The 138,049-nt window shown below is 52.5% G+C and overlaps 8 protein-coding genes and 1 long non-coding RNA gene across 10 annotated transcripts in view; 5 read left to right on the forward strand and 4 right to left on the reverse strand.

Annotated features, from left to right (window-relative positions):
• Positions 1-4,522: 4,522 nt before the first annotated feature.
• LMAN2 (lectin, mannose binding 2) lies at positions 4,523-23,047 on the reverse strand. Of its 2 annotated transcripts, none has more exons than XM_052642951.1 (8): positions 22,687-23,047; positions 22,400-22,521; positions 10,578-10,695; positions 9,867-9,946; positions 9,562-9,723; positions 9,360-9,474; positions 6,657-6,776; positions 4,523-5,217 (listed from the first exon to the last, which is right to left on the reverse strand). In XM_052642951.1, the coding sequence occupies exons 1-8, from the start codon at positions 22,889-22,891 to the stop codon at positions 5,057-5,059; spliced, it is 1,083 nt and encodes a 360-aa protein (XP_052498911.1). In that variant the 5' UTR covers positions 22,892-23,047; the 3' UTR covers positions 4,523-5,056. The 2 variants fall into 2 exon arrangements, with proteins under 2 accessions (XP_052498911.1, XP_052498912.1); XM_052642952.1 differs by having other exon boundaries at positions 22,400-22,518; positions 22,687-23,044.
• A 7,139-nt stretch (positions 23,048-30,186) lies between these two features.
• RGS14 (regulator of G protein signaling 14) lies at positions 30,187-44,557 on the forward strand. The gene is made up of 15 exons (XM_052643078.1): positions 30,187-30,231; positions 37,832-37,853; positions 38,043-38,221; positions 38,563-38,655; positions 38,744-38,887; positions 39,270-39,413; positions 39,530-39,632; positions 39,968-40,080; positions 40,534-40,737; positions 42,466-42,542; positions 42,797-42,923; positions 43,001-43,082; positions 43,189-43,235; positions 43,310-43,424; positions 43,693-44,557. The coding sequence occupies exons 1-15, from the start codon at positions 30,187-30,189 to the stop codon at positions 43,893-43,895; spliced, it is 1,698 nt and encodes a 565-aa protein (XP_052499038.1). The 3' UTR covers positions 43,896-44,557.
• A 174-nt stretch (positions 44,558-44,731) lies between these two features.
• LOC128050732 (uncharacterized) lies at positions 44,732-47,409 on the forward strand. The gene is made up of 3 exons (XR_008199690.1): positions 44,732-45,185; positions 46,219-46,659; positions 47,251-47,409. It is a non-coding gene; the product is annotated as an uncharacterized LOC128050732 (long non-coding RNA).
• Positions 47,410-57,026: 9,617 nt separating this feature from the next.
• SLC34A1 (solute carrier family 34 member 1) lies at positions 57,027-68,898 on the forward strand. Its single transcript, XM_052643967.1, has 12 exons — positions 57,027-57,135; positions 57,284-57,433; positions 57,518-57,646; positions 57,718-57,861; positions 58,756-58,867; positions 58,989-59,184; positions 59,267-59,362; positions 65,634-65,703; positions 65,944-66,111; positions 67,337-67,453; positions 67,554-67,678; positions 68,395-68,898. The coding sequence occupies exons 1-12, from the start codon at positions 57,027-57,029 to the stop codon at positions 68,896-68,898; spliced, it is 1,920 nt and encodes a 639-aa protein (XP_052499927.1).
• Positions 68,899-70,648: 1,750 nt separating this feature from the next.
• On the reverse strand, positions 70,649-71,062 carry PFN3 (profilin 3). The gene has a single exon (XM_052644356.1). It carries the CDS (start codon positions 71,060-71,062, stop codon positions 70,649-70,651), a length of 414 nt encoding a protein of 137 aa, XP_052500316.1.
• Positions 71,063-73,123: 2,061 nt separating this feature from the next.
• On the reverse strand, positions 73,124-81,214 carry F12 (coagulation factor XII). The gene is made up of 14 exons (XM_052644153.1): positions 81,158-81,214; positions 80,734-80,791; positions 77,515-77,614; positions 76,591-76,661; positions 76,197-76,307; positions 75,943-76,074; positions 75,689-75,793; positions 75,358-75,529; positions 75,072-75,256; positions 74,742-74,973; positions 74,355-74,491; positions 74,110-74,259; positions 73,383-73,528; positions 73,124-73,291 (listed from the first exon to the last, which is right to left on the reverse strand). The coding sequence occupies exons 1-14, from the start codon at positions 81,212-81,214 to the stop codon at positions 73,124-73,126; spliced, it is 1,824 nt and encodes a 607-aa protein (XP_052500113.1).
• A 17,562-nt stretch (positions 81,215-98,776) lies between these two features.
• Positions 98,777-113,721, forward strand: GRK6 (G protein-coupled receptor kinase 6). Its single transcript, XM_052642655.1, has 16 exons — positions 98,777-98,874; positions 102,770-102,865; positions 103,827-103,939; positions 104,067-104,144; positions 104,457-104,557; positions 104,891-104,983; positions 105,089-105,152; positions 105,292-105,432; positions 105,718-105,908; positions 106,588-106,625; positions 106,716-106,805; positions 107,811-108,019; positions 108,111-108,248; positions 111,613-111,750; positions 111,825-111,959; positions 112,616-113,721. Exons 1-16 carry the CDS (start codon positions 98,823-98,825, stop codon positions 112,685-112,687), a joined length of 1,749 nt encoding a protein of 582 aa, XP_052498615.1. The 5' UTR covers positions 98,777-98,822; the 3' UTR covers positions 112,688-113,721.
• Positions 113,722-125,902: 12,181 nt separating this feature from the next.
• On the forward strand, positions 125,903-126,981 carry PRR7 (proline rich 7, synaptic). Its single transcript, XM_052644207.1, has 2 exons — positions 125,903-126,372; positions 126,584-126,981. The coding sequence occupies exons 1-2, from the start codon at positions 125,961-125,963 to the stop codon at positions 126,979-126,981; spliced, it is 810 nt and encodes a 269-aa protein (XP_052500167.1). The 5' UTR covers positions 125,903-125,960.
• Positions 126,982-127,485: 504 nt separating this feature from the next.
• Positions 127,486-138,049, reverse strand: part of DBN1 (drebrin 1) — a 14,074-nt gene continuing 3,510 nt past the window's right edge. The window contains exons 2-14 of the mRNA XM_052642962.1: positions 136,821-136,876; positions 136,120-136,232; positions 135,891-135,965; positions 135,663-135,809; positions 135,429-135,506; positions 135,047-135,198; positions 134,904-134,967; positions 131,521-131,580; positions 131,308-131,431; positions 129,923-130,093; positions 128,889-129,571; positions 128,484-128,586; positions 127,486-128,314 (exon numbers count right to left, since the gene is read on the reverse strand). Of these exons, the coding sequence (XP_052498922.1) occupies positions 128,244-128,314; positions 128,484-128,586; positions 128,889-129,571; positions 129,923-130,093; positions 131,308-131,431; positions 131,521-131,580; positions 134,904-134,967; positions 135,047-135,198; positions 135,429-135,506; positions 135,663-135,809; positions 135,891-135,965; positions 136,120-136,232; positions 136,821-136,876 (1,897 nt within the window). The 3' untranslated portion in view covers positions 127,486-128,243. The remainder of the gene's footprint in view (positions 128,315-128,483; positions 128,587-128,888; positions 129,572-129,922; positions 130,094-131,307; positions 131,432-131,520; positions 131,581-134,903; positions 134,968-135,046; positions 135,199-135,428; positions 135,507-135,662; positions 135,810-135,890; positions 135,966-136,119; positions 136,233-136,820; positions 136,877-138,049) is intronic.

The raw sequence follows: 138,049 nt of genomic DNA on the forward strand, positions 1-138,049 counted from the left end.
CAGGAGGGTGGCTTAATGCTGACTGCTTAAGATTAGTACCACAGGATACCGAGGGGACCCCAGTTCAGACACTGAGATTTCTGGAGTGCTCAGCCAAGCAGTTGTGTCTGAGTGCATCAGCTGAGACTGGGAGCATCTGCCTCAAGCCACCCAGTTTATTGTGAATCCCTGTCTCCTCCACAAGGCTTCAAGCAAGGCAGAGCAGGGTTTGCCCACTCCCCTCCTAACATTCCCTCTCCACGAGATCCACTCCCTCCCACATTCTCAATGACAAGTGAAGTTCCTACTAAATTTACCAACTTAGCCATTTAACGTCGTTCCTCCTTCTACATATTCGATTCTCCTTCTGATCACCCTTGCATGAGTTGGAATTAATTTCAACCATGAGTAAAAGGAAACTACACATGCATGCAAGTTTGATTTCTCTCCTTGTGAATGCCCTCTGCAGCAGTGGCGGGTCCAGGGACCCTGGTGTGCCACCCTCCAGGCAGCCGCGTGCCCAGCAGCCTGCTGTCTGCAGGTTAGTCATCATCTCTAAGCCACAAGCCCACATCTTTATACTGTTGTGTGGTGCTGTGTCTGGAACTCTGTAAACTATGCTTGCCTTGCTCCTTAGCCAGCCAGCCTCCTGCTGGGTTCTGCTCTTGGGAAGTCCTGGATGGAGACGAGAAGAGCAGACAGATGGGACTGCTCTCCTTTTCCAAGGGAAGCAGCAGTAGCCAGAGGCTCCAGCCCATTCAGCACTCACAGCAGCACACACCTTGCCCCATTCGTCAGCAGAAGCAACTGTCACACTGCACTCCCTCCCTGCTGGGAGTCCAAGTATCTGCCAGGTCCCACTGTCTCCAAAGTCTGGGCCCCAACCAAAGGGCACCCCAATTTCTTAACGCCTCTTTGAGGATACAAAGATCCTCCACTGACGAGAAGAGAAACACAAATGAAGACTTTTGTACACTGATCAGACTACCAAAAATTGAGCACTCTTAACAACATCAAGTGCTGAGAAGCGGCAGTGGGCTGGCAGCCAAGATGGGGTGTGGAATGGATGCGACCCCTTTTGGAGAGCACCCTGACCTGTAATAGAACTGAAACTCACGTGCGTTACAACAGTAGCTCCTGTATACTCGTGCATGAAGACTGCTCACGAATTGTGCAGAGCAGAGCTCTAAGGGCAAAACCTGGAAACCGCCTAAATGTCCAGCAGTGCAGAACAGAACTGGAGTCTGCTCAGGCCACACCTTGAGCTACATGTAGTCCAAAGGCTCACAAACAACGGTGGATTTTAAACACTGAGGAAGGGAATTCCCTGGTGGTCTGGGGGTCAGGACTCCACGCTTTCACTGCCACAGGCCAGGGTTCAACCCCTGGTCAGGGAATGAGGATCCTGCAAACCAAGTGGTGAGGCCAAAAATAAACAAATAGACATTGAGGAATACATCTGTGTACCATTTATAATTTTTAAAATGCAAAATAATACTATGTACTGAGGGACACACACTTCCATGGTAAAATTTTTTAGAAACACAGAAAAAGTCAGAACCAGCAGTGGTCACATCTGAGGGGAGGGCACAGGTTTAGGGCAGAGGGCAAAGAGGTATGCAAACATTTTGAAATGTTTTTTATCACACCGCACAGCAGGTCCAGGGCTATGCATTTATATATAACTTTCAGATGATCAAATAACTCCATTTTTAAACACACTTAGCAGAAACGTAGATTACAGCATCATGATCCCATGGGTATGAAAAGACAAATTAAGAACACACATCTAACCATCTAATTTTCTGAGGAAGCACCCCTGGCTGTGAATTTTGAGAGGAATATAAAGAAGACCCTGACAGTCAAGCAAAGACCAACACCATCACTTTATGCTTTGCCTTCAAATCAGTGACCTGACACCTGCTGGTTCTCAAGCCTGGATTCTCATCAGAACCACCCCGGCAGGGGAGGGAGTGCTTTTATTTTTTATTTTTTTTTAGGGAGTGCTTTTAAAACTACCCTTGGGTTTCCCTGCTGGCTCGGTGGCAAGGAATCCACCTGCCAATGCAGGAGGCACGGGTTCAGTCCCTGGTCCAGGAGGATCCCACATGCCCAAGTGGCTGAGCCCAGGCACCACGACCACTCACCTGTGCTCTGGAGGCCAGGAGCTGCAACTGCTGACGCCCGCACTCCATAACAAGAGCAGCCACCGCAGTGAGAAGCCTGAGCACTGCGACTAGGGAGCAGCCCCCCCTCTCTGTGACTCGAGAAAAGCCTGCAGCAGTGAAGACCCAGCACCACCAAAAATCAAATACATAAAATTATTAAAGTAAATATATATTTATATTAAAAAAACAAAACCAAAAAAGCCTGCCCTTGCCCAGGCCCCACCTTCTTACACCAGAGCTGGAGAAGAAGGCAGGCTCACTTTCCTTTTCTAGGTGACTTTAACATACAGTCAAGGGTGAGAGTTATAGAGTACCAGATGCCAACTTGCCTACTTCAGGAATTCAGGGAACACCGAGTATGGTGAGTGGGCTGCAGATGACATGGCCGCTGCAGTCACAGAGGGGGGACCAGAGGCCTCGGCTGCAGACGACATGGCTGCTGGGGTCACGGAGGGGGGACCAGAGGCCTTGGCTGCAGACGACATGGCTGCTGGGGTCACGGAGTGGGGACCAGAGGCCTCGGCTGCAGACAACATGGCTGCTGCGGTCATGGCGGGGCGGGGGGGTCCGGACTCCAGGCCTCGGCTGTGCATGTCAGTGTGGACATGGAGCTCCTCTCCAAGAGGGAAGTGCTCAATGAGGCGGAACCTCAATGAGCTCTCCCTACAGATCTCCTGCATCCACAAGGGCATGGAGTGAAGTGAGTTAACTCATGTCAACCGCTTAGAACCAACTCTTGGGCACACAGTGCCCATTCCATGTTAGCTACTTTTCGAGTAAAGAAACCATTTTGAGGTTAAGTGCTTAATAAAATGTTTCAATGAGGAAGAGCATATTTACTCTCATGAACAAGCTCCCAAACCCATATGACGGAAACACAGCTCAGACCTCTCGAAGTCAAGTGTGTGAACAATCTCTCGACACCTAAGCCATACACGCAGGAAACATCGAGAGGGACAGGAGATGGTTAAGAGTAGACCAACAAAGAGCTCTGGGAGTGAGCCTGAACGACTAAGAAAATACGTGCCCACTCTTCACCTCATCTACTTTTACATCACCTATTCTATAATCAAAGTCAGATAATGTCAATTACGAAAAGCCTGCCCACAACTGGAAGCGAGGGTTTGCACTTGCTTTAAGATGGAGGTTCTATTGCTTCTGTGTCCTGGTGCTGCACTGATGCTAAAAAAAAAACCCACGTGGTTCTTTAGCCAAGATGTTTGAGGAAACCCAGACCTCAGACCAGCTGACAGAGGAGGAGGTTGAGATGTCTGCCTTTCAGGAAGCAATTACCCAGTTGACGTTACTAAGCAGCAATAATTACCACTCAAATAGTGATCTCTGAGGGAGCTTTTTTCTAAATCAGATGCTCTGGACAAAATTATGATATGAAAGATTGACAGACACCAGTAAACTAAAATGTGGGAAAGAGCTGCACATTAATCTCATTCCAGACGAGTAAAATTGAACCCTCACGGCTGTGGACACCAAAACAGGGCGACCAAGGACGTGCTGATCGATAACCCTGGTGCTATCGCAAGTCTGGGGCCAAGGCACACACGGAGGCTTTGCAGGCTGCTACAGAGCTCTTTGTGACAAAACAGTTTGGTGCTGGGTTTTATTCTACCTATTTGGGTACTGAAAGTGGCCGTTATCACTACTAGAGCCTTCTGCAGGAGGATCATCCAGTTAGGACCATCAGAGGCAAACCTACAGGCCGAAGAACAAAGGCTATTCTGTGTCTGAAAGACCTAACCAAGTCCTTAGAGGAAAGAAGAATAAAGGAGATTGTGAAGAAACACTCTCAATTTATCAGGCGTCCCATGACTCTGTGTGGAGAAGGAACATGATAAGGAAGTCAGTGGTGGCTGAAATGTTGAACTGTGAGTGGGAAGGTGCTGGGCTGGATGGGGGCCCATCCCATGGCGGGCGGGGGTCAGAGGAGACTGGAAGTAGCAGCCAGCTGCACTGGGAGTGAGCCCCAGAGGCTGCCACACGCGGAACTTACTGTGCGCTTCCTTCACGTCCTGAACCGCCGTAGACCAGCCATGACACCAGTGGGAACACTGCCACTGACCCACGATCCCTTGGGTGGGAAGTCACACCCTCCGTGTGGGAACCACATCCTCCCCTCAGTGGGTCCTTTCACAGAGGCCCCGGGTGCGTGGAGACACCGCAGGCCTCACCCCATGTTGCCAGTGGTTGTGTCACCGGGCAAGTTTTGCTTGACCTCTAAGAACTGTGATTCCCCAAATGGGAAATGGAGACCCCAGCACCTGCCTCCTGGGGCCATGCCACGCCTGAGGGGATGAGGCTCGAAGCTGGAAAGCACCTGGAAGTCATTCAAAGAAAAGAAAAGCAGACCTCTTAGGGCAGCCACACAACTGAGGTTGGTTATTTCACTTTATTTAGCAAACCATCATACTCTGGGCCCCACCAAATTGCTCCTCCAGCCTCACCCGAGGTTCGGCCTTGGGAAGAAGCTCGGAGCATGAACAGAAGACCCAGGCTCCCCAGTTGGCCTCCTCTTCTGCCACACATACCACACAGCACAGAACAAGATCACTGCTTGTATCCTCAGGCGCCCACCCCAGTGTGGCCTGGGGGGCCTCCAGCGTTCACAGCCACCTGCCAGGCTCTCGGCCCAGCACCAGGCACAGACCCCCTGCTCCTGAGAGGCCGGCACAGGGCCAGGGCCTCTGCCCCCAGCTGTGGGCATGGAAAACCCTTATTCCCCAGCCCTGCAGCCTTATTCCCCATTGGGCAAAAAGCAAAATATATGAAAATACTTTAATTATTTCTTTGAAATGGTTAAGAAATAAGGTCATCTTATTTTCCTTTTACAATCCTAGTTAAAAAAAAAGTTCACATTAGCGCCAGGGCCCTTCCCCAAGCCACGGGCTGGCTGCTCAGTAGAAACGCTTGTTCCGTTCCTGCCGTTTCTGAAACACCACGGCCCCCACCACGGCGCACACGATGATGCCCAGGAGCGCACACAGCAGCAGCAGAAACACCCGCCACCCCGTCAGGGGTCCGCTGCGAAAGTTCCCCGTTGGGTCGTCCACATTGTCTAAGGGAGGAGAGAGGGGGAAATGAGAGGCCGAACAGGCTCCCAGGAGACAGCGTGGTAAGGCCCCCACCCCATCCTCGAGGCAGCAGTTGTGGCCTGCTCGCACAGCTCCAGCACAGGGCAGGGGCATACACAGAGCGACAATCCCACTGGGAACAAGGGTCCCCGGGATCCAGGCTGAGGTGCCTTCTGCTGCAAGAAGCTGGTGAACACTGCACGCCTGGGATCTCCCTGACAGCCTGAGTCTGCCCAGGCAGGCCCAGGACCTGTTTTCCCAAGACCACCCCCAGCCCGGTGCAGTGGTCTGAGGTTCCCAGCTGGAGAGACACGGCCCCGGCCACAGTCTGCCCTCCTGCACATGTGGGTGCATTCCGTGCCTCCTGGGGGCTCCCAGGGCCCTGACCCTCAACCTTCATCCTTTCGCTTTGACCATCTAGCCCAGTGGGCCCACTTGTCTGACAAGGAATTAACCCCTGCCGGGCCAGCCGCATGGGCTGCTGGGTGGGCTGGAGCAGACGTGTCCAAAAGCCTTGGCAGCAGGAAGCCTTCAACGGAAGGTTGCAAATCAGTGGTCTACGGCAGGGTCTGTTTGGCCCCCAAAACATTTAAAAGCAACTTGAATCTTTAAAAAGTGAAATGTCACATAAACTGTTGGGTTCCAGTGGTACTCCATTCTCCCGCTGGGCCCACACGGATGACTTTGGGGCTCCTGAAGTAGAATTCGCAACACACACACACACACACACACACACACACACACACACACACACACACACACACACACACACACACACACACACACACACACACACACACACACACACACACACACACACACACACACACACACACACACACACACACACACACACACACACACACACACACACACACACACACACACACACACACACACACACACACACACACACACACACACACACACACACACACACACACACACACACACACACACACACACACACACACACACACACACACACACAGGCCTCACTCCCCATCCATCCTGAAAACCCTCTCTCTGTGAGGATGGAGTGGTGGCTGACTACTATCCTGCAAAGGGCTCAGACTTGGAGGTTTGCCAAAACTCAAGTTTGTATCCCGCCTTTTTGCCTCTTTTTAGCTGAGGAAGCCTAAGGATCAGCTCCCCTAGCAGTTGCAGGACCTACTGCAGGCTGTTTGCTGAGGCCACACACTGAGGTACCAGCACGCCTGCACCAGCAAATGGCCCCTCTGGCTTCACTGGCTGTGACCCCAGCACTGAGTGCAAGACGATACAGAGGCCAGGGGCTCACACACCTGTTCATGAGCACCAGCTGCTGATTCAAGGGCTGAGTTGGTCCAGGGAAGGGCAGGTGGACCTTGAGCAGCTGCCTAAGCCAGCCCAGGCCCCACCGGGAGGGGCTGTACATGCATACCTTTGGGCGACTTGAGGAAGCTGACGCTGGGCTCGATCTTGGTCCAGTCGATGCTCTCCTCGTCAGGTGTGTGCTCCACCATCAGCTGGAACAGCTTCATGGAGATGATGTCATGGTTGTCTGCAGGCCAAGAGTTAGCTTCTAAGGGGCATGGAGCCGCTTTGGCACACGTGGCTCAACCCTCTCCCGCCCCACACCACACAGAGAAGCCAGGTCCCGAGGAGAGCCCAGCAGCCTCTAGCACGCAGTATTCCAGGGGCTGGAATACTCCAGAACTCAGCAATAAGAAACCTGGGAGGAAGCAGAGCAGAGAGGGAAAGCACAGGTTTTACAGTCAGCATCGCTGGGTCTAATCCTGGCTCTGCTACCCTCTTTGAGGCTCAGTCTCATTTGCAAATGGGGGTGGTAATCTCCATCTTGCGGTTACTGAGGCATGTAAATGAGAAAGTACAGGCAGGGCCAAAGGTTCACTGCCTGGAGGTAGCACATCCTTGAAAACAGAACCGGACAAAGACCCACACACTGCTGCATGGCTGGTTGAGAAGCCTGACCCTCCCGGGGGCAGGCAGCCACAAGACGCTCTGTCACAGCGACCCAAGTGCAGGATGCAGAGAAACAACCTGGCAGCCGGCTGACAGCTCAGCTGTGACAGTCATCGACTGTACCTGGGGAGACTTGAGGAAGGCCCTGGTCCACTAGTATGGGCAGGAGAGAACCTCTGCCTGACGCTGACAGTAACTGACAACCCCATTTGGAGATGGAGAGGCTGAGGCTCAGAACTGAGACGAGGGTCCCAGTCAGCCTGCCACCAGCTCTCAGCTTAGCTAACTGACTGGAAGCTGAAAGCGTAAAGAGCAAGGACCCTGCGGCCAGGCCAGGCAGAGGCCAGCATACCGGACAGCTGGTATGAGTGGCCCTGTAAGCCCAGGGCCAAGCAGGGGCCCTGGAGCCAGACAGCAGGGGCCATCTGAGTTCTGTCACTTCCTGGGTGCCCGAACTTGACATCCACCTCCCTCAACTCGAGTCCTAATGGTCTCAGATGTACTAAAGGGGAAAGAGACAGTTACCTAACTAAGAACACAGCAACGAGACACCTGCGGGAGGCTGGCATGCACACCCTTCTGCCTAAGGGCCACACACTACCGCAGGCATGACCCCTCCATCGCCCTTCCCAGGGCCACTCCAAACAGACTTAGAGAACACCCTGTCACAGGCCTGGCTCTGTTTCCAGAGCCTTCTCATGATGCCTGCTGAAACAGTCAGATGGAATTCCAGGTGACCCAGGGCAGAGTTATACCAGGTCCACAAATGAAACAAGGCAGGCCATGAGCTGTAATCACTGAGGCTGGGTAACAGCAATAAGGGGCTTATCACACCATCTTCCCTCTTGTGGGTATACAATTGGAATTTCCATATTAGAAACCTCAAAGCAATAGACACTCCGGGAACCAAATGGACCCAGACGCTTCCACGGTGACGGGGATGCTCCTGGACAGTGGCTGGCTCACAGGCCCTGGAAACATCTATCCTGACAGCAAACAAGCCTCTGTCTGGTCTGCCACACTGCTTCTCAGCTCTGGTCAACAAGAGCTCGCCCCAGGTATGGTGCCTCCCGAGGGCCCCGAGAAGGGACTAAGGACCAGCGCCAGGGGCCACCAACAAGTGGCACCCAGGCCTGGTGGTCCCAAGAGGCCTGCATGGGCAGGGAGCACCCCAAAGCGTACAGCACTCACCACGGGCCCAACAAGACAGAGCCCTGACTCCATGGAACTCACAATTCAGGGAGGGAGACAGGACAATGAAATAAATGACACAGTGGATACCAGGATGGTTCAATGCTGTGAAGACAAATAAAGCTAGAGAAGGCGACAGGAAGTGTGCAGGGGACTGGGGTGTGTGTGTGTGTGTGTGTGACTTTAAATGAGGGAATCAAGGATGGCCTCACTGGGAAGAGATAACTGAGCAAGACCTGGAGAGACGCAGGCACAAAGGCCCAAGGCAGGAGGGCAGGGGTGGGTCTGAGGAGTGGCTGGGGCAGTGTCACCAGAGAGCAGAAGAGGATGAGGCAGAGGGACTGCGGCAGCAGGCAACAGGACCGCTGGTGGGAGGACAGCGGCCTCAGCCCTGAGTGAGGTGGAAGGAGCAGCTCGGCTGTGGTGCTGGGAGGAGGGCACCCTAGGGAGGCTCCTGCAATTGTCCAAGCAAGAGAGCACGGTGGCCCAGACCTGCCTGCAGTAAAGGAAGGGAGAAGAGTGGTCTGCTGCAGGGTGAAAAGAAGACACAGCCAGCAGGACATGCCAACAAAGGGGAGGTGGCCTGTGAGAGAAAAAGCAGAGGCCGGAACACCACCAAGGCGTTCTGACCCACGTAACCACCAGGACAGAGGTTCGTTTGTCTCTGGCTGTGGGCGCGTGAAGGCTGAGAGGCCTGCTGGGCACGTTGCTGGTGACTCAGGTCTGGAGAGGGAAACGTGGGGGTCCATTGCTGGGTTCACCAGATTCAAACCCCCACAGCTCACAGATGACAGAGAGGGAAGATGCTGAAGGACTGCGCACACACATGGGAAGAGGGGGAAGAAAACTAGGCACGTGTGGAACCAAATGGAGGCAGGTCGAGGAGGAAGGGGCTCTGCCGTGTCACAAGCTCCCGACAGCAGGGAAGGCCACACTGAGACTGGATGCCTCGCGCTGCCCGCACACTCACCGGACAGGTCGCCGGTACCGGCAGAGGCTCCAAAATAGTAGCCGGTGGGCAGGCGCACTCCCGTGATGTCAATGCAGTTCTTCCACTCATTCTTGTCCTCCAGGTCAGTCATCACCTGCGGCAGCCAGCAGGTCAAGGGCGGCCCAGGGCTGGCCTGCCCGCCTCCCCAAGCCCCGCAGAGCTGCCCCTCCTGCCTGCTCACCGTCAGGCGACCCCGGGAGTAGCGCACTGCCAGGAAGGTGTCGTGATCGCGGTTGCGGAAGTCAGCCGTGCAGCCCGCCAGCTCAGTCCAGCGGCCATCCTTGCTGTGGTCGTAGGACAGGGAGCCATTGTTCACCATCACGGAGATGTACGGGAACACGCGCTGAGACAAGACACCGGTCACTCCAAGGGCAGCCCAGCCAGTGCGAGGCCGCAGGGCACCCACCACCCTGACCCCTGGAGGCTGCTCTCACGCAGAGCCCAGGGAGAAGTCCTGTCCTGCTCTGCAGGAGAGCAAGGGCCTACCTCTGTGGTCTCATCGTTGGGGTACGTGTCCAGAAAGATGGCTAAGCCATGGAAGTTGTCTTTGCTTCCAAACACAGGCCCTAGAATTAGAAGGAGATGCTCCTGTGATGGGAGAAATTGGGAGTTGCCCAAGGGGTACCTGAAGGACAGAGTAATGCCAGCATGGATGAGGTCAAAAGACGTTAGCCCACGGTCATGCTTCCAGGAAAGAGAAGGGATCTCTAAGTGGGGTGGGGGTTTGGAAGGGTAGTCTCAGGCACATGGCAGAGAGGACTCAAGTTTGAAGCCTAAACTGTGAAAGAAAAGCACCTGTCTATGTGCTCTGAGGTGTCGGGGGCAAGGGGATACCTAATCTGTAAAAACCAGATGGTCATGCGTTAAGGACCATCCCTGAACACAGGGGTCACCAACTTTCTGTCCAAGGCCAGAGAGCAAAGATTTTAGGCTTTGTGGGCCGCAGATGGTCTCTGTCACAGTCTTCCTTGTTTTTTCCTTCTTAAGATGATAGGATGGTGAAAACCACTTAGCTGGTGAAGACCAGGCCACACTGGGCACAGAGTTGACCATGGGGTCATCTCCTATAGGGATGCTCCCTCCAGCTACTCCCCAGACCCCCTGTTTCCTCAAAGAGGAGTAGCAGTGCCCTAAGAGGGAGTGCAGAGTGGAGGATTCCTGGCCACAGACAGCCCACCTGTGCCAGCACCATCCTACCTGGCACCAGGCGGTCCCGGGTGTACCACAAGGCAATGCCATCTCCATGGAGATTTTTCTTTCCTGCGCCATGAACTTTGAAGTGTACATGCATCTCCCAGTCCTTGAGGAAGCAAGGCTAGAGGGAGAGCAGAGAGGGCTGTCAGAGCTCCCCAGGCTTGCCTGCTCCCTGGAAGTGACCTAGAGCGAGTCGGGGCTCTCAGAACAGGGCCAGGCAGCAGGGGCCCAAGTGTCAGATGAACAGATCCCCGAGCGTCTCAGTAGGGAGGGAGGGGGGGCCACAGACTGTCCCAAGGCTGCTGAGGCCCAGACTCCACCCACCTGGGCCCCAGTCTTCTCCTGGGCTGGTTCTCACACCTTGACTCACTTTCCTTGATACCAGCCAAACCTGTTAGCCCTGTTTCTTCTCCATCCCCGCTGTTCCTGTCCCCTGGGATCTTGTGGAAGGACTACTATCCCTATTTGAGTCATATATTTTATAAAAAGAAAACACATTCAGAGATGAAATAACTTGTGCACAGTAGGTAAGTGGATGTCCTGACTCACGCCCAGGACTGTCTGACTCGGAAATTTCTCTTGCCTACAGCTGCCATGACCTTCAGGCCTGTAACACAAGCGGCACCAGCTCCTTTCTGGCTTTCCATCCCCACTGTGTTCCCTTCAAACCAACCCCTCAAACTGATGGACCCACACCCAGGTCTGGCAGACTCGAAGCCCTAGGCTCCCAGCCAGCACACCACCTGCCTCTTGCAGTCTCAGCCCAGCCTGAGGGTGGTGATGGTGATATCAGGCCTGGGGGCTGGAAGGGCAGCTCTGGGGCCTCTGGGCTACTGTGACGTGAGGGAAGAAGTCCCAGCAGTCAGGAAGGCACAAGGCTGGGCCCACAGCAAGGACACCAGCCTGGCCTTGCCTACCAGGAAGCTGCTCATGAAAACTATGGTATTGACACTCTAACAAGAATCTGCGCAGGGAAAGTCTGTAGATGGGTGTGTGAGCAAGTAATCAAACAAAGGCCTAGCTGAAAGGCAAACTAAAACAAGGTATTGCTGACTTATTAGATTGGCAAGGCTTAAAGAGATCATGAGTAGCAATGCAGACAAGAATGAAGAGAAACGTGGCCTACATCCAGAGGACAGTGGATGCTCCCATCTTCTTGGGGGCAATTTGGCTGTTGCAGCTTTTTAAGAAAAGGAGGGAGATCCACAAGCTCTCACGGGTCACGATCGAGATGTCAAAGATACTAACAGGAAAGATAAGCTGAAAACAGTATCAATGCTATGTGCTCATTTTAAAAATATATATATATATTAGTCTATGTGCAGAGAAAGGAAATGAAGGAAATATGACCAACATTAATGAAAGCTAACTCTGGGAGGGGAATGTTTACTTTCCACATTTTCAAGCTTCTACGCTGAACATATTACTTCTGTAATCATAAAAAACTCAACTAAAAAATAAAAAACCCAATGTCCCACCGTGGCTTGTGCATCACTGATTCACCAGGCACTGTTCTGGGCCTGGGCACCAGAAGCTCAGGTGAGAAGACTCGGCCCTTGAGAATACAGGGTTAGCAGGCACCTGCACGATGGTCTGACATAGTGTGAAGTCAGCCCTCCCAGTTTCTCACAGTTCACTGGCTCTGGGAGACCCTGCAGATTCTGGATGGGGGCAACTGTGAGGTGATAAAAAGCAGGTCTCCATGACAGATGTGCAAGGAATCTGAGTCCAAGACCTGCTGAGGGGTGGAAGGACTGGTGAATCAGACTTGCTTTGCATTGAGGTGACAAAAATCACAACTGAAAAGAACAAATGAGAAAGGGCTCCCAGGGACTGCAGCTCAGCTATGAGTTCCCACAATCCCTGAAATTAGACTAAACAGACTCACTCAGGCCTCATACTTTAAACAAAATATTGTACAAACACAATATCTGGGACACAACCAAAAATACCAGGCACATGAAGAGACAAGACAGGAACAAAACACAGAGAAAGGCAAGGAGGGCGAGAGAACCACCACCACCATCACCATCCCAGGGACCCTTAAAAGTAACCAGAGGAAAAAAAGGGTAACTTCAAAGGAGCTATAATCAGCCTGATACTAGAATTTTCAACAGAAACACTAGGAGTAAGAAGACAACAGACTGATATATTTGGAGTTGAAGGAAAATAACAATCAACACAGGATTCTATACTTAGCACATGAATCCTTCAAGAAAGAAGGTGCTCTTTGGCCTCGGACCTAATTTTCGGCAACAGAGCTAAACACACTAAGAAGATCCAGTAAATATGGGATCTGCTATTCCCCTCAGGAAAATGGTGAAGAGAATGGAAATCGGCCAGCACAACAAGCACGCTTGCTCCTGTGACAAAACCAAGAGGCAAGCTGTGGGGATCTGCCGCTGTGGTTCTTCCATGAGAACAGTAGCTGGTGGTGCCTGAACCAACGCCACCACTTCTGCCATCACAGGAAGGTCAGGCCGCAGAAGACTGAAGGGCCGGCAGAAGCACCACCACTGCCAGCCTACAATGAACAGATTAACTTACGTAATCTGCTTAAAAAAAAAAAAAAAAAAGAAGGTGAAATTAAGACATTTTCGGACAGAAACCTTTCACTCTTCAGGGAGAAATGTGATCCAGACCCGGACATGAAGTCAGAGATTCAAGAAGGAATGAAGACCGAAGACTAAACCAAGGATGAGACTAGAAACACTAATAGACACTTGGCTGCATAAAACAACAATGTTCTGTGTGTCCCAAAAGCCTATCACCTTCCTGGAAGGAGTCAAAAGTACATCTTATCAGCACTCTTTGGTAAAACGTGATCTGTGTTTTAAACTTCAGAGTAATCACCAAAATCTTGGGAAATAAGCACAGAACTTTCAAGCTAACAGAAGAATAAAAGTGGAATAAAAATTAACCAACTCAAAAGAAGCCAAGACCAGAGAGAAAAGTGAACAGAGGACAGCCAGTACAAACAGAAAGTAAATAGTAAGATGGTAGATTAAATCCAAATGTGTCCATGACTTTAGATAGACTAAATGCTGGTAAGAGTACCCAGGATCTCCCTGTATTCCTTTCTTTCTTTTTTTAAAATGAAATATAGTTGACATACAATATCAGTTTCAGGTGTACCACATAGGGATTTGACAGTTATACACATTACAAATTGATCACCACAAGTCTAGTAATATCTGTCACCATAGAAAGTTACTGTAATACTATTATTATAGACTATTATTGACCATATTTCCTATGCTATACATTACATCCCCATGACTTATTTAATTTTACAACTGGAAGTCTGTACTTCTTAATCTCTTTTTTCTTACAACTACATGTGAATCTACAATTATCTAAAAAAAAAAAGTTTAATTTTAAAAATAAGTAATAGATCAAAGACTTAAACTAAAGAGCTAAGAGTATAAAACTCTTAGACGAAAACAGGGGAAACACTAGATTTAGCAATAATTTCCTGAGTATGCCACCACAGCACAGACAACAAAACAACTAGATAAACTGGACTTCATCGAAATTAAAACCTTTTACACGTCAAAGAACATGAAGAGAATGAAAAGACAACGCACAGAATGAGAGAAAATATTTCCAAATCTTATACTGATAATGTCCAGGATACATAAGGAACTCCTAAAACTCAACAACAAAAAACAACCCAACACTGGACAAAGGATTTAGATAGACATGTTTTTCATAGAAGAAGATAATTTGTATATAAAAAGCATATGAAAAGATGCTCAACATCATTAATCACTAGAGAAATGGAAATCAAAACCACATACCACTTCACACTCATTTGGATAACTATTATTAAAAAATGGAAAATAGTATAAAAATGTGGAGAAACTGGAACCCTGGTGCATTGCTGGTGGGACTGTAAAATGGTGTGGCTGCTGTGGAAATCAGTTTGGTGGTCCTCAAAAAGTTTAACAAAGAGTTACCATATAACCTAGCAAATCCACTTCCTAGATGTTTACCAAAACAAGTGAAGCCAGGGACTTCAGTAGCCACCTATGTCCACCCATGTACACAGCAGCACAACAGCCAACAGGTGGAAACTACCCAGTGTACACCACCAGATGAACGGATAAACAAAATGTGGTGCACACACAGACACACGGGAACATTATTTAGCCATTAACGAAATACTAATACACGCTACAGCATGGATGAGCTTTGCCTGTTATGCTAAGTGAAATAAGTCAGATACAGACAAATATTCTATGATTCCATTTATGTGAGGTACCTAGAAGAGTCAAATTCAAAAACAGAAAGTAGAATAGTGGCTACCAGGGGCTGTACAGAGGCAGAAAACAGGGAGTTAGTGTTCAAGGAGTACAGTTTCAGCTTCCGATGATTAGAAAGTTCTGGAGATGGTTGGTGATGGTTGCACAACAAAATGAATGTACTTAATGCCACTAAACTGTACACTTAAAAATGGTTAAAATGGTCAATTTTATGTCATGTATATTTTACCACAATAAAAAAATTTTGAAAAAAAATTTTTTTCATGCAGATACATATTTATAGTAATTGAAACTAATTTTTTGTTGGTAGACATTACACTTCTAAAAATTTTACTGCAGACTGATTTACAATATTGTGTTAATTTCTGCTACACAGGAAAGCGACTCAGTTATACATACAGTCTTTTGCATATTTCCGTATTTTCCATTACAGATTATCACCGGATACTGAATATAGCTCCCTGTGCTATGCAGTAGGATTTTGTTGTTTATTCATCCTATATTAATAGTTTGTGTCTGCTACTCCCAAACTTCCAATCCTTCCCTCCCCAACCCCCTGACAACTTGGCAACCACAAGTCTGTTCTCCACATCTGTGAGTCTGTTTTGTATATATGTTCATATATTTTAGATTCCACATAAGTGATCATAAGATACTTGTCTTTCTCTAACTTCACTTAGCATGGTAACCTCTAGGTCCATCCGTGCATGCATGCTAAGTCACTTCAGTCGTGTCTGACTCTGCAACCCTATGGAGTCTCCGTCCATGGGATTCTGCAGACAAGAGTACCGGAGTAGGTTGCCATGAGCTCCTCCAGGGGATCTTCCCGACCCAGGGATCAAACCCGCATCTCTTGTTTACCTGCACCAGCAGGGAGGTTCTTTACCACTAGTGCCCCCAAGGTCCATCCATGTTGCTGCAAGTGGCATTATTCTTTTTTGTGGTTGAGCACTATTCCGTTTGTGTGCATATGTGTTTACACACACACACACACATCTTGATCCATTCATCTGTTGACAGACATTTAGGTTGTTTCCATGTCTTGGCTATTGTAAATAGTGCTTTAACGAACATAGGGATGCACGTATCTTTTCAAATTAAGAGTTCTGTCTAAGTATATGTCCAAGAGTGGGATTGCTGGATCATATGACAACTCTATTTTTAGTTTTCTGAGGGCTCTCCATACTGGCTATACCAATTAACATTCCCATCAACAGTGTAAAAGGGCTCCCTTTTTTCCACACCCTTTCCAGCACTTATAGTTGGTAGATTTTTTAATGATGGCCATTCTGACAAGTGTGAGGTAGAACCTCACTCAAGTTTTGATTTGCATTTCTCTAATAACTGGCTTCCCAGGTGGCTCAGTGGTAAAGAATTTACCTGCCAACGCAAGAGATGTGGATCTGGACTGGAAAGATCCCCTGGAGAAAGAAATGGCAACCCACTCCAGTATTTTTGCCTGGAAAATCCCACAGACAGAGGAGCCTGGGGGCTACAGTTCATGGGATCACAAAGAATCTGACTTGACTTAGCAACTGAGTATACACACAGGCATTGGCAATCTGTACATCTTCTTTGGAGAAATGTCTGTTTAGGTCTTCTGCCCATTTTTAAATTTTTTTAAAAATTATTATTGAATTGTATGAGCTGTTTGTATATTTTTGAAATTAAACCCTTGTTGGTCTCATCATTTGCAAATATTTTCTCTCAATCCGGGCCTCCCTGGTAGCTCAGTTGGTAAAGAATCCGCCTGCAATGCAGGAGACTCCAGTTCGATTCCTGGGTCAGGAAGATCTGCTGGAGAAGGAACAGGCTATCCATTTCAGTATTCCCGGGCTTCCCTGGTGGCTCAGATGGTAAAGAATCCGCCCACAATGCGGGAGACCTGGGTTCAATCCCTGGGTTGGGAAGATCCCCTAGAGAAGGGGAAGGCTACCCACTCCAGTATTCTGGCCTGGAGAATTCCATGGATTACAGACCCAGGGGTTGCAAAGAGTTGGACATGAGTGAGCCACTTCGACTGAGTGACTTCACTTCACTTTTCACTTTCATGCATTGGAGAAGGAAATGGCAACCCACTCCAGTGTTCTTGCCTGGAGAATCCCAGGGACGGGGGAGCCTGGTGGGCTGCTGTCTATGGGGTCGCACAGAGTTGGACATGACTGAAGCGACTTAGCAGCAGCAGCAGAGCCACTTTCACTTTCTTCCAATCCATAGGTGTCTTTTCATTTTGTTTATGGCTTCCTTTGCAAAAGTTTCTAAGTTGGATTAGGACCCATTTGTTTATTTTTGCTTTTTATTTCTACTGCCTTAGGAGACTGACGTAAGGAAACACTGGTACGATTTATGTTAGAGAATGTTTTATCGATGTTCTCTTCTAGGAGTTTTATGGTGTCATGTCTTATATTTAAGTCTTTAAACCATCTCGAATTTATTTTTGTGTGTGGTGTGAGCATGTGTTCTAACTTCACTGATGACATGAGGCTGTCCAACTTTTCCAACACCACTTGCTAAAGACACTGTCTTTTTCCCAGTGTACACTCTTGCCTCCTGTGTGGTGACCATTTACACTTTTAAAACCTGTCTCAATGCCATTAAGTATTGTGCAGAAGAGAATGGTTGGAAAAATTAAACTGTTTAAAAGACAACAGAAGGTTAAATGGGGGACTCCCCTGGTAGTCCAGTGGCTAAGGCCCCAGGCTCCCAATGCAGGGGCCTGGGTTCAATCCCTGGTCAGGCCAACTAGACAGCACCTGCCTCAGCTAAGATTCACATGCCACAATTAAAGATCCACACGCTGCAACTGAAGACCGAAGATCCCTCATGCTGCAGCTGAGTCTAGGCGAAGACCAATAAACAAAACTTCTTTTTAAGAAAGGTTAAGTGGCAAATTATTATGTTACTGTATTTTATCACAATTAAAATAAATGGATAACCACCCAAAAGCCTGGCTATATGCCGTTTACAAGAGACAACTCTAAAAGAGGTTGGGAAAAGAAAAGGACAAAAAAAGACAGTACACGCAAATGCTAAGCAAAAGCAAGCTTGTGCAGCTGTGCCAATGGCGAAGTTTAGAAGAGGACTCTTCTCCATGACAAAGGACTCCATCTACCAGGAAAATGCTGGTCTCAAAATATATGAAGTAGAAACGGACAGACAATAAAGATGAAGGCAAATACACACACAGACATTTTAATACACCTCTTCTAATACCTGATAAAACAAGCAAAATGTCAGGAGATATAGAAATTTGAGCCCAATCAGCAAACAGACCTAAAGATCTGAATGGCACACTTCCCTCAACCAGCAGAGGATCCACATCTTTCGCAAGCACACATGAATGTGTCCCCCAAATCCTGGTCACTTGAAGGACCATCTGCAAGTCTCAACAGATGTCCAAGGATTGAAATCACAGAATCCGTTTCTTGACCATGAAGAGATTAAACCAGATATCAATAATAACAACTTAAAAAAAATAAAGATAACTAGAAAAGCACTTATATATTTGAAAAAAAATTTTTAATGTAACTTACATACACAAAATTCAGCCCAGAAGCCAATATTTCAAATGGTCTCTTTGGTGCCCAGGAGTTTCCAGTGCCTGGGAACAAAGCACCCCAAGCTAGTAGGAGGTGTGCCTCCGAGAAGGGCAACTGTGCACCAGAGGATGGGAGAGGAAAACCTTCCCACCTGTCCCCAGCATGCCTGCAGGAAGATCAGTTTTAGGAAAGAGTACACACACACACAGAATTTGAGGACCTAGAAACTGACACCTCCAAGGCTATTCAAGCCTTGGAAAGTCTCCCCACACTACAGGTAAGACTGCAGATCATCAGAGAGAATACTATGATAAAGACAGTACAAAGGATTTTAAGCAGATGAGGTATGGGCTGGAACTAATGTAAAGCTTCTTTGGGGGGCAGAACATGACATGGTCACAGCCCTCCATCCCAGCTGAGCCATGTGGGGAGCTGAGAAATCTTAATGCCCTGGCCCTCCCCGGGCCAACTAAATCAGAATCAATCACTTGGGTGGGCCCCATTGGGACACCATGCTTCCACCACAGGGAGTCCAGGTTGGGCAACTAAGATTCCACATGCCTCGCAGTGCAGCCAAAAAAAAAAAAGTTATCCAAAAACAAATGAGACCTAATGGAACTTAAATGCTTTTGCACAGCAAAGGAAACCATGAACAAAAAGACAGTCCACAGAATGGGAGAAAACATTTGCAAATGAAGCAACCCACAAAGGATTAATCTCCAAAATATACAAACAGCTCATTCAGTTCAGTATCAAAAAAACCACCCAATCAAAAAAAAAAGTGCAGAAGATCTAAATAAACATTTCTCCAAAGACAACAGACAGATGGCCAAAAAGCACGTGAAAAGATGCTCAGCATCGCTCATTATCAGAGACATACAAATCAGAACTACAATGAGGGCCCTGTGGGCAGCATAGCCTCTGGGCAGTAGAGAGGGCTTGGGGCTGAGTCCTTGCTAATGCCAGTGTGGAGATGGCACCATGGGCAAGGGGTAGAGGGGCAAGTTGGCCATCGCCACTGCTATCACCACCAAGGGTAGTGAAAGAGCCACTTCGGGGCAGGGGTCAGGTTGGGGAGGGAGGGGTAGGTATCATTTTTCTAGCTTTTCTGGGTGCAGTGGCGGTGATATTCCAGGTCCCCAGAGCGATGCTGGCTGCTGCCCACCTGGGGAGAGGAACGCCAGCTCCTGAGCAGGCTCCCTTGGGGGAGGAGGGACGACAACAGACCTGCCAGAAAACTGCCTCCACTGGCCCAGGTGTGGAACCTGAGAGCATAGCCACACTAGTCTAGCTTCTGGGAAGGAGCAGATAACTCTGCATGCTGAAGAAAACTGGAAACCTATCATGATTTTTGCCCTGTAATTCCTTGATGGCCTCAGATGACTTCAAACTTTTATCTTTTGGCAAAGAACAGTACTCTTAATGGATGTAGGTATGGGAGAAAGCAAAAGGGGTTCTGGTTTCTCAGGAAAGAAGGAACCTCCTTCTGTTTAAGTGCTACCTCTTTCGTGAAGCCACATCCACCCCAGCCTGAAGACAGTAAATCAACTCCTGATCTTCTTCAGCACGTTATACCACTGCGCTGACTCTTATCATATGCTCTTTTGGAGGATATAATAAAAAGCTACCTAAGGATTAAAAAAACAACTACAATGAGGCATCATCACCTCACAGCAGTTAGAATGGACATCACCAAAAAATCTAAAAATAATGAATGCTGCAGAGGGTGCGGAGAAAGGGGAACCCTCCCATGCTGCTGGTGGGAATGTAAATTGGTATAGCCACTATGGAGAACAGCATGGAGGTTCCTTAAAAAACTAAAAATAGAACTACAATATGATCCAGTAATCCCACTCCTGGAAATATCTGGAGAAAATCATAGTTCAAAAAGACACATACACCCCAGTGTTCATCACAGTGGTATTTACAATAGCCAAGACATGGAAGCATCCTAAATGTCCATCAACAGGGAAACGGATAAAGAAAATGTTGCACGTATATACAGTGAAATATTACTCAACCGTAAAAAGAATGAAAGAATGCCATTTGCAGCAACATAAATGAACCCAGAGATCATACTAAGTGAAGCAAGCCAGACATCAAAAGTCAAATATCATATGATACCACTTCTATGTGAAATCTAAGGGGAAAAAAAAGATACAAATGAACTTATTTACAAGACAAACAGACTCACGGACCTGGAAAACAAACTTTTGGTTACCAAAGGGGAAACGTAGTGGGGGGAGGGATAAATTGGGAGTTTGGGCTTAATACACACTACTATATATAAAATAGACAATCAACAAGGACCTATAATACGGTACAGGGAACTTTACTTAATATTCTGTAATAACCTATATGGGAAAAGAATCTGAAAACAAAATGGATATATGCAAAAATGAATCACTTTGCTGTATACTTGAAACTAACACAATATTATAAATCAATCATAATATAAAATGAAATTAGGGGCTTCCCTGGGGGTCCAGTGGCTAAGACTACGCTCCCAATGCAGGGGGCTCAGATCAATCGATCCCTGGTCAGGGAAGAAGATCTTGCATACCGCAACTAAAAAAGATCCTCAATGTTGCAAGATCAAAGACCTCTGTACCGAAACGAAGACCTGGCACAGCCAAATAAACATAAAATGAAAATTTTTAAAGTTACATGACAGAATAAAGTGAGAGAATGTGACTCCAGGGGAAACAAGGTAGTTATTGAAGTACTCTCTGAGTGGGTGGCACTCGAATTAAAACTTAACAAATGAGGAGAAACCAAGCAAGCATGAAGAGCCAGGAGACGGTGTCCCAGACAGAAGCTACAAGTGCAAAGGTCCTGAGGCAAAATGGCAGTCAGAGAAGCCGGAAGAATATTAACAGAGAGGACGACTGGAGATGCGAGGCACTAGGGGCCAGACCATGCAGACACAGCACATGTTTATCCCTTCACAGGAGACCCCAGGCTCTAAGGATCAGAGTGAAAGCTAAGCAAAGTATTTCCAGATCCCCCAAGCAGGAAAGAGAGGAGGAGGAGAAGTAACATGCAGACGAGGCAACACAAGGACGGGGTGGGCTCTCAGAATTACATGGGGAAGTCATTCAGAGAGACCAAAGAGCGGGGTGATGGAGAAAACTAGGACACTGGCCAACTGCTTAGGCCATAGAAAGGGTTGGGATCAGGCAGGTTGAGGGGAGGAGTAGGTTCTGCCCCCAATTATTCCCCTTTCACCCCTTCCTGACCATCCTTGGTGTGGCATCTGTGCAGCAGCAGACCTCGGCCACTGCGTATGTATGACACGCCTGCGACACCTGAAGGTTCATAACCTCTGCAGCAAAGGTCGCAGAAACTAAAACTGCCCATGAGTCCACTGATGACCAGACCAATCCAGCACTGAGGAAGGGGACTGGCGTCTGCAAGGATTTTTAAGGGGTTCTTCCACCGTCCAGGCTGGGGTCAAATGTAGCAAGTGAACTGCTGGACTTGGAGATGAGACAGAATTTAAATGTTGTTTATAGCCATTCACTGTCTGTGTTTGCTCTGCTTATGAAGAGTCACGAAAGCCATCTATATCAGTCTGAGAACTAAGTGCAATAAGGCACGTTAAAGTCAGTGCCTAACACACACAAAACACCCAATAACGACCCCACTCCTTCCATTTATCCCACTAATGAGAGGGTTCAGCTGAAGCAGACAACAGCTCCACTACTTGCTGGCTATGTGACTTTGAGAAAGGCACTTTCAACTCTGAGTCTTAGCTTCTTCAGCCAGGGAAACGGAGAAAACATCGGTTACTTCACATGGCTTTTGAAGGAATGAAGAGACAGGCTAACAAAGTGTCGAGAACAGCTCCTGACATACGGTAACTTCAACAGCCATCACCTGTTACTACTGGTAAGTAGTAAGGCAAGTGACCAAAGGGGCCGGGGAACAGGGGGGAGCCTTCAAATCAAGTTCAGGCCTGCTGAAGACCAACTGTAGTGGCTTACTTCATGGTCTGCCTCCCCTCTTAGGAACCACTCACCAAGTGGTTCCAGATAGAGCCCTCTTTGCTGCGCTCGTCAGGGGTCAGACGCACATACTGGCTCGTGAGCATTGTGCTTCCTTGGAAGTCCCAGAGGAGCGTGGAGCTGGAACCGATCCCTGCTGACAGAGACAAGGACAGACAGGTGCTTAAGAGGCCGGGCCAGGACTAGCTTTGCCGGAGGCAGGGAACCCAAAGGGCTGCCCTGACCAGAAGAAAGAGCATCCCTTCCCCAACTCCATCCAGCCTCAACCTTACCCTAAACTCATTCCCGCCACAGGCCTCACCGTGGTAGGGCTTGATAAGCGAATGCTCCCGCTTGAGATGTTCACTGTTGCCGTCAGTTATATCCGCAGCCACCGGCCCCAGCAACAAGAGGAAAAGCAGAAGTATAGTGGGGCCTGGGCCGGGGCCGCGAAGCCCAGACCTCCCTGGGCACCGCCGGCCCCAGCCCCAACGCCAAATCCACCCTGCTGCCGCCGCCGCCGCCATTCTCTGTCCCTCTCGGCCACTTCCGTCCTAGGACTTCCGCCTTCCGGGTGTTGCATCTAATAGCCTCCGGCCCGAAACCCGCCAACCCCAGTGTCACCTGGGAACTGCCAGCAAAAGCAAAGCCTCGCTGCCGAGTGGACGACTGCTTTGTTTGCTAAGCAGCCCCCTATCCTGGTCGAGTGCCTTGGCGGCTGCGAGACACCTGTCAACCAGCCTCAGCAGTGGGTTCTTAGGGGCGACAAGGGCAGCAGCCAATCATGGAACAGCACGTTCGGCTTGCGGGCCAACGGGGAGCAGAAGGATGATTTGTGTCGGCCGGCTGCGAGGGGATCGTCTGTGAAGCGGGGCATGCTGGAACTTGTAGTTTTTATGGGCCCCTAGAACACTTGGCCTCTGGCCACTGGTCACCTCTGTGGGGTAATCTTTCCCAGTCAGAGGAGGAAGCTGTTCTAAATTGAAGGTGGAGGCCTGAATTCCAACTTCTGCGCCGTCTAGATCTCAGGCGGGGCTTTTTCGTCTGTGGCTCCAAGCCTTTGGAAACAGAATTCTGTTATTTGGTGGCATCCACTATTTCCAGCTCTTCAGGGCCAGTTGGATTTCAGCAGAAGGAGGCGGCCCGAATCCCCGTCCCTGTGATGGCTGGGGCCCATTCATATCCAAATGATTGTGTCGGGTCCCCTCCGTGAAAGGTCCAAGGAAGCCGACTGGATCAAATGTGGGAAACAGGTGGCCCACAGCTAAACAGACCTCTTACTGATGCTATTTCAATAAATGGCTTAACTATAGCTCAGTCGATAAAGAATCTGCCTGCAATGCAGGAGACCCGGGTTCAATCCCTGGGTTGGGAAGATGCCCTGGAGAAGGAAATGGCAACCCACTTCAGTATCCTTGCCTGGAAAATCTCATGGACAGAGGAGCCTGGTGGGCTGCAGTCCATGGGGTCACAAAGAGTCGGGCACGACTGAGCGACTAACACTAAACCAATATTTTAAATCATGAGACAAATGCATATTAAAAATCCAAATTTCCAGCTTCTCAGGAAAAATCGGAAGACCCAACCACACTTGGGTCATGGGGCTGCCCTGCTAAAAATGCCTTAGTTTTCAAAGCTCATCTCCACTCTGGCCACTAGTCTACAGCACCTGCCTGGCCCCCTTGACACTTGAATTAATAACCCTGTTATAGATCACAAGATGGAATAGTTGGTTTCTTGCTCCTTTAAGAAGTTGGCTCCGCTCTCTTTCAAATTGCTGTTCTTTGCTTCAACAACACATCTTCAAAAAACAACAACAACAACAACAACAACAACAACAAAAACTGTTTGCTTGCTCCAGGTCTTAGTTGCAGCACACAGGATCTTCGATCTTTAGTGGTAGCATGTGGGAATTTTTTTTAGTTGCAGCATGTGGCATCCGGTCCCATCACTTCATGGCAAATAGATGGGGAAACAGTAGCTGACTTTATTTTTCTGGGCTCCAAAATCACTGCAGGTGGTGACTGCAGCCATGAAATTAAAAGACGCTTACTCCTTGGAAGGAAAGTTATGACCAACCTAGACAGCATATTGAAAAGCAGAGACTTTACTTTGTCAACAAAGGTCCGTCTAGTCAAGGCTATGGTTTTTCCAGTGGTCATGTATGGATGTGAGAGTTGGACTACAAGAAAAGCTGAGCTCCAAAGAATTGATGCTTTTGAACTGTGGTGTTGGAGAAGACTCTTGAGAGTCCCTTGGACTGCAAGGAGATCCAACCAGTCCATCCAAATGAAAATCAGTCCTGAATATTCACTGGAAGGACTGATGCTGAAGCTGAAGCTCCAATATTTTGGCCACCTGATGTGAAGAGCTGACTCATTTGAAAAGACCCTGATGCTGGGAAAGATTGAGGGGAGGAGAACAAGGGGATGACAGAGGATGAGATGGTTGGATGGCATCACTGACTCAATGGATATGGGTTTGGGTGGACTCTGGGAGCTGGTGATGGACAGGGAGGCCTGGTGTGCTGGGGTTCATGGGGTCGCAAAGAGTCGGACACGACTGAGTGACTGAACTAAACTGTGAACTCTTAGTTGGCTGGACCTAGTTCCCTGACCAGGGATGGAACCCTGGCCCCCTACATTAGGAGGACAGAGTCTTAGCCATTGGACCAATGTAGGAGATAGATGGGCTCCAGGTTAGACATTTACAACTGATTTCCTGTTTGCATTTCATAGGGCATGAAGAAGTGGGCTTCAGGCTGGATATTAACAATTGTTAGCACTTCTTGAGACCAGAGATAGGTAGACTCAAGTTAAGGCATTTACAACCAGCCTCCTGTTTGCCCTCCAAAGTGGAAGTAACAGCAGAAACAGGGTAAATGACCAGTGTTTTCCTCTTGTAAACACCTAAGGTAACAGTCATGGCAAGGACAAAGAGGAACAAAACCCTGTTTGAGTAAAGGATTAAGGGATCTCCATTCCCCCATCTTTTGGGATAAGGGAGATGTTACACCTGTGCAGAAAGGCTTCTTGTGGGTCAAAAATCAGGGGATAATGCCAGGCCATAGTGAGTCTTGCTCCTCTCAGAAGTCTTCACTTAGAGATCCATCTTGGCTGAAGGGTGCAAGTGCACCCAGGGGAGTATCCCAGGGTAGGCCAGGTGTGAAAAAAGAAACCAGATAATTGGCCTGAAGGAAGACAAAGACCTGGAAGAACTGCCCTATATAAATGACTTATCCGCCTGTTTGTTGTGTTCCTCTTCACTAATGGGGACGCCCACACCCTTTCTCTCCAGTGTGTATCTCTGCCTTGCTCCTATCTTAACAAAGCATTTCCCTGTTTGCTCTCGCACTTGTTGTTGTGCTATGTCTCCAGTAATAAACTCTGTACCTGCATTTATAGTTTCTGCCTCTGTGCTAAGTGCATTTTTCACTGAGGGCAAAGATCCAGGGAAAAACAGCTTCTAGCCTCTAGCCCTTGCTGGTCTGGCAGTTAAGATTTCTGGTTCTCATCCAGGCTACCCAGGTTCAATTACTGGGTAGGGAATTTAGATCTCACTTCATGCCACCACTCACTGCTGCCTCACTGAGATCAGGACCACCAGGGAAGTCCCAAAAAGTTGCCTTTCTGAATGAATGAACTTCTTCAGGATTCAGTAGTAAGACATCTTTTTAAAGTTATATGGGGCTTCTCTGGTGGCTCAGTGGTAAAGAATCCGCCTGCCAATGCAGGAGAGGCAGGTTCAATCCCTAGGTCAGAAAGATCCCTTGGAGAAGGAAATGCCAACCAACTCCAGTATTCTCGACCGGGACATCCCATGGACAGAGGAGCCTGGTGGGCAACAGTCCATGTGGTGGCACAAAAGTCAGACACGACTTAGCGACTAAACAACAATGACATCAGACGTATATACAAACAACAAAAGTCCTCTTCCAAGAGGTATATGCTCCCAAAGAAACATCCATATCTATTTAAACAGTCAGACATGACTGAGCGACCAAGCACAGCACACACATGCAAACAAGCACACATGCACACTCTTAGACTTCCGTGAGGGTTGGGGTTTCCATCAGCTGTTGTCACTACTGAATCCCCAGCACCTAGAAACGTGTTTGGCACACAGAAAGTGATTAATAAGTAATTGGTAAAAGAATGGATATTTGGTCTAGAATCTGGAAAGAGACCCTGACGAATGAGTCAGAGTTTACCAGAAAGGCATCTTTAGCAAAGAGAACAGGAAATGCAAAGACCAGGAAAGATCCCCCAAAGCAAAAGGGATTACAAACAGTTTGGAGTGACTGAGGAGTGGTAGGGGAAGAGTATGGCTGAGGCCAGAACTCAAAGAGCCTTTAATTCCAGCTATGGAGTAGAAGGCAATGGGATGGTTTTAAGCATGGGGGTGACCAATCATGGCGTTTCCTTGGCTACAGTGAGAGAGACTGGAGGGAGGTTACAGGTGAGGTAAGGTGTTATGACCAGATAAGAGAGGGGGAGCCTGAGCCAGCGAGGTTTCCACAGGGAAAGGGGAGCAGAAGTCTGCAGGGAAATTAGATATCAGTAACAAATCCCCTGTGGGAAGACAGGGAAAGAAAAGTTGAGAACTGTGTTTTGTGACGTCGAAGTATCACCACAATTATGGAGGGGAGAAAACTAAACAAGTGCTGAGAGATGGGAAGTCCCAGGGTTGGCTGGAGGTCCCTGGGGCGAAATTGGCATCCATGTGGAGTGGTAGGAAGACACATCTCTGCAGCAGCAAGGCGGGGTGTGCTTGCGGGGAGGTGGGGGTTCCAGGCAGAACCTGGGTGCTTACGTCTTTGCGGGGAAGAAGATGAGCTCTTGGAATCTGGACCAGTGGAGGCCCAGGGCCAGCTCCTAGTGCCTCAAGCACACATATCCACAGCTCAGCAGAGCTCTAACTTGATGTGTAACCTTGCTGCATGCGGGCTTTCTCTAGTTGTGTTGAGCAGGGGCTACTCTTTGTTGCAAACCATTGGCTTCTCATTTCAGTGGCTTCCCTTGTTACTCAGGCTCTAGGGCACTCGGCCTTCAGCAGTTGCTGTATGTGGGCTCAGTAACTGTGATGCATGGGCTTAGTTGCTTAGCATGTGGGATCTTCCTGGACCAGGGATCAAACCCACACCCCCTGTATTGGCAGGTGGATTCTTAATCACTAGACCACCAGGGAAGCCCAGCAACTCACTTCTGAATCTCAGTTTCCTGACTGCAAAATTATTCAATGAGCATCATTCACAGGAGGTTGTGAGGATTGAGGGAGGTCATGTTGGGGGAAGACTTTGTAAATTTTAAAGCCTTATGAAGCTAGGCCCAGATCCATGGCACAGCGGACAGGCAGGTGGCCGCCACTCACATCACACACCCTACCACACCCTGTCACAGATATATTGACACTGTCACAGACCTTAAGACCACCACTGACAATGCTCCAAATGCAACTTTCAATACACACACCAAGTATGACTTACTGAAGGCAGAGAGGGGGCAACAGAAGATGAGATGGTTGGGTAGCATTATCGACTCAATAGACATGAGATTGAGCATTGAACAAACTCCAGGAGTTAGTGAAGGACAGGGACGCCTGGCACGCTGCAGTCCAATGGGGTTGCAAAGAGTTGGACACAATTTAGTGACTGAGCCACAACAACCTGGTGGCCTTTCTAGAGCAAGCTGTCTAGAAAGAAGTGAGTTAGAACTGGGCAAAGAGGTGTATTCACTAGGATAATGCTAGCTACTATAGCAAATACACTTCATGTGTATAACAGCTCAAGGAAGTTGGTCTCTGTCTCTCTCTCTGAACCGTCCAAAGCTGGTGTTCCTGGTTGACTGGTGGCTTGCTTTCTTACATCAATGTGGAGACCTAGGTCCCTTCCTTCTTGTGGTTCCACAAGCCCCTAGGGCTTCATCATCTTCTGTATACAGTCAGTTAAAGAGAAAAGAAAGAATGTGGAAGACACCTAGGACTTAAAAGCCTTGTCACACTTCACTCCATTCACATTCAGTTGATGGGAACTAGTGAGCGCGTGGCCACACCTGCCTGTGAGGGAGCCTGGGAAACTGAAGTACAGCTGTGTGCCAAAGAAGAGAACATACATTTGTCGTGAAGAGTCATGGCCCTAGCAGGGGGCAATGGAGCAGAGGGTATAATATGAATGATGGGGTGTCACCTTATCGCTGTAGAAAGAGGGGCCCAAACTGGAGTGGCAAGTGACTTGAGAGCTCTAAATAAGCCCATGTGTGTGTACATACTCAGCTGCTTCAGTCGTGTCCGACTCGGCAACCCCACGGTCTGCAGCCCGCCAGGCTCCTCTGTCAATGGGATTCTCCAGGCAAAAATACTGGAGTGAGTTGCCATGCCCTCCTCCAGGGGATCTTCCCAAGCCAAGGATAGAACCCGCATGTCCTGCATTGCAGGCAGATTCTTTCCCGATGAGCCACCATGGAAGCCCCAAGTAAACCCATGATGGTGGCCTTGTCACTAAGTTGTGTCCAACTCTTGCAACCCCATGGACTGCAACCTGCCAGACTCCTGTGTCCATGGGATTTCCTGGGCTAGCAAACTGGAGTGGGTTGCCATTTCCTTCCCCAGGGGAGCTTTCTGACCCCGGGATTAAAACCATCTCTGGTGTTGCAGGCGGTCTCCTGCATTGCAGGCAGATTCTTTACTGATGAGCCACCAGGATCCCAAGTAAGCCCACACTGAGGTAAAATACAAGTCCCATTCTGGATACATGCACATATGAAAAAGAGGCCAACTGAAGACTCTGAAGGGCCTGAGTTCATCTGGGACTGGGCCAGGCCATGGAGGCAGGGTGCCCTTTTCAGTCGACAATACTACATGAAGGTGGGACTCTCATGTGACTTGAATGCACAGGTGTCTTTGGGGATCTGACCTGTTCCCTGCCCAGGTGGGTGAGTGTGTGCATACCTGGTTGTATGTGTCTGTCACTGGGGTGCCTGAATTCACAGGTGCCTGTGCACATGTGTGACTGTCACACACACACGTCCGAGGGACTGTGCATTCACATGACTGAATGCCCAGATATTCCTGATGAGTCTCTGCCCCACACACCTGAGGTCTGTGTGTGCATGACTATGCCTGTGATGCAGCTGTTTCTCTGCACACACAGGAACAGGCCCAGGAAGGACAGCCTGGAGATGTCTCAGGACAGAGGTGGTAACTACATATACAGCTGCAGGGGGAAAGGCGCTGCGTGTGCACACGTCCGGCACACGGCAGGTGGGATAGGTGTGTGCCAAGTGAAGAACGCACATGGACACTCAGATCACAGTACATATGTCCTGGTGTACACGGGAGCCCCTGCAGCTTGTATGAAGGTGCCCAGGTGTGTGAACATGTACTTCTGCATTCCCAGACGTGCCCTTGGAACTCCCCAGATGGGCCAGACTGGGCTGAGCTCCTCTCTGGGCACACAGAGGCCTCTGCTGTGTGTTGGTGCCTGCGTGGGGCACTGCCAAGGGTGCGTTGGCGGCATGTGTGTGTGCGCGTGAATGTGTGCGCGCGCCTGCGTGTGTGTGTGTGTGTGTGTGTGTGTGTGTGTGTGTGTAGGAAGAAACATTCGCTCTCTTAGACCTTGCTTCTTTCTGTGGTTCGGTTTCTATAGAGACACTTCCTGTGGCAGAGAAAAGAGGTAGTGAGCTGGTGTTTCAGGATGTGAGGGCCCGCAGGAGCAGACCTGGGTTCTCTCTGTCATCTGCCCGTCATCGTGCAAGCTCTGACCGGAGCTGCCCGCAGTCCCCATGGTGGGCGTCCCCCGCGGCGGGGACCCGTGAAGAGCAGCGGCATGCCAGGGAAGCCCAAGCACCTGGGTGTCCCCAACGGACGCATGGTGAGTGCGGGCTCCGGGGCAGGCCCACAGGGAGGGGGTAGGCACACCCAGGGTGGAGCCCAACAGGCACACCCGGCAGGACTGGGCTAGAGAAGTTGTGGACAGACAGCAGCAGGTGGTGGAACCTAGTGCCCTCCTGCTAGGACCTTCCAGATGGCTCTGATGGGGACCTGGGGCCACCTTGGGGATGAGACCACAGGAGAGTAGCCAGAGGCTTCTGGCCCAGGCCCCACTGCTCTCTCACCTGCTACTTAGGCACCATCTGGGGCTGCCGGCTTCCTAGGGGCGCAGGCAGACTTGGCATGCCCTTTGGCCCCTGTATACCCCCACGAGGTCCTGAACCCCCATACCTCACTTAGCCTCAGCCCCCTCCCTCACCTGGTATCCTGATGCCCATGATCAGGTGAGGGGCAGCTCCTATGGGGTCACCACCCTCCACCGAGACCTGCTCCAGAGGCTTCCTGCCACAGCTAGCAGCCCTTCGGCAGCCTGGAGTGGGTCAGCAGGATCAGGCTAGGTCCCTGCAGCTCCTGTCTGTTCTATTCCTGGGTTGCCAGGAAGGGTGGGGGTAGCTGAGCCCTGGGATGGCCCTGGCTGTTGCTGCTGCCCCACCCCTTAAATCCTCTGGTGGCTTGGCATCCAGGTTAGAGATGCCCTTGGAGAGGTGGCTTCTTTATTCATTCAGCAGATGGGACAGGCTGCGCTGGGCTTTTCGTCTCTTCCCCTGGACACCAGCCCACTTGGCAGAGACCCAGCTCCTCCTAAAAACTCCAAAAAGTCCAGACAGTGTCCTTGTCTCTGACCCAGACCCAGCCTAGTACTGTCCACAGAGACCTGGGTTCTCATCTCATCTCAGCTCTGTGGTCCTTGACTATGGACTGACCCTCAGTTTCCTCCACTTGAGATGATTAAGTGGAATAATGAATCTGAGGTTCTTGACCCACTGGGGAGTTTCCATTAAGTGTCAGCCCAATGCCTCCCCTCATTCTCAGCTCCTCTTCAAGGATCTCCTGCCTCACCAAGAAGCTGAGCTACTCCCCACTCCTACTCCTTCTACTAATTCTCAAGACCTGTCTCCGCACCTCTTCCTCCAGCATAACTTTGTTGGGCAGGAGAGAGGCAAACCCCTCCAGGCTGGTCCAGTCCCCCACCTCACTATCTACCATCAACCTAACTTGGAAAGTTTGAGCACACAGGGGCGTCACACTCCCTGGAGGCAAGGGGCTTGGCTCACGCCTCCCAGGGCATCCACCCCAAGGAGGAACATGCCCACTCCCATACTCACCCCAGAGGTAGCTGACTTGATGCGTCTGAGCAGTGCCCAGAATTGTAGGGCAGCCGAGGGGCTGAGACACCCAGCTTCTGCCCATCACATGTCAACCCATAGCCTCTTTAAGTCCATGGACACCCCGGCTCCTCTCAGAAACTTTCATACTCTGGTTTATCTCTGCCCTTCCCCAACTCCATCCAGACTCTCTGTGCTACCTCTTGGCATCCCGAGGGTCAGAGATCAGTGAGTGGCTACTCTCTGGCCCTCAGGCAGGCTTCTGCAGCCATGCTTAGCTGAGATGGAGAGGGATAGGCAGGCATCAGATTCAGATATCCACAGATGTAGTCCAGCTGTCAGCCTCCTTCCATGAGTTACTTCCTGAGGGAGGTTCAGAGGAGGACATGACGTGCTAAGAGCAGCTGGGAGGTAGAGGGACCTGCCTGTGAATCTGGCCTATCTGACTCGATGCCAGGACTCCTCCGCCTCCCAGAATTGCCTGGCTTGGTCCGCCCCTATCTCCCCCTGCCGCCACCCCCACCTGTCATTCCCTCCTGAGGCAGCTTCAATTGTCAGCCTCGTCTTTCTGCCACTCAGCTTGTCAGGCGGTTGCAATGCAACCTGTCACTTAGAGATGGCTCCCAGCCCCCTCCCAGAGAGGCCTTCACACAGTCCCAGCTGCTGCTTCACTTGTTCACTCACACATTCGTTCACAGCCCCTCCTTCGGGCCTGCTCAGTGTTGGCCCTGCCCCAGGCATCAGGACCCAGGCCCATTGCCCTAGCCCCTGCCTTCAAACAGCTCCTGATCTGGCAAAGTACAGAAGGCGTGAGCACAAATGCTGGGGTAAAATGCAAGCTTGGGTAAGAGCGTGGGTCAGGAAGAGAGAAAGCTTGAGGAGGACCTGGGAGGAAGAACCAACTTTTCCAGTCGTTTCATGCATCGTTGGTGCGGAATGTGTCCAGAAAGGACGTGCCAGCCAGAGCGGGGAGTAGCTTGGGGAAATGCCTAGACTCGGGGAAACAGGGACAAGGCCTGAGGGCTGGCGAGCCTAAAGCCTGGAGTTACTGAGTCTCATCACTCTCAGGGCACCCAGTCTCCCTGCTGGGGAAGACCTGCAAGGCAGAGCCCACTGCACCTTGGAATCCAGCTCAGGGCTAGGGATCAGCTCCACAGGGCTGACTCAGGCTGCAGAGCCGGGCAGCCGTAGGTCTTCCCAGAGAAGATCTTGGGGCCTAGTCACCCCAAGCCAGGACGAAATGAGATGACGGTATAGAGGGCCTAGTCCAGAATTTGCTCAGTAAATCAGCCTTCCTTTTGAAGTCTGACCCCCTCCATAGGGCAGAGTTCATCCAGGAGCCCCTGAGCTCTTTACCCCAATCAACTTTGCCCAACTACACCCCAGGGGCTGAGAGGCCCTGGGCCTCTCATCTCCCTGGTATGTCTCCTGTGCACGCAGGGAGGAAACTCTGTGGAGGAGAGACCTCGGGCTCCTGAGGCAGGCACACTGGGGCCCTAATTTCAACTCGGGCGCTCCCTAGCTGTGTAGTTTCTTTGGGTTTCATCTGTAAAACGGAAGCCACAGTACTTACCACCCCGGGTGAGGATGGAGGGAGAACGTGGCTCTGTGCCATTGCTGTCGGAGAGAGCACAGGAAACATTGGGCCACTCTCATCTGGGTATTCTCAGGCACCAGTGACTCCCCCAGCGCCCATTTCCAAGGAAAAACCTATGGCAAACTGAGCCCACATCATGGGTCAGGGGTGCCACTGGCCACCACACCCTTCCTCCTCCCTTCTTCCCCTTTTCTCCCATTCACTCACCACTTCTCCTCAGGCAGGCCAGGGTGGGGCAAGGCCAGCCTGGCTCAGCACAACTTCCCCAGGCCCAGGAGCCTGGACAGGTCAGAGCCCTGAGTAGCAGCAGCAGCCACTCTCCTTGCTGCACCACATCCCTTCCTGGCAACCCTGGAGGATGCGAGTGCTGAGTGCCAGACTACCCAGGGGGAAACTGAGGCCCAGAGAAGGGAAGTGACTTGCCCTGGAATGGTGGATCTGGAATTGGACTCCGTCCCCACTCCCTGCCACCTCCTGTCTCAGCCCCAGCTCTATGGGTTAACATCTAGTGGGGCAAGAGAGGGCCAGGAAGAACTGTAGGGCACAGAGATGGGGGGTCCAGAGCCACAGCATCCCTGATGGAGGGGTGCCAGTGCCTCCTGCAAGGGCAGAGGAGGGCTATGTGGGCCCCCATGGCTGCTTGGGAGCACTTCGGCTAGTGCTCCTTATGGGGGGAGTTCAGGCCAATTCTCTCCTGTAGTACAGGCCTGCCTTCCAGGAGCTACAGGATGGAAGGGGAGAGGTCCGGACATAAACGGGCAGCGTGCACTGGACAGGGGATCAGGGCAGCTGGTGTTTAGGGATAACCAATCTCAGCAGGCAGAGACTGCAGGCGGGAGCAGGGGCAGATACCAGGCAGAGGAAACAGCAAAGCAGGAAGCAGGAGTGTGAAGGGGTGTGGGGAAAATAAAAGTCTGAAAAAGCAGAGGGTGGAGGTGAGGGGGAGGCCATGGGGGAGGCTGAAGAGGTTCATTAGTCAGGCCCCGGCAGAGCTTCAGCTGTAACCCAGCAACTGCTCTGCCTCCCAGATGGAGTGGGACCAGAAGAGGACCTGGGAGCCAGCCCCACCTAAAGACACAATCCATCCAACAAGATGTAAAGAACAAAACAAACAGAAGTGTAAGCCAGCCCAGGTCCCTCTGCCTTCTCTGGGGTCCTGGCTCGCCCATGAGCATCCTGCTACTCTGCCACCCCACCCCTCCAACCAGGGGAGAGTGCAGTGGAGAGCACTGAACAAGGGAGAGGCTGAGTCCAGGTTGAAGGGTGGGCCAGAGAGAGGCCGGTGGGTGTTTGGTGTGGGAGGAGGGAGGGCCAGATGGCCACTGTGGATGAGGAGGGGAAAGTCAGGCTGGTTCCTGGAGACCTGACCTGGTGACCAAGGCTGGAAACAGCCACAGAGCAGCCTGGGGAGGAAGAACTCGGGGCAGGCAGGTGTCCACGAGGGCACGAGTTTGTGCTCGTTTCAGTTGGGTCTGACTCTTTGCTATCCTATGGATTGTAGCCTGCCAGGCTCCTCTGTCTATGGGATTCTCCAGGCAAGAATACTGGAGTGGGTTGCCATGCCCTCCTCCAGAGGATCTTCCCCACCCAGGGATCGAACTCATGCCTCTTAGGTCTCCTGCACTGGTAGGCGATTTCTTTACCACTAGTGCCTAGAAAGGCTGGCTGGCAGAGTCGTCCGAGGTGCAGACCCTGAAGGAGCAGGACTGGGAGCGCGCACAGCAAGCCAGCCTGCTGGCCGACACGTGGCCCAGGCGTTCGAGAGTGACGAGGGCGTGTCTGACAGCGAGGGCGACAGGGTCACCCTCTTCAGCTCGGCCACTCAGCTGTCGCCCAGCGGGCAGGCTGATGCCGAGAGTCTGACTGTGATGCTGCAGGAGCAGCTGGACACCGTCAACGAAGAGATCTGGTTGATCGAAAAAGAGAAGGAAAACACGGAGCAGCCAGCTGAGGAGACTGAGAGCAGGGAGGGCAGGGGGAGCTTAGGCAGCCTCCATTGTTTTAAATTAGTGAGCTCCCTCAACCTGCATCCTGCCTCCTCACGTGCTGGCTCCTGCCCACCCCGCAGTGGGCACTCCAAGCCCCGAAGGAGGCAGCACAGCCCAGCCCAGGAGGGAGACCGGCTGGGCATCATGACTCTGTTACAGGAGGAGGCAATGGCAACCCACTCCAGTACTCTGGCCTGGAAAATCCCATGGACGGAGGAGCGTGGACTGAAGCAACTTAGCAGCAGTGCCACCTGGGAAGCCCCGCCCATGAGGGCAGCTGCCAGGAAAGGGAAAGAACAGCTGGAAGGAATCTTGAGCTTCAGCTTGTCCCCTTCACACCCCCCCAGGAGTTTGTCCTGCAGCCCCAGGGGAGAATTCTGATGAAGTTGTCAGATGGGAGAGCGCAGAGGCAGCTGGGCGAGGGCTGGGGCGGCCAGGTGAGGGCGCACGGCTTGGTTCCATGCCCCTCTCCCTCTGCACAAGCTTTCCTTCCTCCTCATCAACGTCTTATCCCCACACTCCAGCTTGGAGACAGGCTCAGGGAGGGACCAAGGTGGTAAAACTAGAAGACAGGGCTAGGATTTGAATCTGGGTCCAACAGACCCAGCACCTGTGCTTTTCCCTCTCCAGCAGGGCTTGGCAAAGCTGAAAGCTGAAGCAGGGTCAGATACCAATATAGTGCAACAACAATAATAGTTTTGTTCCTTGTATATTTACCACATGCCAGGTGGTGCTCTGAGTTCTCTCTATGTATATTTAATTTCTTTAATTACAGCAAGTCTTTGAAGTCAGGATCATTATTTGACCCGTCTGGTGGCACTAGTGGTAAAGAACCTACCTGCCCCACAGGAGATTTAAGACACAAGGGTTCAATCCCTGGGTCTGGAAGATACCCTAGAGGAGGGCATGACAACCCACTCCAGCATTCTTGCCTGAAGAGTCCCATGGACAGAGGAGCCTGGCGGGCTACAGTCCATGGGGTCGCACTGAGTTGGACATGACTGAGCGACTTAGCACGTACAGAGAATACAAGGGACAGAGGGGTGAAGTATCTGCCCAAGGTCACAAAGCACAAATTGGAACTCAGGTTGTCTGGGACCTGCTTCCGTAAATAACAGAAATGCATCAAACTGGCCCCAGAGTCCTCTGAGGAGAGTGTGAACTCCTTCTAGAGGAACCAGTTGTTGCTCAGGAATAGCCAGGGTTGCCATGCTGGGAAGAAGCTCAGGGTAGCCAGGGCAGAAACCAGGTGTCATGTAAAATGCCTAACTCTTCAATGTGGGAAACCCCTTTTAAGTAAAAAAAAAAAAAAAGCCATTCTGATATTAATACCATCCTACCTGTTTGCAGGCCAGCTCTGGCCCACAGATGTGTGACCCGGGTGCTCCCAGGTAGAAGTGGGGGACAGAGAGAGATTTTCCAGCCAGGAGGGCAGGGGGAGTCTTCCTGGGAAGAACACATCTGCAGACTTGTTTCCAGTAGGGATAGAGTGAAGGGACGGGTGGTGAAAGCTCCTGTAACAGGACCTGGTGAAACTGCTGCAGGGCCGAGGCAGGAAGGAACTGGGGATCAGTCAAACCCCAGTGATGGGAGGAAAACCAGACGCAGAGAAGCTGGCTCCCGGCCCTGCGCTGGTGGCAGCAGGAAGTGGCTTCCATTTGGGACTGGCTGAGCTGGAAGGGCTTACGGGGCATCTGGGTGGAGATGTCAGCAGGAAGTTGGCTATATGTGTGTTTGAAGCTGGGGAGATGTGAGAGGGAGAAAGGGCCCAGAACAGAGTCAGAGAAGGGTAAAGGCCGCCTTACATGTATAGATAATGAGGAAGCTGGAGGAGCTGCTAGGAAGGTAGGAAGACCAAGGGAAACCACTGCAAGAGTCATTTTGAAAGGAGGGTTTTTCTGTTTCACTAATGGTTGGGATTCCCAGAGAAGTCAGAATTGTGCACTCAGGGTGGGGAGTGAGGGAGGGGACACAGAGGATGGGATTGAACTCTGTAGCTACTCCGGGTGAGGCTCATAACCATCCACACCAACACCTCCTGGGAGAACCTGAAGCTCCAGAGGTGCCCCTCCATCATTCTAATGCACACGAAAATTTGAGAACCACTGCTCTGTACTATAAAATAGAACCCCATGCCCTGTCCAAGGTAGGGTGTTTCCAAGAAGAAACAGTTAACAATAAGGAGATCATCAGTTACACAGGTAATCTCTCCTTTCTCAAAGAAAACAGCCAACATCGATATATCATTTGCCACATACTGGTCCCTGTTGTAGACGCTGGAAATATATTAAGCTGATTTGACCCACACGGCAGGCACAGGAAGTAAGTCACTATTATTATCATTCCCCCCTCACTTACAGATGGAGACAAACAAGTAACTTGCCCAAAGTCACACAGCTAGTAAGTAACAGAAACAAGATTCAAACTTTATGCTCCTACCCACCATGCTCAACATCCAGGCTCACCCAGTGGGAGCTAGGGGTCTACTGGGAGTGACTGGAGGGTATCTGGCATAAGTCCTAGCACACAAGGTGGTTGGCACATGGTGGAAGAGGAGCCCAGGGCAGCCTGAGCAAAACCATGAGCAGGCAGTGACCCGGCTGAGGATGCCCAGCGTGGCCCTCCAGGCAGATGAGAACACAGCTCTAGTCCCAGGGGCTGGGCCTCAAACTGTCCCTTGAGAATCCCCCCAGGGCTCTACTCTGACTTTCTGCCTTGGGTTTCTTGTAGGTTCTGGCTGTCTCCGATGGAGGTAAGTGTCAAGTATAGAGAGAAAGCCTGGCTGGATTTGGGGGTGGGGGTTGAGGGGGGGTATATGTGGAGAAAAGGTGGGGATACCCGTGCCATTTGCTGTCTTTCCAGGGAAAGTACCTGAGATGGGATTGGGCCAGCGGCTGGGGAAGGCCGCAAGGCTCACCTGTACCTGTCCATCCCCCTGCAGAGCTGAGCAGCACGACTGGGCCCCAGGGCCAGGGCGAGGGCCGAGGCAGCTCCCTCAGCATCCACAGCCTCCCCAGTGGCCCCAGCAGCCCCTTCCCCACCGAGGAGCAGCCTGTGGCCAGCTGGGGCCTGTCCTTCGAGCGGCTGCTACAGGACCCACTGGGCCTGGCTTACTTCACTGTAAGCCCTGGGGTGGGATAGGGAGGGTGGATGGCAGTGGCCACCATGGGGGGAAGGGCGGGGGGACATGGGAGAGGGCATGGCTGGAGTTCCAGGCTGGCCAGACTTGGACTCCTCTGTCGGCTTCCTCATCCAGCCTTTCTTTGGCACTCATTGCTCTTCTCCCAACTGGGAAGTTTCCTTCTCTCTGCCTCTTTTTTTCCTCTATATGCCTCTGGATCTGATCCCATCTGTCTGTTTGGCTTAGCCTCTGGGCCCTCTTTCTATCCCAATCTCTTTGACCACACCCCCTGACTAGGTCTCTGGGTCTCCACCTGCCTCCTCCTTCTCCCCATCCCCAGGAGTTCCTGAAGAAGGAGTTCAGTGCTGAGAATGTGACTTTCTGGAAGGCCTGCGAGCGCTTCCAGAAAATCCCGGCCAGCGACACCCAGCAGGTGGGGTGAAGGGGGAGCTGAGGCTGCGAGAGATGGGACCAATCCCTGAGCTATGCCCCTGACCTTCTCCTGTCCGTCCCTGCCCCAGTTAGCTCAGGAGGCCCGTAACATCTACCAAGAGTTCCTGTCCAGCCAGGCGCTCAGCCCCGTGAACATCGACCGGCAGGCATGGCTCGGCGAGGAAGTGCTAGCAGAGCCGCGACCGGACATGTTCCGGGCCCAGCAGCTTCAGGTAAACTGTTCCAGGGGGCGGGGCCTGGGGTAAAGGGCGTTGCCTCTGAAGGGAGCTGGGCGGAGCAGAGGCGGGGCCAGATCCAGGGGCGGAGCCTGAGCGGCAGAGATGGTGGGGGTGGGGTGGGGAAGAGAGCAAATCTGGATGCTGGGACTCCGCTAAAGGTAGCGGCAGGGCGCGGGTCAGAGGGAAGACGAGAGTCTACTGTATAGGAGGGGCTGGGAGGCGGCGCCTGGGGCAAGGAGGGGCTCGGGGCTCGCCCCCAAAGTTGGGGATGCACCCAAGCCCCAGGGCCGGGTCTGGAACCTTGGCAGCTCGCTGAGCGCTCTCGGCGGCTAGCCGAGCGCTCTCCGCAGCTCACCGCCCGGCGCCGCCTCCTCAGATCTTCAACTTGATGAAGTTCGACAGCTATGCGCGCTTCGTCAAATCCCCTCTGTACCGCGAGTGCCTCCTGGCGGAGGCCGAGGGTCGCCCCCTGCGGGAACCTGGCTCCTGGCGCCCCGGCAGCCCCGACACCACGAGAAAGGTGCTCACGCGGGGTTGTGGGGGGCGGTGTCCCGGTACATATCTGCGGGGGTCGCCCACGGTCGGCCTGCGGGCTGGCGCCCCGCCCAGTGCCATTGCCTTCCGTGTGTCTTGCAGAAGCCGAAGCTGAAGCCCGGGAAGTCGCTGCCGCTGGGCGTGGAGGAGCTGGGGCAGCTGCCACCTGCTGAGGGCCGCCCGCTCCGCAAGTCCTTCCGCAGGGGTGAGGGCAGAAGCGGGCCGCAGAGATAGCGAGGGCAGGAATCTGGGCAATTCTGGAGAACACCCCCTTCCTCCTACTGGTCTTGCAGTCTAACTCAGTGAAAATCGAAATGCAGGGCCCTGTGGACCCCCCCAGCCTCCACCCCGCCACGTTCCCCTGCTGGTTCCTAGAGCCCAGAAGTTTGGGAAGCCCCCGTCAGTAGCGAAGCCTCCCGGAACCCAAACACCATTAGACCCCTGAAAAAGGGCTCCAGCAGAGTCCGCATGAGTGCGGAAAGGCCTCAGCAGAGGGGCGAGGAGAGGGGCCCTGTCGGGCTCAGTCTTCCTCTCCTCTAGAACTAGCCGGCGGGGCGGCCAACTCAACCTTGCGCCGTGAGTCCCAGGGATCGCTCAACTCCTCCGCCAGTCTGGACCTGGGCTACCTTGCCTTTGCCAGCAGCAAATCTGAGGTAAGCCAACTTTTAGGGGAGACGAGGTGTGGGCCCAGGTCACTGACTCTTACCCCTTTGAGTGGCCATCATCATTCATTGAAGTGGGGCCACCAGCCCCACTTCATCCCCTACTTGATCCATATGGCCAATAACTCAGCCTCCTTACTTTCTTCCTGTCCTCACTGCTTTGGGCCCCATGCATATTATGGGTGAACTCTTCAGCCTGTGTGTGCATGTTTGGGTGACCAGGTGTATAGAGCGTGTGTGTAGCAGTCAGTGGGTAGACCGGTCCCTGGGGTGCCCATAGGCTTGGGTGAGTATACATGTATTCCCATGGGAGGATGTATCCTGCCTGCCTGCAAGTGTGCCCTTGGGCACGTGTGTGCCTGTTTGTGCCCCAGTGAGCTTACCGTGTACCTGTTTTTGTGTCCTTGCATGTGTACACTTCCCTTGACATCTGCTCTGGATCAGAGCCACCGGAAGAGCCTTGGGAGCTCAGAAGGTGAGAATGAAAGCCGACCAGGGAAGTACTGCTGCGTATACTTGCCTGATGGCACAGCCTCCTTGGCCCTGGCCCGACCCGGCCTCACCATCCGTGACATGCTGGCAGGCATCTGTGAAAAACGAGGCCTCTCTCTACCTGACATCAAGGTCTACCTGGTGGGCAATGAGCAGGTGTGAACCTGGCCTGGTCTCCAACTCTAAATCCCTTCCTGATCCTGAACCGCGCCCGCCCCCCCCCGCCCCCCCCCCCCGCCCCCGCCGTATTCCTGTCTCTGCTCAGCCATGACCCCAACACCAATTCCATCTCTAACTTTAACCCATCCCCCATTTCTACCCCCTTCCTGACTCCAGCCCTCACTACAACCTTCAGCCCCATGCCCAACTTCAAATCAATCCAGCACCAATTCCTCACTCAAATTCAGATATCTACTCTTATCCCACAAAAATCCTGTCCTCATCCCATTCCCATCCTGGTTTCCAGCTTCATTCATATCCAGAGACTGTGATATGAATGTGATATGAAGAGACTCCACTGCTGGAGCTGGGTTTTTCCCTGTCACCCCCAGACTTCAGACTGCCCATTCCTGAAATGGCCATTTGGAGACCCCTCACTCCCTCCAGGAAAGCCCAACTTCATCCAGCTTATGAAAAATTTTCCTTTAGGTACAAACTAGCATAGCTTTAAACATAAACTAATCCATCCAATAAGGGGGAATCTAAAGGAAGGATGCTATATCCCAGGGAGAACTGTCAGAATATCATTCACCCAGTAGACAGTCCTAAGGCCCTGCCAGGTGTGTGAGCAGAGGGACCCAGGTTCCTCCAGGTCCAAAGATGGGAGGTGAGCCAGGCAGAATGTGATCAGGGAGGAGGAGTTGACCCTCCAGAGAGTTTCTGGGGCAAGATAGGCATTTCTAGGTGGTCCCAGGAGGCTTCAGGGAACAGGTGGTGGTTAATGAGGAAGAGTTTGCCTGACAGAGCTGTGAGGGGAGGACATTCAGGCAGAGGGGGATCTAAGAAGTGCTGGGCACATTCAGAGGCCTGGAGCACAGGAGTGTGAGGGCCACAGTGGGAGAAACTCTGCCCATTGTCTTGGCCACCCAGGCAGCCTCCACAACCCAGATGGGTTCTCATGTCTGCTAAATATAACTTCCCCACCCACACTCCACCTGTCCCTGCAGACAACACAGGCCTATTCCCTGGGAGAGGCTGCCTCCCAGCCCTTGGCTGGTGCAGGTCGCCAGGTGGTGATCACTACCACTACTTTTATGTACCTGCTGTGTGTCAGGCACTGGGTAAGATACTTCACATCCTTCTGGCTTCACAGGTGTCTTGGAGGGAAGAGCTCTTTTTTTTTTTTGCAGTGAGGAAACAAGAAGTGTTCTTAGTAGGTGGGAATGGAGAGAAGTGGACAAGTGTAAAAAAATAAAGACAAGGCCTGGGTGGCTGACCAAAGGTGGGTAGTGAGGGAGGAAATGCGTCCAGCTGGCCCGGTTAAGTTTCACATGCCTGAGGGACAAAGGGCAGCTGTCCAGCGGGCAGATCCTCACCTGGCTCAGGAAGAGGTAGTTTCTTCCAGCCCTTAAGCTGGCCCTTTTAACCAAGCAGCCCCATTACTATATCCTGCTTACCTCACCTGCATGTTTCCCATAACTCTGCTCCTTTCCCAAGTCTTTCCAGCATTCTCGCCACTCTTTTCCCTGGTCTGGGCCACTCTAGGCTCTGATCCAGCCTGATCTCTTACTCTGTCCGCATCTCTATGGCACACCCGACCATCAGCCCTTCCCTCTGACCCTTAGGGAGCCTCCATAGTGATCATGGAAGGACGTGAGAATGACCTGGGAGTGGGGGAGGGGGAAGGAGAAGGAATTCTGCGACTCTGCCCTTCTCCGTTTGTAGAAGGCCCTAGTCCTGGATCAGGACTGCACCGTGCTGGCAGACCAGGAAGTGCGGCTGGAGAACAGAATCACCCTCGAGTAAGTGAATCACCCTCGAGTAATCACACCTCAGCCGAGGGTCCCAGCACTCACTGGGGTCCCAGTTCGGGCTGCTGTTGTCCTGCCAAGTCCGGCCCCTGTACTAACCCCGCCTCCTAGGCTAAGGCCCCACCTCCTCCCATCGGTCTCCCCGCCCCAGTGCAGGCTGCACCCCCTCTCGGCCAGTCCCTGGTGGGTTGGGGGAGAGGCGCGGCGGGCTCTCCACCCTTCCGCAGCGCTAGGGTCCCTCGCAGGCTCGAGGTGTCGGCGCTGGAGCGCTTGGTGCGGATCTCGGCCAAGCCCACCAAGCGGCTGCAGGAGGCGCTGCAGCCCATCCTCACAAAGCACGGCCTGAGCCCGCAGCAGGTGGCGTTACGCCTGGTAAGCCGCGGGGCAGACGGACCGGGGCGCAGCGGGGAGGGCGGCCTGTCCCGCGGGCTACTGACCTGTGCCTTCAGCCAGGCGAGAAGCAGCCGCTGGATCTGGAGAAACTAGTGAGTTCGGTGGCCTCCCAGAGGTTGGTTTTGGACACTCTCCCAGGTAAGGGATGTTGGCCCCATGGCTTGGTCCTCCAGAATACCTCTGGCCCAAGAGGAAGGGGGTCCAGGCAGGAGGCAAACAGGAATTGTGGCGCTCTCTGCTGCAGGTGTGAAGATCCCTGAGGCTGGCGACATACCCCCCTGCCACAGCCAGGTGAGCCAGGGGCTGGGTGCCCTCCATAACCAGTCTCCCCTCCTGGTTATGGCTCCAACCTCACGTTCTCACAGGGTGGACCGCCTAGAATCCAGGACAAGGCCACCAACCTCCCTCCATCGTCCCTGAACTCGCTGGCCCAAGTGCCCAGTAGTATCACTGGAAAGCGGCAGACCTGTGACATTGAAGGTACGTTGGGCATGGTGGCGGCTAGGGACCAGAATGGCTGAGGACCATTGAGGGAGGGTGGCCTCAGAGAGCCTGGAGCTGAGGCAGGGGCCTGGATGTCACTGGGTTGGAGCAGTGACCCCTGGGATTGAGGGACCAGAAGGGCAGGAAGGGAGCATTAGTGCTGGGTTTAGGGAGGCTGTGCCCATAGTAAGGACAGTGGGTCTGTGGTGGGCCAGCATAAGTAGGTCTGCACCCATGGGCCCCTTGACTCTGCCACCACCCCCAGGCCTGGTGGAGCTGCTGAACCGAGTGCAGAGCTGTGGAGCCCATGACCAGAGGGGCCTTCTGCGCAAAGAGGACCTAGTGCTTCCAGAATTTCTGCAGCTGCCTGCCCAAGGACCCAACTCCCAGCAGCCTCCACCACAAGTGGAATCAGCAGCCCAGCCCAAGGGGAGCGCCTCGGACTCCACTGTCCACTCTGCCCTCTGACAGCAACCCAACAGTCCAGGCTGGCTGCATGGCACCTGGCGGGCCAAGCATGCCATGGGCCCGCTCTGCATGCCCTGTCTGTGCCATGAGTGTCCCTGGCCCCTTCCCGCCACGGGCAGGCCCGCAGGAAGAGGTGGGAGGGGTAGAGCGGAGACTCAGAGGAGTGACACCCCACAGCTGCCACCACTTGGTCCCTTAAGGGGCTTGCTCATCCATCCCTCGCTGCCAGGCCATCAGGGGGAGGTGGGCCTAGCCCCCAGTGCAGATGTGCCCAGTGCAGAGGGGCAGCATTGGCAGTGCCAGCCTCCCCACCGCACTCCAAGCCTCAGCAGGGATCAGGAGGAGGGGCTGGCCCTTCTTCCGGGAGTTGGTCTGAGTAAGGCCTGAGGGTGTAGGCAGGCAGCCCCTCCCTCTACCCAGAGACTTGGACTGTGCAGTTGGCTTGGGGCAGCTGGGTTTGTCCTGGATGTATGATATTGTTATTATAATAATTATTATTATTCTGCCATGAGGTGTCTTCCTTGTGTACCAGTCTACACTGTGCGCCGCCCCCACCCCAAAATTGCATTGCCTTTGTCACTAAGGTCAGTGCCAGGAAGTTTTTGGGGGCCTCAGGATGTACCCCCTGACTTCCTGTTGTCAGAGCCTCTCTTCCTGATTGCACGAAGCATAGGGTGTGAGTGTGAGAGGCATAGACAGCCAGAGAGAGGGAGGGAGGGACAGAGGAAGTGGGGGAGGGAGGAAGGGGAAAGAGGGGAAAGGGGAGGGAGGGGTAGGCCCTCTGGGGAGCTGTGCCTCTGCCGGCGTCCTTGTGCTGTTCCTAGGTCTCTGAATCTGAGTACAGTGTCTGGTCACCCAACTCCTTTCTAGTGGAGACTGAACATGTCTCTGTAGACAGGGCAGTGGGCTCCTTTGGATTCCCTGAAGCTGTGGTGGCAAGGGCAGGTTCTGGCCCTACCTGCTTTGGCTCTTTGGTCTTCCCTGTCTCCAGGCAGCCGGGGAAGCCCAGAGCCCACCCAGGAGGAGAAGCAATGCTCCCTTTTAACATTCTGTGATTCTTTTGGGGAGAAACACACTCTTTTTTAATTGAAGTATGGTTGATTGATAATATTATATTAGTTTCAGGTGTACAGGAAAGTGATTCTGTTTTAAGTATAATGTATAGCAAACATACAGAAGAGAAGTCATGACTATATAACTTGAATTATCATGAAGAGAACACAAACTAAGAGTGATTCCGTTTTGTTTTGTTTCAGATTATGAGATAAATGATGAGAATGGGATTAACAGGTACAAGCTACTCAAGATAGATAAGCAACAAAGATTTACTGTAGAACACAGGGAACTATATTCAAACCTTATAATAATATATAATGGAGAATAATCTGAGATTGATTGTTATATATTTATCTTGTATACAGCCAAGTTCTCTTATTAATTCTGGGTGGGGTTGTTTCTATTTGTTTTTGTTTTTAACTAGCTCCTCTTAGGGCTTTATAGACATTCGATATCATCTGCAAATAAAGGGAATCCTGTCTCTTTTTCCACTGGCATACTTTAATTTGACTTTTTATTAAAGCAATTTCAAATTTGTAAAAAGTTACTAAAATAAAAATAGTACAAGGAGCAGCCATATACCTGTTTGTTCTAACATTTGCTCTGAGTGTGTATCCATGTGTGTGTGAGTGCTCTTTTTTTTTTTTTTTAGCACTTTTGAGGGTTAGTTATGTCCAAAACTCTAGTGTGTACTTCTGAAGAATAAGGATATTCTCTTACTTGCCACAGTAGTTATCAATATGAAATTGACAGATACTTTTATCTAATCTACATTCTGTATTCCAGTTTATAAGATGAACTAATAAGGTCTCTTACAGCATTTTCCCCTCTAATATAGGGTTTAGTCTAGGGCCAGGTATCATATTTAATCATCATGTCTGTTTAGCCTCCTATAATCTGGAATCAGGGAGAACCCAGGAAGGAGAGCCCCAGCCTTCAGGCAGAGAAGCCAGACTCAATCCCAGTGTCTGTGATAGAGAAACAAGGAGACAAAGGAGCCTTGAAAAGGCACCGGGAGGAGCGAGGCGCACTCCTGACTACCTCAAAAAGGCTGAGCTCTCTTCCCCGCTCCAGTTCTTTACCCTCTGCCAGGGGCTCCCCATACCTGCCCTCTATCTTGTAACTGACTTTTTACCCTTGAAATTCCTGGGAGAGATGAGTGGGGTTTGCTGGCCTTTCTCTAGAAGTTGGATGCCATGATCTTAGTCTTTTGAATGTTGAGTTTTAAAACAGTATTTTCACTCTCCTCTTTCACCTTCATCAAGAGGCTCTTCAGTTCCTCTTCACTTTCCAGTAGTCATATATGGATGTGAAAGTTGGACCATAAAGAAGTCTGAGTGCTGAAGAATTGATGCTTTTGAACTGTTGGATAAGACTCTTGAGAATCCCTTGGATGCAAGGAGATCAAACCAGTCAATCCTAAAGAAAATCAACCCGGCATATTCATTGGGAGGACTGATGCTGAAGGTGAAGCTCCAATACTTTGGCCACCTGATGTAAAGGGCTGACTCACTGGAAAAGACCCTGATGCTGGGAAAGATTGAAGGAAGGAGGAGAAGAGGACAGAGGACAAGATGGTTGGATGGCATAAAGACTCAATGGACGTGAGTTTGAGCAAACTCTGGGAGATGGTGAAGGACAGGGAAGCCCGGCGTGCTGCAGTGCATGAGTTGGATATGACTGAGTGACTGAACCACAGCTCTAGAAGGTGGGTGCAGGCCTTCCTCTTGGGGCCTTTAGCCCTCTGCCCCCTCAGCCCATTTTGTTTGGCTGTTGGGGTCGTCTCATGAGCCAGGCTTGGCTACTGAGTATGGTTCAGGAATGATCCTCTGACCCCAATCAGAATCCCAATCCTGGTCATTTTCTACTGTCCTTTGGGGGATTTGCAGAAAAGACATTCAGGGAGAGAACATGCGTGCAAATGAAACCAGCACAAGAAAGCAGGTCTGATGGATGGCGATTCTCGATGAAAAGGATCTAAACTCCTAAATTCACCCATCCACTCCTAGACTTGCTCATTAGGCAAGCCAATGCTCGTGTGTGTGCTCGTGACTCTGAGTGAATTTCTAAGACTTACAACCATAGATGTCCCTCTTCACTGTAGGTCTCAGCTTACACACCTCAGAAGAGGCTTCCTGACCACATTGTGCTATGGTCTAAACATTTATGTCTCCCTGAATTCATGTGTTGAAATCCCAATCCCCAAGGTGATAGTATGTGGAGGTGGGGTTTTGGGAGGTGATTAGGTCATGAGAATGGAGTCCTCGTGAGTGAGATTAGTGCCCTTGTGCCCTTACAGTGTGATCCCAGAGAGCTCCCTGACCCCTTCCACCATACGAGGACACAGAAATTGGCTGTCTACGACCTGGAAGAGGTCCTCGCCAGAAAACCACCGTATTTGCACCCTGATCTTGGACTTCTGTCCTCTAGAACTGTGAGAAATAAATGTTTGTGGTTTACAAGCCCCCCAGTTGCTGGGTTTTTTTGTTAGAGCTGCCTGAACAGACTGAGAGTCTATATGAAGTGCTTCCCAACCATGTGTGTGTGTGTGTGTGTGTGTGTTTCCTTTTTGGCTGCACCAGGTCTTAGTTGTGGCATGTGGGATCTGGTTCCCTGATGAGGGGTTGAACCCAGGCCCCATGCATTGGGAGCACAGTCTTAACCACCAGACGAGCAGAGAAGTCCCACGTGCTTCCCAACTTTGTTCTCTACCAATTTATCCATTTTCCTTCCCTCACAGCACTCAGCCCACTCTGTAATGACCTTGTTTACTTATTTATACTTAGCTGACAGAATGATATATGTCAGCAGGAATCTTGTCCATCTTCGTCACTGCTGTGTCTGCTTGGCCTAGTGGGCTGACAGATAATGCCGCAGCCCACAGATCTAGTCCCAGTGAGGAATTCAGGGCAGCAGGGCAGTGGGGGTGCTGGGCAGGGGACCACATAGCACCAGGCTCACAGTCTGTGGCCAGACATGGAGGCAGGGAGGCAAGCTTTGTCCCTTCCCTGATCAGCTGCAGAACCTTCTCATACTTCCCAGGGACTGGAGCTTCTCCCTTGTGGCATTCTTCCACATGCCCTGGGATAGAGAGGTGGGGACACCAGGTGAGAGATGGGATATCTTCCCAAAGTTGGAATATTCTGCAAGCCAAGCCCACTCTCCTACAGATGTCCATCCCCACTCCCAGAGATGATGTCTCTTACTCTTAGGGACCAACAAGATTATCCCATTAGAAAGGGGATCATGGGCCAGGCAGGAAAGCCTCCATAAAGGTCAGTCCCTGCAGGAGGAAGACTTCACATCTACCAAGGTCCCCAAGTTAGAGTTGCCCCATCCTTTATCTCATTTTGTCCTCACAACAGAACAGACTGGTGTGGATGACATCAGGGCTGCAGGAAGCCAGGTGACTAGTCCAAGGATCACACAGGGAATTGTCGCTGAAGCACTCTGTCTGATTCAGGGACAGACACGTGTCTCAGAAGAAGACACGTTGTTATGGCTACTTTGGGGGGCATTTTGAGAATTTCTGTTAAAAACACGCAGCATGTGACTCTAGCAACACCCCTAGAGAATCCCTCACTTATGGACACAAAGGAGCCCATCCCTGCAGGATGGTCTATTGCCTGAAAACTGGGAAAAGTGGATGGGGTGGGGTTGGGGTTACACAACACGTGCACTCCAATACCGCACAGCAGATATAGACTTGGGTACAGCCTGTCCTGCTACAGAAAGTTCTCCAAGACATGTTATTGTTTGGTTGAAAAAAAAGAAAAAGCAGAGCAATGAACATGGCACAATACCTTCATATAAACCACAAACACACTAGGCACTTACAAGTGTACAGAAAAGAGAGGAATGTTCTGGAAGGATGCATATCAAACTCACAAAGAGATGGGAGGAAGACCAGGATGGAATAGTAGTCAAAGCAGATTTTCACCTTTAATTTGTTTTTAAAGAACACAATTAAAAATAATTATACTATCACGAAGCACTCCTCAAGACCACTTCTTTGTCACTGCTGGCCTGCCATCTCTTTCTCAAAAAGTGGTACCAAACTCTTCCTTTAGAATCTTCAGCCCAGGGGTCTTCTGCCCCCTCAGCCCATTTTAACCAGCTGGGTGTGTCCCTCTGCCACAGTCCCCTCATGCTCCCCTCCCCATCACACCCCTAGAGGCAGCCCTGAGCCCTCATCTTCATCTCAGCCTGGCCAAGCCTCATCTACAGAGATGGGGGCAAGGAGCACCCGCTGGTCAATCCCTGGGACCGTGTTTCAAAACCACTGCACAGACTCCTGGGTGGGTAACGCAGCAGAGCTGTTTGTCCTCATGCTACCAGTGGGGCAGCCCTGGGGGCAGTCAGCCTGTTCACCCAGTGCCCAGGGTAAAGGAAGGGAGAGAGTTCACGTTGGACCACTCTGCAGCCTCCACCACCCCCATCCGACAACCTTCACAGGCTGAGAGAGCAGATGTGACTTCAGGGATACGCAGGGTCCCTGGCCCATGGGCTCCAAGCCTCTAAGAGAGAATCTGTCTCTTGTCCCCTACTTGCCTGAACAGCCTTGGAGTATGGGATGGAAACAGGGACCTTAGTTCTGAGCCAGGGTGGGGGCAGGGTAGAGGCGCTGGCTGCTCACCTGGAGCTGGGCTGCAAGTGCTGACCTGGCCGCTGGCTAGTGCTCCAGGGATAGCCGCCCCACCCCCAAGGGCAGTGCAGGGTACACCCAGCAGGAGGCCTGGCCTGGTGGTCAGGTGACTGGGACTTCTGGGGGATTAAAGGCTGGAGTTCAGCTTCCACAAGGAAACGAAGACCCGGATAGGGAAGAACACACATGGTTGGTTACACTGAATCAAATGCAGCCAGATATGGACACAGGCCCCTACCCCTGCACAACTGCAGGGGGTGCCATTCATGTCCACCATGGTCCTGAGGGTCCAAGAAGAAGGGGCGCGGACATGTGTATGTGTCCAGAGACTCCTGCAAGGACTAAGTGAGGAGTGCTCTGTGACCGTCTCAGCTCGTGTCTCCAGAGAACTGGCTTGTGTGTAGAGAGGGACAGAAAGCCAAGGAGAAGCCCCACTGAGCGTCCGACCTCCAGGCTGGCCCGAAGTGCCAGCTGCCAGGAGGAAGCAGCCAACCAAGGTGGATGGGTCGAGGTAACTCCACCAGCCGAGGAGGAGGCCACCATCTTCCTGCCTCATTACTGAGACGCTGAGGAACACAGAACCTAGACCCCAAACCTAATGCTTGGAAGGTGGAACTTGAACTTGGGATCTGGAGCACAAAGCCTGGATCTGGGAACTGAAGCTCTGAGCCAGAACACAGAGCCAAGAGCGGAAAGCTGAACCTGGCATTTGGATCTGAAATTGGAGATGAGGACTCGGAACCTGGAGTCCAGCGCCAAGAACCAGAGACTGGAGCTTGACATCTGATGCTTAAAACTGGAGCCGGAGACCAGAACTCAGATCCCAGAGCCCACTTGGAGGCCAGAACCAGAGTGGGGACCCCAGAAACTGGAGATAAGCTCCACGTCCAGACCGTGGAGGCCAGGACCCGAAATCTGAAGCCAACCTCCGAGTTTCAGGTCTGGAAGCCAGAAGCCAGAGGCTGGGACCACCAGCTGTGAGTTCACAGCCTCCCATTCAGGCCTGTTCCTGAGGCCAGGAGGAAGGGCATTGGGCTGGGGACACATAATGAACAGAGCTGCAGGGGAAGAAGTAATTTCTGAGAAAAGCCCAAAGCGGCCTCAGCTCTTTTGGCCACAGACTTTGGCCTTGTCAGTCAATGAATGACTGGTGACTGGGCCACCAGGATTAATCATTATACGAGGCACAAATCCCCCAAACAAGGACATGGCATCCTCAGGCCAGCCACCCCTGCCCTGGACACAAAGGGTCTAATGCAGTCTTGGCCCAACTCTGGAAAGTGGAGCTCAGATGGAAAAATATCTCTGGGCTCTGCCTGCTCTGTGCCAGGCAGCTCAGATCAAAATCCAGCTCTGTATGAGAGGCCAGTCAAGAAGGCCCAGGAGGGAGGGAACACTCTGTTCCCAGAAGGAGGTGACAGGTGACACCCTGCTGGTAAGAGTGGCTGCCTTGACCACAGATACAGAAATGAGGCATCCACGTGTGCAATGCACACTCATGCTGGGTCAGTGTGCAGTCTGGCTGGCCACGCACTGGGTCGGAATGTTGACACCCTTATTTCCAGTGTACAGCTCTGTGCTGCCTCCGTGGGGCTTATATGTTGGTTGAATGAATAAATGTGGAGGAGAAGAGGCACAAGTTCCCCAAACTGCTGATGGGAAACCCTGTTGTGGTCATCGAGATCCCCTCAGAAAGCCCGGTTCAGGGCTTCCCCGGTGGCTCAGTGGTAAAGAATCCTCCTGCCAATGCAGGAGACACGGTTCGATCCCTGATCTGGGAAGATCCCACATGCCTTGGCGCAACTAAGCCAGTGTGCCGCGACTACTGAGCCTGTGCTCTTGAGTCTGGGAGCCGCAACTACTGAGCCTGTGTGCCCCAAAGCCCGTGCTCCACAGCAAGAGAAGCCGCTACAGTGAGAAGCCAGTCCACAGCAATGAGCAAGTAACCCCGCTTGCCGCAACGAGAGAAAAGCCTGAGCAATGAAGACCCGGGGTGGTGCGGTGCTCAGCCCCTCAGTCGTGTCCGACTCTTTGCGACCCCATGGACTGGAATGTTCGTTGTTCCTCCTTTGATTGTTGTCAAACTTTAGGTCCCGCAGAAAACTCACGTGAAGCAAACGGTGTGTATTTAACGAGAAAATGAATCTCAACAGAGAACTACAGAAACAGAGCTGGTTGTGCCGGATCCCAAGGCTCGCACCCTTTCTGATCCACACACTGGCTCTTGGTACCACTCTCCACTCCATTCAGCAATTCGGCGACTCCTAGATAGACCTTTGTCATCCGTGTGATGAAATTCCGAGTCTGTCACCTGTCCCATTCACGATAGCTGCACTGTCTCTGCTCCTACCTCCTGCTCCGTCCCCTGCCCAGCACTGCCCTGGGTCAGCTCTCCCAGGTCACTCAGTCTGCTCTGTTCTCACATTTCCTGACAGCTCAGCAGTATTTGATCATGCTGACCAGGGTGTCTCTTTCACAACGGGGGTGATCCTGGCTTCTGAGGCACCTGCTTTTCTGCTCTTCCTCCTGGTCCCTACTGTACCTGTGTTCTCCCTCAAATGTGGGTGCTCAGCTGGGTCTCTCCTCACTGTGCCCACTCTCCCTGAGGGCACCTTCACCTGAGGCCGTGCAGGCAGTAAGTCAAGTCACACCGGGCCCCGAGCCGTGACCAGATGCTGATCTAAAGGCTAGCAGGGACAGGATTTAAAAGCAACAGGGGTGACGTGGTGAGACTGGCCTTTTGAAAAGTGGCTGGCAGTTTTTCTGCAGATTGGATTGCGGGGGGAGCCATCAGACAGAAAGGCTATTGCACTAAGCCAGCTGAGAAATGGTGGCCAGGACAGGGAGGTGGCAGAAGGATTAGAGAGCTCCCAGAAAAGGAAAATTGGGAAAATAGGGGGATGGATCTAAGACCAGGAGGTGGAGGTGAACACGTGTCAAAGATGCCTGCTCCAGGTCTGGGTCTGTGTCTGGCCCATGTGCTGCTCACTGAGGTCAGAACACGCTGGGGCCCCATGTGGGGGTAGGAGCACGCCGTGTGCTTCAGACCCGCAGCTCCAACTGCTTGCACCAGAAACATCTCAGACACAGTACAGTTCAGAACAGACAGATCTTGGCATCTTCCCTCCAAAACTGCTCCTCCTGGGTGCCTCTCCTCAGTGTGAGACACCGCCAACCACCCAGGCTCCAGGTCCAGAGGTCTAGGGAAGGCCATGGCTGGAGTAGAGGTGAGCAGACAGGGTGGGACTCACCATTCAGGGGACACACAGAGTCTGTCACAGACAGGGAGAAGGCAGGCTGTGAGCAGAAGCTGAGATGAGCAGAGGGGCTGAGATGCTTGGGGGCTGGGGTGTGGCCACCTTCTCCACTGCTCTCAAGAGTTCCAAAGGCAGTTCTGATCACCTCTACGCTTTTGCTAGGGCTGTGGGAGCCCCATGCGTGCATGCTCAGCCACTTCAGTCATGTCTGGCTCTTTGTGAGCACATGGACTGTAGCCCACCAGGCTCCTCTGTCCATGGGATTCTCCAGGAAATAATCCTGGAGTGGGTTGCCATGCCATTCTCCAGATCTTCCCGACCCAGGGATCGAACCCATGTCTCCTGCATCTCCTGCACTGGCAGGCAGATTCTTCAGTGCTGAGCCACTGGGGAAGACCCATGGAGCCCCACTCCCCCCAAAATATTTTTGGAATTGGTGAATGTCCACAGCATTTTGTAACTGTATCTCCTATAAGGCATTTCATTAATAACTGCCTCCCCCTGCTAAACCCTGAGCTGAGGGCAGGGGAGGTAGGCTTCAAAACTGTCAAAGGTCCAAACCTTCTTAAAAAGGAGATGTGCCTCCAGTTCATAAGGAACACCTCAGATACCACTGCTCCTTGCCTGGAGCCTGACTGGAGCAGGCAGGAGAGAGGACCACGCCTGTGGGTGGGGGTCCCTGGAACCCATGTGGGTGGGGATGTTTGTACCCAGACAACCTCCAAACCCATCAGGGCCTCTGAGCTTCAGCATGAATCCAACAGAAGAATTCAGTAACAACTGTGTTTCCCTGGATAAGCAACACCCCTTCCATCCGTGCATGAACCCCAATCTTACCCAAATCACTTCCTCCAAGTAAGAGCGGTTCTAGAACACCCATAGGTTCAACATGTAAATTAGAGTTCATGACTGAATGTGATGCAATCGCTGAAAACAATATGTGTGCTGGGTGTAAAGACAGAGGAAAAGGCTCAGGACTTCCCTGGTGGCTCAGAAGGTTAAGCTGTCTACAATGCAGGAGACCTGGGTTCGATCCCTGGGTCGGGAAGATCCCCTGGAAAAGGAAACGGCAATCCACTCCAGGACTATTGCCTGGAAAATCCCAGGGACAGAGGAGCCTGGTAGGCTACAGTCCATGAGGTCGCGAAGAGTCGGACACGACTGAGCGCCTTCACTTCACTTCACTTCAGAACGTTAGATGAAAGAAAGCAAGAGGCAGTCTTCTAGAGACAATCAATCCAAAATCAGCACAGGGGCAAGACTAAAGGCAGCGTCTTAGACACCACAGTGAGGTTTCTGGGCAGCAGGACTGCTTTTATTTTCCTTTTGCTCTGAATGGAGACCCTTCTAGTAAGCACCCGGTGGCTGATTCCCTGCCTTAGTTCCTCAGAATCTTCCAGAACAAGCCATATGGCTTACCCTCCAAACCAGGGCACTTTGCAAAATGAAAGGGGACTGTGGGCCAACAGTCATAACCCAGATGTGGCTGGGCAAACTGGGACTCAAGATCACTCTACTCAAAACCAATCCCAGCCACGCCTCCATCCCCCTCACCCTCGTGGGTTTTCTGGCCTGAACTACCATGGCTGCAGTGTGGTGGTGCTGGGAGGTTGGCCTGTTTCCTTGCTCTTGGTCACTTCAACAGTCTATTGTGAACTCTAGGCAGTGGATGATCCCACAGCGCTCTGCAAATTAAGCACTAATATTAAAGAGGGAAGTGGACAAAAATGTCCCTCCTCCTTGAAGGAAAGCGCTGGGTCTGTGTCACCCTAAGATGTGTAAGATGTTGAGCAATCAGAGGGCTGTTGAGCCAAGAGCTGTTGACCTGGAACAGGGCTTAGAATCTGGAGAAGTTGGGGCCACTTCTTTGGCAGGGACACTTCAACCATCCTAGAAACAGTGAAAGAGGCATGAAAGCGTGAAGAGAGCAAACACGCTGAGCTCCTTTGTTCAAGGCACTAAGATGGGTCATTTAGCTCATTGAGTCCTACAGCTCCCAGACAAATCCATACTCATTGCCATTTTCTAAATACCTTAGAAGGGAATGACATGTCTCTATGTGATTACGGGCTCTCAACTCAGGCTTCAAGGTCCTATAAAAGGGAAAGAAACTTTCAAAGACTCCCTGCAATTCAGGGACCCCTCATCAGACCTCAGGTCATCATCAGCTTCTTGATCCAGAAACCCAGCTGTGATACACCTCCTCTCCCTCCCACCCCCCAAACACCAGCTGTTCTGCCCAAGCAGAACAACTGCTTGGGCAGACAATAAAGAATCCGCCTGCAATGCGGGAGACCTGAGCTAGATCCCTGGGTAGTGAAGATTCCCTGGAGGATGGAATGGCTACCCACTTAAATATTCTTGCCTGGAGAATTCCATGGACTGTATATTCCATGGGGTCGCAAAGAATACAACTAAGTCCTAACTATTTCAAATTTCAATAAAAAGCATCCCAGGAGCACACATTCTCCTCTCTGTTCCTTTTCTTCCCACTTAGATTCAGACCTCATCCTTTATCACCTGGGCCATCTCATCACCCTCTTACCTGGTCTCTCTGCTTCCAGACTCACTCCCCTTGACTCATGCCATCCCTCCCACACCCAGAACCTCTCTAAAATGCAGGCCAGGCCCTGCCCCATTCAGGTAGGGGCTTCACGTTCTCTGGGGTCATATCTCAGATCTGGGGTCGTGGACCTTCCGCGGTTGAGCACTACACAGCCCCTCTGAGACTGTCTTCTGTTGTCTCCTCCATCACACACTCTCGCCCTTCAAACATCCCTAAGGATACCCAGAGGCAAAGCAAGTATAAAGTGAGTTTAGGTTACCTCCTAGGGAGTACAGTCAGGCCAAGAATGAGGGAAAGAGGCCAGAGCCATGGCATCTCTGGGGACTCTGGGAATGAGGTGCCTGAGTGGCATCAGGGTCTCTGCCTAGGGACACGGGACCATCTGTGCCCTCCTTGCTGGTTCTGAGTCACAGCTCAGGCTGGGTATCTGTGTGGGAGAGGAAAGAGCCTATCCACAGACTCCCCCTGCAGAGCTGACGATTAGCAATTAACCAGGAGGAATCTCCGGGATGAAGTTAATTGGGGAAGAGGGGAGGGAAGCTAGGATTCTAGGGACTTTGCCCTTGACCCAAAGGTATAAAGCCAGCTTCTCCTGAGGCTCCTAGGGCTTTCCTGAGCTGCTGGGCAGGAGCTGAAACACAGAACACCAAGGTGAGTCCAGAGTCCCCACATCCCAATCCCATCCCTATCTTAGCAGAAAATGGGCCCATTGCCCCTGTCCTTACTGTGCTCCCATTTCCTGTCCCCTGTAACATCTCAGTCCCAGCCCAGCCTGGCTCACTGCCTCAGAGTCTGCAGAATGGACTCATGCTCTTCCAAGGCTGGAATTCAGCTCTGCATGGTCCCCAACCCCAACAGTCAGGACCCTTGGAATAAGGTTGAGGGTGGAGGGTGGGGGTGCTGAAGTAGATGGCGGTACTCCCACCCCAACAGCCGCCAAGAACTCCTGGGGCAGTTCAAGGGGTCCTAAAGCAAATTGGAGACTTCCCAGACTTGGGGTCAGGGTGGGGACCCTCCTTAACTCAACCAGTCCTGGTTTGAGCCTCATACATGGCAGAAAGTCCCATCAGTGTTTGCTTATTGCTGGGGCGGGGCGGGGAAGGGTAGGGATGGATAGGGAAAGAAATTCACTTGTGAGGGTGTACCTCTGGGACACCTCTGGTGGCACCTTCCTCTGTCATTAGAATGCTTGTTCCTGTTGCCACATTCCATCGATCTGAGGGATTATTTCATTGACATCTGTTTCTCTGCTAGACTTTGAGCTTCCTGGGGGCAGAAGCTGTATCTGTATTTAGCTAGCTGTACTCCACCATCGAGCTCAGTGCCTGAGAAAGAGTAGATGCTCAATAAATACTTGCTGAATGAATGAATGAATCTCCAAATCTGTGCTGAGCACCTGTGTGCCTCTTTGGGTGTGTGTGGTGGTGGAGAGTGTGCGTTGCTGGGGGTGTGTTCGGGATCACACACCATGGGCGTTTGTGCAAGTGAGTATATGGGTGTGGATGTAGGGGGATGAGTGTGTGAGTGTGTGTCAGTTTCCGGGACACAGCAGTTGTCACTCAGTGTTGCTATGCCTCTGACGCGCAGGCCCACGGTGTGCACTTGAGATGATATCTTACGGAGAGAATCTGGGGGGCCGGGCTGTCTCCCCACTCCCAGTCCATGGGGGGCACATGATGCATGGAGCGGCCTTTGCCTACGTGCCCAGCCCACAGGGTGAGTGCTACTCCCACCCCTGGACCTTGTTTTTCCCTGTTGCATATGGTCTCACCCCGGAGGAAGGCCTCTAGCCCTCCGCCCAACCCCTCCAACCCTCCCTGGGACATGAGGCCTCAGGGAAATCCTGATCAGCCTCGTTCCCCAGTCTTGCACAGGATTCCAGGGACCTCGGCCTATGGCTTCCCGAGCGTGGGCCCCATGGCCCTCCCAGAGCATGGCTGCCCCTACGGGGAGGTTGTGGAGCACCATGACCCACTGCCTGCCAAGCTGGCCCTGGAGGATGAGCGGAAGCCAGGTGGGCCTGGGTTGGGGTGGCGGGGGTGTTGGCAGTCATTGGCAGAACTCTCTAGCCCCTGCACTCGTGACCGCCCGTCTCCAGAACCTGGATTGATCCAGAAGCTGCGCCGGGCTGGTGTGACACTCCTCAAGGTGCCACTGATGCTTTCCTTCCTCTACCTCTTCGTCTGCTCCCTGGACGTGCTCAGCTCAGCCTTCCAGCTGGCTGGAGGTAGGGCAGAGGGGAGGGGGCCAGGGAAGGGGCCCGAAGCGTCTCGGACAATGCTGGCTTATGTTCCGCAGGGAAGGTGGCTGGCGACATCTTCAAGGACAACGCCATCCTGTCCAACCCAGTGGCGGGCCTGGTGGTGGGGATCCTGGTGACTGTGCTGGTACAGAGCTCAAGCACCTCCACGTCCATTGTGGTCAGCATGGTCTCCTCCGGCCGTGAGTTGGCCCGCCAGGGTCGTGGGTGGTGGTTGATGCTGGACCTGGGGCTCTGGGTGGGAAGAGCAGGAGATGGGGCAGAGGACAATGGGCAGTTCTGGCATCTCCCACTCTACTCTCCAAAGCGTGGCCTCGAGTTTCAGCCAGGAGGGGTGCCCAGGAGCCGGGAAGGGTGGCAAGTGGGGAGCACAGGCCCAGGAAGGCTCACCTCCATGTCGCCACACAGTCACTCGTTCCATCAGTTGGGGGAGCAGAACCAGAGGAATCAGAGAAACAGAACCTGCAGGAGATACAGAGACATCTACAATTTATCGCAAGGAACTGACTGTCTGATTGCGAGGCAGGCTGGGCAGGCCAGAACTCAAGGCAGAAGCCAGTACCGCAGGGCACAGGTGGAATTTCCTCCCCAGGGAAGCCTCAGTTTTGCTGTTGGGGCCCTTCATCTCACTGGATGAGGCCCACCCAGAATACTGAGATTCATCTCGTTTCCTAAGGTCAACTGATTGTTGACGGAAATCACAGCAACATCTAGATCAGAGCTGCATTGAGTAACTGGGTACTAGCCAAGCTGACAGATGAAACTGACGTCACACTCGTGTACATATGTGCACACACAAGCACAGAGGCACAATTGCACATAGGACCCGTGCCCTAATGGACACGCATCCACACATAGTCACATATCCACAGAGGCAGTACGCATATGTGAACGTCAGTTCACACACATGCACACAGCACATGCGCCTCGTACCTGTGATGCCAAGGCTGAGCAGAGTCAGCAGCATGGCAGGAATGCCTGCTGAGGCAGGAACGTGGGCAGCGGGTCTGACAGGAGGAACTGTCAGGGCAGGAGTTGGGTGGCCGCCCCTCCCAGCTCCTGCCTCCTTCTACCAGTGCTGGAGGTGAGCTCTGCCATCCCCATCATCATGGGCTCCAACATCGGCACCTCCGTCACCAACACCATCGTGGCCTTGATGCAGGCGGGGGACAGAACTGACTTCCGGCGGTGAGCGGGGAGTGGTGAGGGGCCTGTCCTTGTTGGGGGAGGGTGGTCCCTCATGCCAGGAGCCCCTAGTCTGAGCGTCTCCTGGCTCCAGCCTGCCCTGCAACGTGCCCTCCCTGCCCAGGGCCTTTGCAGGGGCCACCGTACACGACTGCTTTAACTGGCTGTCAGTTCTGGTGCTGCTGCCCCTGGAGGCTGCCACGGGGTACCTGCACCACATCACTCGACTTGTGGTGGCCTCCTTCAACATCCGTGGCGGCCGCGATGCCCCTGACCTGCTCAAGATCATCACGGAGCCCTTCACTAAGCTCATCATCCAGGTAGAGGCACGGCGGGTGTGGGGTGGGGGCCCGGGGCATTGTAGGACCTCACCCTCACACCCACCGCCCACACTGCCCACAGCTGGACAAGTCTGTGATTACCAGCCTTGCCTCGGGGGACGAGTCCCTGAGAAATCACAGCCTCATCCGGGTTTGGTGTTACCCAGACCCCACAGAGGTGAGTACCGGGTCCAGCCTTGGTGAGAAGACTCCCTCTTCAGACAGCTGACTGCTAGCATCATGGTCTGTTTAAAAGCTCCGTAGAGACCTTGGCCAGAAAAGGCAACGGCACCCCACTCCAGTACTATTGCCTGGAAAATCCCATGGACGGAGGAGCCTGGTAGGCTGCAGTCCATGGGGTCACAAAGAGTCCAACACAACTGAGCAACTTCACTTTCACTTTTCACTTTCATGCATTGGAGAAGGAAATGGCAACCCGCTCCAGTGTTCTTGCCTGGAGAATCCCAGGGACAGGGGAGCCTGGTGGGCTGCCATCTATGGGGTCGCACAGAGTCGGACATGACTGAAGCAACTTAGCAGCAGTAGAGACCTTGGCAATCCTTTAGCTTGGGAGGACAAGTAGGGGGCACTTTTGCTGTGATACTGCACCTGTGGCGGATATTACTACACCTTCCCAGCCTCACACCGGCTTCAGGCAGCCCTTGCTAATCAGAGTTAGCATGTCATTGAATTAGCCCAAAGATCAGTTCTCAAAGTGTGGGCCAACGGCACACCTACCACCTGGGAACTCGCTAGAGAGGCAAAGTATCTGGCCCTTTCCTGCTACTGCTGCTAAGTCCCTTCAGTCGTGTCCAACTCTGACCCCATAGACGGCAGCTCACGAGGCTCCCCCATCCCTGGAATTCTCCAGGCAAGAACACTGGAATGGGCTGCCATTTCCTTCTCCAGCCCTTTCCTAGACCCACTAAATTAGAAAAAAGAAATCTGGTGGAGTCCAGCAGTCTACATTTCAATAAGCCCACTAGTTGAAGAACCACTGATCTGGCTCAACCCTGTGGTTTCACAGGTAAAGAAATAGGCTCCAAGAGGCTAAGAAGCCCTTTAGAGCTTGTTCTACCACTTCAGGGCACTGAGCATAGGTCTTGCAGTCTAGGGCTTCTCTTCCCATCGGGATCTAGGGAGTTGTTTAGTGACAGCTCTGCTGTGTTTGAGGGCCCAGGTAATGTGCAGAGGAGGTCAGGGAGAGAGTGCTAGAAGGATGCCTGGGAAAACCAGGACCAACTGGAAACTGGCCCAGGAGCAGGACAAGCAGGCCATGGAGACCTCACTGGAGACACACAGCCACTCGTACTGATACTGGGCTCCTTCTGCTGGAGACTGTCGCAGGCCTGTGTCCCCTTGTTCTGTGTGTTCTTCCTGCTGTTTCCTGGCTTGTCACGCCTGGGATGAGGCTCCGTTTGGATCAGTTGGACACTCATTGACTAGCCATCACACCAGGCTAACAAGGAAGCAGGCAATTACCGCACTTTCTCATTCAGCCATCAAAAAAGGAAAATGATTCATCAAAACCATAATCCATAGTATCTACTTCCCCTTGATTATGACATACAAGAAGTAACACCATCGAGGAAGAAAGACGAGGAAACAGCTCAGCTCCTTCACTCCCTACTTGATGTTCCCGGACTTTATCCCAGCATGAACAGAGAACATTCTTTCAACTGGCCCTGCAAGCTTCCTTTGCATCTGAGTGGCACACAGCTCCAGCTCAGTGCTGAGTGTTCAAGGCAGTTCGATATCAAAAAGCCCATGCGGACAGCTTTTGCAGTGGCTTTATGACCCCACTAACACATCTCTCCTTCTCACAAGCACTCTGGGCACTCTCCAAGCTCTCTGACTCACTAAAATCCCCTCTGCTTCACTGCAAACCCTGAAAGACCAGAGTCACACACTTTGATCAAAAAGCGAGCTGTGGAAAGGAGATCCTCGCTCACTGAAATCCCCGCCGCCTGCCTGCAGCGGATGCAGACGGGGCCCTCACGCGATGGAACTCCCAGTGATGCTGGTGAGGCGGGCGCGGTCCACCTGGAACCTGAGGTCCAGCGACTTAAGCGAGCTGCCCAGTTCCCTGTCTTCACACATTCCTCCATGGCTCCCGCTACCACTCGCCCGTGCACTGGTTTCTCATCCCAGCCTTCCTGGGAAAACCTTTCCTCGGCAGCAGGGTCCAGATAGAATTTCCTTGGCCTGGAGAGTGGCGGGGGGTGGGAGGTAAGCTCCTGGTTCCCGCCCTCTCTCTGGGACAGTGCCCTCAAGAAAGTGGTTCACAATCATGAGCCATGGCAGCTCCTTCTACACATTTTTCCTTTGGCCACTGAGTCTCCCTTGTGGCCCCTTCTGACCTGTTCTCACTGCCTCCAGCTTTCACCAAGCCAGGCCCAACCTCGCCTGAGCCAGCCTCCAGGGCACCTATGTGATTGGCAGTCTGGGATTTTCCAGATGGTGAAAGAAAAAGCCAGAGTTGGTATTCCAACAACTCTTGATGCTCAGGGGGTCCTTACACTGTCCTGGGAATTACCTTCCTGTTTGGTCACCCTGTGGATTGTCAACCCTACATGCATGGATGAAAGAAGTTTCTTCCAAAGACTTGCAACCTGGGAGGCAGGGATTATCACAACCCCATTTTAAAAAAAGTATTTTTTTGGGCTGCGGTGGGTCTTCGTTGCTGCACGTGGGCTCTCTCGAGTTGCGGTGAGTGGGGGCTACTCTCTAATTGTGGCCTGTGGGCTGCTCACTGTGGTGGCTTCTCTTGTTGCAGGGCATGGCCTCTAGGTGCACCGGGCTTCAGTAGTTGTAACTCGAGAGCTCAGTAGTTGTAGCTCGAGAGCTCAGTAGTTGTGATGCAGAAGCTTAGTTGCTTTGCAGCACGTGGGATCTTAGTTCCAGGACCAGGGGCCCAACCTGTGTCCCCTACCTTGGCAGGTAGATTCTTAACCACTGGACCAGGAAAGTCCCTCACAACCCCATTTTAAACAGGCTCAGACAGGTTTGTCCAAGGCTACACAACTGAGGGGGGACCAAAGTCCTGGCGTAAACTACACCCCACACCCCTGAATCTCCATTTCGACTTCTCTTTCAGATGTATATCCTACCATATGTGTCCATTGCCCACTCTGCCTATTGGGCATGAATGCCAGCAGGTGACCACAGCCACTTGGAGACCCTCCAGGGGTGATAGGTAGGGCTGTAGAAATGAATTCTCCTCTTCGCCACCAGATGGTGCCACTAGCACAGCACTCACGCTCTGCTTCCAGGAAAACAAAAGACCCTGCTGCTGCTGCTCCTGCTGCTAAGTCACTTCAGTCGTGTCCGACTCTGTGCGACCCCATAGACGGCAGCCCACCAGGCTCCCCCGTCCCTGGGATTCTCCAGGCAAGAACACTGGAGTGGGTTGCCATTTCCTTCTCCAAAGAAAGACCCTAGAACACCCCTTCTCCTGGAGGAGAGGCTACAGTACAGGCCAAACACTGTGGCTATTTCCCTGCTCGGCCCCCGCCAGGGTGGTGGGGGAGAATTCTTGGAGCTCACATCCCTCTGTGAGCCTAATCTGGTGGCTCAGATGGCGAAAAGTCTGCCTGCAATGCGGGAGACCTGGGTTCAATCCCTGGCTTGGGAAGATCCTCTGGAGAAGGAAACAGCAACCCACTCCAGTATTCTTGCCTGGAGAATCCCATGGACAGAGGAGCCTGGCGGGCTACCGTCCATGAGCTCACAAAGAGTCGGACATGACTGAGCAGCTAACACTTTCACATTTTCAGTTGCCAGAGGTCTCCTTAGTTTGGGTTGTCTCTTCAGGCACATGAATTCCACACTTTATTTTTCCAGATTTCTCACAACTAGCCCCTGGGGAGAAGTGGGCTGCATTACGGACTGCACGCTGCAGGCAAGGAAACCGAGGCTCAGAGAGGTTTCGTGTTTGGTCCAGTGTCACACAGCAGGGAGTGCTCAGCTGGCGTTTGAGCGCAGTTCTTTTCTTATCCTGCTTTAGAGAAAACAGGCTCAGTGAGGTGGCATGACCTGCGCAAGATAGTTAGGATAAAAAGCAGGACTGAACTCAGATCTGCCTGGTAGCAAACACCTGGCTCCCTCCCAGTTACCATCGCTTTCCCAGCCAGCTTTTGCAGTCAAGCCCATCAGAGACCATTTTCTCTGATTTCTCAGCCTCTGGTTATGGCCGAGGCTTGGAGGTGACGCAGGGCTCTGGTATGGGTGCACAAATGAGTGTGCTGTCCCACTCAAGGGAGTACATGCCACTAAAGTCAGCCCTGATTTAAAGTCATGTGCCATAAACAGTTCTTATCTCTAACAAGCGAGTGTTAGTCATTCAGTCTTGTCTGACTCTTTGCAAACCGCATGGACTCTAGCCCACCAGGCTCTTCTGTTCATGGAATTCTCCAGACAAGAATACTGGAGTGGGTTGCCAATTCCTTCTCTAGGGGATCTTTCTAACCCAGGTATCAAACCCTGATGTCCCACATTGCAGGCAGATTCTTTATCATCTGAGCCACCAGGGAAGACCATCTCTAACATACACCTTTTAAAATGACACAATTTAGAATAAAACACAAAGGAGCTGTAAATCCAAGTGCCATATCCCACTTGAGCCCCTCCCCCCTGCACCCAGGGAGGACAGAGAGGGGTGAGCTGCTGACCCCCTAGGGAGAATGGGACCAGGGTCTATATCAGCTCCCACAGGTGGCAGAATGTGGTGACAGACGCTGTGGTTCTTGCATTTTGCTGGGGGCCCAAGGAGTTACCACCCCTTTCCAGGACCAAGTCGTACTTCGTGACATGGCTTTTCTGCAGCCAAGCCTGGCCCACTTTCTCCTTTCACTGACAGGACGCTGGGGGAAAGGTAAGGAGCCTCAGGTTGCATTTTTTAAAAAGAACTCCTTAGGGAATTCCCTGGCAGTCCAAGGGTTAGAACTCCACACTTTCACTGCTGAGGGCTTGGGTTCGCTCTCTGGTCAGGGAACTAAGATCCTACAAGCTGTGCCAGGAGAAAAAAAATTCCTAACTCAAAAAGACTACAAAGGAGTGGTTCCCAGGTCAGACTGGCCTTCACAGAATTAAGTACATCTTGAAGCAGTTGCCAACATTTACAGATTGGGAGATTTTATCTAAATGTTCGGAGTTGTGGTTTCTCTTCTAAAAGCAGGCCCTTTGGCTGAGCTGGGCTGCATCTCTGGATGGTGACAGTGGCCTGGAGCTCAGCAGCTGCTGCCCCGTTAGGCCCAACATGCTTCCCAACACCTCCACACACAGCCTAAGCCCCTCATCTAGGCTACCTGCCTGGCCCTGGGCCCTCTGAGTCAAGGGACCTTCCCAGGAACCCTCTCCGCTTCACTGACATTAGGTGGGGTAGGAAAGAAATATAGGGCCTGGGCCCTCTGCTCCATCCTCTCTGGATAAGGAATCGAGGAAAACTCCAAAACTTGGGCTAGATGCCTGAGGGGATAGGATGGGGCAAGGGTAGCAGGGAAGAGGCGGGCACTGAGGCAGGGATTGACAATAAAAGATGGGAAAGGGAGAGTTTTCAGAAGAAGTGGGCCATGGCCAGCAGCATCCGGGGCCAAGGAGAGGTGGGAGAAGCATGGACAAGACGCCATCTGATCAGGAGGCCCCTGCAGGCCCCGGTGAGAGCCAGATCAGTGAGTTGATGGAGTATCCTGAGGGCCGACTTCAGCCAGGTTCTCCTGTGGCAGGTGTTTTCACCCCCATTTCATCACTAGAGGAAACAGAGGGCAAGCAAAGCACTCAGGGGCATGCAGTCACAAGGACCACCTGTATCTTCTCCATCCCCCATCTCTCCCTAACCCCCATTTTAGCCCCAGTCCCAGAATGCATGTTCCTAAATTTGTTATGTCAATCTCAGCCATGAAATTAAGATGCTTGCTCCTTGGAAGAAAAGCTATGACCAACCTAGTCAGCATATTAAAAAGCAGAGACATTAGTTTGCTGACAAAGTTTCACCTAGTCAAAGTTATTGTTTGTCCAGTAGTCATGTATGGATGTGAGAGTTGGGCCATAAAGAAAGCTGAGCGCCGAAGAATTGATGCTTTTGAACTGAGATGTTGGAGAAGACTCTTGAGAGTCCCTTGGACTGCAAGGAGATCAAACTAGTCAATCCTAAAGGAAATCAGTCCTGAATATGCATTGGAAGGACTGATGCAGAAGCTGAAGCTCCAATATTTGAAGAACTGATTCATTAGAAAATACTCTGATGCTGGGAAAGATTGAAAGCAGGAGGAGAAGAGGATGACAGAGAATGAGATGATTGGATGGCATCACCAACTTGATGGACATGAGTTTGAGCAAGCTCTGGGAGTCAGTGCTGGACAGAGAAGCCTGGTGTGCTGCAGTCCATGGGGTTGCAAAGAGTCAGACACGACTGAGCAACTGAACTGAACTGACCTCTCCTCCTAATCTAGGTTCCTACTCCTATGCCCAGGGCAGAGGCCAACACCAGCTGGATGCTCAGAAATGCCACCCTGGAGAAATGTGAGTACCCAGAGTATGGGAGATGTCCAGCCCAGCAGGGAAGAGCCTGGCAGAGGCAAGGCCATCTTCCACCTGGCCACTGCTGCTTCCAGCCCAGAAGGACAGCTGTTGGCCAGCCTAGCTCCTGGGCTGGGGTCAGGCTCTCATGTAGAGGTTGTGAGTTGAAGAGGGTGGCAAAGGTTGGGGGCTGGGAGCTGGATTGAGGGGGCAGCAGCTTGATACCACTCCCCCACCCCACAGGCAACCACATCTTTGTGGACACGGGGCTGCCTGACCTAGCTGTGGGGCTCATCCTGCTGGCTGGCTCCCTGGCACTCCTGTGCACCTGTCTCATCCTCCTTGTCAAGATGCTCAACTCTCTGCTCAAGGGCCAGGTGGCCAAGGTCATTCAGAAGGTTATCAACACTGGTGAGCCCCGAGCAGTGGGTGGGCAGGCCTCAGGACGGGCCTTCTGGATCTTGTTAATCCTTCCTCTGACTTACTGTGTGATCTGGGTAAAGCCCTACCATCTTTGAGCCTCAGTTTCCACATGTGAACAAAGAAGAGGTTGGACTGGGTGATATATGAGGTTCCTGAGATGCTGACAAGCTGGGAATCTGTGGCTGCTTCTGTTCTAGCAGGTGGCTCCAAAGGGATTCCCAGAGGCCATTGTTTGATTCAATTAACAAATGGTCATTAAGTCCCCTCTGTGTGCCAAGCACAGAGTGGTGTGAGGGATACAGAGGTGAGCCTCACAGAGATGGCTCTTGCCCTCAGGGGGATCACACCACACATGGAAAGACAGCAAAAAAAATATAAAAGATCAAGGGGGGATAAATTTAGATAAAAGAGAACAGTTACTGCCAAACAGAAAGCAAAAACAGCAAATAGAGTATGGAAGAGTTGCTTTTGATAGGTGGTCAGTGGCTTCTGTGCAGAGGTGACATTTGAGCAGGGACCTACATGTGAAGCAGTCAGACATGGCCAAAGAGCTTTTTGAGTGGAGGGAACAGTACATGCAAATGCTCTGAGGCAGGACTTGGCTGGGCAGGCTTGTGGCACAGAAAGGTGGCCAGCCTTGTGGTGAGAGCTTGGTGAGTGAGGTGGACAAAGGCAGGGAGAGGTCAGCGAGGTAACAGGGCCCTGCAGGCTGCACTTAGAGCCCAGACTTTATCCAGGGCTATGGGGGCACTTGAGGGGTTGGGCAGTGACACCATCTGACTTTCATTTAAGCCTCATGTTGAGCTTTAGGGACCCCACCCGGCATGGGCAGAGGCCATACGACAAATGCTGGAATAAGGGGCATTTGTGGATCTTTGAGAGTTCAGAGGAAGGAGAAGCAAAGTCTGCCTTGGGACTGGGGTCAGGGAGGGCTCTCCAGCGGCAGTGATATCCATGCTGAGTCCTGAGCATGAATATTTAGGAGTGAGGAAGCTATCCCAGGCAGAGGGAACAAGGGAGCAAAAGTATGATGGAAGCAGGCTAAGAAGGATCTTTAATCCAAGATCAAGGAGGACCAGGAGAAGCTGCCACAGTTGAGTAGGAGACTGACAAGGTGCCACTTGGAAGCTGGCATCAGAGACCTCCTCCCCAAGAAACGTCCCCGCCCCTCTCAATCCCCTCCCACTGATTCTATTCGACGGTTTCCTTGCAGACTTTCCCACCCCCTTCACCTGGGCCACAGGCTACTTTGCCATGGTGGTAGGGGCCAGCATGACCTTTGTTGTCCAGAGCAGCTCTGTGTTCACCTCAGCCATCACCCCACTCATCGGTGAGTCCTCACACCGAGGCACGGTTGGGTGGGGAGGGGCCGGCAGGGAAAGGACTGAAGGAGGGAGCTGGGGAGCCCATGTCCTCTCCTCTGCCCCCAGGCCTCGGTGTGATCAGCATTGAGCGTGCCTACCCGCTCACACTGGGCTCCAACATCGGTACCACCACCACGGCCATACTGGCTGCCCTGGCCAGCCCCCGGGAGAAGCTGTCCAGTGCTTTCCAGGTAAGCTTGGGAGAGGAGCCCTGCCAGAGGGAGGACAGGGCTAAGACTGGCACCTGAAGCAAGACCCAATGTAGACAGTGTGTACCAAACAGTTTTTGACTGCCTGGTAGGGGGCACCTGCTATGCCAGACTCTATGGAAATCATATGGGCAAAGTATACCTGGTGCCACCGTCAAGACCTTAGAGTCTAGTAAGGGAGACATCACTGAGAACACAGTCAGACATGACTGAGTGAGTGTGCGCACGCACACATGCCAATCAGTGAACAAGAGTCGGTGGGATTCACACTCTAGGGAAGGGGTGCTGTTAAGAGGGGGCCTGGCTCCATCTGGGGGATCAAGGACTGGGAGGCAGACAGCAAAGGGGTTGCTGCTCTAGGAGCAAAGGAGTAACTGATAAGCCAGGATGTTGCCCACTCAGGAGGCCAGGGCTTCTGAACCAGAAATCAGTATGGATCTTTCAGCTCCTGGATATGGATGGGATCTGCTGGGGAATTCCTGAGAAAAGGCTTAGTGGGAAGAAATGTGGAGAGTTGAGGGCAGTTTAGGGCAGTTATGTACCCACTGGTCCAGAAGTGTACCAGTGTTTCACTGGGGGCATGCTAGCCCTGAGTGCTGACTTTCCTGCTGCCCAGAGCTGGTGCTCCCGTCATCTAATCCTGACTCAGGAGCTAGGGCCATGCCTGCCTCCGCCCCTCTGCCTTCTCTCCCCTGCAGATTGCCCTCTGCCACTTCTTCTTCAACATCTCTGGCATCCTGCTGTGGTACCCCGTGCCCTGCACACGCCTGCCTATCCGCATGGCCAAGGCGTTGGGCAAACGCACGGCCAAGTATCGCTGGTTCGCCGTCCTCTACCTCCTCCTGTGCTTCCTGCTGCTGCCCTCGATGGTGTTTGGGCTCTCCATGGCAGGCTGGAGGGCTATGGTAGGTGTGGGCGCACCCTTCGGGGCCCTGCTGGCCTCTGTGGTACTTGTCAGTGTGCTGCAGCGTCGCAGCCCCGGGTGCCTGCCCAAGTGGCTGCAGACGTGGGACTTCCTGCCCCTATGGGTGCACTCCCTGAAGCCCCTGGACCTCCTCATCACCCGCGCCACCCTGTGCTGCGCCAGGCCTGAGCCCCGCTCACCCCCACTGCCCGCCAGGGTCTTCCTGGAGGAACTGCCCCCCGCCACACCCTCCCCCCGCCTTGCCATGCCCCATCACCACGATGCCACCCGTCTCTAGGCTCCAGCCCAGATGGCTGCCTGGAGCCAGAAGGAGCCTGTGTCTGAGATGCCCAGGGTGGAAGGGCAGAGGGGTGCATCTGGGCATGTGCGGTGCTTGTACAGGTCCTGGGAGGTCTCGGCTTGTGCGGCTGAGAGTGAGTGTATGTGCGCATGTGGGGGGTGCCGCATGCCAACTGCAAGGTATCTGGGTATGATTGTGAGTCCTTTGCAGATGTATTTGGAAGCCTGCACTTGTGTCCCTGTGTACACACAACTCTGACTAGGCTGGGTGGGAGTGAGGGTGAGTCTGTGTATGTGACCTACAGCTATTTGCTAGGGCACAGATGTGGGTGCCTGATTCATTGCTTGAATTCTCACCCCCTCCCTGCCACCTTCCTTCCTCCATGGTACCATTCTCCTCATCCTCACCCAGGGTTTCTGCATCTCCGCTACAAGGCCCTTCCTAACACTGCCTGATTAAAAAGAAAAGAAAGAAATGAAACTCTCATTGTGCACTTGGAAATCTGCTTGTTCTCCATCTGGAGAGGAGGAACAGATCATGGTTTGGGGCTCAGCAGTACTGTCTCCCCTCCGAAAGAGACCCTGCTGTGCCCTGGGAAAGCCAGCCAACAAGCTCTCCCCAACAATCCTCCTGACCCTGCCTAATGCATCCAATCCACAATTCAAACTCCCTGGAGGCCCCTTGAGGGCTACCTTAAGGCAAGTGAAAGGAGGGCTCTGTGCACCTCTATCTCCCAACCCCAGCAGGCTGACCTCTGCTCTCTACCTGTCTCCCTCCCCTACTCTGAGATAAAATTAGTTCTCTAGAAACCAAGTGACAGGTGGGGGCCCATCAGGGCTACTGAAGGAAGGAGAGGGAGGGTGGAGACGGGCAAGAGAAGCCATGCCCTGGGTCCCAGTGTGCAGTGGGCAGAGACCAGCCACTTTCCCTCCCACCTTTATACTCTGCCTTTGGGCAGTAAACCAGGCTTCATTTAAGCCCACCAAAGTTTTTCAATTCCTCCTCCCCCATAGGGCCCCCTGAACAGAGGTCTGCAGAAGGAGAGGCAAAGGGTGGGCAATGCCAAAGCTCCTCCCTCTAGTCCAGGGACATCTCTGGGGCCTTTGGACCCCAAAGTGGCAGGAAGACTGTAGGGCCCCGCATCTAGTTGTGATGGTCTACAACACTTGCCTCCCCACCCCCACATCCACCCCCTTTGAAGTATTGTCGGGGGATGCAAGGGCCTGGAAGCCAGAGAGCTGTTTTCCAAGCTACCAACCCCATCATGTTACCCACCCACAGCCCTTGCTAGTGCTTCCTCTTGCTGGTGGAGGTGAGAAGTACATTGGCCCCAGCTTAGGGAGTGGTGCGGGAGGGTGGGGACGGGACTTGCTTTAGAGTTTGTCTCACACAGACTTGTGGAAGTTTTGTGGGAAAGGATACTCAGGTCTGAGTTGCAGGGTTTGAGGAGGCTACCCGCTCATCAGCTTGGGTGTCCCTAGGGACCCTGGGGAGGCACCAAGGCCCTGGGACTCTGGCCTAGGGAGTTAGTCCAGAGGGGGGGCACCCATGGGAGGTCCTGAGATAGATAGAGCCTAGGAGACTGGGAAGCCTCTGGACTCATAATAAGAATCTCACCAGACATCCTTCTGCAAGGATCTAGTAAAGTACCTTCCTCATCGGCAATTCCCCCCACACCCTCTCACAACTCGAGTGTGAGTCTGCCACGCCCAGGTCAGACTTTATTCTGGACTGGCTAGCTGTCCCGCTAGGTGCCCTGCGCGCGCAGCCCATGGATCAGCTCGTGCATCGTCTTGTTGAGAATGCCCCCATGCACGCCCCGCCGGCCCATGAGCACGAGGAGCGCCCGAGGCGTGTGGCCCACGCAGATGGCGCGCCCGTCCAGACCCTTCGTGCGCGCGTCCAGCACTCCGTCTCCCTCGGCCAGCAGGTGGTCTCGGATGACGCAGCAACGGCGGCCCGCCACGCACAGCCCCGCCTGCAGGAAGGTGCTCCGGTCTGGCCCGGTGAGCACACCGACTTCCTGCGGTGAGATGGCCGCCAGCAGGCCCCCAGGCCGCGAGGCCCACACGCAACGATTGTCCGAGTGGCCCACGATGGCCACGTCATCGATGCGCTGGTCCCGAAGCACTGCACTGATGTAACCTTTCCAGTCGCCCATTCCGGCTCAGAGTGCGCCCCTCGCTTCGCACTTTCCTGGGTTGTCCAGCTGCGCCATGCGCCTAGAATGCCCAGGACACTATGACGTATTCAGGGGTGTGGTTATGACGTTGAGGTAACCGTGATGCCACACAGGGGTTGCCTACGCTGGAGAACAGGGTGGGGGTGGGGCCGCGTTTGTACCTATCGCCTGATGCGGTTTTAAAGTTGGCCTGAAGGAATTGCACAGCAGTCAAAATAACTCTAAAACAACAACGAAAACAAAGCTCTTACTTAAATGGTCCATCAAGCACAGCATGCTGCTGCTGCTAAGTTGCTTCAGTCGTGTCCGACTCTGTGCGACCCCACTGACGGCAGCCCACCAGGCTCCCCCGTCCCTGGGATTCTCCAGGCAAGAATACTGGAGTGGGTTGCCAGTGCCTTCTCCAATGAGCGAAAGTGAAAAGTGAAACTGAAGTCACTAGCGACCCCATGGACTGGAGCCTACCAGGCTCCTCCGTCCATGGGATTTTCCAGGCAAGAGTACTGGAGTGGGGTGCCATTGCCTTCTCTGGTGAGTTTAAAAACAAAAAGAAAAGTGCCTTGTCTGGACAGCCAGACCGCTCAGGCCTGATAACCATTCAACCCTCAGAATGTGGTTCTCAGACATGAGGAGTATCAGAATCTCCTAGAAAGCTGTTAAATAGATTGCTGGGTCCCAGCTCAGAGTTTCTCTCATCCTGTACTGTGGGATGCAGCCAGAGAAAATGCTTGTCTAACAAGTTCCCTGCTGACGGTCCAGGAACCACACTTCGAGATCCACTGCCCTAGTGAGAATTAGGGCAGGGGTAAGGGGCTTCTATGGAGAAGGCAATGGCAGTACTCTTTGCCTGGAAAATCCCATGGACGGCAGAGCCATGTAGGCTGCAGTCCATATGGTTGCTAAGAGAAGAACACGACTGAGCGACTTCACTTTCACTTTTCAATGACTTCACTTTCACTTTTCACTTTCATGCATTGTAGAATGAAATGGCAACCCACTCCAGTGTTCTTGCCTGGAGAATCCCAGGGACGGGGGAGCCTGGTGGGCTTGTGTCTGTGGAGTCACACAGAGTCAGACACGACTGAAGTGACTTAGCAGCAGCAGCAGCATCAAGGGGCTTCCAAGCCAGCAGCCTTAAGAGCCCACACCACTGTTTTAATGTTGAGTCATTTTTTTTTTGTTTTTAATCTTTTGGTAGCGGCATGTAGGATCTTAGTTCCCCCACCAGGGAATGCACCCCCTATATTGGAAGCATGGAGTCTCAACCACTGGACTGCCAGGGAAGTCCCTAATGTAAAATACCTCTAACCATGTTTCTCAACCTCCACTGCAGATAGAATCACCTGGGGAATTTTAAAAACACCCGGCCACCCACCCCCATCCCTAGAAATATTGATTTAGTTGACCTGAGGTGGATGTTGGGCAAAGGTTCAAAAAGCTCCCCAAGGTGATTTGATGTACAGTCGAGGTTGAGAACTCCTGTTCTGTAAACTTAAAATATTAGTTTCATATTCATGGAATCACCTCGCACTGGTTTGGTATACAGTGTGGCTTAGTAAATATCAGCTGGACGTGAATTTAAATATTGCATCAGATCTCAATAGATTCTCTTCTCTGACTGGGTCTGAAGAAGTTGAGTACCAGTATACTATTTTGGGTAAAGAATCTTCCTGGGTTCGATCCCTGGGTTGGGAAAATATCCTGGAGGAGGGCATGGCAATGCACTCCAGTATTCTTGCCTGGAGAATTTCCAAGGACAGAGGACCCTGACAGGCTACAGTCCATGGGGTTGCAAAAGAGTTGGACACAACTGAGTGACTAAGCACACAGCACCTACTGTCTTGGCATTTCCCAACAGGACCTTGAAGAGCTGAACCTTTCAAGCAGCTTCAAAAGCACTTTATTGAGTGCCTATGCCATGCCTGGCCCCGGGCTGGCAGCGCTGGGGGAAATAGAAAACAATCCTTCCTATCCATAACCCCCTGTCAGACACGCTTCCATTCCAGAACTGCTCAGAAGGGAAAGACAGTCGCCGGGCTGTCACGAAGCGGTGTGCTCCCGAATCCAGGCTAGGTAGTTGGCCACGTCGGTGTACACACCCGGCTTGAAGCGGTTGCCGCAACCTGAGCCCCAGCTGACTATGCCTCGCAGGATGAGCTGGCGCTCAGGGGTCTCATCCTCACACACCAGAGGGCCTCCGGAGTCACCCTGGGTTAGGGACACGCGGCTCAGGGGCCTTGGCTGGGAGTCCGCCCTTGACTGGGTTGGGGAAGAGCGCCAAGCGGGGCCCCAGGCTCACCTGGCATGCGTCGGTGCCGCCCTCGAGAAAGCCAGCGCAGAGCATGCCGCTGGTAAAGGCTGCTCCGTGCACGTCGGGGGCGGAACAGCGCTCCGGGTCAATGAGCGGTACCTGAGCCTCCTGCAGGAAGCTGGAATATTCCCCACCTGCGAACCGAGAGCACCTTCCTCACACCCCTCCAGAGTCCGCTTGACGCCCAGGACATGGACCTGGCTTTACCAGGCTCTTTCAAACCCGCTATAATCTCCTATCTCCCTTGCAGCAAGCCCGGGAGGGACTGAGTTGCCTTTAACACAGGGAATGAGTTGCCTTTAACACCTATCTCATAGACAGGAAGCCAGAGAGGAACTGTGATGTGAATGAACCAGGAGGAAAGAGGACTGCTTCTGAACCCCACCCTCACTTCCCATCCAGTGGCTCAAAACCTTGCTCCCCATCCAACCCACCTGCGGCTCCATTGCGGGCCAGCGTTTTACTAGCCCTTGCAGCCCAGTGCCCAGAGGGAATCCAGAGAAGATGCGGCTCTCCCGCTTCGCCACAGGAGTTCTGGGGACTCCCCCACTCCCCCGACAGTGAATTTCAAGCCGTTGGAGAAGCAGACTGCAGAGGCAGGGGCCCTGCGCGTCCCCACAACCCACCAGATCGGCCCCACCTGTCCACCTGCAGGCTTGTCTTGCCTACCCCGGTGGCCAGAGGCCTCCTTCCCGCTTCCAGCCGTTCTGCCTACCCTCGAACTGGTGACCCCAGCCGGCCACCTCGCAGACTGCGGCTTCGGATTCGGCTGGGCGGGCGGCGCTACTCGGCAGGCACACTGGCTGAACGAAAGGCGACGGGTGCGCGCAGCAGCCGTCCGCGCTCTCCTGCAGGCGCACCAGAGCTAACCCGGGCGGGGAGAAGCGTGAGACCGGGACGCCCGGACTTCGAGCCCTGCCCACCCTTTCCCCTGATCCCCGCGGGGGCTCCTCCACGCACCCAGGTCGTGCTGGTAGGTGACGGGCGAGAAGGCCTCATGCAGGCGGTAGTCCCGCACTGCCAGCGTCTGGCACTGCTCACAGCTCTGGTTGTGGCGGTCCTGGCCGAGTACCACGGTCAGCTCCTTCGGCGCGGGTCTGGGGACAGGGTCGGGAAAAGAAAGCGCGCTCAGAGCGGGTCACAGGCATCCTGTGGGAGTCCCCTTCTTCCGAACCCCCAAATAGGTTTCGGCTTCCTCCTGGGAAGCTCTGAAAGGGAGAAGGGGGCAAAGGTGGGCGGGGACGCAGAGAGGTAGGGCACGAGTTCGGGTGTTGCGGGGAAGCTGAGCGCATAGGAGAGAGGCGCTAGACGGGTTCCGGGCGGGGAGCTGAGCTCGAGGACACTCGCCGGTTCTGCAGGCAGTGAGCCGCAGTCAGCACCCAACAGGGGGCAATGAGGCTGCCGGCGCAGAAATGTTGGCCCCAGTACAGCGCGGCGATGTAGGGGTGCGCCCCGGGGAGCGCCACCAGTCCTCCGACGACGCGGTTCAGCGAGGACAGCCATTTGCGGAGCCGCTGTCCACAGCCCCCGGGGCCTGCGCTGGCCAGAGGAGTCGGCTGTTCGGGCGGCGAGCACCAGCCTGTGGGAGGAGCCCAGGCTGAGGACCTGGAGACCCACGGTCGATCTGTTGGAATGTAGCTCGTCCTACGCCCTCTCCGCTCGACCCTTCCCAACTACCTGAAGTCAGGGATGGAAGCGGGGTCTGGGTCGTGGACTCAGGTTTCTGCACAGCCGACGGCGAGGGCAAGGGGAAGGGCCCTTGCTTAGCTGCGGACTGGCAAGGTGCCAGGCGGCAGTAATTCCAGCTCAGTCGGTCGCCTTTCCAAATGAAGCACCACGGGCGGGTGTCGTTGTCGGGGTTCCTGTAACCACGAGGTGGGGCGGAGGCGCTATTTTGAACGTGAGAAGCCCTCGAAGGGCCCTGGAGCGAAAGGGGACCTCCAGCCGCGTCCCACGCGCGCACCGGCAGAAGGCGTGGTCGCCCAGTCCCCAGTTCAGCACTTGCTCTGCGGTCACATTCCAGTAGGTGGCCTCGGAGGCCCACGACTGACAGGGTGCGCCGGACAGCGTAGTCCCGGCCATGCCGCGGTAGCTGAGTCCGCGGTCGCGGTCGTCGTAGCAACTCGCCCTGAGGTCTGGGGAAAGAGGAGGCTCCCCGCCCCTAGGTGATGATTTGGTCCCTCCCCGCCGCCCCCAGCCGCCCTCTCACCCACGGCGCCACTCCCCCTCCTCCCTTTCTGCAAGTCCTTCCCACGTGGGGGTGGGGCTTCTGCTTCCTAGAGACCTTAACTCACCTACATCGCACAAACGTCCCGCGAAGCTAGGCGGGCATCGGCACAGGAGGTGGCCCTCCGCCTGTAGACAGCTGCCCCCGTTGAGACACGGGTTGGTGCGGCAGACTGGGAGAAGGAGCACTCTGAGTCACCCCTAGGCCCAAAGACAGCCCAGAGAGCTCCCTCTTCCACTGGCACACCACCCGGCCTCCGGCCAGCCTTTCTTCCTCACCTTCCACTCTGGTCCCTGCCCAGCTCCCTACCAATCTACTCACCCTGGCTGGCCAGTGGCTTGCACTGGGCATGCGGACCCTTGCACTGGCACTTGACCACACCTGCTGGCTCAAGCCTATGCCATATTTCATCCTCGTGGAAGAACCGGAAAAACTGGGGCTCAAAGCACTTCTCTGAGGACAAAAGGAGAAGAGGGACCATGCCAAGTCTCCAGGAATCCACAGGACTTCTTCAGTGGGTCTGAGGCTGCCCCTGTTCCCCAGTGCCCCCATCCCTGGCCTCAGCATCTCCTCACCTTTCTGGCAGTGCTTCCCAGTGAAGTGATCTGCACAGATGCAGCGTGGGCCATCCGGCATGTTCACACAGGTCCCTCCCTTCTGGCAGGGATTGTGTTTGCTGCAGCGGTCTGAGAGATCGACACAGAGGGAGAAAGAGCAGGGAGCCGGAGTCAGACAGAGGAGGCCAAGTCCCTACCCAAATGTGCTTGTCTTTTGACCTTGGCCCTCCAAGTTTCCAAGCCTTAGTTTACCCACCTGCAAAATGAGGCTACCCACTCTTAGAACTTCTCCCTCTGGGGGCGAGGGAGATAGGTGGGCCCAGAATCCCATGTATTTTGGGTCTGATGATACCCAGGAGAGGAGCTAGGGGTGGGGAGAGGGCCCTGGGTCACTCCAAAGGTTGTATGGCACCTTTCACTTTCTTGGGCTCCAGGCAGTATGCCCATCGTTGGTCCTTCTCAAAGTTGGGGGTAGTAGCACACCTGCAGAAAGAGACAAAGCTTAAGATGTGGAAGCGACCCAAGTGCCCATCGACAGACGAGCGGTTGAAGAGGAGGTGGCACATACACGGTGGGATATGACTCAGCCATAGCAGAAGAATGAAATGCTGCCATTTGCAGCAACATGGATGGGCCTGGGGAGTTAGTATACTAAGTGAAGTGAGTCAGATGGAGATAAATATTACATGATATCACTTACATGTGGAACCTAAACAAGAATACAGGTGAATCTATATACAAAATAGAAACAGACTCAGACATAGAAAACAAACTTACAGTTACCAAAGTGGAAAGGGAGGGGCTAAATTAGGAATATGAGATTAATGGAGAGAAACTACTATACATGAAATAGATAAGCAACAAGGATTTACTGTATAACACCAGTAATTATTTTCCATGTCTTATAATAACATATATACACATACACACACACACACACACATGTATTCTCCAGGCCAGAATACTGGAGTGGGTAGCCTTTCCCTTCTCCAGGGGATCTTCCCAACCCAAGGATCAAACCCAGGCTCCCACATTGCAGGTGAATTCTTTACCAGCTAAGCCACTAGGGAAGCCCATGTATACGTGTATATATATATATATACATATATATACATATATATAAATGAATCATTTTGCAGTACACCTGGAACCAACACAATATTGTAAATCAACTATACTTCAATAAATGAAAGAGATGAGGTTTCCCTGCTTTGCCCAAGGGGCTAAGCTCACCTCCCCTGTCACAACCCCCTCTCTTCAAGCAGGGTTCCCTGGACAGAAGGGTGGGCAGAGTCCACAGAAGACCCCTGCTCCAACCCTTCCTGGGTAGTCTTACCAAGGTCGGGGGCCTGGCCGGCCTCTGTGGATGCATTTATGATACAGCTGCCGGTGGTACTGGAAGGGGAAGTGGCAGGGTTCCCCGGTGACAGTGAGAACTGCAGGGATAACACACTCTTTAATGCCTTTCCCCGTGCCCCCATTGACCAGGAACCACCCTCACAGTCTGGTTGGAAAAAAGATAGACCTTTGAAAAGACCTTCAAGACCATGCGTGCATGCTATGGGGATTACCCAGGCAGGAATACTGGAGTGGGATGCCATGCCCTTCTCCAGAGGATCCAGGGATTGAACCTGTGTCTCTTATGTCTCCTGTATTGGCAAGCGGGTTCTTTACCACTAGTGCCACCTGGGAAGCCCTACCTTCAAGACCACACCCTGCTTAAGAGTTGGGTTCTGGAGTCTGACAGCTGGAGTGGACTCCTGACTCCACCAACTACTAACTGGGTGACTTTGGACAAGTCTGCAGACCTCAGGCCTAGAAGACTGCTTGCCATAAAGCAGGCACTTAGTAAATACTTGCTGAATGTTGAAGTTACTTGAACATTCTGAGCCTTACTTGCCTCATCTCTAAAATGGCAAAAATAATACATAGTAAAGATGAAGGGTTTAGGTTTTGCAAGATGAAAAGAATTGTAGATGGATAGTGGTAAGGACTGCACAACAGTATTATCATATTTAATACCACTGAACTGGACTTAAAAATGGTTGAGGTAGGGACTTCCCTGGTGATCTAGTGGTTAGAAGTCCACCTTGCAATGCAGGGGATATGGGTTTGATCCCCAACCAGGGAACTAAAATCAAGATCCCACAAGCTGTGGGGCAATTAAGTCCTGAGTGCTGCAACTAGTGAACCTGTGCTGTAGATCACAAGTTCTGCAACTAGGGAGGCCCCAGTGAGCCTCAACAAAGACCCAGTGCAGCCAAATAAATAAATAAATGGTTGAGGTAGAGCATTTTGTGTTATGTGTGTTTTACCACAATGAAAAAAAAAATGATACAGGTCTATTTGCACAGAAAGATATTCATAATTTTAAATAAAGTCAGTCAAAAACAGCATGTCCTATTTTTTTAACAAGTATTTTTACATATGCATAAAAAAATAAATCTAGAAGGATATCTCCAAAATTTCTAAAAGTGGTTTTTGGAAGATAGTGGATTGTGGGTAACTTTTCCTTCTCTTCTATTTCTGTACCTTCTGTAGTTTTTACAGTAAAAATATTGCTATCATAATTTTTAAAAAATAGTACAATTGAGCTTCATTATTCAGATTCTGTGTTTGCTTATCTGCACGTCACACTAAAATTTATCTGTAACCTCAAACCAATACTCAAGGTGCTTTCACGATCATTTGTAGATATGCACAGAGTGGTGAAAAATTTGAGTCACCTGAAGTGCACATTCCCAGCTAAGGTCAAATGAAGTGATACTCTGCTTCTTGTTCAGCTCCTACTGTAAACAAGTGTCCTTTTCACACTCTATTTAGTGCCACATTTTCAAATTTTGTGTTTTTGGTAAATGGTTTTGCTTGAAAATGGTTGCCAAGTAGAGTGCTAGAGTGTGGTCCAGTGTTCCTATGCACAAGAGGGCTGTGATTTATATTATAGAGGACAATTTCAGACTAGGTAAGTTTCATCCAGGTGTGAGCTAATAGTGCCGCTGGCCATGAGTTCAATATCAATGAATCAACAACATCTATTAAGGAAAGTGTCTTTAAACAAAAATCACACATAAGGCAAGGTTATATATTGATGGCGATGAAAATGTAACCAGAGCTCACAGGAACCTAACCCTATATTTCCTCTAGAAGTAATGGCGTGGTTTTTGCTAATTCAGTGTTCATGGTGACTTTATAGAATACGACTGCTAGGAATAATGAGAACTGACTGTGTATACTTCAGAGGAGTGTTGTGAAACTTAAATGAGATTGTCTGTAAAACACTGAGAGTCTGGCACATAGTCTGTGTTTGATATACATTAGCTCATATTGTTAAAGGCATACTGGCACTTGTGCTGAGGGCCAAATCATGGACAGGATAGTAAAGAAAGAGGGACAGGCATCTGAGATAGACCTTTAAGATGCAAATGGAATGGGAAAAAAAGCAAGTGAAAATAGCTCAGTCGTGTTCAACTCTTTTCGACTGTATAGTCTATGGAATTCTCCATGCCAGAATACTGGAGTGGGTAGGCTTTCCCTTCTCCGGGGGATCTTCCCAACTCAGGGATTGAACCCATATCTCCCACATTGCAGGTAGATTCTTTACCAGCTGAGCCACAAGGGAAGCCCAAATGGAATGGAGGACCTTAAGTTGGTGATTAGGCAAGGACAGAGCAGCTAGGTTGGGTCAGGCTAGAGGAAGAAGAGCTATTTGGCTGGGTGTGAAGTGCTGAAGAGAGGAGATGAGGTAGTCAGGGTTGGCTGGGCTGGGCCTCAGGGCCATGCTGAGGGACTGTCTCATCCCACCAGGCCAGGCTTACCAGAGCAAGCTCTAGTTTGCCACTCTAGGTAAATATTTAGTGTCCAGAAGAATAAAGACAATAGGGAGCTAGGGGGAGACGGCAGATATCCCTCATCTAAAAGGAAACTTGATAATGAAAGTCAATATATTTTAAGCATTTACCATGCACCAAAATGTGGGCTGAATGTCTCACCAGGATAAATGACTCATTTCTCCTTCTCAGCAACCTTAAGAGTTTTACCATTACCAGCCTGGTTTTACAGGTGGGGAAATTTAAGCTTGGAGAAGTCAAGTCACTGACCCAGAGCCACCCAGCCCATGAGTGATGAGGCTGGGATTCAGAAGCATTTGGGCTCTAAAGCCCTGCTCTCAATCCTTTCTTGTCCATCAAGGGCCCTGGCCTTTGTGTGGCATGCCTGATGCCTGTGAGATACATCGAGAAGAGGAAAGGGTGACACAGGCCTGGGAAGCTGAGGAAGAAGAGCAGGTGCTGGGCCAGGCACTCAGATACAGCCCCAACCTGTCCTCAGGGAGCACACAGCTCACCATCACTCTGGGTCTGCAACACCCACTTGCACAAGACCCGACACTTGGCAGGCACCCAGGTCTGAATGCCAGCCGGACAACTCCGGGGGTAAGAGTGAAGACTGCCCAGGATTCTCCCTCCCACTCCAGGGGCCAAAGACTAACAATCTGCACACCGTCTCATGACTCATCCCTATCCGAGGCTCTCTCTGGAGGTGGTCCCAGGCTACTTACCCACTGTGTGATCACTCTCTGTGAGCTTATGCTTCTTGGGGCCTTTCCAAGGTGGAGTCTATGGGGGTGAGAAGAAGACAGGGAATTTTGCCAGAAAGTCATTGCCTGCTCCCGTCCCATGCTAGTCCCCAGCTTCTTCTCACAGCCCTGAAATGCAGAGATTTCCTCCAAAGGCCCGGCCCCCTCTCTACTCCTCCTGTTGTCTCCTCAATTTCCCTCTCCCCCAGAAATGCAGGCCACATCCTCATAGCCACCAGTCTGTCTATTCTCTCTCTCCTCTACTTGGGCCTTATAGGCTTGCCTCTTCTTTCCAAACAGGACTTCCAACCTCCTGGGCCAAAAGGTCATGGTCAGAGGCCAAAGCTGTGATAGGGACCCACAAGGACCATCCCCGTATAACCCCCCTGGTTCCCACAGTCCTCACCGAAACCGTTGACTCCAGGCTCACCAGCAGGGCCCCCAGGAGCAGCAGTGCCCTCATGGCGTCTGTCTGTTGGTCCAAGCACTTGACCAGGAGTCCAGATCAATAGAACTGGTCAAAGGTCCCTGAGGCCTGGGGAGCAGAGGTTGGTTGAGCTGCCCTTTTAGGCTGTTTATGGAAAGTCAAGCAGAGTTTCCTTGATGAACCCCTAAGGATGGGAAAGCTGGGAGCTGGTGGGTGGGAGTAGAATAATAAGGAGTGGGGCTCCCCCCATCTTTCCCAGATAGTAGAACTGGAAGCAGGAAGAGGGGTTGCCTCATTTCCAGTCCTACTGGGGATGAGGAGGGTAAGGAAATCCAAGAGAAGCTCCCTACTTTGGGAATCTGAGAGTCCATGGGGAAGTATCTTGTTGTTTAGTTGCTAAGTCATGTTCGACTCTTTTGCAACCCCATGGACTGTAGCCCACCAGGCTCCCCTGTCCATGGGATATCCCAGGCAAGAATACTGGAGTGGGTTGCCATTTCCTTCTCCAATGGGGAAGTGTGAGTATGATTTCAGAAAACTAGTCAATCTAATCACACTAAGACCACAGCCTTGTCTAACTCAATGAAACCAAGCCATGCCTGCGGGGCAACCCAAGACAGGCGGGTCATGGTGGAGAGGTCTGACAGAACGTGGTCCACTGGAGAAGGGAATGGCAAGCCACTTCAGTATTCTTGCCTTGAGAACCCCATGAACAGCATGAAAAGGCAAAATGATAGGATACTGAAAGAGAAACTCCCCAGGTCAGTAGGTGCCCAATATGCTACTGGAGATCAGTGGAGAAGTAACTCCAGAAAGAATGAAGGGATGGAGCCCAAACAAAAACAATACCCAGTTGTGGATGTGACTGGTGATAGAAGCAAGATCCGATGCTGTAAAGAGCAATATTGCATAGGAACCTGGAATGTCAGGTCCATGAATCAAGGCAAATTGAAAGTGGTCAAACAAGAGATGGCAAGGGTGAACGTCGACATTCTAGGAATCAGCGTACTAAAATGGACTGGAATGGGTGAATTTAACTCAGATGACCATTATATCTACTACTGCGGGCAGGAATCTCTCAGAGGAAATGGAGTAGCCATCATGGTCAACAAAAGAGTCCAAAATGCAGTACTTGGATGCAATCTAAAAAATGACAGAATGATCTCTGTTCATCTCCAAGGCAAACCATTCAATATCACAGTTATCCAAGTCTATGCCCCAACCGGTAATGCTGAAGAAGCTGAAGTTGAATGGTTCTATGAAGACCTACAAGACCTTTTAGAACTAACACCCAAAAAAGATGTCCTTTTCATTATAGGGGACTGGAATGCAAAAGTAGGAAGTCAAGAAACACCTGGAGTAACAGGCAAATTTGGTCTTGGAATGCGGAATGAAGCAGGGCGAAGACTAATAGAGTTTTGCCAAGAAAACACACTGATCATAGCAAACACCCTCTTCCAACAACACAAGAGAAGACTCTACACATGGACATTACCAGACTGTCAACACTGAAATCAGATTGATTATATTCTATGCATCCAAAGATGGAGAAGCTGTATACAGTCAACAAAAACAAGACCAGGAGCTGACTGTGGCTCAGATCATGAACTCCTTATTACCAAATTCAGACTTCAGTTGAAGAAAGTAGGGAAAACCGCTAGACCATTCAGGTATGACCTAAATCAAATCCCTTATGAATGTACAGCAGAAGTGAGAAATAGATTTAAGGGCTTAGGTCTGATAGATAGAGTGCCTGATGAACTATGGAATGAGGTTCGTGACATTGTACAGGAGACAGGGATCAAGACCATCCCCATGGAAAAGAAATGCAAAAAAGCAAAATGGCTGTCTGGGGAGGCCTTAGAAATAGCCGTAAAAAGGAGAGAGGCAAAAAGCAAAGGAGAAAAGGAAAGATATAAGCATCTGAATACAGAGTTCCAAAGAATAGCAAGAAGAGATAAGAAAGCCTTCCTCAGCGATCAATGCAAAAAAATCGAGGAAAACAACAGAATGGGAAAGACTAGAGATCTCTTCAAGAAAATTAGAGATACCAAGGGAACATTTCATGCAAAGATGGGCTCGATAAAGGACAGAAATGGTATGGACCTAACAGAAGCAGAAGATATTAAGAAGAGGTGGCAAGAATACACAGAAGAACTGTACAAAAAAGATCTTCACAACCCAGATAATCATGATGATGTGATCACTCATCTAGAGCCAGACATCCTGGAATGTGAAGTCAAGTGGGCCTTAGAAAGCATCACTATGGACAAAGCTAGTGGAGGTGATGGAATTCCAGTAGAGCTATTTCAAATCCTGAAAGATGATGCTGTGAAAGTGCTGCACTCAATATGCCAACAAATTTGGAAAACTCAGCAGTGGCCACAGGACTGGAAAAGGTCAGTTTTCATTCCAATCCCAAAGAAAGGCAATGCCAAAGAATGCTCAAACTACCGCACAGTTGCACTCATCTCACATGCTAGTAAAGTAATGCTCAAAATTCTCCAAGCCAGACTTCAGCAATACGTGAACTGTGAACTTCCAGATGTTCAAACTGGTTTTAGAAAAGGCAGAGGAACCAGAGATCAAATTGCCAACATCCGCTGGATCATGGAAAAAGCAAGAGAGTTCCAGAAAAACATCTATTTCTGCTTGATTGACTATGCCAAAGCCTTTGACTGTGTGGATCACAATAAACTGTGGAAAATTCTTCAAGAGATGGGAATACCAGACCACCTGACCTGCCTCTTGAGAAATCTGTATGCAGGTCAGGAAGCAACAGTTAGAACTGGACATGGAACAACAGACTGGTTCCAAATAGGAAAAGGAGTACGTCAAGGCTGTATATTGTCACCCTGCTTATTTAACTTCTATGCAGAGTACATCATGAGAAATGCTGGACTGGAAGAAGCACAAGCTGGAATCAAGACTGCCGGGAGAAATATCAATAACCTCAGATATGCAGATGACACCACCCTTATGGCAGAAAGTGAAGAGGAGCTAAAAAGTCTCTTGAGGAAAGTGAAAGAGGAGAGTGAAAAAGTTGGCTTAAAGCTCAACATTCAGAAAACGAAGATCATGGCATCCAGTCCCATCACTTCATGGGAAATAGACAGGGAAACAATGGAAACAGTGTCAGACTTTATTTTTTTGGGCTCCAAAATCACCGCAGATGGTGACTGCAGCCATGAAATTAAAAGACAATTACTCCTTGAAAAGAAAAGTTATGACCAACCTAGATAGCATATTTAAAAGCAGGGACATTACTTTGCCGACTAAGGTCTGTCTAGTCAAGGCTATGGTTTTTCCAGTGGTCATGTATGGATGTGAGAGTTGGACTGTGAAGAAGGCAGAGCGCTGAAGAATTGATGCTTTTGAACTGTGGTGTTGGAGAAGACTCTTGAGAGTCCCTTGGACTGCAAGGAGATCCAACCAGTCCATTTTGAAGATCAACCCTGGGATTTCTTTGGAGGGAATGATGCTAAAGCTGAAATTCCAATACTTTGGCCACCTCATGCGAAGAGTTAACTCATTGGAAAAGACTCTGATACTGGGAGGGATTGGGGGCAGTAGGAGAAAGGGACGACCGAGGATGAGATGGCTGGATGGCACCACGGACTCGATGGACATGAGTCTGAGTGAACTCCGAGAGATGGTGATGAACAGGGAGGCCTGGCGTGCTGCGATTCATGGGGTCGCAAAGAGTCGGACACGACTGAGTGACTGAACTGAACTGATGGGGAAGTGTATTCATTTTCTATTGCTGTCTAAAATTAACCACAAACTTTGCAGATTAAAATAATACCATAGTCAGTTCACAAATCTCTGGGTCTAAAGTCCTACACTGTGTGATTCAGTTTTCTGCCCAGTTTCACAAAGCTGAGTTCAAGGCTAAGTTCTCTGGAGGCTCTGGGGGAAAATTCCCTTCCAAGGTCATTCAGGTCATTGGCAGAATTCAGGTTTTTTTTACATTTGTAGTAAGTGAGGTCCCTGTTTCCTTGCAAGCCATCAGCTAGGGGCTGCCCTCAACTGCTAGAAGCTTCCTGCATTTCTTGCCATAGAGTCCCTTCAATTTCCCAAGCCAACAACAGAGAATTTCTGCCATGTTGGCTCTTTCTCACCCTTTGAATTTCCTCTGTTAGGAAGAACCCTGTCCCTTTTAAGGATTCATCTGATTAGGTCAGGCCCACTAAGGAAAATCTCGCTCTCTTAAGGTCAGCTGATTTAGGACCTTACTTAACTATTCACAGCATTCTTCTACAGAAGTCTGTAGATTAGCATTTGATTAAATAACTGGGAGAAGGTATGTTTACACCGGGGTCTTGAGGGCCATCTTAGAGTTCTACCTACAAAGTAAGTAAATGATCCCATGGAAAAAATTACAAAAAATACTAAACCAAGAAGTGCTAAAATATGCAATTGGAGCACAAGGAAGGGAGATGTGTTGGGCATGTATCATTCTTCCTTCCTAACAGCTATTTATCTTGGTTCAGTAAGGACACCCTGATTTTTCCTTTGAAAACTATTCTTCCTTCATCCCCTCCATGAGTCTCTAGTGCTGCCCACTCTACCCTCCGTTCTAGGGCTGGGGGTGTGGCCTAGGTCTGGCCAATCAGAGTATGGTATTTCTAGACCACAGGGATTGGTTCAGGGATAAGCCATACACAAGTGTGGCCAATCGGAGTCAGCCCTGGGACTTTTCACCAGAACTTTTAGCATAAAGGTACTCTCTTCCTCTTGGAGTCCCTAAGAATGCAATCCTGGAGATGTTGATGGCCATCGCTGTCACGGCCTAGGGAGGTCCTGCCTGGGAATGAAGCAAATGTTTGACTTCTGAGCCCAGGTCATAAAAGGGATCACAGTTTCAGGCTTGGTCTCATGGATCACTCACTCTGGGGGAGGCCAGCTGCCATGCTGTGAGGACACTCAAGCAGCCCTTCAGAGAGGCCCATGAGGGAAGAAAGTAAAGTCTTCAGCCAACAATCAGCACAAATTGGACAGCCATGTAGCCATGTGAATGAACACTTTTGACACGGGTATTGCAGCCCCAACCAGCATCTGACCTGCAACCTCATTAGAAACCTCAAGCCAGACCATCCAGCTAAGCAGCTCCTAAATTCTTGAACCTCTAAAGTTGTGAAAATCCTAGTTGATTTTTGTTGTTTTGAGCCATAAATTTTTGGATTATTTGCTACCCAGCATTTGATATCTAACACAGGTAGAGTGATTATTGATTATTTTATTTGAGAATCTGGATCCTAAAACTAGAGATAGCCTCAAGAATTCTCAGTTACAGGTACCAATTAAAACCAGTTTGAATGGACTTTCATCATTTTCAATAAAGAAGTCCTGACTGATCCAAAGTAATTTGTGGGAAATGAAGTGAAGACAGAATGTAGCAAGTTCTTGATTCTGATGGAAGAGAGGCAGGTCATGGAAGACTTCCTAGGACAGAAACACAGCAACAGGAGGGCAGGAATAAAGGCACCACTTCAACAATTGTTTTCAAAAGTGGAAGTAATGGCTAATAAGACCATGATGAAAGTGAAATCATGAGAGGTATAGACAAGCTCATTAAAGTGAAAGCACCTTCATCAGGTCTTGATTTCAGTTCCTGAATACAGTCTGTGACCCAGAACTGGTCCCCTACCGGCTCCTTCCATCTGATGAGAAACCAGCTCTCCCTTCAAATGGAAGGGGCCTTTTAAACACACCTTCACAAAGAATAGGGAGTTGCAGGTGGGAAAAGGAGAGAAGGGCTTCCAGGCAGAGCAAGTAAGACAACTTCACAGAAGCCTGGATGTGGCATGTCAGGTGAAGAATATGGTAAGTGCAGACTGCTTTATATGGAATATGAGATGAGACAACCAGTCTGCTGGGACCAGAGATGGATATTCATGAGTATTTGGATGTTCAGCATCTGTTCCCCCCTCCTCTTCCTCTTGTCTGCCAGTTTCTATTTGGGGTTGTGTGTGCATGCTAAGTTGCTTCAGGTGTGTCTGACTCTTTGCAACCCCATGGACTGTAGCTCACCAGACTCCTCTATCCATGGGATTCTCCAGACAAGAATACCAGAGTGGGTTGCCATGCCCTCCTCCAGGGGATCTTCCTGACCCAAGGACTGAACCCACGTCTCTTAAATTTCCTGCACTGGCAGGCAGGTTCTTTACCACTAGTGCCATCTTGGAAGCTCATATTTGGGGTCACCCCAACCCTATTGCCATCTACTCTTCCCCAGTATATATAGGACACATTCCTACCTGGGAGGTTTATCTTCCAGCGTCATGTCTTTTTTGCCTTTTCATATTGTCCATGGGGTTACCCAGGCAAGAATACTGGAGTGGTTTGCCATTCTCTCCTCCAGTAGACCACATTTTGTCAGAACTCTTCAGTATGATACATCCATCTTGGGTGGCCCTGCACAGCATGGCTCATAGCTTCATTGAGTTACACAAGCCCCTTTGCCATGACAAGCCTGTGATCCAATATGCTACTGGGGAAGAGCAGAGGGCAATTAACAATAGCTCTAGTAAGAATGAAGCATCTGGGCTAAAGTAGAGACGATGCTCAGCTGTGGATGTGTCTGGTGGTGAAAGTACAGTCTGATTCTGTAAAGAACAATATTGCATATGAACCTGGGATGTTAGGTCCATGAATAGAGGTAAATTGGATGTGGTCAGGCAGATGGCAAGACTGAACATTGACATCTGAGGAATCAGTGAACTAAAATGGACAGGAATGGTCAAATTTAATTCAGATGATCGTTATATCTACTACTGTGGACAACAGTCCCTTACAAGAAATGGAATAGCCCTCATAGTCAACAAAAGTGCCATACTTGGGTGCAGTCTCAAAAATGACAGAATAATCTCAGCTCCTTTCCAAGGCAAACCATTCAACATCACACTAATCCAAGTCTATGCCCCAACTACTGGTGCTGAAGAAGCTGAAGTTGACTGGTTCTATGTAGACCTATGATACCTTGTAGATCTAACACACACACACCAAAAAAAAATAATGTCTTTTTCATCATAGAGGATTGGAATGCAAAAGTAGGAAGTCAAGAGATATCTGGAAAAAAAGGCAAGTTTGGCCTTGGAGTACACAATGAAGCAGGGCACACTGGTCATAGCAAACACCCTCTTCCAACAACACAAGAGATGACTCTACACACGGGCATGGACATCACCAGAGAGTCACTGAAATCAGATTGATTATGCTGTTTGCAGCCAAAGATGGAGGAGAAGCACTATACGGTCAGGAAAAACAAGACCTGGAGCTGACTGTGGCTTAGATCATGAGCTCCTTATTGCAAAATTAAGGCTTACATTAAAGAAAGTAGGGAAAACCACTAGGCCATTCAGATATGACCTACATCAAATCTCTTATGATTATACAGTGGAGGTGATGAATAGATTCAAGGGATTAGATATGCTAGATAGAGTGCCTGAAGAACTATGGCTGTTAAAGTTCATAGTGCTGTACAAGAGGCAGTGACCAAAAGCATACGAAAGAAATAGGAAGGCAAGAAGGCTAAGTGGTTGTCTGAGAAGGCTTTAAAAATAGCTGAGGAAAGAAGAGAAGCAAAAGGCAAGGGAGAAAGGGAAAGATATACCCAACTGAATGCAGAGTTCCAGAGAATAGCAAGAAGAGATAAGAAGGCCTTCTTAAATGAACAATGCAAAGAAATAGAGGAAAACAATAGAATGGGAAACGCAGATCTCTTCAACAAAATGGGATATATCAAGGGAACATTTCATGCAAGGATGGGCACAGTAAAGGACAAAAACCACAAGGACCTAACAGAAGCAGAAGAGATTAAGACAGGGTGGCAAGAATACACAGAAGAACTATACAAGAAAGGTCTTAGTGACCTGGATAACCACGAGGGTGTGGTTACTCACCTAAAGCCAGATATCCTGGAGTGTGAAGTCAACTGGGCCTTAGGAATCATTACCACAAACAAAGCTAGTGAAGGTGATGGAATTCCAGCTGCACTATTTCAAGTCATAAAAGATGATGCTGTTAAAGTGCTGCACTCAGTATGCCAGCAAATTTGGAAAACCCAGCAGTGGTGACAGGACTGAAAAGGTCAGTTTTCATTCCAGTCCCAAAGAAGGGCAATGCCAAAGAACATTCAAACTACTGCACAACTGTGCTCATTTTACATGCTAGCAACGTTATGCTCAAAATCCTTCAAGCTAGGCTTTAGCCTAGTATGTGAACCAAGAACTTCCAGATGTACAAGCTGGGTTTTGAAGAGGCAGAGGAACCAGAGATCAAATTGCCAACATTCATTGAATCATGGAGAAAACAAGGGAGGTCTAGAAAAACTCTGTTTCATTGACCATGCTAAAGCTTTTGACTGTGTGGATGACAACAAACAATGGAAAATTCTTAGAGATGAGAGTACCGACTACCTTACCTGTCTCCCAAGAAACCTATACTTGGGTCTAGAAGCAATAGTCAGAACAGGACATGGAACAATGGACTGTTTCAAAATTGGGGGAGTACAACAAGGCTGTATATTGTCACTCTGTTTAATTCACTTCTATGCAGAGGACATCATGGAAAATGCCAGGCTGGATGAATCACAAGCTGGAATCAAGATTTCTAGAAGAAATATCAACATCCTTAGATATGCAGATGATACCACTCTAATGGCAGAAGATGAAGAGGAACTAAAGAGCCTCTTGATGAGGGTGAGAGAAGAGAGCAAAAAGACTGGCTCTCTTTCACTCAGCATTCAAAAACCTAAGATCATGACATCTGGTCCCATCACTTCATGGCAAATAGATGGGGAAACAGTGGAAACAGTGACAGATTTTATTTTCTTGGGCTCCAAAATCACTGCAGATGGTAACTGCAGCCATGAAATTAAAAGGTGCTTGCTCCTTGAAAGGAAAGCTATAACAAACCTAGAAAGCATATTAAAAAGCAAAGAAATCACTTTGCCAACAAAGGTCCATATAGTGAGAGCTATGTTTTTTCTAGTAGTTATGTATGAATGTGTGAGCTGAACCATAAAGAAGGCTGATTGCTAAAGAATGGATACTTTCAAATTGTGGTGTTGGAGAAGACTCTTGAGAGTCACTTGGATTGCAAGATCAAACCAGTCAATCCTAAAGGAAATCAACCCTGAATATTCATTGGAAGAACTGTTGCTGAAGCTCTAATACTTTGGCCACCTGCAAGGAGCCAAGTCATTGGAAAAGACCCTGCTTCTAGGTAAGATTGAAGGCAAAAGGAGATGAGGGTGGCAGAGGATGAGATGGCTAGATAGCATCACCAACTCAATGGACATTAGTTTCAGCAAATTCCAGGAGACAGTGGAGGAAAGAGGAGCCCATAGAGTTGTAAAGAGTCAGAATCCTGGGAGAGAGCACCCACTGACTGAGTTTAGGTCGTTCGTGTAGGGAGAGGGTGATCTAGTCCATTAGGCTTCCATAGTGGGAGGCGGTCACTGGAAATTACCCTTCCCTTACACAATAAGGGAGTTGTTCTTCACAACTTAGCAACTGAACAACAACAACTTCCCTATAGTGTGGGGGAAGGGTAATTTCCAGTGACCACTTCCTACTATGGAAGCCTAACGGACTAGATCACCCTCTCCCTACATTAAGGTAATCAGAGAGACCTAAACTGGGCCAACAGGCTCTCACTCCCAGGATTCTGAATCCTGAACAGGACACACAAGCAAGGATGGTGAAAAGTGCTGGGGTTGGAGGTCTGCCATTTCACCGACTGTACCCTGGCCAGATTGTCCCTGCTCCATGGTATAAGTCAGGATGCCTTCCAAAACCCAGGCTTACGTAGCAAGGAAATTTAAATTTATCATTTCATATCACAAGAGATCTAGAGTGGAGGGGCTCCAGGAACAGTGCTTTCGGTGGTTTAACAATGCCATCAAGAATCCGTGTTCTTGGCTGATTCACACTGTTGTGCAGCAGAAACTAACCCAACATTGTAAAGCAATTATACTCAAAAAAAAAAAAACAAAACCAAGTTCTTTTTTCTTTTGTTTACTATGGTCTTCAGTGTGCATACCTTCAAGCTGATTCCCTCATGGCCATCAGATGGCTACCACAGCTCCAAGAATCATGTCTAAACTCCAGTGGAGAAGGACCTTTCCTTCCATTAGATCATTCTTAGAAATGAGGAAAGTTTCCTCCCCAAAATTCCCAAGCAGACCTCCTCTCGTGGCTCAATGGCCACAACTGGGTTATCTGCTACTCCTAACCAATCTCTAGCAAGGGTAAGGGGTTCTCTATGACTGGCTTAGGCCAATCGACCCTGGAGCCAAGTCAGGGGCATGCAGGTCAAGTGGCCTCAGGAACAGAACTGGAACTCTGCAAAAGAGTAAGAAATAGATATTAGGTCGACAACCACAATTGTAATTCCTACATTCTGGTCCTCTAGTGGTCCTTTATCCCTACTTATTTCCAAGTGTATTCCTTCTAGCTGATGCTATGAACCGTCAAGGGCATTCCCATGATGTAAATTCCCTTTTGAATAAGTAGCTAGAGTCATATTCCAATGCTTCTAGCCAAGAACTTTCATTCTCCTTTATCCCTCAAGTCTAACCAGCCTTCAAGTTCTGTTCGTTACACTGTCCACATATTTCTCAAAACTCTCCACTTCTCTCCATTCCTATTGTCTCTTTCTTTGACTTCCAGAAAAATCAAGGTATCAACTCTACTGGAACATAATTTGAGAACCTCTGGTGGACATCTGTCATTTCCCTTCTTTAGCATCCATTCTCCCTTTATCTAGCAAGAGCCCTCAATGTTCCTTTGGGGAGGGACCCATTCCCCCTTCCATCAAGTGGACAGAAGAAAGCTTACCCTTTCCCTCAGCTGAAGGTGGAGTGGACATGTGATCCAGGCCTGGCCAGTTAGAACACTGCCTCTTTTGGAAATCTCAGGATGCTTAGATCCTTAATTCAAGGAGGAATGTTTCTCATGTTTATTCATTCTAGTTTATTTTCATTTAAAATCTTTTTGGTTAAATTTAAGCTCTTTAGAAGTTACTTTTAGAAATTGAGACACATTACTAATACTGTAGGAACTGGTGAGGCCTTGATTTAAAATTTTCTCTGTACTGAGATTTCCTTTCAGGTGTATTTTGTAAAATGAAACATTAAATTTTTTGTTAACTTAATTTTTTTCTTAAAATAAAGACTTTTTCACAATTTAAAAAAAGAACACTACCTCTTTCTGTCCTCAGTGATTTGTTCAAAAGGAACACCTGACCCAAATCAAACCAATGAGAGGCAGTCCCAGGCTTTTTGAATTTTTTGATTTTTAGAATCAAGATAGAGTCTTTCTCTTTCTATAAAAGTGGCCCTGTTGGTAGGAAGTGAGCTTGAAGCTGCTGGCAGCCATTAACATCTCAAGAATGGGCTGAGATAAAGATAACACTTTAAAAGCTGAGTCAGAATGTGGGAAAGACAAATTTTGAGTGACGCAATTTGAGATCTGAGATGCAATAACACTTGTAATCAGAACCAAGACTTGTACTTTTAAATTACTTAAATCAATAAATTTCATTTTTTTTTAACCTTAGCCAGTTTTAGTTGCAATCAAAAACTCCTAACTGATGCAAACAGGAGGTCATACGTTTTACCATCAAGTTCCTAAAACAAAAGAAAACAAAACCCCTAGTGATCAGCTCTGTAAGTCAGTACCCTAAAGAACAGAAGAACAATGACCTTGGAAGTAGGGACTAGAGGGGAAAAACAGCAATGAACTTGAATCAGGAAAACTTCAAATCCCATCTTGGCCACTGATCCCCAGTGTGATCACTGAGTCAGGAGCTCAGCTTTTCAGAACCTTGATTGCCAAACCTCTTTAGGGAGGGAATGGCACTCAGACCAACAAGCATGGCTTGTTGAGATGCTTGAATGGGGATTCATGTGAAAGGGCCAAGCCTGGTATTTTGACTGGGACTCAGTCTATAGGAGTTTACAAAGAAACTAGAAAGACTATAAAAAATAAATATAAAAAAAAAGAAAAATTTTAAAGGGAAAAAAAAGAAACTTTCCCATGTGGACACCTCTACCCCCACTTTAGTAGTTTCTACACACATGCCAGTTCCTCCTGAACATCTGGGTCCCTTATCAACTGCTTTGGATCAGAGCAGAAAGGTACTCAGGTTTCTGTTTTCCCACAGCTGGAGCATCTATGGGATCAGAAGGGAGAAACTATTGAGTTCCTGCTCACAAGTGCTTGGATCCACACAGACGCACACAGATAGCGCTTCTTCATAGCAGGGACTTGGAAGGAAGATTTCAAGAGGTGGCAGAACTGCCTATTCAAAGACAAGTTTAGGGGGTCAGAAAGTACCCAGCCCACCATCCTTCATTCCTCCTTACTTAGTGGCATCATTTTTCTCCCAAGTGCTTAGGCTGTCACCGTGGAACCTTTGTACAAATGTTAGCCTCTCCTTCCTCCAGATGAGTGTGGCCTGTCAGAACTTCTGTGATGATGGAAATATTCTCTAGCCATTAGTCATGTGTGGCTATTGAGCACTTGAAAACTGGCTAGTGTGACTGAGGAACTTGATTTTTTTTTTTTTTTTTTAGTTAATTTAAATTTAAATAGCACATGTGGCCAGCGACTACTGTATTGGACAGCACAGCTCCACAGGGTGATAAGAAGGAGAGGTGTATGAAATATTGCTGGAGAGCTACATCGGCCCAGATCAAGTTGGGCCCTAATAGGCCATGCGAAACAGTTTGTGTTTTATTTATAAGTGTAATGGGAAGTGAATTAGTTATCTACTGCAGCTAATAAGAGATGACAAATTGCTCCCAACTTTAGCAACTTACATTACAAACATTTACAGGCATACTTCACTTTATGGCACTTCAAAGACAGTGCAACTGGGGGAGGATCCACTTCCAAGTTCATTCATAAAGCTATTGACTTCATTCTTCTTGATGGTTGGCCAGTTCCCAATCATGTAGGCCTTGCCATAGGTCAGCTTACCTGAGGGTGGCATTTCGTTGCCTTTCGTCACTTTTACTGCTTTTGTTTTTCCTTTTGGGGGGCTGTGCTGGGTCTTTGTTGTTACATGCAGGCTTTCTCTAGTTGCCACAAGCAAGGGCTACGCTTTGTTGCAGTGTGTGTGCCTATCATCACGGGGGCTTCTCTTGTTGTGGAGCACGGGCTCTAGGCAAACAGGCTTCAGTGGTTGTGGCATTCTGGCTCAAAAGTTGCGTTTAGGGCTTAGTTGCTTCGTGGCATATGGGAGCTTAGTTCTCTGACCAGGGATTGAACCTGACTCCCCTGCATTGCAAGGCAAATTCTTAACCACTGGATCACTAGGGAAGTCCCCTGATCTCCATTTTTAAAAAGATCATTTTGAAAAAATAAATAAATAAAAAGATCATTTTGGCCATAGGTAGAGAATGGGTTGAAGAGTCAGATTCTGGGAATTGTGTGAGATACCTTCCCATCCTTATCCCATATCAGTCGCCAAGTCTTATTTGTCCCATCTCCATGATAGCTCTCAATCTGGTCACTTCTCTGCACCCCCTGGCCACCTCCCCAGCACAGGGTATCATTCCTCTCTCTAATGGTTCCTCTTAAAAGGACCTCCTGCCTGTCTTACTCAGGATGGTGGTGGTGGTTTAGTTGCTAAGTCATGTCCGACTCTTGCAACCCCATGGACTGCAGCCCACCAGGCTCCTCTGTCCATGAGATTTTCCAGGCAAGAATACTGGAGTGGATTGCCATTTTCTTCTCCAGGGGATCTTCATAACCCAGGAATCGAAGCCAGGTCTCCTGCATTGCAAGCAGATTCTTTACCAACTGAGCTATAAGGGAAGACCTTACTCAGGATACATGGTTCTCAACAATGAAACCAATTCTGGGTAACTTAGGCAGACAAGGAACTGACTGGGTGCTTGTTAAATCCACCTACCCTCCTAAGGCCGGGCTCAGTCTCCTCCCTCTCTTCTTCTACTGTCACCATAACGAACCCTCAGTTCAGTTCAGTTCAGTTCAGTCGCTCAGTCGTGTCCAACTCTGCGACCCCATGAATTACAGCACACCAGGCCTCCCTGTCCATCACCAACTCCCGGAGTTCACTCAGATTCACGTCCATCGAGTCAGTGATACCATCCAGCCATCTCATCCTCTGTCGTCTCCTTCTCCTCCTGCCCCCAATCCCTCCCAGCATCAGAGTCTTTTCCAATGAGTCAACTCTTTGCATGAGGTGGCCAAAGTACTGGAGTTTCAGCTTTAGCATCATTCCTTCCAAAGAAATCCCAGGGCTGATCTCCTTCAGAATGGACTGGTTGGATCTCCTTGCAGTCCAAGGGACTCTCAAGAGTCTTCTCCAACACCACAGTTCAAACACATCAGTTCTTCGGTGCTCAGCCTTCTTCACAGTCCAACTCTCACATCCATACATAACTACTGGAAAAATCATAGCCTTGACTAGACGGACCTTAGTCGGCAAAGTAATGTCTCTGCTTTTGAATATGCTATCTAGGTTGGTCATAACTTTTCTTTCAAGGAGTAAGTGTCTTTTAATTTCATGGCTGCAGTCACCATCTGTGGTGATTTTGGAGCCCAAAAAAATAAAGTCTGACACTGTTTCCACTGTTTCCCCATCTATTTCCCAAGAAGTGATGGGACCAGATGCCATGATCTTTGTTTTCTGAATGTTGAGCTTTAAGCCAACTTTTTCACTCTCCTCTTTTACTTTCATCAAGAGACTTTTTAGCTCCTCTTCACTTTCTGCCATAAGGGTAGTGTCATCTGCATATCTGAGGTTATTGATATTTCTCCCGGCAGTCTTGATTCCAGCTTGTGTTTCTTCCAGTCCACCGTTTCTCATGATGTACTCTGCATAGAAGTTAAATAAGCAGGGTGACAATATACAGCCTGACGTACTCCTTTTCCTATTTGGAACCAGTCTGTTGTTCCATGTCTATTTCTAACTGTTGCTTCCTGACCTGCATACAGATTTCTCAAGAGGCAGGTCAGGTGGTCTGGTATTCCCATCTCTTGAAGAATTTTCCACAGTTGATTGTGATCCACACAGTCAAAGGCTTTGGCATAGCCAATCAAGCAGAAATAGATGTTTTTCTGGAACTCTCTTGCTTTTTCCATGATCCAACGGATGTTGGCAATTTGATCTCTGGTCCTCTAATGTCTGATGTGAATCACTTGCTTTGGATTTCAATGACCTGTTTGCAAATGTTGGAAACATGCTCCAGGTACTAGGGAACTTGGAGAGGAAATTTTGCCTCCTCTGATTTCCCTAGTGGAGAGCAGGGCCTGCCTCTGCATTTTATAGGTTTCTTCCTAAAGTGGAGGGGCATTCAGAAGCTGGGCACCAAAATAATAGGTGTTTACATGACAGCCTAAGCCTCTCTCTTCTGACCCTTCACCCCACCCCTAGTATGGCACACAGTAAGCAAATATGATCAAACTACTTCCTGGTTTAACACACGCTGGACAGCTCCCCACTACCCTCAAAATGAAGTCTACACTCCTTGCCTAGCTTCCAAGGAGCTCCCTAATTCAGGCCTCTTTTGAAGGCCTAAGTGTCATTTCTTACCCCCACCCCTCACCAAGCACACCCCAATGTGCACCTGAAACTCTAGTTCAGTGCTCTGCCCTAAGGTCCCGAATGTATAAGCCCTCACCACCTTCCTCAATAGAACTCTGAACATGTGCTGCCTCTTGCCAGGGCTCTTTCCTTCCCACACCAGTTACCTCTGAAAACTGCACATTCTCACTTAACTCTCAGGTCTCACTTGGACATGACAGCCTCCAGTGGGTGAGGTGCCTGTCCTTTGTCCTCCTGACCACTGGTTTTCCTTCTTTCAAGGTACTTATCTTTATTCCCCAAAGTATCCTAGATCCATGCATTTCCCTGCATCTCCACTGCCACCTTCTCAGTCCATGTCATCATCCCGTCTCCTGGAATTCTATAGCCTCCCAACTGCTTGTTCTGCCTCCATTCTTGGCCCCTTGAAAGTCTACTAGCTAGAGTAATCTTTTAAAAGGCTTTCAAAGGCTTTGAAATCTTTCAAAGTCTTCACATTTCATTTAAGAAAAACAAACTCTTCTCCATGGTTTGCAAAGCCTTCCAGGATTTAGTTAAATCCCTGCTCTTTCATTTCATATCAGACTTTTGGGCTCAGAAGCTACACAGGCCTTCTTCCTGTTCCCTGAACATAGCAAACTTACTCTAGGCTCAGAGCTTTGCACTTGTTATTGCCTCTGCTTGAAACTCTGTTCCTCTAGATCTTTGTGTGGTTGGATCTGCTCAAATGTCACACCCTGAGACCAATTCCCTTCACTATTTTGTCTTACTGTCTTAATAGCATTTATCATTCTCTCCGACCACCCCAATTATTTGTTTACTCATAGGATTACCATCTTGATCCTCCTTCTTGCAGGTAGGCAGAGAGACTGACTATCTTGCTGGCACTACTGTATTCCCCAGCTCCTGGCTCGGTGCCTGGCACGAAGTATGTGCTCTGCATTTTTGGATGAATGAATGTATAGGAACCAGAGAAGCCGAGTTGAATCTGTCTTGCTTTACTTGCAAGTTTGGGCAAGCCTCCGTTTCCTGGTGTGCGAAGTGAGGGTGGAGGGAGTCGGATGTTGAACTAGAAGTTGTTGATTAGCTGTAAAATTGCAACCTTGCTTTCCTCCTAGTCTTAGGCCTGAAGCCAGCCACTGGACCCCAGCTCCCCACCTGTATAATGGGTGTGAGCTCATTCCTGCGGCTTGGGGTGGTAGCGCTGCCTTATAAGGCAGCAGAGGCCGAGGGCGGGCGAAGCCGTGTGGGTGGAGAGAAATCACAACATCCGGCTGTGGGGGCAGGGCGGGGGCGCCCGCAGTGGGCAGGCCGGAGGCCGGGTCGCAACTAGGGAGGCCTCCAGCCTTCTCTAGGCCTCTCCCTGCCTCTGATGTGCGCCCTCGAGGATGGGCCCACCCAAAAGCATACGGACGAATATACAAACTTGTTTGAGGCCGCACTGCAGAAGGCCTAGGATGCCAGACGCATCCCCTTTAAACCCTGGAAAAGCCAGGGTGAACCAGAGGGACCACACCCACACCTAGTGGTCCAATCAGAGTGCAGTGCTGAGAATGACTGACCTTCGTTCATCCAATCAAATACCCGGTATCTGGGGCGTGATCCAGAGATCCCACCTCCGTTGTCCCCGAGGAGGGCTCGACCCTAATTGGCAGTTCGGTATCCTACGAAGGTGCAGAAATTCGAACGTAGGGGCTGAACCCCACCGCAGACCAACCAGGAAGAGGTGACGTTTTAGGTCCTGCCCGCCCTGTTCCTTTGAACGAATCCCTAGCTCCGGGGGCGGGGGATGGTTAAGGGCTTGTCTAATGGGAAGACGGCGCGGGGAGCGCTCGCCCAGTTATTGGCCAAGTAAAGTAAACAGAAGGCGGGCCGGGGCGGGGCGTGCCGGAGCCCGGGTGGCCCCCGGGAGGGGGCGGAGAGTGAGCGGCGGGCGGCGGCGGCGGCCCGGGAGGCCCCGGAGGCCGCGGTGCGGTCACTGCGAGCCGATCCGAGCCTCGCCGATCGCCATCCGGCCCCGGCCCCCTCGCGCAGTCCTAGCCGGCGGCGCGGCCCGGCGGGCCCGGCGGCGCCGCAGCCCATGGAGCTCGAGAACATCGTAGCGAACACGGTGCTACTCAAGGCCCGGGAAGGTGAGGTTGTCGGGTGCAGAGAAAGCGGGCGCGCGGCCTCCGAGGTCGGCGGGGCGTCTCAGCCGCCCTATCCCCTAGAGCAGCTAGCTCCACGCCCCGCACCTCTCGCGGACACGAGCCCTTCCGGCCTGTGGTCCTTTTCCTCCGCACCTGCCCTCCGGGAGCCAGAGCCCAGGAAGGGGCGGGAGTCAGGCCGCCGCCCTCGCGGCGAGTAGGGTGGTGGTGGTGGTGAAGGGGCTATGAGAAGGAGACAGGAAGGAAGCGGGAAGGGTGGGACCTCAGCCCCGGGAGAGCCGCTCTGAGGCCTCTCCCAGGTGAGACGTTAAGAAGATGCCTCAGGAAGGGGAAGGGGCAGCCAGCCTACCACACGTGCCCGGGCCCAGATTCAACCTGGGTTGCGCCCAGCCTGGGCCGGCGCAAAGTTGGTGCAGGGTAGAAGGTTTGGAGAATGAATTAACCTAGGCTCTGCCATAGCAGAGCCCACCCGAAGTGGGGAAACTGCTGGTCATTTATGCTACCCACATGACTGCCACTTACTCGGAACTTCAGGACACTGGGGACAGAAGGGAATGGGTAACAGTTTTTGCCCTTAGGACTAGTGGGGCAGATGGGCACAGAAATAACTGGAAGCTGAGTTTTGAAGGAAGGGAGCATGCCAGGCTGGTAGGACTGTTAAGTGCAAGGCCTGGCAGAGGGAGCCTGTCTAGTGAACGTGGTGTTACTGAGTGCTTCACGTTACCAGACACCTGCTCTATGAGGGTCCTGGGGATGCATAAGGACCAGACCTGGTCTGCCCTTCACCTGCCATTGTTCACCTCAGTAACATAATCACCGAACACCTACTCTGTACCCTGCCCTGTCCAGGATGCTGGGGACCAGTATAAGAAGAAGACATTTCTCTTTGAAACACTAGGACAGGGAAGTCAGGACTCTGCTGGGCTTTCAGGCAGGTAGCGCCATCTGCATTGCCTCTCTGACTTCTTTTACTAGTGGGAAACTGAGGCTCAGATCAGGAACTAGCCCCCAGGACCCTGCAAGATGGATTGACTCAGGCCTGGGACACAGCATGTCCCCGGTGCAGCCTGTAGGAAACAGATGCTTTCCGGCACATCATCTGGTGCCCCCTGCCTGCCCTATGCATGTTGACCTGGGGAGGTGCTGCCTGGAAATGGGCATGGTAGGCTGGGTCCTCAGTGCCCAGAGCCTTCTTTATCTCCTGTCCCTTATCGAGTCCTGGGGCTAGGCCTTCCTCCCAGCCTCTGGGGGCATCTGCCGATTCTGTTCTGCCTCGTCATCCAGCCAGCCAGGGAGGAGGGGAGGGGAGAGCCTGGACAGGCCTCCCTCCCTAGGGCTGTAGCCAGTTCAGGCTTCAAGCCTGCTGAGAACACTGCCTTGCCTGGCCAGAGAATGTAGGCCCCTTCTGACAGGCTTCCTTACCCCATGGGCGAGGCATAGGAGATTATGACCAGACTAGGACCAGTTCCTTCACTGGAGAATCCTTACTCCAGCCTGGCCCTGTCCCTCCCACCTGGGTGACTCTAGACAAGTCTCCTCTCTCTGAACTTCAGTAACTCTTTTTGTGGCATGGTTGAGGATGGGACATTGAAAACTAAAGGGGAGGTGCTGACTCAGTTATCACTGAGTTCTGGACCCTGGTCTATAGACTGAGTGCACTGGAATCCCTTCATAAGCTAATTGACAGCTTGGGCCTAGGCTTTTGCCAGTTTCCCAAGTGATCTGAGGCCCTGAGTGATTTGGGATTGCATGTATTCAGTTGACACCTGATAGATGCCGGGCATGTTTGGGTTCGGAAAAGAGTTTGGCCTGGGGTCCTAGGGAGCTGGGTTCGAATCCTACCTCTGGGACCTCCAGGCTTTGTAACCTTGGACAAATTGATTCCCCATTTCAGGGCCTCAGCTTTCTCATAAAATTGAGCCAGGTCTGTCAGAGTTGTTGTGAGGATGAAGTGGGACAGCACTGGGGGGTGTGAACCCTCACTTAATCCTCCTTCCTTTCCCAGGCCCCCAGAGACATGGGAAAGGGTCCAGGCTTGGGTGGGGTGGGGAGGAGCCCCACTGACTCTGGTGGCAGTTCCAGGACAGGATATTTGCATGTGACTCTTTGCTGCTGCCTTGATGTGGCTGAGAGGAGGAGGAGGAGGAAGTAACTGGTGGGGGTAGCAGGCGGATGGAGGGTTGGGTGAGGGACTTGCGGGGGTGGGGGAGGAGTTCCCCTTCTGGGGAGGCCTTGCCCTGGGTTGAGGGTGGGGGTCTGTTGCTCACTCACAGTGGAGCAATGACTGTGAGATGTGCTGGGTTCAGGCTGCGGGAGGGCTGCTACCAGGTTTCCCAATGGGGTACCCTGCAACACTTCCTCCTCTAGGCAGCTTAGGTCAGGGAGCCCACTGGAGGACCCAGCCTTGCCCCTTCCCTGCAAGGCGGCCCCTCCTACACCACCTTCCTTCAACCAGGCTAGATAGAAACAAAGCTGCATAAACCATAGGGGAAACTGAGGCCAGGCAAGGGAAAGTGGTGGCTGGAGGTTGCCACTGACTTGTTGGAGCTAGGCCCAACCCCTTGCCACAGCTTTACTGAGTACTGGACACAGACTCTGTTAGTCATCCTCACAATACTTCTGGAGGACCTGAAGTACACATGGAGAAACTGAGGTTCCTAGAGAGCAAGCTAGGGGCTTCTCTGGTGGCTCAGATCGTAAAGAATCTGCCTGCAGTGCAGGAGACCTAGGTTTGATTCCTGGGTTGGGAAGATCTCCTGGAGAAGGGAATAACAACCCACTCTAGTAGTCTTGCCTAGAGAAATCCATGGACAGACCACGGGGTCACAAAGAGTCAGACACAACTGAGCAACTAACATAGAAGAAAGCAAGTTACAGTCTGAAGTGTAAAGGGGCGATTCAAACCCAAATCTGTAAGATGCCAAGACTCAGGCCCCTTCCACCATGTTCAACCTCATGACCCACAGGCCACACCTGTCTAGCTCTCTAACGTGTTTTATGTATTTGGCTGCAGTGGTTTGTTTTTTTTTTATAATATAGGAACCATTATTTCATGTCACAGTCCAGATTCCCAGCTGACTTTTAAAAGTCTGAAGAGTTGGCCACACCGAGCCAGCATTCCTGCCTAGTCAGAGTCAAGCAGTCAGCTGCGGTTGTGCTGCAGCTGTCTCCGTTAGAGGGGTCCAGTTCCCATACTCCCCACCGCTCCCTGTTGTTTCCCATCTGGTCCATATTTTCCGCACCTGTCTGATTCTGTAGGCATTTGAGCTGCTGCCCAGCGGCTACAGATGAGAGATCAGCTAGGTAAAATGAGGTGCCAGGACCAAGAAAGTAGGGGTAAGAATTCTGAGTGCCAGGCCTCCTGCCACCACTTCTTTTGCCTCTGATGCAGGGTCCCGTCATAGGGGCCTGGAGCCTCCCTGGTGACTCAGCTGACCTCTGCCATCTCTCAGGCATGTCCCGCACATCCCAGGACGTCTCCCTTCTGGGCCTGGACTTAACACAGTTTCCCCCACTATCAGGTCCTTCTCTTCACTTGGGAGGGAAACTCCTACCTGGTTGGAAGCAGCTGAGGCTTGCTGAAGCTAACTGGAAACCCCACCTCCCACCCCTGCCCACCCATGGCCTGGCCTCATGCCCTTCTTGATTCTTCCATCCCTTCTTGGCTCTTCCAGCCTAGGAGCCCCTAGCAGGAGGGCCTGGGGTCCATGTGTGTCCTGAAGCCCAGCAAGAGCATGTTGCATGCAGAAGGAAGGCCCAAGGGGCCTCTCAGAGTGGACTGGGCCTAGGCTGGACCCTGAAGGCCTCTGGATCACGCTGAGGGTGGCAGGGAGGCCAGCAATGGCAGGACTCAAGAACTAGCGCCTGTTTGCTTCCACAGGTGGCGGCGGGAATCGTAAAGGCAAAAGCAAGAAATGGCGGCAGATGCTACAGTTTCCCCATATCAGCCAGTGCGAAGAGCTGCGGCTCAGCCTCGGTGAGGCCTTGGTTGAGACTGCGGAGTCGGGTGGGGTGCAGAGGCGGGAGAGTCCTGGTGTGCCAGGGGAGCCTCCCCTGAGACCTTGTCTTGGGCCAGAGGGTTGTGGGGGTTTCACGGAGCAGAGAGATGGAGGCTGCACCACCCAGCTGAGTTTCAGTTCCTGGGTCCAGGCTGGGTGGAGGGCAGAGAGCACACAGGACAGCAGCGGGTGGTGGGGGTAGGTGTGGGGAGGAGCCCCAAGTCAGATATGGGAGCGGTCTGAGGGAAGCTGCAGAAGGGGGGACCAGGCCTCAGGTGAGCCGGGCTTGGAGGACAGAGCAGAATGTGCAGGGGGGCCTGGAGTCAGCTCACACACTGACTGTCTGGGGCGGTGGGGGTGGTGGAACCCAGGCCTGTGCGCAGCCTTACCCAGCCTGGCCCTGAGGGTGCCCAACAAAGCCTTGACCAGCAGGGCCCAAGCCCCCTCTGACGGCCTGCACGTGGGCCAGGAGTACACCATTGCTGCTTCCACCGCTGGGAAGGAGGCCTAGCCTCGAACTCGCCGGAAGCCACAGCTTCCTCCCACACTTTCGCCAGGCAGGCAGCAGGTGTGGGCTGGGCCAGAGCTGGGCCGGAACCGCACAGACCACACCCAGCCCCAACCATGACGTATGTACAAGTAGTGTGAACTGGAAGTCAGCGGCCGGAAGTGAGGACCCGGCTCTGGAGCCACACTCCTGCTTGTGTGACCTTGGGGCTAATCACTCAGCCTCCCTGGGCCCTGGCGTCCCAGGGCTACGATGGCAGTAACAGTGGTGTCGCCTCAGTGATGTGGCGAGGGTTCTAAAGGAGACAGTGGCTGCCATACTGCAGGGCTGAAAGCTGTTGGCGGGGGCTCCGGGCCTGGCGGTGTGGACAGGAGTGCCTTGCCGGCAGGCTCCAAATCCAGGAATCCAGCAGCTCCCACCTCTGCCTGCAGAGCGTGACTACCACAGCCTGTGTGAGCGGCAGCCCATTGGGCGCCTGCTATTCCGAGAGTTCTGCGCCACGAGGCCTGAGGTGACTCGCTGCATTGCCTTCCTGGATGGGGTGGTGAGTGCGGCCCAGCCCCACACTGAGGGTGGGCAGAGGTCCTGGGCCACATGTGTGTCCCGTCTCCTCACACCTGTTACTCCATCCAAACCCCAAGCCTTCTCTGCCTCCACCCCCACCCCCGCAGGCCGAGTATGAAGTGACCCCTGATGAGAAGCGGAAGGCGTGTGGGCTGCGGCTCATGCAGAATTTTCTGAGCCACACAGTGAGTTAGCACTGGTGTAGGGATGAGGGTAGTGGACAGAGCTCAGTGATGGTGAGAGGAATGACTACTGCCTATGCAGAGAGTGCCCCTGGAGCTACTCCAGGCTCACCAGGCGGCACCGAGGGCAGGGAGCCCAGGAGGGTGGGCTGGGGCACTGGGCCCAGCAGCTCTGCTTCACCATGCCTCAAGAAAAGCAGCAGAAAATTCAGCCACTAAGCAGGCTGTGCACCCCTGGCCACCCATCTCAAACCCGAGATCTTTGCCCTGGAGGTGGGCAGGTCCTGTGCTGACCTGTCTGTGGCATGTCCCCAGGGTCCCGACCTCATCCCCGAGGTCCCCCGGCAACTGGTGACGAACTGTGCCCAGCGGCTGGAGGAGGGACCCTGCAAAGACCTCTTCCAGGAGCTTACTCGGTAAGACTCTTCTTGCCCTCAGGCTGAGAACTGTGTCCTGAGGAGGGGGCTTCTGCAGACCCAGAGGGCTGTGAACAGTGCAGCAGGTGATGAGCAAACTCAGTCTCTCACCCCAGCCTTGCCCTTGCTCTGTGACCCTGATCAGGTTGCCTCCCCTCTCTAGCATCCTGGGCTTTAGCATTGGATATCCGTCTCCCCCGCAGGTGGGCCAGCAGGAGGGTTGGCCAAAGATTCTGCCTTTCAGGCTGAGCATATACATAACAGGGGGCCTGGCCCATCGAGGGGAGAATGGGGGGTGTCAGGTGCTGACCAGAGGCTGGGTCTTCTCGACAGGTTGACCCACGAGTACCTGAGCGTGGCCCCTTTTGCCGACTACCTCGACAGCATCTACTTCAACCGTTTTCTGCAGTGGAAGTGGCTGGAAAGGTGAGCTCCTTGAAGGCTGGCCCCAGGTGGGCCGGGTTGAAGGGGTTCTCATGGGTCTCAGGCCCCTGCTCAGCTAGTGTTTGCTTCCCAACCCCTTGTCCACAGGCAGCCAGTGACCAAAAACACCTTCAGGCAGTACCGAGTCCTGGGCAAAGGCGGCTTTGGGGAGGTGAGTGGCCAGGCCAGAGCCCAGCAGAGTGTAGAGGTGGGGTAGAAGGGACCCTGACCATCCCCTTACCCTCTCTGAGCCTATAACCCTCAGGAAGGCTGCAGCTGGTCCCCACTTGCCTCATCTATCCTGGCTACAGGTATGCGCCTGCCAGGTGCGGGCCACAGGCAAGATGTACGCCTGCAAGAAGCTGGAGAAGAAGCGGATCAAGAAGCGGAAAGGGGAAGCCATGGCGCTCAATGAGAAGCAGATCCTGGAGAAAGTGAACAGTAGGTTTGTAGTAAGTACAGACAGGAGACCCCTCCTTTCCCCCACGGCCACACCGGCCCTTCCCACTCACTGGACTAAGACCTCTTCCCTCCCTGACCCGCCCCCTCCAGGCACCACTACCTCTCCCGCCCTCAGAGATGCCTGGGAGGGCGGCTTTGGGATGTTGACGCCTGGCCTGGGAAGCAGGGTGGCCCCAGGGAGTGGCGCTAAGAATAGCCTTTGGGTGGCTGGCGCTCGCCCCGCCACCAGGCATCCCACGGCCTCTGCTTCAGGGCTCATGTCCCCTTGGTCACAGGTGAGCTTGGCCTATGCCTATGAGACCAAGGATGCACTGTGCCTGGTGCTGACGCTGATGAACGGAGGTGACCTCAAGTTCCACATCTACCACATGGGCCAGGCTGGCTTCCCTGAGGCTCGGGCTGTCTTCTACGCAGCAGAGATCTGCTGTGGCCTGGAGGACCTGCACCAGGAGCGTATTGTGTACAGGTGCAGGGGCATGGTCCTCCCGGCCAGGGGCCGTGGCTCGGCTGGGGTAGAGGCTGCAGAGGGATGTTGGTGTGCTGGCACCGTCGTTGGGGGCACAAGTCTGTTGGACCTTAGCTCGGGCTCCACACTCACCCACGCTCACTAGGCTAGTAGGCTCAGCGTGGCTCAGAACCCAGGCTCGGGGGTCTGGTTAACCCATGTGTGAATCCTGGCCCTGTCACCCCTATGTGGCCCTGGCCAGTCAACTCCCTGCTCAGAACACCATTTTTTTCCCCTGGGAAGCAAAGATTTTAATTCCTGCCCTGCAGCTTGTTGTAGAGAATGAATGAGATAATGCTGGAAAGTACACAGAACACGGCAGTGGGGAGCTCTGCTTAGTACTATTACTAGTAATGGTTTTGGGCTTCCCTGGTAGCTCATCTGGTAAAGAATCCGCCTGCAATGAGGGAGACCTGGGTTCAACCCCTGGGTTGGGAAGATCCCCTGGAGGAGGGCATGGCAACCCACTCCAGTATTCTTGCCTGGAGAATCCCATGGACAGAAGAGCCTGGAGGGCTACAGTCCATGGGGTCACAAAGACTCAAAAATGACTGAGAGACTAAGCACACCAGGATGGGGTGGCCCAGTTGGCTGTCTGGCCAGCTGAGCAGCATCTAACCCTGCCGTTCTCTCCTTGCAGGGACCTAAAGCCAGAGAACATCCTACTAGATGACCATGGTGGGTGAGGGGCCCCTAGGGGCAGGGGAAGGATGGGAGAGGTGTGCCCATCTGCCTAATGGGCCTCCCTGCTTCTCCACCCACATTCAGGTCACATCCGCATCTCTGACCTGGGGCTGGCTGTGCACGTACCCGAAGGCCAGACGATCAAAGGCCGTGTGGGCACCGTGGGCTACATGGGTGAGTCTGCCTTCCCCCGACCCACCAGCCTCCTGGGTCCTCTTGCTGTCATGTGTCCAGTCCCACCACTTCTGTTGGGAAATCTGTACCTTGCGGAACAGAAAGAGCTGACGTTCCTCTTTTATATATGAGGAGACCAAGACTCAGCCAGGGCTCCTCACACTGTGAATCCACAGCGTTCACTCGCTTGCATAGTCATTGAGCCCCTCCTACTGACTGGGCCTGAAGGTGGCTACCAGTGAAAGACAAGGGCCTCACGCCCGTTTTCCGTAGCCCTGGTTCCTCCACTGCCCCACCTGCCCATGCTAGGAGTGGGAGTGCCCATCTGTGGTAGGGGCCGTGATGAGGCCCTGAGTTCCCCTTGAGAGCACGTGACATAGTAGACAGAGCTCCAGGTATGCGCTCCACCACCTCCTCATTAAACGTCCAAGGGCCAGACATTCTGCTTTTCTCAGCCTCACTTTCCCTGGCTGAAGCCTGCTCCCAGGGTTGCCTTCAACCTGAAAGGAGGCGGTAGAGGCAAAACTCCCTACCTGCCCGCTCTAGCAGGCAGTCGACACCCAGCAAATGAGTTGCCATCTTCTTTCCTCTCTTTGACATTGAAGCTAGAGGTTGCAAACTGGTAGCCACACTGGGTCTAATTTGGCCTCCATCTGTGTTTAAATCAAATTGTCTTTGAAACAGTTTGAAGTGGTCATCAGCATTTGATAACCCAGACAGCTTCATGTTAAAAATATGATTTCTGACTTCTCTTGAAAGATCAGAAGACCTGACCCCCCACCCCCACCCCACCCTGCAGGGCCATACCAGCTCCTTCTGGTGGGCTGTGAGCTCCGCTACTCCCTGTGGTCCCCACCAGGCTGCTGATGGTGCCTGCTTGGCACTGGCTGGTGCCAGTGGGTGTTTGAACTGATCCCTGGCCTTGACATGCGAGCTGGCCATTCCCAACGCCCCAGGGCTCAATTCTGCCTCCCGCCTGGTCTTAATTCCTGCTGTCCTTCCCAGCCCCAGAGGTGGTAAAAAACGAACGGTACACCTTTAGCCCAGACTGGTGGGCGCTCGGCTGCCTCCTGTATGAGATGATCGCAGGCCAGTCACCCTTCCAGCAGAGGAAAAAGAAGATCAAGAGGGAGGAAGTGGAGCGGCTGGTGAAGGAGGTGCCTGAGGAGTACTCCGAGCACTTCTCCCCACAGGCCCGCTCACTCTGCTCCCAGGTACAGCCGCCAGCAGGAGGCCCAACCAGCTGGGGCTGGGGCTGGGGGTACCTCTCTCAAGGATACCCTAACCGCCCCTGCCCTGATGCAGCTCCTCTGCAAGGACCCCTCTGAACGCCTGGGGTGTGGTGGGGGCGGCGCCCAAGAGGTGAAGGAGCACCCCCTCTTCAAGAAGCTGAACTTCAAGCGGCTGGGAGCTGGCATGCTGGAACCACCCTTCAAGCCTGATGTGAGTGCCACCCACTCCTGCTGAAGGCAGGGCCAAGCCCAAGTGGAGCTGGGGGCTCTTGGAGCATTGATTGGGACCTGCTCAGTGCAAGCATTAGAAAACTCAAGTGGGTTAACCAACCAAACAATTCACCAGGCTCCTAAAAATGAAAGGCCCCAGAATAGGCCTGGCTTTTGGCACACTGGATCTGGGGCTTCAGCAGTACTGTAAGAATTCTGTCTTCCTCCTCCTCCCCACTACCTGCTTCCCTCTTGGGCAGCTGTCCTCAGGGTATCAGGCCTTCATCCTAATAACTCGGCCACCCTGGTAGACAGAGAGTGCCTCTTTACTCATTGCCTGATTACTCGGATGCCCCTCAGCAGCCACATCAGGACCACGTGCCCACCATGCCACTCAAGTGGGGAAGATTGGTCTCCCAAAGGGAAACCAAGATTCCTTGCCAGCAGGGGGAAGGGCCATTGGACTGGCAAAACATCCACTGCCCCCTGCACCTGGCAACGCTGACCTCCCATCTGTGAGCAGAACACTCCCCTCTGCAGAGTCTCACTCATTGACTGAGCTCCTCAGTGGGTCAGGCATCTGCTGGCAGAAACATCCTGGAGTCATCAGATTCTCAGTGCGAGAAGTCCAACTCAAACTTAGGCCCAACATGGAGGTTTTGGGTTTATTTAGCCAAGAAGTCCCAGAGTAGGACCAGCGTCAGTGTTTCACACTGTGTTGCCAGGACTCCACCTCTTGTCACTGCTTGTCACCTGTTGACTGTTCTCCCATTAAATTCAAGCTTCTCAGTATAATGTCATAGGGAAGGTTCTGATTGGCCTAAATTAGGTCATGTGCTTGCCCTCACCTCATGTGTAAGAGGACTGAGTCCTGTGATTGACAGTTCACCAGGAACACAGGGGAAGAAGAAAGGTGATGATGGGCAGGCCAGATTGGTGGCTGTCAGTCATGCATGTGATTACACATTCAACAAAGTATCTGAATGCCAGTATGTGCCAGATCTCAGAATTCATAGGGTCAGTAGGACGCAGTCCTACCTTCATGGTCTAGTGGGAAGACATAGAAAAATAAGCCAGTAAGTGAAAAAGGAGTGGTGGAGGGGTGGGAGTATTTTTGGACAGGGTGGCCTCTGAGTAGCTGATGGGTGAGTATCAGTAGAAACCTAAAATATGTGAAGGAGAGAGTTGTGCCAAGATTTGGGGCATGAGCATTCCAGGGAGAAGGAGCAGCCAGGCATTGACGTCCTAGTCCAGGGACCAACCTTGAGAGGTGGAGCAACAGTGGAGGCCAGTGTGGGCAGGGAAAGAGGGAATGTGGAGCGGGAGTGTTGAGGGGTGGGGACAGGTGGGGCCCTACAGAGCTGGGAAATGGGAGTGGGAGGCCCCTGCCTCCACAGGACTGCATCTTGTAGGTGGGGCTACCAGCGCCCAGAGGTGCTGGCCTTGCCATCGGCAGTTGAACTGCAAGCCTGACTTCTGCAGCCTGCCTTAGAGCTGGCTGTCCCACTCAGCTTGACTCCAGCTTCCCTGCACATGATCTCAGTTAATCTTGAAAATCACTGCCCTGGAGTTTAACTTTTTTAGAAGCAGATGAAAACTGTGCTTGATGGTGATACAGGTTTTAGCAGCTTTATTGAGTTCACATACCATACAACTCACTTCTTTTAAGCATATAATTAAATGACTTTTAGCATAAAGATGCAACCATCACCAAAATCAATTTTAGAACATTTTCATCACCCCTCCCCCTCAAACACCCCCTACTCATTAGCAGTCATTCCTCATTCCCCTTCCCCTTGGCAGCTACTAATCTGCTTTATGTCTTCTATATTAGCCTGTTCTGGACATCTCATGTTAACGGGATTGTATCATATGTGGTGCTCTGTGACTGGCTTCTTGCAGTTTGCGTGTTTTCCAGGTTCACCCGTGTTGTAGTTCTTACTGGTCCTGCATTCCTTTTTTATGACTGGATAATATTCCATTCTATGAATGTTGCACCTTCTGTTTATTCATCCATCTATGGACATTCGTGTTGTTTTTGTTATGGGGCTCTGATGGATAATGCTGCTTTGAACATTCACATACAAGTTCTTGTGGGGACATATGTTTTCATTTCTCTGGGACGTATACCTAGGAGTTGAATGCTGGCTCATATGGTAACATGTTTACGCTTTGGGAGAACTGCTGACTTTTCTGAAAAGCAGCTGTATGATTTTACATGATGATGTTTTGACATTCTCAACAGTATGATTTAGGAAACAATGTAAAGATGAAAAAGGAAGTGGCCTTCTGGAGTGAGGTGGGCTCCTAGCAGGGGGCTAGGGGCACAGGGACTGTTGGCTGTGAAGCAGAAGGAGATGGAGTATGCCATTGGACATCCCAGGACAGAGGGACCCATCAGCTCCAAGCTCTGCATGGGGTGTCCAGCTGAAGGGGCCAGCTGAGATTCAGCCTGCTCTCCCCTTACCAGTTGCCCCCAGACAGCTGTGTACAGGCAGGGGCGAGGGGGGGCTCCCCATTATTGATTCCATACGGCACTGTGGAGACTGATGGACTGTCATGGGTCAGCTATGCAGCCTCCTCAGTCCGTGAGCAGTGAGGGGTGATCCCCAGTTTAGAGGGAAACTTGGGCCTCAGAAGGGACTGTCATGCTCAGGAAGTGCATGGGGCACTTTGATTTTTGAAGTAAAGTTGATTTATAGTGTTGTGTGTTAGTTTCTGCTGTACAGCAAGGTGATTCAGATAAGATATATATGTGTGGTAATGTACATGTATATACATACTTTTTTCAGATTCTCTCCATTGTAGTTTATTACAAGGTATTGAATATAGTTCCTCACACTATATAGTATGACTGTGTTGTTTATTTATGTAATATATAGTCATATGTATCTGCTAATCCCAAACTCCTTATTTATCCTCTCCCCTTCCTCTTTGGTAACTGTAAGTTGTTTCTGATGTCTGTGAGTCTCTTTCTGTTTTGTAAATTAAGTTCATTTGAATCTATTTTTCTAGATTCCACATGTGATATCACTATATTTGTCTTTGTATGACTTACTTCACTTAGTGTGATGATCTGTAGGTCCATCAGTGTTGCTGCAAATGGCATTATTTCATTCCTTTTTATAGCTCAGTAATATTCCATTATAAATATATATATACCAAACATACCACGTCTTCTTTATCCATTCATCTATGGATGGATATTTAGACTGCATCCATATGTTATCTATTGTAAATAGTGCTGCTGTGAACACTGGGGGCACCAGGAAGCTGCAAGGGTCAGGGCACACCCAGCCCCAGCTCAGGGCTGAGTTGGTCTCCTGTGGGGTCTTCCTGTCTGACCACTGTCTCTGTTCCCCCAGCCCCAGGCCATTTACTGCAAAGATGTTCTGGACATTGAACAGTTCTCAACAGTTAAGGGTGTGGAGCTAGAGCCCACTGACCAGGACTTCTACCAGAAATTTGCCACGGGCAGTGTGCCTATCCCTTGGCAGAACGAGGTGGGGACCTGCCCAGCTGGTGGGTGGGGGGGTGACCTCAGGGGCAGCACTCACAGCTGCCTGTTCTGTGGCAGATGGTGGAGACCGAGTGCTTCCAGGAGCTGAATGTCTTCGGGCTGGATGGCTCGGTTCCCCCAGACCTAGACTGGAAGGGCCAGCCACCAGCACCCCCCAAAAAGGGACTGCTGCAGAGACTCTTCAGTCGCCAGGTAATCCCCAGGAGTGTCCTACCTCGGCCCCCAGCCCAGCTCCTGGGACGGCAGGTGGGAGGCAGAGCTGGTGCCCGTATGCGGGGGAGTGGGCATCCTCCGGTCGTGTCAGCGGTGCCCAGGGTCTCTGGCCCCATTCCCACCTGTCCCCCACCCATGGCTGGGCTCATGGCCTCTTTTCTCTTTCCAGAGGTGAGCAGTGTGGGCTTCCTGTGGGTTGGCCTTGCTGCCCAGCCCCGGGGAGCCACAGGCAGCCCTTCCATGGCAGAGGCGAGATGTGGGCGAAAGAAGTCTGGTGCCCGCTCCCTACCCATCCTTCCCCTCCCCTGCCGTGCCCTGCACCTGGCACCTGCAAGCAGCGAGCCTTGCTTAGCCATCTTGTCTCCCCGTGCCCTGCATCCACCAGCCCCAGAATAGAGGGCCCTGGCAGAGCCTGGGGTCCACCTGGTCCCTCTTAACTCCAGCCTATTGCCAGCAGCCTCTGCACTGGTGTCCACACGTGTCTGGCCTGAGCTGCTGCTCTGGGCCCCTCGTGGGGAATCCCCTCCTTGGAGCACAGCCCTGGTCGGCCCTGGCAGGGCCGGGCCAGGTAAAGGCCCTGGTGGCTAACTGCGCGCGCTCTGCCTCTCTCCCTCCATGTCTCCCCTGCCCTGCAGGACTGCTGTGGAAACTGCAGCGACAGTGAGGAAGAGCTTCCCGCCCGCCTCGAGCTCCCCACCCGCCTCTAGCCCCCAGACTGGGGCCCCCCCGGGCGGTTGGCGGTAGCAGCTACTGCGAACGCTGTTTACAGTTTTGCACAGTGGTCTTCCCCATTGTCCACTCAAGTCGTGGCCTGGGAGACACAGCCGGAGCTGTCCCCAGTGCCCTCTGCCCCGGAGCCCCTGGTCTGGCTGAGTGGTCAAGGCTTGGGCTGTCCCCTGGGACAAAGGTGCGTCCCTTCAGCTCTTGTCCGTGGAGCTCGGGGCTTTCTGTATTTATGTCTTTGTATGAATGTATATAGCAAACAGAACATTCTTAAGACTCACCCTGGAGCCGGCAGAGGGGCTGCTGCCGCACACTCCAGACACCTCAGGCCCGGCTTGGATGGGCAAAGTTGGGCCAGGCCAGGCCCCTGGGCCCTCAGCACTGTGCTTGCCACCGCCGACCTCTGAGTGAGACTCGTGCCTGCCGCTGCCGCCCTGGGTTTTGGCCTCCACCTCTGGGGCCCAATACTGGCCATTCTCAGCACCTGTCAGAGCTGGACCTGGGAACACTGGGTCCCCTAGGCCTGTGCCAAAGTGTGACCGGAGACTGGGCTGCCCCTGGGACCCCTCAGTCCACTGCCCAGGCTGTCCCGGACGGGTCTGCCTCTGCCTTCCAGCTCCCGGGACACCTCGTCCCCTGTGCTGGGCCCTGTCCTGGAGTCACCTCTTGCAGAATACCCCAGCCCGGGCCATAGGAAGGGAAGGGGTAGGGGTGTCACTGACCAACCCTCAAACATTCCAGACTCCCCTTGAAATAGACACATGTGCCCAGCAATAATCTGCCCCTCCCTGTGTGTGTGTGTGTGTATGTATGAATGAATGAATGAAAGAGAGAAGGGGGCAGGCTGAGGCTGTGTGCCTGCATCCCAGCCCCAGCCCATCCCAGACTGATGGCCCTCTTGGTCCCAGTGTTAACGGTAGTGTGGGATACAGGGCCCCAGGTTTTCCATATTTAAGGCCGATTTTTATTACTCATTTTGTCCAATGTAAGCTGCCACATGTCTCTGTGAATACAGTCCGAGCACAAACCTGGCTAGCTGCCCCTGCCTGCCTCTTTCTTGGCCCTGGTGGTCCAGGGATCTCCTTGCTTCCCTGGCCCTGCTGGAAGTGGGAAGGGGTTGGGAGTGGGGCTGGTGGAGGCTGCCCTTCCACCAAGGCCTAAGGGCCTCAGGACTGATCTTAGGGTAACCTCTCCAAGCTCTGGTGGCCTTTGGGCTCCACCAGTTTCCTCAATGGGATGAGGCCTGAGGAAAGAAGCCTTGGGTCTCCACTAGGGTATGGGTCTGACTCCGCTTGTGCTGAAGAGGCAGGCTCAGCTGGCAGTATCCTCCAAGACCAAGGTGGCCTGGCCACCAGTTGTGGGTTTGGAGCCACCTGTGGAGTAGAGTGGGAGCTCCTGTTGGGAACACCTGCTCAGTCTGTCTTGTCTGGATACCTCCATGATTTGCCCAGGGCCCGTATACATGTATTAGAGCCATTCCTCTGCTCTGCTTCTGAACCAGGAAATGTGGCCAGGCAGGAATGCACACTGGTGATGCTGCAAGTTAGGTCATGGCAGAGGCAGGTGCAGACCAGCCATGTGGGCATCAGGGAGAATTCTCTGAAGGTAGCAGTTGAGCTGGGCCTAGAAGGAGACCTGTGCAGAGACGAGAGTGACAGCCTGTTGACCACAAGTATGTCCCAGACTACACAAACTTGTTCCTGTAGCCTTCCAATGACTCCAGCCCCTGCTATAACCACCATAGTGGTTTGTTCCTGGCCTTTGGGCCAGGTACCCAGTGCCACAGAGGCCACATGAGCTTTGCAGTCGGACAGCTCTGGGTTCAAGTCCCAGTCTGGCCACTTATCAAACTGCATTGCATAGACCCTACCCTTGTCTGGAAAGATTGGTGTGATTTCCCATTGCCTCACAGCATCTATGAAAGTTCTCTTAAATAGCCAGTCACCCTCCTGAGCCTTTGGGTCATCGGCAGCCCTGCTGCTTCTGCTGATTTGAGGGGAATGGGGTAGGGAGAGGGCTTTGCTTAGCTAGGTCTTCCAGCTGGTGAGTGGCCATTGCAGGGTTGAGAGGAAGCGATTGAAGATGAGGAAACTGGAGGTGAGAGACAGGGGCCTGAGGCACAGCAAATTCTGTTGTGGGGGTTGAGGACTGGGTAGATAGGTATTAGTGTACAGAGGCCGCAGCCCAGCTCTGGGCAGGTGTGTGAGGGTGAATGAATGCCAGGTAGATGGGTAGGTCCATACCTCCTGATGGCGCTAGTGGTAAGGAATCTGCCTGCCAATGTGAGAGATGCTGGTTTGATCCCTGGGTCAGGAAGATCCCCTGGAGAAGAGATTGGCAACCCACTCCAGTGTTCTTGCCTGGGAAATCCCATGGACAGAGGAGCCTGGAGCGCTACAGTCCAAGGGGTTGCTAAGAGTCAGACACAACTGAACATGCATGCATGCATGCAAACCTCCCACCAGACTTCCCTTAGACTAGGTAGGCACCCGGGGAACTTCTTGGCAAGGGTTCAACCCACCTTAAAGTTCTTACCACAGTGGATCCTTGGCAGAGGAAACTTCCAGAATTCCCTTACTAACAAGTCTTCCCCAAGTTCATCTCCCCATCCAGCTCTGTGATCAGAGCTGGGAACCCAGATGGAGATGAGGGCCCCCCTGCCAGCTTGGAACTCAGTCTGGTAGGCAAGCAGACGGGGGAACAGTGGGACCCAGTGTGATCAGCACTGTAGCAGAGATTATTCTAGAACTGCTAGGGCTAGGGCTGAGACTGAGGGCCAACACAAAGCAAGGGAGGAGGCCCCTTGTCACAAAGTTGTCCAGTTAGGACCCTCCAGGATACAGAATCAGATGTTCCCGGACAAGGAGTCAGATGGGTGATCTAGAGCCTCTAGTGGGGCAATGGCTGGAGCCAAGTTCAAGGAGACTGCTACGCTGGGTTTTGAAAGCTGTGCTAGGATGTGGGGTCTCATCTGGAACATGGGGGCCGTCCTGAAGGGTTTTAGGTGGTTGTGTTAGGGTGTCTACCTAACATGTACAAAAGCACCCCATGTTTCCTTTGGGCAAACTCCCCTTAGTCTTTGTGGTTCGGATGGGACTGGGCTGGCACTTGCTGTATACGCATAGACTTACAGCATGTGACCCAGGGGGCACTGTCAGGGATCTTTGGTTGCAAGTGACAGCTGTCCTATAGCTAACTTAGAATGTGTTAAAATGGTGTGGAGGAGCTGAGAGAACCAGGACTTAGGCAGCTCATCAGGTAGCACAACCCCAGAAGCAAGATGCTACAGCCATGTTTATGTCTTTGCACTACTGAGCTTCAAACCCAAGGAGTCCGAATGACCAGGCTGGGAACCTGCCCACTGTACATCAGGGGCACCTTATGGGGGTGTGGTGAGTCCCACAGTGAAATAAGGGTACCCAGAGAAAAGGGAATGGATACTGGGTGACTGAACACATACCCCTTCGCCCGTACCTGGATTGGTTCACCTCTGTACACTTGGCCAATACAAATCCAAAAGGAGCCTGGGGGGTTGCCTGAACTACCGTCGGACAGTCAGTGTTCTCAGTTCCTCTAGCAATGGATGGCTTGTGTCTAGAGCTGTGGGGTCAACCTCACCACCACATGGAGGCAGATTTACCTGAAAATGATGCAAACAGAAGAAAGCTGAGTGGAGAGAACAGATAAATGCCTCATTGCATTGCTAGAACACCTGGAACCAATTGTGACCATAGCTTAAAATCCCCTGGACATTCCAGTTACAGGGAAACTTACATACACAAATAGGCCTCAAGCCCATTTGTTTTGAGGTTTTGTCACTTGCAACCCAAAATGTTCTGGCCAACATGAGAGTAGAGGATGTTTTTTGGAAGACCACCCTAAGTGTGGAGGAGAATTTGGACTGGAGACAAAGAACCCAGTTAAGAGGCTGGTGGACAGTCAGGATCAGACTCAGCCTAGGCAGTGGAGGCCCTGACTCTCACCTCTTCCCTGAAGATGAACAGAGTCCCTGGAGGCCAGGTGTACAGATCTAGCACGAGCTACTCCGTGTGCTGCTTCTTACTAGACATGTGGTAGTATGTGCTGGGAACACAGTGCGGAGGGCTGTGAGTTGGGTTGTTGTTCAGTTGCTCAGTTGTGTCTGACTCGGCGACCCCGTGGACTGCAGCATGCCAGGCTTCCTTGTCCTTCATCATCTCCCAGAGTTTGCTGAAACTCGTGTCCATTGAGTCAGTGATGCCATCAACCTCTCGTCCTCTGTTGTCCCCTTCCCCTGCCTTCAATCTTCCCCAGCATCAGGGTCTTTTTCAATGAGTCAGTTCTTCGCATCAGGTGGCCAAAGTATTGGAGCTTCAGCTTCAGCATCAGTCCTTCCAATGAATATTCAGGCTTGATTCACTGGAAGGACTGATGTGAGTTCGGAGTGGACCATATATTTGTAAGTTGGAGATTCAGTGGGGTGCCTGCCTGGTCCAACTCTTGCCCAATGCGTGTGGTGTGTGCGGTGCCTGTCAGGATGTGACCGGGGCCAGGACATGTGTGTGTGAGGGTTCTCCATCTCAGCTGTGTGTGTGTAGCGGTGTGTGTGTCAGGGTTTTCCATCTCAGCTGCTTGTCTCAGCATACTGTGTGTTCGGCGGACGACGGCCTGCACGGAGCCTGCCAGCATGTGCCAGGTCCGGACAGCCTGTTGCCAGTTGTGTGGCGTGGTGTCAGCATTCCCTGTGCAGGGTGAGCCTGGCGCCCTTCCTGCTGAGTCTCAGATGCGGCAGGTGGGTTTCAGGTCCTCCGCCTTTCGCTCCCGGGACAGCCTCCTCGGCAGCGAGTGACTGGGGGTGGGGGCACTCTGCTGGCTGCCGCGCGCGCGCACGCCGGACTCGGTACGCGCCGTGTACGCGCCCGTGCGCGCGCCCCGCGGCTCCAGCCCAGCGCTCGGAGCCGCCTTCGCTGCCACAGTCAGCTCCCTGGGGCCGCCGCCTCCCCCGGGTCTGGGGCTCTATCCGCGGGGCCCGCGCCGCTCGCCCTGAGCCAGGAGGACGAGCTCAAGGAGGATGCCTGGGCCCGTGAGTACCGCGGCGGCGGGCCGATCGGGTTTGGAGCGCGGGCAAAGGATGGTCCCGGGGCTGAGCCCCTCCCCGCGGGCGGCTCCGCTCCCTGGCCCAGGGTCGCCGCCTCGGACCCCCGCCTCGGCCAGCCCCTCCCCCAGCCCACAGCGGAGGGAGGGAGGGAGGGAGGGCAGAGGGAGGGCGCCAGTGAGCCGAGGAGCGGGGCGAGAGCCGCCGCCGGTTCGCTTGGAAACGGTTGCCACAGCAACGGGGTTGCGCTCCCCGGCAACGCGGCTGCAGGGCGGCGACGCCCCCTCCCCCACCTCACGAGGGGCCGCATCCCAGGGGCGCAGGGAGAGGGGGACTCTCCCTCTCGCGGTGGGGGGAACTTCGCCCCTCTGGCCTTGTCAGGATGTGCCTGCCTCCACAGCCGTCGAGGGTGGGGGTGGGGGGCGATCGGCCCCGTGGGCACGAGCTGGCTCCCACGTGGCTACAGTCGTCGCAGCAGGGCTCCTAGGGTGGCAGCAAACGTGGGGGCGGCCCAGCCACTGGTCCTGCCATGGGAGGAGGAGGCAAGGGTCCGGGGTCCGTACCCCGCCACACCAATCCACCATCCCCTCCCCGACCCCTCCACCTCACCCTACTGCACCCACCGCCAGCGAAATGGCCTGCCACGAGTTGGGTGCTTCAGAGGCGACGGTCCCTACCAGGGGAGAGGAAGCACGCTCACCTCCCTCCTCCTCATGGCCAGAGCATGTGCCAAACGGTAGCTTGGGCCCACGGTGGGTCTCCCTGCTCCTCTTCTCAAGCCACATTCTCCAGGGAGGGGTAGGAGCAGTGTGGGCAGGAGCAAAGGACACAGCTGATCCAGGGAAGCTGAAGCCCAGGCCGGATGGGAGCACCCAGCCCATTGTCTGGATCACAAGTGTCCCTTTCTTGTCTGAGCACAAAGCCCAGACTGTGCTGGGTGGCATGCAGGTTGGCCAGCAGGCAGGCCAGCGCCACATGGAGATGCCCTGTCCTCCAGGGGAGCTCCTCTGAGGGCAGAATGGCTGCTGAGTCAGAGGAAATGACCTCTGGCTCCCCTCCCAATCTCCCCTCAGTGGGCAGCTTACTGGGGGAGAGAAAGGGCCCTCCTGCCAGCTCTCCCAGGCCTGACTCAGCAGATGCCAGTCCCGACCGCAGGCCTTGGACCCAATATTCCAGTGATCACAACCACTCTGGGGTCTCCTTTCCCATCCAGGGAGGTGTCCTGGGTATCACAGGTGACCATTAGCTAGGCATTTGAGGCAAAGATGCCCTTAGATGGGTGGTGTCCTAAGTCAGGCCTGAATCTCCCACAGGCAGAAGTGCCTTTGGAATCACAGGCTCCTTTCATTCTGTTCCTGCTTTGTCGGAGACCTGTGTTGAGCGCTCTGCTTCCATGATCTCCTTAGTCCTTACAACATTGTGCAAGGTAAGTTTATGATCCCCACTTTAGAGATGATGACTCCAAGGCTGAGGGAAGTGAAGTGACTTGTCCAAGGCTGAGCAACCAGTAAGTGGTGGAGCTAGTTTTCCAGTGTTCGTTTCTCTGCTGGCATGGCCCCTCTCTGCTGTGGTATTGCTTCATACATCTCTTGTGACCCAGGCAGAAAAGAACTGTAGAGCCTTCTAGAAGGGCTTTCTTAACCTTCTTTCACATTCCTCCAGTGAGGATATGCCCTATGTTTTAGGTCTTGGTACCCCTTTCCTTTTTCCGGCAATAGCAGCCAGATTCTTGCTCCTCCAGATGCTCTATAGGACCAGCTACTGCCAGGCTGTCTCCTTCCCTCCCTCTCTCTAGTAGAAGTTGAGCAGCGAGGGCTACCTCAGTCCCCTGGAAATCCCTGAGGCTCCATTCCTTGGTTTGTGGGCTCTGTGGCCTGGTCAGCTTGTAACCTTGGTGGTAGCAGAAGGAATTTAGCAATAATGGGCCCATGCACTGCTGGGCCCTGTGGGTGCTCAGTCTAGCTCAGGGGTTGGAAACCCAAATGGCTCCAGGGCCCAGGTGGACTAGGGCACTAATCAGCTGCAGTCTACGTCACCATGTGAGAACGTGGATTTGGTATGACCAAGTTGTCCAATTTTCAAGGTGAACCAGAAATCCAGACATTTATGTTAAAGTCTCCTGGTTTTTGACAACTAATCATAATATTTTTTTAAAAAATGATTATGAGTCAACAAACCATGTCCATGAACAGTGTCCAGCCTGAGTCACAAGGCTGAGACCTCTGACGCATGGGAAGGTGATGGCAGTTTTTGCTGGACTACCTCTAGGCTTGTGTAGATGTGGCACCATGGCCAGTTAACACATTTGAACCTCTTAAGGCTGCAAGGTGCTGGCAGTTTCGTTTATCAAGTGCAGCTCTGTATGCTGGTCTTGAAGTATTTTCACATCCCACATCAATTCTGCTCCTCCCTTGGCACTGCCAGGCTGGTCTCATCATTTCTGTCTTATAGGTGAAGAAAATTCAGTTCAGGCATGGGAATAGCTGGGATGGCTTTACACAGCTGGGCAGAAGGAGGATTTGAACCCAGGGCTCCCTGCTCAGTGTTCTGTGTGTTCACCAGGCAGCCCCTCAAAGAAGGGTATAATCCCCTCTGCTTCCCCCCTACTCCCCCACCCCGAGCTGTAGCCACCTCCCTTGGAGGGGCAGATCTGAGTAGACACCAACCCACTAGGGCCCCCATCTCTTGTCCCATTTGCAGTTTCCCAAGCTCCAGGTTCCTGGCCTGGTGCCAAGGCTGGATCACAGAGATGCTGCCTGCAGGTGAAGGTGTCAAGCCAGTACCTTGGCCTCACTGGGAATAACGTTCTGGCCAGCTCCATGCCTGGCCGATGGTGGCAGCTGGGACGGTTCCTGTCACTTCTTTCTGGTTTCAGTTCATTTGTCTTAGTGTGAGAGGAGTGTAACAATGTCACCAGTGCTTCCCTGAAATGACCTTCCTGCCAGGTTCTACAGTTCCCTGGATTTCATAAGCCCACAGGCTACGTGGGCCTGAAGTGACCCCAGCTCCCTGCCTGTAGAGTGGGGATGACAGCAACTCCCTCCTGCCTTGGAGAAGGAAATGGCAATTGACTCCAGTATTCTTGCCTGGAAAATCCCATGGACAGAGGAGCCTGGCGGGCTACAGTCCATGGGGTCACAAAGAGACAGGACTGAAGCGACTTAGCATGCACGCACGCAACCTTTACCTCCCAAGGTGGTGTAGTGGTAAAGAATCTGCCTGCCAATGCAGGAGACTCGGATTTGATCCCTGGCCCAGGAAAGATCCCCTGGAGTGGGAAATGGCTACCCACTTTAGTATTCTTGCCAGGAAAATTCTATGGACAGAGGAAAGTTAAGTGGACAGAGGCTGCAGTCCATGGGGTTGCAAAGAGTCAGACACGACTGAGTGACTGAGCACCCTCCTGCCTGAGGCCATGAATGTAAAGAGGTTAGCAGGGGACTTGGCATACGCAGGGAGGGCACGCAGGACAGGTGAGTGGTCGCCTTTCCTACCCCACCCTCATTCTATACACCACACTCTCCTCCCTCTCTCCTCTGTCCCCTGGCCTGAATTCCTATTCCTTCACAGGACTAGCAGCTCTGGCCTCATGTCCAGGACTTCCCCTTGTGACCCAGAGCCCCTTGCCTCTTTCTACCTCAGAGCCCTTGGTACACGTCTTAATCTCCACGTAGACTTTTCCATTTATTCATGTAGATGTATGTATCCTCAGCTTGTTTATAAACCTCCCTGTGAGGGCTGAGAGCTGGTGATAGCTTGGTTATCAGTGATGTTTTGGTGAATGGGCAGCATGTCCCAGGAATGAACTGGATGCAGACCTAGCTCTTGAGATGTTCCTTGTCAGACAGGTAAAAGACCAAATAGGTAACTGAACACCTCCAGTTACTCCTTCAACAAGTGGTTTTTGAGCTACCATATCCCACATGGATGAAGACAGAGGTAGCCCTCGTGTTGAACACAGGCGACCACAGAACAGTGTGATCAATATCGCTGGACTTCTCAGCCATCTCTGGGGGGTGAGGGAGCTGGAAGCTGACACATCCAGGGAGGTGACAGGTGAGACCAAGAGGCTGAGGAGCAAGTGCTGGGGCGAGAGCAATGCGGCCGTGTTGCAGGTGGGTTCATAGAAGGCCTGGGGGAAACAGGCAGTGTGGAGAACGGCAGGCCAAGCAGGAGCACTGTAGGGAAGCAGAGAAAGTGGTGGCAATGGTAATGGAACCCCAGGTGAGAGAGGACAGTGGCTTGGCCAAGCCAGCAGTGACAAGGGGATAAAAGGGAGTGGACAGATGAAGACACCCAACAGTGAGGGCTAAAAACAACAGGACTTGGCAGATGGTGTAAATGGTGGGCTCTTTGCGGAGATAAAAGACCCAGCAGCAGATCTTTGGGGTCTAAGGTTAGGGTGCTGGAATTCTTTATGCAGAGGAACAGTGTGGGAGGTACACACAGCAGTGTGCCAGGCCCCAGAGACCATTAATCTGTCTGAGCAGTGTTCTCATCTGTCAAATGGGCAGAATGCTCACCCAGTTTATAAGGTGACTGAGAGGAAACTCTGCGGCATCCAGCCCTGGGGCACACACCTCTGTACCCCCAGCTCTGAAGCTGTGGGCAGCTGTGCTCATGTTTGGGGGTGTCTCTAAGCCCTTTGCCTGGATTAGCTCACTCTTCTCCACTGATGAGGAAACTGACACAACGTGGCACCCCCCGCCCCCCAGGCTCACTCCCATCCCCCCGCCGTGCTCCTAGTGAGAGTACAGCCTAAGAAAACCCTACAAAGCAATATACTCAGAAACCCCACAAAGAAATCAAGGTGGAATCCTGAAAAATGTCTAAATAACCCACAAGAAGGTAAGTAAAGACAATGAGGAGGAAACAAACAGAAAGCAAATCATAAAACAGCAGACTGAAGGATGAGCCTGGCTGAAGGCTCTGCTCCCAGCACACAGTCGGAGTTGGGTATTTACTAAGGACCAGGCATGTGTCTGCAGGGGATGGAGAAGGTGAGCTGCTGTGAGCAACAGGCAGAGGGTCTGCATCTGAAGGGCTTCCCAGACCCACCAGGAGCATGCACAAGGCATGAAGGGATAAAGGAATAACCCTTGGGAAAGGCTTTGAGAAACCTGGCTTAGGAAAAGCCCTTGGAAAAGTCTGAATGAATCCCTTGACATTTATATAGTGGGCACCTACCGTGAATTAGATGAGATGTTACTGTGCAACTCCCTCTAGACCAGGAGGGAAGTTCAGGCAGGATTCCTGCCGTCTGGGCCTGCTGGACCACCGGGATGAAGCAGCAGCCAGAGGCTTCTGTCATTGCTCCCCTCCACACTGGGCACTGGAGTCAGTGTGAGGTCAGAGGGCCAGCTCAGCTGAGACTGTACGCAGACTTTCTCTCTCAGAACCACGGTAGCCAAGTCTGTAAAATTCAATGATAGTTCTGTCACCTGGCTGGTATTTAACTAAATAGAAGTAAAAATACCCGCCAAGGCCTGCCTACTGTGTGTCAGGCCTTGTTCTATGCCTCTTTTATGATCTTACACGATCATACGTGATGGTCACATCTTACATGATCTTCAGCACCACCTTCTTGCTGGGGGTCATATTCATTTGATAGATAGGCGACAGTGGCACCCAGCAGGTCTTGGGTTTGGCCTGTCTGTCCCCCTAATGCCCAATGAGCTGAGCTAGACACCCTCAGGGCACAGTCCCTGTCCTTTGTTCCTTATTAACCCTAGAGCTGCCATTCCACCTCTCCTTCACCCTACAGCCTTTTCCCACTCTTGAACTGAGGGCTGGTTGGCAGGACTACAAGTTTTGGTGAGAAGGTACAAGAAGGTGCATTTTGACTACAGGCTGGCCAGCCTGGCCAGTGTCTCCACAGGTACCAAATCTCCTGTACTGAGTGCTCACACATACTTACATTTCACTCATCATTTAGGGGAAAGTGTTTCAACACAGACTTTGGATTCAGAGTCAGGCTAAATCCTAGCTATAGCTGTGTGACCTCGGGCAAGTCATTTCCTTTTCTAAGCCTGTCTCATCCATCAGATGGGCATGACCCCCACAGTAGGAAGGTGGTATTGATTACGTAAGATTATTCTGCATGGAAGAAATCTAAAATGAGGCTAAACACAGCAGACAGTCCTTGGCATGTATTTCTAATTCAGCTAAACTCCATCACCTCCAGCCCCAGAAGTGCTTCTGTGACCCAGAGCTGTTCCTGCCCTGCAAGCCAAGGAGGCACCTAGTTAGTGCCAGCTTCCTCAGAGCATTCCTGAAAATTCCTGTGGGCTCAGGAAAAGGAGAACAGATCTAATTAACCCCCAATGACTGGCAGCATCGTGTTTTTATCTGGGCTTCGTCACCATGGCAGCCTCATGGTGGGGCTGTGAAGGGGGCGGGTGGAGCTATTGTTCCTGCCGTCGTCTGTTCTGGAATGCAGGCCCAGGAGAAAGGGACTGGCACGGGCACCAAGGGGCACATGGCACAAAGCAGCCATGGAGTCAGACAGGAGCCATCTGGGGAGAAGGGTGGGGTATACTGGGCGGCCTGGCTTCCCCCCGCCCACACACCACCCCGGCTTGCCCTCAGACCAGTCTAAGTTTAATGTGGGGTCCTCAGCTTGGGGCTTAGGCCCACTGTGACACCCAGAGCTGAATACATGTGTGCCTTCGCTGGGCATGCTGAGGATGGGGGGCGGGGAGTCCAAAGAGACCCACAAAATAGCTCAGGAGGCAGCGCTCTTAACACCCCAGGCTAGGGTTTTGTGGCCAGTCTTGGATTCAAATTATAGAACCATCACCTGCCATCCACACAGCTCCTAATTGTGTAAAATCTGTAAAACAGGAATAATTCGTTACCCCAAAAGGCTACTGTATGTGAAACGCCTTGGATGTGAGGCATTCAAGAAGAGCTCATTCCTGTTCTGAGGCGGTGGTGAACAGTTGCCTGCCACTGTCCCTCCAAAGTCAGGGCTCCCCTCCTACATACCTCTTACAATGCGAGGTTCCCCTCTCAACTCTGGCTGTGGAGAGGAGGTGGAACTGGAAGTGCCCATCTGGAGTGATGTGGGCCCAGGCGGTACCGATTACTTGAGCTAGTTTTCCTACCCTCTGCAGAGAGGGAAAGGAATTGGGGGAAGGGACATGGCGGCCTAGAGCTAGAAGGGCAGGGCCAAGTCGGGCTGCGCATGGGTAGGAGGCTCGGGAAGTGGAGACGGAGATGGGATTCAGCGAGCGGAGGCGCTTAGAGAAAAGGAAAAGAGGGAACGGCCCACGCTCGGCGGCATGTTCGGCTCAGACAAAGACAAGCTGGTAGCACGCAGTAGGCGCTAAGAACCGTCTGGCTGATCCCCCCTACAAGAGCTGAGACAACCAGGAGGCCGCGGTGCAGGCCGGAATGTTCCAAGCTCTGGGCAGCCAGGTTTGGGAGCGGGAACAAGGTCTAGGACGCCAGAGGTTGCCAGGTGCGTATGCACAGGCTGAAGCTGGGCCTCGGCGGGTTGCTCGTGGGGCCTAGGAGGTGAACCACCTTTTCCGCGCCGCAAAGCAACCGCGCAGTGGCTCCCCTTCCGCGCCCTGGGTGTCTGCCTATGGGCAGACTGAAGCCCTTTCGGAGCTGTGGTATCCTGCACCCGCGAGACGCGGATGGCGAATCTCTCAGGAACACTGAAGCCGAACCTGGCCTTCGCGCGCCCCCTGCTGACCGGCCTGGAATCACCTCGGATGGGAGGCGGCGGCGGCGGCGGCCGGGTCTCAGATACGGGAAAGCCCTACCGGGGAAACCTCGGGCGTGACGACATCCCTGGTGACGTCACCGGGCCCCCGCGGAGTGCGGGGGTTCCGCAGAGGAGGCTTCCTCTGGATTGCGCAGGGCACCCGCGCGAGCAGGGAAGTCGTCGGGGGCTGTAGCGTTCCTTCACCGCGCCCTGTGTCTGTCCTACAGGTTCCGCGCGGTCCCGGGTGAGGCCCGCCAGCGCGCCTGCCGGCGCCATGGGAAGGAACCGGAGTCGCTGCTGCTGCTCCCCGCCGGCGCGCGCACGACTTGAGCCCAGCTGCGGGCAGCCCCCGGCCGCGGGTCCTCGAGTGACGCTGGCGGCGTCTGGGAGCTTGGCGCGGGCCCGGGGCCACGTCGAGGAACCCATTGTCCAGTGAAGCAGCCGAGGACCCGCCGCCCGCGCCGCCGCCATGGTTATGTCCCAGGGCACCTACACGTTCCTCACGTGCTTTGCCGGTTTCTGGCTCATCTGGGGTCTCATCGTCCTACTCTGCTGCTTTTGCAGCTTCCTGCGCCGCCGCCTCAAACGGCGCCAGGAGGAGCGGCTGCGTGAGCAGAACCTGCGCGCCCTTGAGCTGGAGCCCCTTGAGCTTGAGGGCAGCCTGGCAGGGAGCCCCCCGGGCCTGGCGCCCCCGCCACCCCCTCACCGCGGCCGTCTTGAGGCGCCGGCGCACGCCCACCAGCACGTGCACGTGCACCCGCTGCTGCACCACGGGCCCGCGCAGCCACACGCGCACCCGCACGCACACCACCACGCGCTTCCGCACCCGCCGCCGCCGCACCTATCCGTGCCGCCCCGGCCCTGGAGCTACCCCCGCCAAGGTAAGTACCGCGTGCGCCAGGGGGCGGCCGGGCTCACTAGGGTGGGCGAGGCCTCGGCAGTGGGAGGGCTCGCTGCTGTCCCGCGGGGCTTCCACGGGACAGCCTCTCCAGCGAACCTAGGAAGAGGGAGCGGGCTGGGTCTGGGGTTGGCCGAGGCTTCTGCGGGAGGCCGAGTTGGCGTCACACCCGTGGATTACTTCCCACTCCACAGCGGAATCGGACATGTCCAAGCCACCGTGCTACGAAGAGGCGGTGATGATGGCCGAGCCGCCGCCGCCCTACAGCGAGGTGCTCACGGACACGCGCGGCCTCTACCGCAAGATCGTTACGCCCTTTCTGAGCCGCCGCGACAGCGCGGAGAAACAGGAGCAGCCGCCGCCCAGCTACAAGCCGCTCTTCTTAGACCGGGGCTACACGTCGGCTCTGCATCTGCCAAGTGCCCCACGGCCCGCGCCGCCCTGCCCTGCGCTCTGTCTGCAGGCGGACCGCGGCCGCCGGGTCTTCCCCAGCTGGACCGACTCAGAGCTCAGCAGCCGAGAGCCACTGGAGCACGGAGCTTGGCGCCTGCCGGTCTCCATCCCCTTGTTCGGGAGGACTACAGCCGTATAGAGGGCGCCCGGCGTCCCGAGCCCCACCCGCGGACTCCTGGCCTGATTGCGGGGCTTTTTAAATGCTTCTCTTGGACTGCGGGGGGTGTGGGGGTGGGGCGGGAGGGAGGGATTTCTTACCCCGTTTGTTACATTTTGAGGATAATAAAGGTGTGTGATCTGGTTTGGTACAAGCGGAGGGGGCACCCACTGCTTGCGGCCAAGGTTCTGGTGGCCAGGTGTGGCCGGCCTCATCGGCCCCAAACTAACAAGCTGTAGAGCTAAAGCTGAGGTCAGCCTGCTCCAAACCTTTGGTTGGTTCCCCGAAGAGCCTCATACCCCCACTTTCCTTGGGGCCTTGGTGAGGGCGCCCTCTTAGCTTTGAAGGTAGTAAGAGTTGGGAATGGGATCGGGGCAGGCAGCCCACCACAGATCAGCCCCTGGAGGCCCGGAGCAGCAGGCCTGAAGGGATCTGGATTTCTTTATTAACAGACATGAGCACGACCTGTTACAGAAGTTTGTGCTTTCCAAAAAACAGTTACTGAACGTGAAAAAGGAACCCAAGCAAAGAGGGAGGAGTTGGAGAGGGGCCACCCATAGCCCTGACCTGAATCACGCCTAGGGCCTCCAGCCTGGGACCTGCCCAGCAGGAGGGGGCAGGAAAGGGCCGGGAAGCTGAGAGGCCCCAGCTAGGCCTGCTTCTCTCTTCCTTTGGGCCAGGTGGGGAAGGGTCAAGAGAAGGGTGGGGAGGGGTGTCCCAGGGAGCCAGAGCCCACGAGCCATTTATTGCCATGTTTTAAAATTCGTGCAAAATATCTGAAGCCCTGGACAGAGAATACAAAGTGATATTTTTTCCAAGAAACAGAAAACTAGGAAAAGAGGTGGGGGGAACATTTTCCCACCAGAACTTTCCCCCCCCACGCCAGGCCCCAAGCAAGGTGAGGCCTCCACCCCGGCCAGGTGAGTGAGCAGGGAGGACTAAGAGCTACAATCTGGACCGGGTGGGAAGGGGGTGGCATTTGCAACAGCGTCTCAACTACCAACGGGAGGAAAACCAGTCAACTGTACAAGTCTCCTATCAACTTTAAAAAAAAAAAAAAGAAAAGAAAAGCTGTAAAAGTAGGGCCCTGTGGGTAGGGATGCGGCCAAGTTCCCAGCCAGGGCCAGAATCCAGAGTGGGTGCCAGGCGGAGCTGCTGCGAGTGCAGGCACTGTGGACCATCTGGCCAGAGACGGGGGCAGGTGGGCGGCCCGGGCGAGGGCAGCCTAAGAGCAGGCACCACTGCTAGTCACCACCCTCGAAGCCCTCCTCCTCTTCCGGTACTGGGTCTGCATCCCAGCAGGTGATGTCGATTTCTACGATGTGGGGAAGGGAAGGGAGTTAGGATGGCTCAGCAGATCCATGCCTGTATCCATCCCAAACCCAGCGAGCTGTCCCAGCTGTGTATGGGGGAAGGGCTGCCTGGCCACACTTGAACGCAGCACCCCCACCCGAATTCCTCTCCATCATCCATCCCAGCACTACCTGGAGGCTTGTTGTAGAACACAGGAGGCGGAGCCTTTGCACATAGCTCTTCTGATTGGACAAACTCCTCCTCCTGTGATTGGCTGAAGTACCCCTCACTGGCCTGCAGGAGAAAAGCTCCAAGTCACTGGGCCCCACCCAGCAGGACTAGGGCTGACCTACCAGGCCTGAGCTCGTTTCCCCAGCAACCAGTGAGTCCATCAGTGGTTGCCAGGGAAACACAGATGGCTACCCTGGGAATAAAAGCAGAGCTGGCCCATGGAGGGGAAATGAAACAGCTTCCCCCCAACAATGTGGGCCACAGAGAAAGGGGGCAGGGTATTGTTGCAAGCCTGAGGAACCAAGGGTCAGCCCCCTGCTCCAGCCCTGACTACTTCCCCTCCCATCAGGTAGCCCCAGCCCCACCTGGGTCCCCTCCTTCTGGGTGGTCTCGCCATTGGTCAGCAGGTGGGGCTCTGGTTCCAGCTCTGGCTCCAGCTTCTGATCCAGCTCTTCTAGAGCTGAGGGCAGAGTTGGAGCCTGGGGGGCAGCCAGGGGCTCCCCTTCTACTTCCTCCCCTGGGTCACAGAAGGTGGCTGGCGGCTCAGGCAGCTCATCAAAACTGAGAAGATTGGCACTGCCTTCTCCTGCTGGCAGCAGTGGCTCCTGAGCCACCTCATCCAGCAGGGGCACCTCCGCCAGCATGACTTCGGCACCTGAAGGTGGTGTGGGGGCCTGAGACTCAGCCTGGGGTGCAGAGGCCCCTTCCCCATTGCCTGGCCAAAGGTCAATGAGGCTGGCAGCGGCAGGGATGACGGTGTTAGCAACAGCAGTATCAGCAGCGGCAGTGTCGGTTTCAATGGCATCAGCTGCTGGGCTGTCGGCTGCAGAGGCTCCAGCCATGGCAGGCTCTAGAGAGGCAGCCAGGTCTGCCTGCTCTGTAGATGCCATGAACATCAAGTCCTCCTCCATGGGGGTGCCTTGGCCCTCGGGAGGCTCCGAGGCCTGAGGGGACTCCTCCAGGGGGCCAGCTCTGGCCTGAGGGGCTGCTGCTCTGGCTTCCTTGCTGGTCTCTTCACTATCCAGGCTGAGGCTGGGCTCCTGGGTCTCTGTTGAAGCAAAGACAGAGGAGACGTGTGATCAGCTTCCAGGAAAGGATGCAGGCCCTGGGCAGCCACCAGACAGTACCCTGCTTACCCACCGAAGAGTTCAGAAAAGAAGGCCTCCACTAAGACTTCCATGAAGACTGCCTTCTAATGCCCACTGGCCCCTGCTGCCCCTTTACCCGCAGTCTTTAAACTGCTCAGCAGCCCTGGGAGGAAGGCCGTCCCCACTCCAGGGAGACCCTGAAGTCCAGAGAAGGCAGGTCTGACCAGTGCTTGTCCCTGCCCCAGCCACTTTCAGGGCCATAAAGGGGCCACTTGGAGTTCCCAGTCCAGGGGCTAGGGACCCTCACATACCTTGGGCTGCTGGGGGTGGCGGCGGCAGTGGTGGAGGCTGCGAGGACGTGACCTCATCCAGGGCCCGCTCGATCTGCTCAGCAACAGGGGTGGAGGCCGTGCTGGAGTCAGAGGGGCTCCGGGCAGGGAGAGGGGTAGGTATCATCCTCCGGTGGCTGTCCAGGTGGCTGCCTGTGGGACAGAAAACCCCAAGCTGATCAGTGAGGGCCAAGGAGCCAGATAGAAACAGGACTGTCCAACTTGGGGCCTGGCCAGCCCCTCCTCTCTGGAGTCTGGGTGGGGGCTGGGAGCTCCCCAGGCCCCCCCAGGGGCTAGACCACAGCTCTAGACCTTGCAAGCCAGGCCCCCGGAGGGCCAGTGCCCCTTCAGGGCCAGGGGAAAGAAGCAGGCAGTACCTGCTCTGGGGATAAACACCAGAGATCAGCGGATCAGGCTGGGGGAGGGCAGGGGGGCTGCTGGGAAGCGGGGCCCTCCTTACCCCCTCCCGCAGAGGCCTGGGACTGCTACCTACATGGGAGGGAGGAAGAGAGGTTTGGGGTGCGGTGACAGGTGATATAGGGAAAGGGAGTCCGTGGAGGGGAGGAAGAGGAAGAGGAGGAGGAGGAAGGCCCACTGTCCGATGCCTTTATGAAAGGGCAGTACGGACGACCTGCCAAGAGAGACAGACAGAGAGAGAGAGACAGAGGACAAGAGAGGGTCAGTCTCCCCCACCCCCATCCTGAGGCCTCACCCACCCCCAGGCTGGCCCTGGATGTCCAAGCTGCCTTCAGCCAGGGCGCACATTCAGCCAAGCGGGACCAGAGCCTCAGGCCATCAGACCACTGCCACCAGCACCAGCCACACATAGCGAAGAGCCTGATACATCACGATGCGGCCAGCCTCCCAGAGTCTGGGCAGCCCAAGCCCAGGAACAGCCTGCCCCACCCCTAGAGCCCTAGCACTTGAGCCAAGCACACAGAAGGGGCAAGCAGGCCAGCAGACAGGGAGCAGAAAGGTGCTTCAAGAAGAGGTGGAAGCCATACAGGGAGAATCCAAACAGGGAACCCAGAGTACAGCTCCAGGCTGCTCAATCTCAGGACAGGATGAGGCCCCACTCCCCATGCACCTATAGTTCTTCAGATAAGACAAGTTCAGTCCCAGCAGGGCCACTCTGGGCAGCCAGGGGGTTCCCTCAGCCCCAGATGGCCTCTAGCACCACCCATTGCTCAGACCAGGCCCTGCTCGAGCCCTTCTCGGCCCTGCCACCTGGAGGCGGTGGGTGGAAGCACATGTGATGCTTGGCCTTGCCTTCTCCAAGTGGTCCTTGGGCAAGGAAGATCCCAAAGAGGCTCAAGACCAAAACCTGAGGAGTGGCGGTTGGGTAAGGGTGTGGGAGCTGGGACTACCTGGTCGGTGGTTGAAGGGTGAGGGCACATCGCAGCTGCCTGCGGAGGCCGAAGCGACTCTTTCCTGCTGCTTAAAGAACTCCCGTGGATTATCAGGTCGCTGGGCAATAATAGCTGCTGCCTCCTGGGGGCACATGGACAATCAGGCCAGGCGGGGCCTGATTGGGGCACCCAGGCCAAACTCAGATGCCTGGTCCCCCCCACAGTGCTCACCTCTACCTCTGACTCTGACTTCTTCATCTGGGTCTCTTCCTCCTCATCCCGCTGGTCACCCTGGAAACCAAAGGGATGGTGTTCTGAGCACCCCGGCCCCACAGGAGCTCTGGGCTTTCTTACAGCCCGCTTCTTTCACTACCAAAAACCACTTTCACGACCCAGTCCCACAGCACCTTCTATCTGCAAGGTCCTCAGCTGCCTCATCTCCAGTCCAGACAGGCCCCTGGGCACCCAGGGCCATCCAGGAACACCCCCACCTTTGTAGCTAACTTTTCTCGAACCTCTTAACCCAGTACCTGGCTAGCCACACCCCCATCCGTGCAGCCTGAATCTTGGTATCACGATTGAGGCTTCGCTAGTCCCCTGCCTCCTTGTTCTTTCCCTCTATTTCTTTCTCTATAGACCCTGAAAGTATCTTTTCTAAACATTAATTAATTGCCATCACTTAAAAATCATGAATCTGCCTGCAATGCAGGAGACCTCTGTTCAATCCCTAGGTCGGGAAGATCCCCTGGAGAAGGAAATGGCAACCCACTCCAGTAGTCTTGCCTGGAGAATTTCATGAACAAAGGAACCTGGCAGGCTTCAGTCCGCGGGGAAGCAAACAGTCGGACATGACTGAGTAACTATTACTCATTCACTCAAAAACCAAGTTTCTTACTGAAATCAAGCTCTTCGGTTTCTTTTGAAAATGCCAACAGCCCTGGCAACACAGGCCTGTGTGCCCCAAAGCAGCTTTCAACTAGAGTTGCAGTGCAGCAGCCTCAGTTTGCCAGTCCCCACCACCCCCTACTACCCTTCACTTGCTGTTTTGGGACTGCAGCCCCAAGAGTAAAGATAGGTGTGAGTCCTTGGTTGGGCCTCGCCTCTCCCTGCCTGATCCAGCCCATCATCTCTCCCAACATTCCCCTCCTGCCATGACTCCCACACACGCTGTGAAATGTAGACATCAAGCTCTCAGCACAATGGAGGTGTAGGTCCTGTAACATGTGTACAACTTCCCAACTCTCTGCCTTGGCAGAGGAAATGAGTCTCTCTCCCCATGTGCCTGACCCCCACCCTGGGTCCAGCTCTTCCTGCTTCCGGTCTCAGCTTCGGCACAGCCTCCTGGGGAAGGGGCCCTTGGCCCATTCAGGTCATTTCCTTCCCTGGGCCCCCATGAGGTGTTCCAGCCATACACCGATCACACTGTGTCATAATTTCCTGTTTCTGGATCATCTCCCTACCCTCTGTGGGTGACACAGGATGAGAACTTATGTATCTGGGTGAGTGGTCAGCCTGACGTTCAGTGGTACCTGTTTCCTCAGTTGACCTCACCACGCCAAAAGCCTCAAGAGGGTTGTCACCCTAACCACCACTTCTTGTCTCCCAGAACGAAGTCTAAACTCCTCTTCTGACCTCGCTCTCTCCTCCCAAATTTCCAAGGGACTCCAGTCAAGCTCTCTTGACTTCCCTCAAAACATACATCCCAGCAGCCTCTGCTGCTATGCCACCCCTGCCTAGTGCCACAGGACTAGGTTCCTCAGCCTCATTCAAAAAAAAGGACCAGAGGCAGCTTACCACAAAAACCTTAACTACCAACACTGTTGAGAAGCAAGGAAACAAATCAGAGCTGGGGGTAGGAGAGACATCACCACAGTAACCGGAAAGGTCAATGGTGCTGCTGTGCTTCAGCATCTTCAGATAAATAAACTCCTAGTATCCCAGGCAAAAAGGGAACCCACGTAAGGAAGGCAATTCTTATCAGAAGGGAGAAAGCAGAGTACCTCCTAAGTCAAAAGAAAGCATTTTATGGTTGTAAATTCCAAAGTTTCTTGTGGGAGACCTTCCTCAGGGGACCTGAAGTTGCAAGGTCACCACAGTGACCTGTTAAAATACCTACTGTCACTGTCACAGGAACCATACTTGGAGGGCCAGATGAGACTATAAAATAATGGTGTAACACTGTAAATCTTTGCCTGAAACACTGGTAACTGGTGAAGATAAGCGATCAAGTCAAGGTTCACTAAACTATTGTTTCTACTTTTGTGTGCGCGTGTATGTGAGTTTTTTTCCCAAAAGACTTTGCTCTGAATGGATCAACAAAATCTGGTATACATATACTATGGAATACTAATAGTTTTCAAAAGGAAAGACATTCTGACACATAGATGAAGCCTGAAGATGCTATGCTCAGTGAAATAAGCCAGTCATAAATGGTAAAATAACTGCGTGATTCCCCTCATACGAGGTACATCACAGACACAGAAAGCAGTTGCCAGGGGCTGAGAAAGGTGACAATGGGGAGTTAGTGCTTAACGGATACGAGGTTCAGTATGGGAGGATGAAGAAAATTCTGGAGACAAACAGAGGTGACAGCTGTACAAAATAAATGCACTTAACGCCATGGAACGGTACACTTAAAAATGGTAAAGATGGTACCTTTTATGTTATGTACCTTTTGCTGCAGTTAATTCATCAGCTAATTGTAAAAGAGCCTTGCTCATCTTGCTCTCCACCATATTTCCAACACCAGCACGTGGCAGGTAGCAAGAGTTTGCTGAATGAATGACTTTGGAGCTTACTACCCACACATTCTTTCCACCCTCTAGAGGCTAATGAGTGGAATGATCTATAACAGCCATTAATGCCAGTGCCTGAAGGACTGTCCTGCCACCTCCCTCCCAGCCTCCTGTGGGTGTGAGCTTGATGTCTGCTTGAGTCCCCATGGCCCAACAGCTACCCACCAGTCTCAGTCCAGACGACTACTGCCTACCTCCTGTCCCAAACTGTACCATGCTCAGCACTGAATGATCTTTGCTATTTCTCAAATGTAAAATTCAATTCAAAGCGTGAAGATCTGTCTCCACTGTGGTTGTGAAAGGGTCAATCCATGATGATCCTAGGGCCATCCCAATGTTTGGAGGTTCACCCAAGTACCCCTGGAATAAGTGCCTGCCCTAAAGGAGACACTACACATACGTGTATACAGATGTTCAGAGCACCAGCCCAGATTCTTTCAGTGGCTCTATAGCATTACTACAATGGGGACCAGGCCTCAAGTCCCATTAAGTACAGGAAGCATGGCTAATGTACCTTGAGCCCCTCAAGTCCTGCTGGAAGTGGGCAGGAGGAGCCTGGTCGATGAGAGTTTGGGTCAACATAGATTTTCTCTTTTAGTCTAAACTTCTCCAAAGGGTCTCTTCCCGCAGGCAGGGGACAGAACCCCACATAATCAGGGGTCAGGCCTGACATGGCAGGACATCCCATGCTGATGCAAAGGTACCCTGAATGCACAGCACTGTCCCCAAGACTCTGACTATCCCCCAAGGGGCCCGGTAATTCAGGGACCATCCCCACTTCCCTGACCAGGAAAGAGAAACCGTGGGCTAAGAACTTACAAAGATAGACTGCTCCTTCAACCGCCTCTTGGCCTCCTCAGCCTCTAAAGTCTGTTGTTTCCTCCTGGAATGAAAGGTGCAGGCGAGCCCTTAGGACTGGCCAATGTGGGGCCGTGGGGGTGGGGGTGGGGCTGGGGTCACACCTGTGTTCCTCAATCTGCTGCTCTCGCTCCCGGTATCGGCGCTCCCGCTCCTCCTGCTCCTGCCGCTCCTGCTCCATCCGCTCTTGCTCAAATCTGAGTCTCTCATCCAGGGCCTTCTTCCGCTCCTCCTCCTTCCTCAGTTCTTCCTCCTTCTGCAGCCCCCCAGTGCCAAGGCAGTGCAGGCCCTGAGCTTGTGGCCCGGCCCACCCCACCCACATCCCTGACCCAGGCTTCTGTGAATTCAGGGGCTTTCAGTGTGGGGAGCACATGGGACAGGCCCTGCTGTTGAAGGGAGGGACTTTAGGAGAGGAGCCAGAGCAGCCCCGTGGGGTCAAGACAGGGAGGAGCCACCCAGCCAGCAGGCCAGGGTCGGGGTCTGCACCTTGGCCTGCTCCCAGAACTGCTCGCGGTTAAGCCGCTTCATCTCCACAGCGGCATCAGTCTTCTGATAGGTGGTGCCCTGCAGAGTTCAAGGGGCCTGGTGTGAGTGCAGCCCACAGGCCAAGTGCTGGGGAGCACCCCTCTGCCCCCCCCCGCCCACAAAACACTGAGGACCGAGAGGGGACTGGCCAGTGGAGCGCCAGGCAGGGCCGGCCCACCAGAGGTGCACACTGACCACCGGCTCTGCATTCTCGTCCTCACGGAGCCGTAGTCGGTGCAGCACAGGGCTGGAGAGCCGCGCCAGCCCATTGGAGAGCCGCTGCCCGATGGCGCCTGCATCGATGTCCTCCACGCTACTGGCATTCACGATCACGTCGACGCCCTGCCGTAGGAAGAAGGCAGGTTCAGGCAGCCAGTCCCCGTGCCTCTCGCCAACCCCCACAAGCCCTGACCCCACACGCACCTGGAAGAACTCGGCCACCTTAGCCACGTGGCTGGCACAAGCACATTTGCGGGCATCAGGTACATCCTCACCAACCTGCAAAGTGACAGCAAAGGGGGATAGGGAAAGGACAAGAGTTAGGGGCAGGCTGAGGCCTGGAGCTCTCTTCCCGCAGCATCAGCGAGTAGAGAGGGCTGAAGGAGAACCGTTCTGGGCCCTCAGCTCCCCTCCCCAGCCCACCAGTGCATACCCAGTTGATGAGCACGTATTTCGGCAGAGCGGCCTGGGAGTCTTTGACACTGCAGAAGCCATACATCACCCTCTGGTTCTCAAAGTGGCCGGAGAGCTCCTGCAAGCCCCCATCTGGGGGAATCAGGAGGGTTGTCAGGCCCAATCTCCTGAACCCCTCCCCCACAAAGGGCCTGGAATCCAAAGCAAGGACTCCTCTCGTGGGCTCTGCAGACACCCCCAGAGATCTACAAGTCCCACAGTTCTGTGCTGGTGTGAAAGAGACAGCAGGCAGGTGCGAGTTTTGCCTTTTAATCCCCCAGGACCTTGGAGAACTGAGGATGTGTTCTTCACACATCAAGTCTCACGCGGTGCTAGCACCCACTGAGGTAAATTAAAACCTTTTTGGGCTCTGGAGAAAGTGGGGTGATCCGGGCCATCCCTGTCAGGCCCCTTCCCACCTAGCTGTGTGACTCTGGGCAAGTCACACTCCTTCTCTGAGGCTCGGTCTTTTCATAATCAAACAGGAAACCAGTCTCCCTCCCTCCCCACCCTAGGGATCTTAGGGATGATTGGAGGAAGGACACTTGCCAGACAAATAATGGTCTGCTGGACGCAGGCAAGCAAGCCTAGAAGTGGCCTGGAGCCAGACGGGTGGGGAAGAAAACAACCCAACCGGAGGAGGGGGCAGGAGGAAGACAAAGGAATGGCTGGAATTCTTACCTCCTGATGCTGCAAGCTTGAGGTCATCTGAGCCATCCTCATAAGTGTACAGAGCCCTGGGGAGAGGGAGGGGTGGCTCGAAGAACTGTCAGGGCCCAGGCAGCCAATTTTGGGTGGAGATGGCTCTGGGAGGGTAGGAGGGACACAGAAGGGGCAGGACAGGAGGGGGGATTCCAGCCTAGCACTTAAGCCTTATCACCATGACAACAGAGCTAAGCACCATTTCAGGCTGGAACTCAGTGGGGGACAGTTTAGGATTTGATGGAGGGAGGCTTGGATCAGGTGGAAAGCAGGCAATGGGGAAGGAATTGCTGGCCAGTGGCTCGCTTTCAGTAAGTCAGTGTGCTGTGTCCTCGGAGCCCTGGCCCTAGCAGCCTGCAACCCAGCCAGTGGTGTGAGATGGAGATTCCAAGGCGACGGGTTCCTTGGTTACCGTTCCCTGGCTACAGCTCCTCATCCCCCATTGGTGGTTGCCAGGAACCTACCTGGCGCGTGCCTCGGTACCCACTGCCCCCTCCCCCCACAGCAGGGGCGGGCAGGGAGAGAGAACCTGGCGCTGTTCAGCTCTGGGCATCCCCCTGGTAACCACGGCAACCCAGCAATTGGCACGCGACTGGCCCACCCAGCTGTATTCTCCCGAACACAAAGGACCCCGGGGACACACCCTCATCCTCAACCTCAGACTCTCTGAAATGGGATGAGGTCACCATGGCCACTCTTGCCTGGACTCTGGCCTTTGGGCGGTGGCGCTTTCTTGGCCTTCCAGACCTAGGCTGCCTCTGCCCTAGCTGAGGTTCTCGTCTCCGGGGACTGCTGGCCTTTCCTTCCCTCTCAGCTCCGGCAGAGAGCTGACCCAGCGGCCTTCCTCCTCCCTAGCTTTTTCTCCACAGGTAGGAGTGGCTCAACATCCATTTTACACAAGGGAAGAGAGAAATGTCTCCTTCCCGGGACCCACTTGGAGGAAGACCGGCTTGGGGCCAGGAAGACAGGCCGGAGGGGCAAGGAGGCTCAGCCCCTCCTTCAAGCTCCCTTTCCCTGACCGCCAAGGCAGGGTGCTGGGAGGAGACCAGCGAGATGCAGAAGAGAAAGCGAGCTAGGAGAGGAGGCAGAAAGGAAGACAAGGGAAGGGAGGGACGCGAAGGGATGGAGAGAAAATGAAGGCGCAGGGAGGGGAAAGTGGTGGGAAGGAAAGAGGGAGGAGAGAAGAGGGCGGGAGGGAGGGAGGTGGG

This window comes from Budorcas taxicolor, chromosome 7 (assembly GCF_023091745.1).
Source record: "Budorcas taxicolor isolate Tak-1 chromosome 7, Takin1.1, whole genome shotgun sequence".
Taxonomy (NCBI): domain Eukaryota; kingdom Metazoa; phylum Chordata; class Mammalia; order Artiodactyla; family Bovidae; genus Budorcas; species Budorcas taxicolor.

What these genes read in the sequence shown, in the direction of transcription:
- SLC34A1 (XM_052643967.1), top strand. Translation starts at nt 57,027, where the DNA reads ATGATATCTTACGGAGAGAATCTGGGGGGCCGGGCTGTCTCCCCACTC. An exon ending in CAGCATGGTCTCCTCCGGCC is followed by an intron (nt 57,862 to 58,755) that starts GTGAGTTGGCCC and finishes TCCTTCTACCAG; the next exon opens with TGCTGGAGGTGAGCTCTGCC. An exon ending in GTTACCCAGACCCCACAGAG is followed by an intron (nt 59,363 to 65,633) that starts GTGAGTACCGGG and finishes CTCCTAATCTAG; the next exon opens with GTTCCTACTCCTATGCCCAG.
- PRR7 (XM_052644207.1), top strand. Translation starts at nt 125,961, where the DNA reads ATGGTTATGTCCCAGGGCACCTACACGTTCCTCACGTGCTTTGCCGGT. An exon ending in CTGGAGCTACCCCCGCCAAG is followed by an intron (nt 126,373 to 126,583) that starts GTAAGTACCGCG and finishes CCCACTCCACAG; the next exon opens with CGGAATCGGACATGTCCAAG.
- F12 (XM_052644153.1), bottom strand. Translation starts at nt 81,214, where the DNA reads ATGAGGGCACTGCTGCTCCTGGGGGCCCTGCTGGTGAGCCTGGAGTCA. An exon ending in TGGGAAGCACTGCCAGAAAG is followed by an intron (nt 76,075 to 76,196) that starts GTGAGGAGATGC and finishes TTTTGTCCTCAG; the next exon opens with AGAAGTGCTTTGAGCCCCAG. An exon ending in CTGGGGTCACCAGTTCGAGG is followed by an intron (nt 73,529 to 74,109) that starts GTAGGCAGAACG and finishes CTCGGTTCGCAG; the next exon opens with GTGGGGAATATTCCAGCTTC.
- PFN3 (XM_052644356.1), bottom strand. Translation starts at nt 71,062, where the DNA reads ATGGGCGACTGGAAAGGTTACATCAGTGCAGTGCTTCGGGACCAGCGC.
- RGS14 (XM_052643078.1), top strand. Translation starts at nt 30,187, where the DNA reads ATGCCAGGGAAGCCCAAGCACCTGGGTGTCCCCAACGGACGCATG. An exon ending in GTGTCCCCAACGGACGCATG is followed by an intron (nt 30,232 to 37,831) that starts GTGAGTGCGGGC and finishes GGTTTCTTGTAG; the next exon opens with GTTCTGGCTGTCTCCGATGG. An exon ending in TTGCCAGCAGCAAATCTGAG is followed by an intron (nt 40,081 to 40,533) that starts GTAAGCCAACTT and finishes GCTCTGGATCAG; the next exon opens with AGCCACCGGAAGAGCCTTGG.
- GRK6 (XM_052642655.1), top strand. Translation starts at nt 98,823, where the DNA reads ATGGAGCTCGAGAACATCGTAGCGAACACGGTGCTACTCAAGGCCCGG. An exon ending in CATCCTACTAGATGACCATG is followed by an intron (nt 106,626 to 106,715) that starts GTGGGTGAGGGG and finishes ACCCACATTCAG; the next exon opens with GTCACATCCGCATCTCTGAC. An exon ending in CTATCCCTTGGCAGAACGAG is followed by an intron (nt 111,751 to 111,824) that starts GTGGGGACCTGC and finishes GTTCTGTGGCAG; the next exon opens with ATGGTGGAGACCGAGTGCTT.
- LMAN2 (XM_052642951.1), bottom strand. Translation starts at nt 22,891, where the DNA reads ATGGCGGCGGCGGCGGCAGCAGGGTGGATTTGGCGTTGGGGCTGGGGC. An exon ending in GCTTATCAAGCCCTACCACG is followed by an intron (nt 22,522 to 22,686) that starts GTGAGGCCTGTG and finishes TGTCTCTGTCAG; the next exon opens with CAGGGATCGGTTCCAGCTCC. An exon ending in CTTCCTCAAGTCGCCCAAAG is followed by an intron (nt 5,218 to 6,656) that starts GTATGCATGTAC and finishes CTCCTCCCTTAG; the next exon opens with ACAATGTGGACGACCCAACG.